This window comes from Diadema antillarum, unplaced genomic scaffold (assembly GCF_040938485.1).
Source record: "Diadema antillarum isolate AM-2024a unplaced genomic scaffold, OU_Dant_1.0 seq00002153_RagTag, whole genome shotgun sequence".
Taxonomy (NCBI): Eukaryota; Metazoa; Echinodermata; class Echinoidea; order Diadematoida; family Diadematidae; genus Diadema; species Diadema antillarum.
Genome location: NW_027272792.1, coordinates 31 through 126,568, shown reverse-complemented (window position 1 = coordinate 126,568; position 126,538 = coordinate 31). Strand labels below are relative to the sequence as shown.

General features: G+C 38.9%; 6 protein-coding genes across 6 annotated transcripts; 2 read left to right on the top strand and 4 right to left on the bottom strand.

Annotated features, from left to right (window-relative positions):
• Nucleotides 1–19,053: 19,053 nt before the first annotated feature.
• LOC139714071 (EH domain-containing protein 1-like) lies at nt 19,054–30,356 on the bottom strand. Its single transcript, XM_071625796.1, has 2 exons — nt 29,117–30,356; nt 19,054–21,263 (listed from the first exon to the last, which is right to left on the bottom strand). Exons 1-2 carry the CDS (start codon nt 30,029–30,031, stop codon nt 20,559–20,561), a joined length of 1,620 nt encoding a protein of 539 aa, XP_071481897.1. The 5' UTR covers nt 30,032–30,356; the 3' UTR covers nt 19,054–20,558.
• A 4,383-nt stretch (nt 30,357–34,739) lies between these two features.
• On the top strand, nt 34,740–44,767 carry LOC139714062 (uncharacterized protein C19orf47-like). Its single transcript, XM_071625790.1, has 7 exons — nt 34,740–34,801; nt 37,549–37,751; nt 38,252–38,330; nt 39,120–39,236; nt 40,521–40,730; nt 42,116–42,201; nt 43,235–44,767. Exons 1-7 carry the CDS (start codon nt 34,786–34,788, stop codon nt 44,249–44,251), a joined length of 1,728 nt encoding a protein of 575 aa, XP_071481891.1. The 5' UTR covers nt 34,740–34,785; the 3' UTR covers nt 44,252–44,767.
• A 9,567-nt stretch (nt 44,768–54,334) lies between these two features.
• Nucleotides 54,335–79,589, bottom strand: LOC139714065 (ERO1-like protein beta). Its single transcript, XM_071625791.1, has 13 exons — nt 79,340–79,589; nt 71,717–71,836; nt 70,273–70,356; nt 69,069–69,113; nt 68,018–68,225; nt 66,988–67,108; nt 66,294–66,358; nt 59,630–59,722; nt 57,899–58,081; nt 57,277–57,407; nt 56,645–56,731; nt 55,780–55,895; nt 54,335–54,969 (listed from the first exon to the last, which is right to left on the bottom strand). Exons 1-13 carry the CDS (start codon nt 79,481–79,483, stop codon nt 54,873–54,875), a joined length of 1,494 nt encoding a protein of 497 aa, XP_071481892.1. The 5' UTR covers nt 79,484–79,589; the 3' UTR covers nt 54,335–54,872.
• A 6,895-nt stretch (nt 79,590–86,484) lies between these two features.
• LOC139714069 (tubulin epsilon and delta complex protein 1-like) lies at nt 86,485–95,857 on the bottom strand. Its single transcript, XM_071625794.1, has 7 exons — nt 95,789–95,857; nt 93,601–93,756; nt 91,035–91,358; nt 90,031–90,255; nt 89,154–89,240; nt 87,808–88,023; nt 86,485–87,158 (listed from the first exon to the last, which is right to left on the bottom strand). Exons 2-7 carry the CDS (start codon nt 93,745–93,747, stop codon nt 86,787–86,789), a joined length of 1,371 nt encoding a protein of 456 aa, XP_071481895.1. The 5' UTR covers nt 93,748–93,756; nt 95,789–95,857; the 3' UTR covers nt 86,485–86,786.
• Nucleotides 95,858–96,296: 439 nt separating this feature from the next.
• Nucleotides 96,297–113,454, top strand: LOC139714070 (DNA polymerase epsilon subunit 2-like). The gene is made up of 14 exons (XM_071625795.1): nt 96,297–96,473; nt 99,757–99,857; nt 100,217–100,370; nt 100,897–101,053; nt 104,442–104,525; nt 105,015–105,071; nt 105,636–105,757; nt 106,697–106,959; nt 109,007–109,121; nt 109,685–109,762; nt 111,403–111,511; nt 111,910–112,086; nt 112,758–112,825; nt 113,335–113,454. The coding sequence occupies exons 1-14, from the start codon at nt 96,409–96,411 to the stop codon at nt 113,348–113,350; spliced, it is 1,566 nt and encodes a 521-aa protein (XP_071481896.1). The 5' UTR covers nt 96,297–96,408; the 3' UTR covers nt 113,351–113,454.
• Nucleotides 113,455–118,161: 4,707 nt separating this feature from the next.
• LOC139714066 (protein amnionless-like) lies at nt 118,162–125,491 on the bottom strand (the record flags this gene model as incomplete). Its single annotated transcript, XM_071625792.1, has 10 exons — nt 118,162–118,539; nt 119,200–119,344; nt 120,087–120,180; nt 120,818–120,889; nt 121,461–121,614; nt 122,367–122,461; nt 122,988–123,084; nt 123,834–123,983; nt 124,728–124,921; nt 125,353–125,491. Coding segments are annotated over 10 exons (1,314 nt in total), but the record flags the coding sequence as incomplete, so codon positions are not given.
• Between the last annotated feature and the right edge of the window lie 1,047 nt (nt 125,492–126,538).

The window sequence follows — 126,538 nt, the reverse complement described above, 5'->3', positions numbered from 1 at the left end:
GTCAGTTTTGAAATAGCCATGAGAAGCTGCGGAAGAAAAAGAAATAAATTCCCCGCCAGCCTAGTACTTTAATGACGTCACATAAAGAGCATGATCCATGCAGCCGTTTTAAACCTAAAGAAGAACGAATGCAATCTGTAAGTTAAAAACAGAGGGGTGACCTGCATTCACGTATAGTCATATCACTTGAAATCAAATTACACATTATTTTAACAAGTTTGACCTGTACATCAAATCAACGGTTCCATGACATTTGCTCCTGTGACAAGTGCTCCAATCAACCGCATGAAATATCTGCACGCTAAACATGAATCCTACCAAAAATGAAACATAACCCATACCCTATAATATATCATAATCCTAATCCTCACGTCAAACTAAAACTAAAACTCTATCACGGCCCTAACCATAATTAACCCTAACCCTATGTCCTTGGATCGTATCCGGGCAATTACCCCCGGAGGGCAATTACCCCCCGGCCAAATACTGGTTAGTGGTAAGGTAAGAGTAAAGATTAGGGTTAGGGTTAGGTTTAGGGTTAGGAGTTTGGGTTAGGGTTAGGGTTAGATTCAGGATTAGAATTAGGATTAGGGCCAGGGGATGGGTGCGGGGTAATTGCCCAGGGGGTAATTGTCCTAGACCCCCTTGGATATAATAGATTTCAAAAATGAGCCCAGTTCGCTCAAATATGAGAAAACAAGAGAGAGAGAGAGAGAAGAAAAAAAGAAAGAACTAAAAGATCCCGCTAACCAATAATATTCCGGAAGGATTTCACGGAATACGCACATCTCGTTCAACGAAATTCACTTCACTGTCAGCGTCAAGTACGATATAGCAAGATGAGCTCACATCAATCATTCAACATCCTGGTTTTACTCGCGAAACCGCGCCTATATGAAAAAAAAAAATCTTAAAGGACAAAATATATATATATGATAAGATCCTTTTATATGCTTTTAGTGTTCTTAGTACGCTGTAATTGACATACTGCAAGTGTCTCAGGAGATTCCACGCATTCTGGAAGTGGGAGTGTCTACAAGTTTTCAGCCAACCGCGCGACCTCATACGTTGGATTCGAGGATGGTGTGTAATGGAATCAGTCTTTCGTCGCCCGGCATTCCGCTGCTTATAAGACGAGCACGTCAAGTGCTCTTGACGTTGAGAAGGTTCATGTATTCTACACAACTGTTATCATCCCCTAATGTATAGCAGTCTCTCCTCAACACAATTGCAAATCTATAGTCCTTTTTTTGTGTATATCAATGAAGTGTCAGATCGCAAATACCAGTGAATGACGTGCATATTATGACCTTCTGGGTGATGACGATGAAATCTTGGCAAATGTAAGTTGAGAATGACAGTGATTCGCAGAACATGTGAAGTAGAGATAGATCTGTGAAATTGGTCCATTGAATTTTGTCGACTTCCTGAATATATATATATATATATATATATATTTGTAATTCCAAGCACCACCGCGGAGTTATGTTTATTACAGTCGGGGCCGGCTGGGGGCTGCAGCTCCCTAATTCCCCCACCCCCAACACCACACACACACACACACACACACACACACACACACACAGTCACACACACATTTTCGGCTCTTCAGAAGCATAAATCGAAACAAAATGGGGGGGGGGGTTCGAAAAAACAAACAAACGGCACAGCCAATTATTTCTCAATGCTTCCATCCGGAGATTCTGTTCTGTGCGCACACACACACACACACACACACACACCATCATCAGGGGTGGATCCAGGAATTCCGTAAAGGAGGGGCGCAAGAAATATTTCTGGTGCCACTTCCGGGTTTCATCGGCTGACAAACATTTTTATCGTTTGTTTCAATAGAAATAAAAGGGTGGGGCATGCCCAGGGTGCCCCCCCCCCCCATGAGCCACTGCATTTACATCATTTATCAAAAATTGAATAAATAGGCCTATATAAGAAAATGTTCTAATCTGACCTCTGATCATGGTTACAATGTAACATTATACACTAACGAAAGATTAACTCCCTTTCTAAGAAAAGGTTTTGTGCTCAAATCCCTCTGCAATCCATCCCCTATCAAAACCCCCACCCCACACACTTTAAAAAACATTCCATGGCCTCTGCTCATCGTAAGGATGTAACATCATACACTCAACAAAATACTTCTGGATCAAAATGACATTTTGTTACGACCAAAATCACTCCGAGAATGATCGCACAAAAGAAACAATCAACTAATGTTCAGGCGGTTTATTAACGGTGATATTGTGGGTACAGACTGGTAATCGGCGTCACATCAATACAATAATGATCACGAGAAACAAATATAAGTCAGTAATGGAATCACTTACGTACACATTACACGCAATATCCCTGGAAATGTCCAAATACGATGCTTGATGCACAAATGAATGATCCGTGATGCACCGATGAATGATTCCTTCGACGTAACTCCAGAGGCGCAGGTTACGATAGTCCACGGTATAGATCCGGGGTAAAATCCACGAAATATGTCCACGGCGAAACGTGCAGAGTCCAAACGTTGTGACGACCACGTCCAGTTGATGCGTTGAATGATGATTCACTTAATAATGTTCAGCTAAGAATCCAGCCCATCACAGCTTTGCCATAGCAATGTCCGTTGACATTAAAATATGGAGTCCAATGAAGGCACATTAATTCTCTGCAGGCAAAATGTCTCCCAGGCCAAGTATCTCCACAAACATAACAGGTCAGCAGGTAACACAGGACTGACTATAACAAGTCGCTTCAGAGCCAGGAGTGACGTAACTCTCAGAGCAGAGGTGTTGGGTACTCTGCCTACTGCAGAATTTCTCTGGCTTATATACTATCCATTCAACCCCTTCTAGCACATTCTATAACTCTCTCCAACCTACTAGCCATTCCAAGTTCCAGGAAACCTGGATGACTCACTGCCTAACTATGTACAAAACATCATTACCAAGAACAACCACCAATCACATTGGGCTACAGGGACAGTGCCTCACTCAGCCAAATATGTAAGCACTTCCCAGAAAATTCTGGAAAGGGTGAAATCATTCTAGATTGAGTGAGTTATAATGTATTTCCTCTTACATGCATGTACTGTGTAGTTACATTGTATACCACCTAGAAAATTCTCCACTGATCTGGTCAGCCTGTATGTACTATATCTATACCACATAGAATGTTCTCCATTAATCTGGTCCACCTGTGTACATACACATTAAAACAGCCAGGCATACAGTACATCATACATGTACGTGTACATAACTACTAGTGTGTACATTTGTGACACCATCCCCCATGGGAAAAAGAAAGCCTTGCTGTAGCAAGGGTTTATTTTACCTTCACAATTTCTCATTGTTATTTGCAACGAATGTGAGGTAAAGTCCAAGTCAAGCAACAATAATCACATACTATCACATGCCTTTTGGATAGCTGTATTAATTCCATGTTCTCTTTTCATGGATACTATTTACAATGATATTGCTTAGATTCTCGGAGCTTATACAATCATATCAAACTGTTTTGCACAATATATGCTAAACACATACACTGGAAATGATACGCGGTGAAAACTTTTCACCTTTGATACTCTCTTCATGTTACACTCTTGACAGAGTGTCGGCAATTACATTGTTTTTGCCTGCCACATGTTTGATTTTGAGTGCATATGGCTGCGTCATCATGCTCCATCTGAACAACCTGTTGTTCTTCATTTTGAACCGGTCTAAAAAGACCAAGGGGTTGTAGTCAGTATAGACCGTGATCTCCCCTTTGCTATTTGTCAAGTACACTTCGTATTGCTGGAGGGCAAGGATGAGACTCAGAGCCTCCTTCTCAATTGTGGAGTACTTCTTCTGGTATGCATTCAGTTTTTTTGAGAAGTAGCTAACTGGCCGTTCAGTGCCTTCTTCATCTTCTTGGAGCAAAACCGCTCCCACTCCTACATCGCTAGCATCTATTGCCACATTGAATGGCTTTGCGAAGTCAGGAGCTGCCAAAACAGGCTCATTAGCAAGGACTGCCTTTAGTTTCTCGAAGGCTCTTTGACACTCATCAGTCCACGTGTACTTCGCCTTGCCCTTCAGCAGGTTTGTTAGGGGGGTGACTAAAGTGCTGAAATTCGGTACAAATTTCCTGTAGAAACCAGCCATGCCCAGAAATCTGAGCAACTCCTTCTTGGATTGGGGAATGGGAAAGCCTAGTATAGCCTCTACCTTGGCTTCTCTTGGCAACACTTGTCCCTGACCGACTACATGCCCGAGATACACCACTTTGGCCTTTGCAAATTCACTCTTTGCCAGATTAATCACCAATCCGGCCTCCTTGAGTCGATCAAAAAGTTGCCGCAAGTGTGTAATGTGCTCCTCCCACGTGTCACTATACACTAGGATGTCATCAATGTATACTACACAGTTGTCAAGTCCGGCAATGATTTGGTTTGTCAGCCGTTGGAAGGTGGCCGGAGCATTTTTCATGCCGAATGGCATTACTTTGCATTGGAACAAGCCATCTGGTGTAGCAAAGGCAGAAATCTCTCTGGCTTTGTCGGTCAAGGGCACCTGCCAGTATCCCTTTAGAAGGTCTATTTTACTGACATATGCAGAATTTCCGACCCTGTCAATGCAGTCTTCTAGTCTGGGAATGGGGAAAGAGTCTGTTTTCGTCACGGCATTCACCTTTCTGTAATCTATACAGAATCTCTGAGACCCATCCGGTTTGGGCACCATGACGATTGGGGAGCTCCAACTGCTTTTACTCGGTTCTATTATGTCATTGTCTAGCATGTATTGAACCTCTTCCCTTACTTTTTGCAGTTTGCTCGGGTTTAGTCTGTAAGGGTTCTGCTTGATAGGGTCAACATCTCCTACATCAACATCATGTACAGCCAGAGGGGTGCAACCTGGTTTGTCTTTACACAGTTCTTTGTACTCATGTAACAGACTAGTCACATCTTTCCTCTGATCTTCAGGTAGGTAGTTCAGTGCCTCATCTACTTTCCCTAACATCTCTGAGTTAGACAACCTGGCATTAGAGGGCTCACTTCCATTCTCATCTTGAGCTTGATCCTCTTCATCTACTTCTTCTACTACCACCTGAGCTACGCCTACTGGCTGACTAGCCTTTCTCTCATAGTACTCTTTCAGCATGTTTACATGACACACCCTCTGATCTTTGCGTCTGTCTGGCGTACTGATCACATAGTTCACATCATTGAGTTTCTTTTTGACATAGTACGGGCCACTGAACTTGGCTTTCAGTGGTTCACCTTGTATGGGCAGCAGTACAAGAACTTTGTCACCTGGGTTGAAAGTTCGGGCTTTGGCATTTTTGTCTGCCTTTCTTTTCATAGAGTCTTGTGACACTTTCAAGTGATCCCTAGCTACCTCACAAGCCTTTGAAAGCCTTTCACGAAACTTTGACACATAGTCAAGTAGGTGGACCTCATCATCCTCCGTCATGAATTTCTCTTTGATGAGCTTCAGTGGGCCCCTAACTTCATGACCGTACACCAACTCAAATGGGCTGAAACCCGTCGACTCATTTGGGGAGTCCCTCGTTGCAAACAGCAGGAAAGGGATGCCCTTATCCCAATCCTCGGGATACTCCTCACAGAATGCCCTAATCATTGTCTTTAGGGTCTGGTGGTAGCGCTCCAACGCACCTTGGGATTGGGGATGATAAGCTGACGACTTCAGCTGCTTCACACCCAAACGATACATCACCTCTTGAAATATGCCTGACATGAAATTTGACCCTTGGTCAGACTGCACTTCCTTGGGCAACCCATACCTAGTGAAAAACTGCACTAGAGCATCTACCACAGTCTTAGCAGTGATATTTCTCAATGGGATAGCCTCTGGAAACCGTGTAGACATATCCATGATTGTCAAGAGGTACTTGTGACCCGACCTAGTCCTAGGCAAAGGTCCAACACAGTCGACTAAAACCCGACTGAATGGTTCTTCAAACGCAGGTATCGGAATCAATGGCGCCGGCTTCACCGAATGCTGTGGTTTACCAGCCACCTGACATGTGTGACAAGTCTTGCAAAACTCAGCCACATCCACATTCAACCCCGGCCAATAAAAATGCCTCATGATCCGATCCTTTGTCTTTCTGACGCCTAAATGGCCGCCAACAGGTAACTCGTGAGCAATCCTCAAGATCTCACCGCGGTAACTGGGAGGGACAACAACTTGACGGACCACCGTCCAATCCTCATCAGCTGGCCTATGGGGAGGTCTCCACTTCCTCATCAAAATGCCATCTTTGACATAATAGCACTCAGGGACCTTTTCAGCCTCAGCCTCAGAACACGCCGTCTGAGACAAGCCTTTCAACTCAGAGTCTGCCTGCTGTGCTTCAACCAAGGAAGACTTGCTAAACAGCCCATCACTGTTAGCCTCGGAGCCTAATACAGCAACCCCATCATTCAAGTCCTTGAAAAAGGTTTCTGCTAACCAAACACCGGAATTCTCCTCCACATCAACAGAATCCGCATCATCTTGAACAGCTCTACGAGCCTGAGACCTAGTCACAACACAATCTGGGAAAATCCCAGGAAACTCCTCCTGCAACTGCTCAGTTTCAGCAACCACCACTGGTTTATCCGAAACAACTGGAGACGCAACCACCTTGTCCCCAGCCAAGTCATTCCCCAACAGGAAGTCAATGCCTGCCATGGGCAACTCAGGAACAACTCCAACAGTAACAGGACCAGAAACTAGGTCACACTTCAAATCCACTCTATACAGTGGCACTGACATATAACTGCCATCAACAGTCTGAATCAAGACTTTTGCATTCACTGCACTATCTGGTGGAAAAGTCATACCACCACCCACCATCAATGACTGAGAGGCCCCCGTATCCCGCAGGATGACTACTGGCTTACCTGCCTCACCAGAAGTACATGGGGTCACCTCACCATCAAACAAAAAGCTACGATAGCTCTCATCCACCTGCTTCATCCTATCTTTGAATTTGGGAGATTGACTTTCAATGGCCTGTGTTTCACTGAACGGGACACTGTTTTCGGGTAGGACACTTTTTGACATGACAAATCCCAAGTCCTTCTTTGTTTTGTTTTGCAACTTCCAACACTGTGACTTTACATGCCCTGTCTTGTTACAGTGAAAACATTTGATGACATTTGCACTTGTACTGGACCCTTTGTCAGATTGAGGCTTTGGTGCCGATGAAGTTTCAGAACTCGTGCCTTTTTCAGGACCAGCATTCTTTGGATTGCTCGACTGATTTTTGTCTCTCTTGATTCCAGAGAAATTCCTGAAAGGTTGTCTGTTGTCATTTCTGTGGGTCAGCTCATACTCATCAGCCATCAAGGCTGCTTTATGCAAACTTGTCACTTTATGATCATCCAAATGCGACCTCACACTGAAAGCAACACTCTTTTTGAATTCTTCCAAGAGAACAACCTCACGTAGGTTATCAAAGTCCTGATCCACTTTCAGGGACCTGTACCACCTATCAAACATCATTTCTTTTTCACGAGCAAACTCAACATGTGTCTGGCCTGGTCTGCGGTACGAATTTCTGAACTTGTGTCTGTACGCCTCTGGCACCAACTCATAAGCATTCAACACTGCTTTCTTGACTGTAGCATAGTCACGTGATTGCTCTTCAGAGAGAGATGAGTACACATCAGCTGCTTTGCCGACAAACACACTTTGAAGGAGCAAGGGCCAAAATTCCTGTGGCCAGTTCAAACTGTTAGCCACCTTCTCAAATGACACAAAATATGCATCAACTCTGTTTTCTTCAAACTTTGGCACCAATCGAATGTTCTTGGCCAAATCAAATTCAGAGGGAGCCCTTTCACGATTTCCAACAGTCTGTGCATGAGTCAATTCCATCTCACGCAATTTCAGTTGTTGCTCCATTTTCTTCTCTTCAATTTCAAGTTTCCTCATTTCAATTTCTCTTTCTCTTTCTCTTTCCTTCATTTCCATTTCTTTCTCCTTCAGTTGCAATTTAGCAAGCTCAAGCCGTGTTTGATCTGAAATTTGAGCTCGATCTGGAGTGTCAATTTCTTCTTTGAGCTCCATGTGACCAGCTACCAAGTCAAGAATCTCTGCCTTTCTTACACCTTGTGGAACATCTACACTTAAATGCTGTGCAATAGCAGTCAAATCACATTTGCGTAACCTTTGCAAATCTTTGAGGGACAAATCTGTCCTCTGAACAAATGCCTGAACATCCATTGTACTGATTGACATCGTCACAATGTATTACACACAATATACAATTGAACAATCAACTCAACCGGTATTATATCTGTGCCAATATTCTCGGTTCTGGAACGTTCCAAATTCTAACTTTTGGCTTTAAATTCACTTCCCGGACAAGCCCCCAATTTTGTTACGACCAAAATCACTCCGAGAATGATCGCACAAAAGAAACAATCAACTAATGTTCAGGCGGTTTATTAACGGTGATATTGTGGGTACAGACTGGTAATCGGCGTCACATCAATACAATAATGATCACGAGAAACAAATATAAGTCAGTAATGGAATCACTTACGTACACATTACACGCAATATCCCTGGAAATGTCCAAATACGATGCTTGATGCACAAATGAATGATCCGTGATGCACCGATGAATGATTCCTTCGACGTAACTCCAGAGGCGCAGGTTACGATAGTCCACGGTATAGATCCGGGGTAAAATCCACGAAATATGTCCACGGCGAAACGTGCAGAGTCCAAACGTTGTGACGACCACGTCCAGTTGATGCGTTGAATGATGATTCACTTAATAATGTTCAGCTAAGAATCCAGCCCATCACAGCTTTGCCATAGCAATGTCCGTTGACATTAAAATATGGAGTCCAATGAAGGCACATTAATTCTCTGCAGGCAAAATGTCTCCCAGGCCAAGTATCTCCACAAACATAACAGGTCAGCAGGTAACACAGGACTGACTATAACAAGTCGCTTCAGAGCCAGGAGTGACGTAACTCTCAGAGCAGAGGTGTTGGGTACTCTGCCTACTGCAGAATTTCTCTGGCTTATATACTATCCATTCAACCCCTTCTAGCACATTCTATAACTCTCTCCAACCTACTAGCCATTCCAAGTTCCAGGAAACCTGGATGACTCACTGCCTAACTATGTACAAAACATCATTACCAAGAATAACCACCAATCACATTGGGCTACAGGGACAGTGCCTCACTCAGCCAAATATGTAAGCACTTCCCAGAAAATTCTGGAAAGGGTGAAATCATTCTAGATTGAGTGAGTTATAATGTATTTCCTCTTACATGCATGTACTGTGTAGTTACATTGTATACCACCTAGAAAATTCTCCACTGATCTGGTCAGCCTGTATGTACTATATCTATACCACATAGAATGTTCTCCATTAATCTGGTCCACCTGTGTACATACACATTAAAACAGCCAGGCATACAGTACATCATACATGTACGTGTACATAACTACTAGTGTGTACATTTGTGACAATAACTTTTCATTCAGAGAAAGATAATGAGCACAATATTCATCTTGGCAGGAGTGTTGGAGTATTCTAATTGACAAACTTGTAAGTGAAAGTCAAAATCATCTTGTCAGTAATGAATGAGTGAGCTTGCACATTGACGACAAAATGGTCACTTTTCAAAAGTCACAGCAGTCATAATTATTTTGGGGTCGGTGAATTTTGAAGTGCTGTTGTTCTATTATCATCCGTCCTTTGACCCCCTCACACCTATCCTGACATTTTCATGTGTTTCTATAGTTATAGGTTATAACACTTTCAGGGAAAATGACTGTGTTTGACCCTCCTATTTGACTGCAAAATCCTTTTAGTTTCCTGACAGAATTAACATCAGATATTGTGACCACCATTGTGACAGCACAATGAGCACATGGTGTGTGAACACTGAGGGAGTCATTGTGTTGTGGTTGAGCGAAGCAAGAAATGTTGAAATAAACTATTAATGTATAGTAATTAGTATTTGGGTTCAAACAACAGGTGATAAAACAACAACAGCATTTAAACATGTACCAGACACAGAATGTTTCACAGACCACCGAAAACGAACTTCTGTGACTTTGAAAAGTGAGCATTTTTTCTTTAAAGGGATGGTATATAGGCCTTATGATATTGGTTGAGGTGAGGATCTTGCTTTAAACTTTTTGCGAGATACTTAGAAACCACTTTATGAATTGTTTAAGAGCATTCAATTGAAAAAAGAATTCAAAGTTTATATGATGAAAATCAGTTTTGAAATGGCTGAGATATCCAAAAACGAAGTAAAACAAAGTGATCCTAATCAAAGGTGGGCATGGGTCCCACCTTTTATTAGGATCGCTTTGTTTTGGATATCTCAGCCATTTCACAACCCATTTCATTTTCTTTTAGAATGAATTATATGCTCTTTCATATTTCATAAGATGTTTCTTATATCTCCAAAAAAAAAAAAATAATGATGAAAAAGTTGGAAACTTGATGCCCCATCTTAACCCACGATCTCAACTGAACTATACCATGACCATACCATCCCTTTAATGTGTCCTCACTCATGCATGACTACACAGATCACTCTTATTTTCACCCAGAAGTTATTCAATATGTGTAAAATTGCTCCTGTTGAATTATTTTGCTCAAACTACATTCGTTGAAGAGTTATGCCATTTTGATTGAGGGGGAATTACCTTTTTGTAGTATAAGCAAATGTTTGATGTTTAAAAAAAAGAAAAGTTATAAGTATAGCCAGATGTAAATGAATAGTCAATACTCTAATGTGTTAATGCTATCATTAATAATCACGTCCAATTTCGATCTTATATACAATGTCATACCTCTCTGTAAAACAATGCAGTCCAAAAATAAACGTTTTGTGAGATATCGCAGAGGCGATTATATGTTATAATAAAAAAAGTATATTTATACTGCTGGTTCGTATATCATTGCAATGTATACGTGTCTGCTGCTATACAGTGTACCAGCAACCCTACCATTTTTTAAAGACAAGCGTCCATTTGAGATAATGATATAAGATATTGAATATCATCACTGTTGTCTTGTATACCAGGTAACGATGTATCCCAGACTAAACAGTAAAACACAAAAGCGTTTGGCATGAAAGATCTTTGGAAAAGTTGAAGTGGCGAGATCACAGAAGGTATTCAGCAACTTTACCACTCATATACAGGCATAATGTGAAATTAATAATGAGAGGGCATTATTTTATACACTTGATATAGATCATGATGGGTAATTTGTTGCAGCAACATTAGTCCCAAATATACAGCTCCTGTATGAAGCTGTGTCACCAATATGTCATTGTAATGATAGCAATGACATTTAACATGATTTGTGACTTGTTCCCTGCATGCATGGTTTCTATATTTTTGTCTTCTTTACTGGGGGTGGGGGTATATAGTTAATGTCGAGTGACATAATTTCAACAACCTTGTCACAATATTGAAAATGGTATTAATCTGGTTGTGTGGTTAGATATGGCAATCTACAGGAGCAACTCCTTTGCAGTATGAGGCTTGTTTTCATGATTGATTTGGGAAAAGGGATTTGGCAGGGAGAAGGATCATAAATCCAGTTCAAGGATATAGAGGAAATTATACCGAATATTGTAACATTACACTGTTAGGAAAATAAGCCAACAAAAAAACAACTAAATCGGAATCTTGTGCTTTATCGATGGTCCGTAATGTGTTTATGGGTGTGTGATCTTTGTGTGTAAACCTGTGTGTGTTCAAGATTTTATTGAGCGATTTCTTACTAACAAAAGGCTATTAGGTCAAATTCAGCAGAGACTCAAAGAATGATAGGCATACCTATACAGCAATTTGTTAGAACCAAATGAATGGATAAGGGTACTTTATGGGGTAAAAATCTAGACAGCATGCAGACATGACACAAATAATGTTTTTCCACGCCATATTCACATTCAAGGGTTTGAATCATAAAGTGACTTAACAGGTGCGAGAGGTTTTGGTATTGCTGCATGGGCTCTGGGTATTGTGGACAGGATATGATGCAACCCTATCCTACAAAGCACCTCATAAAACTCACATACCGGAAATATGCAAAGTCAGACAAGTAGACACTGTGATGACACTCCTGTGCAGTAATATAGGATGGGATGTCCCTTTTTCCAGGTAGTTTTATTTTCAGCTTTTTTCCTTTCAGACTGTGTTCAGTTGCTAATTTCAAAAGCATGTGATTCATTTCTTTGGAATAAGAAGTAGATGAAAATGTACAATTTAGGCCCCATTAGGACCCCTCCCCACCCCCTCCCCTGGGTCCCAAGGGGGGCAACCCTGATTCTGCCATGTACAAACTTGAAACTACAGTCATCAATGTACTAACACATATAGTCTTAACTTAGCTCTATCACTTCTGGTTTTGGAGAAGAAGATTTTTAGAGATTCCTTAGTTTTGGGGGGATTGGGCCCCCCTGGGGGCCCCCTGGGTGGGGCATGGTGCCCATTTTAACAAATTGAGTTCCTAACCCCCTAGGGATGCTACCTGCCAAGTTTGATGAAAATCGGTCTTGGGGTTTTCAAGAAGAAGATGAAAATGTAAAAAGTTTATGCACGACGCACGACGGACGCCGGACGAAGGGCGATCGCAATAGCTCACTTGAGCCTTTGGCTCAGGTGAGCTAATGAAGCCTACAAGAACACCTTCTCCATGTTCCTGGGTTGGCAATTGCTATGAAGAATGATATAGATATCATTCAATGTCCAGGGCAAACCTTGAAATAGCCACTCACCACAGAGCAGAAGCAGTACCTATACTCCATCAGTGCACTTGTTTCCATGACAACCTAGCATTGTTTCACCAGAGTCAGGAAGCATGTGCTGTGTGCTCTGTAGACAGAAATACAGTGACCTTCACACCTCCATCAATATACCAATCATTTCTTATCTCAACTTCCTAGGGTAGTCCATTTCCTTGAGGGTATGAGGGTATGCTGGGATATTAAAAGAGAGAGAGAGTGAGAGATAGGGAGAGAAAGCCAGGGAGCAAAGCAGTGTGTGTGTGTGCGTGTGTGTGTGTGTATGTGTGTCTGTGTGTGTGTCTGTGTGTGTGTGTGATAGAGAGATATTATGTTGTGTACATTTATTTTGTATACCTGCACATCATTTTGTTTACCTGAATATTCAATTAGAACGATTCAAGTGTATTCCTTGACAGGAGATACTATGTTCCATACGTTAAGTGGAATTTATAGCAATGAATGAAATTGCAATCAAACATACATTTTTATTTATTCATTTATTTATCTATCTTTATTTTTTTATTCATCTATTTATTCATTATTATTATTTTTTTTATCTTATTTTATTTTATTTATTTATTTATTTACTTATTTTTTTTATTTATTTATTTATTTATTTATTTTTTTTTTGGGGGGGGGAGTATGTGTACGTGTGTGTGTGTGTGTGTGTGCATGCTGCAAATTGGGAAAAGTCAATGCCAGCTACAAGGTATAGGTATTTTCCATTCAATCATGCAGACAGGTAGTTCCTGTACTTGTTGATCCTTTTCCAGGTACCGCGGAGGGAAGAGAGACAAGCACTTGTGACAGGCATTGGAACAGGTGGTTATCTTTCACTAGGACCAACCTCAAAGTGCAACCAAGGAGGTACAGGCCTACTCATCTCGGACTGCCTTGGTGCAGGGACTCTTCCTGCCTGGTCTGGAATTATGAAGTACAAACAGATTGGTAGAAATTTTCCTCAAAATCAGCTTTAAAAATTAGGTTTTTCTGATTCCAAACCATCATGTTTTCAATGAATAGAATATTTGACATGAAAAGTAATCATGAATTCTATGATTGGCTCGGGATCAATATCACTATATTTTATGGATCGAAGTATGCGAAACTTTAATTCCAGAACATCCTTACTTGAGGACAAGCATCGAAGAAAACTTTGTTTATTTGATATTGCTGTTCTTTTTACAAAAGGAAGCCAACTGTGAACATTGTGTAGAATTGCACTTTCCCCTTTTTAGCTGCATGCTGCCTGCCTGCTGGAGGTGACAGCAACCATATACCACAGAAGCATATGAGCTTGCTACTGCAGCCCACCTTCTTCATTTCCTCCTTAAAAATTCCTTTTTCTGGAGGCAACAAACTGTGTCATAAAACCACAAAGGCTGTATATAATTCAACCATGGACCCTGCATGCACACCACCTAATCCTCACAGGCTAGCGGCAAGGTGTCACAGAACTCAATCACATCCCACCCCCCTGATCACACCCTACCCCCACTAAAAATAGAAGGAAAAAAAAGAAAGAAAAAAGGTCACCATCATGCACACTTTCGATCTCTGCTTCCATATCCCTTGGGGACTCCGCTGTGGGTTCAAAGAGTACAGAGAAGTCAAGCAGACACGCCCCATAGCAAGCTGCATGGAATACCCAGCAGGAGTGTTACATTACACGGTGACTGCATGGTACACACATATATACACACAAACATATACACATATACACATATATACTACAATTCACATGTACACACCACGTATACACACATACTATCCACACACATACACACACAACATGGTGGCCTGTACTTTATCGGAAGAAGAAGAGTCAGACAGATTAATATAATACAAATACACAAGGTTGTATTGGCCTATACATACACTAACACACACAGATACATGCACAATCATACACTTACATTATATACCTCAACACACATCTACAGCTGTATCACCATACTTGTACCCACAGAGATAGGTTAATATGCCTGCTGCTGTTTTCAATTCTTTTTTTTTTTTTTTTACAGACAAGTCAAGGAAAAATCCTTGAACTGCACAAGTGCATACATAACCCCTGTCTGCGCAGCTACCGTAGTAGAACAAAATGTACTGACATGCTAGTATACAATGTGTACACTGGGAGCCCTGAAATGATCGTGAGATGGCCATTGACGAAATGCAAAACATACGATCCAAAGCATACATGCACATCCTCAATTCACAAATACATGTAAGCTTATACATATTCATACATTGGTCCATAATAATACATATGCATTTCACTTCTAGCCCCCCCCCCCCCCCCTAATTGAGGAAGACAAAACATATTGGAAAAAAACAAGACTTGTCCACTCAACTAAGACTGTCAAAATCACTGGGGCCCAACAAAGCCCTGGTCTTCTGTTGCAGGACTAGAGGATTAGTATAGAACTGATTTTTTTAAGTAGCTAAACCTGAACGTCTTTCTCACAGTTCAAGAACTCTGCATTGTGTATGGGAAGGACTGGCTTTGGTGAGCCTCTAGTCTGCAAATTGAGCCGGACAAAACATACTGGAAAAAAAAAAAACCAAGACTTGTCCACTAAACTAAGACTGTTAAAATCACTGGGCCCAACAAAGCCCTGGTCTTGTGTTGCAGGACTAGAGGCTTAGTATAGAACTGATTTTTTAAGTAGCTAAACCTGAATGTCTTTCTCACAGTTCAAGAACTCTGCATCGTGTATGGGAAGGACTGGCTATGGTGAGCCTCTTGTCTGCCTATCAGAGAACATGCTGTGACAATAACTGTGAAGCTTGACTATGTGTAAAATGTCTTACAGAGTGGAAACATGTTACAAACGTATAAAGAGCTCTGACATAACAAACAGCCTTGGTGATTTTTGAGGGTTCCAACCCTTTAAATTTCTTTGCTTTTATACCCTGATATTGTAGTTAAAAAACTGATAATACATGGCAATCAATTGTCATGGTACTTTAATACATCCTTGTTTAATATAACCATGGCATAGTAGGTCCATGTTATAAGGTTTCCCTGCACCCCATATTGAGGCAACTATGCAAAAACTCTTCAAAAATCACTTTTTTTTTCTTTTTTCTTTTTTGCAAAGAGTTATCATGTATGGGATGATCGGTGAGATATATGACATATACACAGCACACACGCACACACGCACACACAATGCACAAAAGTACAGAATCACTGCAAAAAAAAAAGCATGACATAAGTAAATGCATGTGGGGTAAGCAGCATTTGAACAATACAATGTACCTGTTCAATTTAGACATATCAAACACCAGCCATCACACCTGCTATAAAGCACCACACAGTTTGGTAGGAGTTCAGTGCGACTGCTTAATGGCACTCCAATTTATTACATTCAGTGTTGTCATTTGATATCTAACTATTGGACAGCACAAGTTCAATGCCAATTTTAAAGAAAGAAAAAAAATGACTTCTTAAACAACTTACAATTTTCGTTTACACCAGATTGATAGGTAAGCACATAGTACTTTCATGCTGCCATATACATTGTCACTATACCAACAAAAAATAAAGATCTTTGGGGACCTACTTTGAAGGGGTGATTTGTAAGGATATACACCAAATAGTTCATTCATTGTACATGTCAATAAATCCACAAAAGCCACATGCTAATAGTTGCCTACAACGATTCCATACATTCACTCGCAGGCAAAATAATTTCTTGTGTTGTTCTTTTCCCATTCCAAATCGCCAGTGCTCTGCCTCTTTGACACAGAGAGTTATACATTAAGACACTAGTATAATATTTAATTCACAGTGTTCTGCCATTGAACGCAAGAACCAGATACCAATGGCAATAATGGACCAATTTATGACGACTCTATCATGGCTGCATTAATTACCTGCACTCACTTGGGAACACTACGCTATAGATATATCTGGTTTATCTTAATTTTTCAAACATATACAATGTACAAGGCTACATTCATGGCAGCAAAGAACAAAGAACAAAAACTAAACGAGCAAGAAATAAGCAAAGTATGGTGTAGGAAGTCCATTTCACAGATTCAAGTCACAAATGAAGTACAGTACTTGTTGGTAGGTCTCACAGCAGAAACATTTATTGGTGGTGTGTAAATTCTTTATGGTACCTTAATACGTACACTCATACAGCATATCCTCCGGCAGCAAACTATTTGTGCCTGAAGAATCCTCACATCTCCACTGAGGTGTTCAAAATTCTGACTTGCAATGGTCAATTTCTTTCTCAATGCATGCTCTCTGTTACATTCTTAATTCCGTTCATCAGACACAGCTCGGGCAGTCAAGAAATCATATTGCATTTGCATTCGTCTCCTGACCCTTTGCTCTGCAACAATAATGTTATATGCATACCTGCATCTATGAGTGTGTGTACTGGTACATAATATTAGTGGTGTACAATGTACCAATGTATTCTGTATGATCTATAACACACATGACTTCAATAGGGATCCGCACACTGTTGTAGCTTGTGACTTTCCGAGCATCTAACATTGATACACATACTTGAAATTTCATTTCAAATGAATGAAAAATTAATTGATTCCACAAATGCTGTTTGGAAACAAATGAAATAAACAAATAAACAGGAAACGATTGTCCAGCACGACCTGGAAGCACAGGAAATTTCAGGAACAAGTAGAGACCCTTATCTACATCTACTACACAGCACCAGATACTTCAACCACCAACAATCAATGTCATAAAACACTCTGCATTTAAAAGTTTGGGCTACATTGCCATCAGTAGAAATCCCTACAGATTGATGAGACCGCAGTCTCTGTATTTAGTATGTAGACTATATCCATGTCAAGTGACAAATACTAGTATGTAGTTTTAACTGTATTCAATTTCCGTGTAATTTTGCCTTGAACAAACTTCATGCAATTCATGGATCATGTGTACATGCTTATACCAAGTAAATCTTAATTCTTCATTTAAGCCTCAGTGCTACAATTCAAACAGTGTTACTTCAAGGCATCTTTACTAGACATTGTTGAATTCCTCTGCATACTATGTATCATTATGTGTAAACCCAGACTGTAAATCCAACCTCTCCCATACACAGTACAGTACACATGGATGCTATAACAAGTTCACTAGCAATCTCCGTACAGATTGATGTTTATACATGTATACAGTATGTGAGCCACTATAATATTATTTCACAGAGTACTTATAACTTGCCTTCTACATCACAATGTGTACAGATTTCCATTGGGTAGCTCCATGAACAATACACACATACTTATAATAGCAGGTTTATTCATGAAAAAACAAAAAACAAAAAGAATAGGTATTTTACTGTAAATAGACACTCATACACATGTACAATGTATGTCAGGTAGATGATACAGCAACAATTATTCTTTAGTACTTTCTCGACATTTCAAAATGAGCTGTGATGTGCTTGACAATTACACCAAGATTCTCATACATGTACTTGACAGCACGAACTTTGTCAGCCTGCCCGGAAAAATTGAAAATTTAGTGTGTTTCTACGAGTGTGGCTTGATGGCAAATTTGGACAGAAATCAAAATTGGTCCCTGTGATTTTGCATACTTGGCAGGGTGCCTAATTTTGCCTTAACATGCCATCCACCGAGTGTATATGAAACCATGTTCCATTGAAGTACCACTTTCAGAACAGAAACCAATTTAAAAGCAATCTCCATTAACTATGAATAAAATGCATCAACGGCACAGAACTACATGATTGAAAAACGCAACTACAAAAAAGTGAAGAGCTTATGACTCTTTGACCACAGAACGGAAAAAGAGACAGTTTTATAATCTCAACAATCCCTCTCAACACAGGTATATTCCCTTCTTAGTACATAAAAAGATATGAAACATGTATTGCATGATTACATTTTAGGAAAGAGAAAATGCAGGCAAATCATTTGCTAAGACCTTCAGTCATGTCTATATAAACTCCATTACGAGATGTACAGAAAAGGGTAACTGAAATGAAGTTAGCTTGGAAGTTCCATTGTCATTATTGACCTTCACTTTTACTTGTAATACAATGTATATATATTAATATATACTTTTTTTTCTTTTTTTGAGGGGGAGGGTAATTTCACATTAACTTTGCTTGTGTCATTGTCCTACAGCAACGAACTTTAAATGGAATGGAAACAGTAGAATCACTGGTAAACTTGTGTGCATATGATAAAGACATGTTTTCTGTATTCCACACTTAAAATACATCGTAACTATAAATGTCTTCGAGAGAGTGAACTGCTTCTTTGCAATCATCACAATAAAGTGAGAGCAGCACACATCACATATTTTCTCCGCTTTTTTTTCCATATAGGGTTTTGAACTTAGAATGAGATGTGCTGAGCTGGTTTTCAAGGATGATATGCCCCAATGTGATTACTGCACGGGTAGTGTGCATTGAGCAAAATAGAAATGCTCCAACCCATATATTCTTGCCCATTTGCGCAGTTCAAAGACAAGTTCACGGTCCCCGCCATACCCTGACATGCACCATTCCACTCTTTGCTATAAGCACTGGGTTTAATACACACAGCCTTTTTTTTTTTTTTTTAAATACCGTAGTCGCAAGGCAGTGGAGTTTCTTACCGCATTGCCAGGCCTGCCCTATATCTACGTGCAACTGTACCGCAAGTACACTGTATCTTCACATCACTGCTCTTTTGGCATACGTATGGCGAAGATTGCAGCAATCATATTTGTCTTGTCTGATCAAGTGCTTGGCTTTCATTCATTCAGCTCCGATGTCCCGCCATGTAATTGTTACAATACCAGTCATCATTAACCAATGCCTAATCACTCCTTACATGTAGACATACATTTGTATTTACCTAACCCTCCTATGACCAAAACAAGTACTGAGTACCTTCAACACTGCCAAGAAAAGAAAGTCATAAAACAGATAAAAATATCTCTATTCATATATCTATGTGGTAAAAAGTTCACTAAGCAGACATGAAATCTATTTTCTATTTTCATTTACATTGTGGAAACAAATAGTCCCAATTACAGATTCAGCACAGAATGCATGATCTACTGTACCGGGTACATATTCTTTGTGTTTTCTCTTTCTTGCCAAACTTTAGTTATTTTATAACAGGATATTGCGCACGCATGCTTATCTTACCAATAGCTCGGTGGCATAGAAATGATCAATGTTACAAAAATGCACCTCGTCAAAATGAGATCACAAGATCAAAAGAGAGTCTCACAGTCTACCAGGAGTGCCATGTCAGGAATGAGGAAAGGGCGGGGGAGGTGCTCGTGACAAATGTGGGTACTGGTAGACAGAACAGTAGAAGAGACTATACAAAATAAGCCATTTCTGGGGGCCTGTGCTGAACCGATTCCTCTAACCATCTCCCTTTCCCTCATCGTCCCGACATTTCTGCAGCGTGCAAAGACAAGCAAACTAGTGACATGACTGGTTCTCTCTAAACCAGTGAGAAACACCTCGCCTGATAAGCATTAGGTACCGGAAGCAGATCGCGCAAACTGGTCCCTCAAACAGCAGCAGCAGCAACAGTAATTTGCCAAATATTGTACACTAACAACTTCATACATTTGAACAACCTTCACTCGACCAAATCTACCACATTACACAATATCATCTCAGAATTTCCGCCTTCAAATCACCCCAAAGAATTTCGGGAATTAACTTATTTGGTAGAACATATATACATTGTACTGCTCGCAAATAGAAAATATGGGATACACATAATATTTCATAATCATTATCACAAACTTTTAACCTTAAAAAGTGGGCACACCACTGAAGCCTCGCTTGGACGGGGGCACTAAATGCGACGGCAGTTCTGCTGGGAGTTCATGGCCCTCCAGCTTGACGTTGATCAAGTGCATGGCCAGGGCAAACTCCTCCCGGTCGAATTTACCATCCCGATCCACATCAGCCAGCGTCCATATCCGTTTCAGCATGGTGTTGGGGAGCTTGGACTTGACCATTTCCGGCTTGGCCACCGTCCCCGAGATCTTGCCATCGATGGGGCCCAGTGAGTCGAAGATGGCGGCGTACTTATCCATGTTGTCTTGCACCACCCACTCCTGAATCTCGTTCTTGCCGAAGTCGGCCCCCTCGCCGTAGCCCGTGTGGAAGGGACCCTGCTCCTCGACGAAAGCCCCGCCCCTGACCAGCTTGGTCTTGTCGATGGCCTCCTCCGTGGGAATCATCTGCATGAGGCGGGTCATGTCGTGGGCCAGCATGTTGTCCACTTTCTCGATCATGCGCGGCTTCAGCGCATGGAATTTGGTGAAGTCCAGATCCTTGAGGACTTCTCGCATGCGTGCCAGGGAAGGGAAATCCCCAGGAGAGATCTGGTAGGTGCGCTCAACCTCTTTGTACACCTCGGGCAGGTTGTTGATCAATTCCTTCTTCTTGGAATCCTTGCCAAACATGGATGGCATGTCACGCTTCAGAATGCTGATGATGTATGCATGCACCTGCATGTTATGAAGACAAAACAAGAAGAGGGAAATAAATGATTTACAAGTTTACTGATGGCTTTGAGGAAACATCAAAAATACAATGATGTATATTATGCTCCATTTGCAATGTTTTTACTTCACAATCATTACTTAACACTGAATTTCACCCCAAATACGTACCAACACATACACATTGATGCACATGTATGGGCTCGGTGAATGCAGTAATGTCAGTAGAACAAATCAGTAAAATTTGAGAAAAATCAGAGAATCCATTCAAAAGTTATTAATTTCGAAAGTTTTGAGTAAATAAATGTGCCATCATCAATGGATAAGATGGCTGTAACAATGAAGTGATGTCACAGTAGAAGAACATCGTAGAAAAATTATAAAGAGAATTCTACAATGTACATATTTCATTCTTTCTTGCATAATATAATTAAAGAGCTCACGATTAACCAATGACATACAAGTTGTACGCCAGTAATAAACCAAGGGAGCATATGAGATATGTACATGTACTGCTCGTAACAACTAACATTTTGTAGAAATCTCTTTATTATCTTAATATTCTGATATACTGACATTTGATGTACACAAGCTGTCACATTAAAACAAACATCGACACGTATTAAGAGATATAAAGCATTTCCTTCATCACTGGAGGAGGAGGCGAGACCATTGTATATTAGGCCCCCCCCCCCCCCCAAAAAAAAAAAAAGTTCAATAATTGCTACTGCTGTATCGAAGGGGATTTTGTCCTGACATGAGGATGCCCTACAAATAAGAAACAAATAAGTTATATTTTTGGTGAAATCACAGAAATATCGCGAGCGCATGATGAATCAGAGCCTGCGTTATTATGATCTATCACTGCCTCAAATGGCACAACCCAATTGGTACACAGCCCTGACTGAGCAAAAGTGTTACTACAATTTACAATGCTACAAAATTATCCTGTAAATTACAGTGTACATGTTTAACAGTTCAAGTTTATCTTGGCTTTTGTTTTTTTAATGTCTCTCTCTTTTCTCACTGCACTGCGACATTTAAGTTGGGACTGGGAAAACCTGGTCTCGGCTATCAATCAATTGATAACAATAATATTAATGATACTACTGCAACTAAAATCATACTGCTACTTTCAACTCATAACCTGAAATGTTTGTTGTCGCCCCATGCACTCTCCGCCATACTGTATCAACATTACCTCTCCTTATGCATCTGTACCATTTTAGTAGAAAGATGAAGAATGGGGGGGGGGGGGGAGGGGCATAATTAGCCTCAGACCTGAAAGTCAGAGCAAGGTCACTGTCAACCCAAAAGCAATAGCTGGCTAGATTATCAATGATGTAGATTGCACATACGAGCAGACTTTCCAAGCTTTACATTTTTTTTTTTTTTTGCCTGTTTTTTTTGTCAGAAAACACCGAGGATGATTGATGATGTCTCTTTCCATTGATGACATCCTACATGTACCTGAAACAAATTTCCACAAAATCTGTCTAAGATTGTCATACAGTTGTATGTGGCTGTCAGTGTGCACACTAGAAATGTGACCTACAAATGCCGCTGAATCCATAGTATTTGTGGGGTACAATCATAACAATGAGATTTACTTATTCTTGTAGTCAGTAGCTTCAGCATACTTGGTAATCACCATTCACATTAGAATACTGCATCACAGCATACACGTAAATGACATGATGAACTAACAAATAGAATCAAAACATGACCGTTGCACATTTTGTAGTTTATTCACCGATCCAGACATTAGCATTGCACCAAACTACTACCAAGGTACTTGTTTAGGCTCTTGTTCAAGTTTGTAGTTCTAGATACAGGGAAGAAGAAATAATAAAATAAGCCAATTTCCTGCAATCAGGGCAATTCCCCTGGGTCCTACAGGGAACCTCTGTCCCTGTGAGATTCCTATTACTCAGAGTGATTAAAAAAAAAAGGTTTAACTTCACTTGATCATTTTAAAGAAACAGGTAGACATACACACACACACACACAAATTCATGTAACAAGCACGAGGAACAGGAATAGTGGCATGACAAGCAGCATGCATTCGTAACTGGACCTCGAATTTGGTTCCAGTGGGCTCCAGATAGACTCTCAGATTCTTGTGCATGTGTATACTGTGTGTGTGTGTGTGTGTGTGTGTGTGTGTGTGTGTGTGTGTGTTTATGAACATTTTGATTACTTCACAAAGGACTTGAATTCAATGCCTTTAAATTATTCAAATTCTTAAAGGTCCCGTTTACCTTTGGGAGCAATGATTTACAAAATGTTAAAGATATCACAATTAATGCATATGTACTTTGTACAGTAGGTCAGTTGTATCACAAAACATCCCACCATATAACATTTTCGCAATAAAGCCTAAAGCATAAGTAGATATCACTATTTTTCTCAATAAACCATAACTGTAGACGGATTTGTCTGGAAACATTTTCATTATAACTAAAATATTGTTCACATTTTTTAAACATGTAATGTATGTATCTAACAATTTACTTAACATCAATTACACTATGTAGTTCAAATCTTTACACTGGTTGTTCTATCCCTATTGTTGTAACTCACATTTTACAACTATTTTGAAGCACTAATGCCGGATTTTTGCTTCATCTGCAAATAGTAAATTATGCCTTTAAGAGGACAATGCAACTATACTAATGGAGAGACTTTACAACTAGAATTTTATACCCTACCATTAAATAAATTGTAAATGCATAATATTCTTCAAAGTATGAAATACATGTAGTTCGTTATACCCAATACTGTACAAGCTGAAATTTTCACGGTGGTTTTATTTTCGCGAATTCCGCGAATTGCCTTTGAACTGCAAAAATAACAACACGCGAAAATATTCAACGCGCAAATAACTACGCCGAGTTAGACCCTTGCAACTGCGAAATTAACAACACGTGAAAATGTCCTCCAAGTAGCAATTCGCGAAAATATCTGTACGCGAAAATTTCAGCTCGTACAGTATGAAATCATTTGGTTCAACAACAACCCCAGAGTGAACTGCAGTAGAAGGGGCATTGACTATGTAAAAGACAAATAAAGAATGATTTCAATAATACTTTCTGACAGTTTCTTCACTGGGAACCAGATGGCCCATATGTACAGTTTGATTGCAAGACAAGTACAATTTGTGTCATGGTCTTTTTTTTTCCAACTATCTCTTCCGTCTACACCTACAGGGAATATGTTAACCTTAATATCATTTGTCGGGCTGGCGACAGTACTATTTCCTGTGACATAGAATACATACACTTGTACTCATATCACAGCCTGCTCACAGGTTTTGGGGAACTCACAAGGCGAAATATGTTGCACACATTTTCTCTTCCTTCTATAGTCATATCAATACACATGTATCAATACATTACATGTACATCTTTATGTATCATGTTTTTTAGGTAGGATATAAAATAATAAATTTATAAAAAGACAAGATGATACCTCAATTTCACCCACTAACTGAACCAAGGAGCTATCATGTACAGTACATGTATTGCCGTAAACCCCGTACACAGATTAAATAGCATCAGATTGAAATACAAGTAGAATACTCTTCTCTCTCACTTCCGACACTAAAACCATGGAGCTACTATGAAAAACAGTCCCACCACACTCATGAAAAACAAGGATACAGAAGAAAAAAAAAAGAGGAAAAAAGGGGTCAGTTCAAGGCAATAAAATTGTAGTCTTGGAGGACACTCTTCTTCCCAAGAGGCAACGTGAGACTATTGGCTACGGGAACTCATTGCTGGAATTTGGCAATGAGTCAGCACTTGACTATTCTATTTTGATCCATGTGGCACAGAGACGTCAGCACATGGGCGAGAGTCACCGGGTTGTGAAGTGCTTGTGTTGAGATATAAAGATGTGGGATATCCAAGAACTGATTGCGCGGTGAGCAAAGTTCATGATACATATTGTTCACAATAATGTATGATGTGCCTCCCCATCTATGCAGTAGCAAAATATCTAGTGTATTAGGTCATGAGAGCATTTTCTCGGTACACACCAGAGATTATTATTGAATATGACAATAGCCTGTAAATATGGCTACCACTAAAATGCAGTCACGCATTATAAAATCCAACAGGCAAAGTCCACTTCATGGCACACTACAATGCAAAATGCAATTCAAATGTTCATGTATTATCTTGCAAGTTAGTGGAAGAAATACTGTATTGATTACTGTAAATATTTACTGAATACTGATTCACTAGATGGGAGGAAATGTTTTCTCTGGTCAAACTAAAATAGAAAAACAAAGCCTTTGTGAGATCTGAAGATTCTCACAATAGACACACCAAAGGAAAATTTAGGAAGATTCCAGTTTGGTACTACAGCCGTAGTATTCTCATTGATAATCATATTGTGATCTAGCCTATAACTATGGACCTACAATGTTGTAGGTCCATGCATTAAACTGTCTACAAAAAGGAACAGTGAAACCAGTTAGCCAACACCACATTCCATCTTGCTTACAATGTTGTATGACAGTAAATGTCAAGTCCATCACTTTGTTAAGCTTACACTGTACAACTGAGTTATGTGCAGATACATAAATTTAACAGTTTCGAAACTATACTACCCATTGTAAGTCCTTGAGGAAAAAAAGTGCCCTAGTCTGATGATTGATACAGGTCTGGCAGACCTCCTAGATTACAGGAAACAAAACTCCAAAAGGGCGTAGTGCAAAGCAGCATATTGATGCATGTGCATGTGCAGAAAGCGTTATAATACCGGTACGTGTTTGATCGGTTTTGAAATGTCTCAGCTGTGCTGGGAAATGGAGTGAGCAACCTTCTCACAACCTTCTCAAGCGACTTCCTGCCTGAGTTGGTTGGAAAAACAGAGGGCCAGGGGTATTAGAATGAAGGTTTCTCAAGATGGTACTGTGCATGGCAAATTCACAAGTAATTTGCATAATTTATGCTAATGTCTGAATCAATGATACTTTGTTATGGTGGGGAAGCAGAGGAAGATGGAGGCAAAAATCTAAGTTTTTACCTGAGCAATGAAGTAAAATTGTCATGAATTGCAACATGCAGACTGTAATCTTCATTAAAAAGTCATTAATGCCACTAACATACTGATTCAACAAACTTGTGTGCTTGATTCTTTTTCTACATATATTTCATACAAAAGCAATTTTGATGAGACAAAGCCATCCTACATTTGTATGACCTCCCCTTCCTTTCATCATGGACCTACAGTAGGTCTATGCTTTCATCAAATACCAGGAGTCAAAGAGCACCTCATGCACACACACACACACACACACACACACACATGAAGACATCACATTAAATTCCAGAATAGAGTAAATGTACCGGTAACCATATCTTCGCTTGATAGCCATGTACATTTTACTACACACAGTGTCACTGTATGCAATATGGGACATGTACAATGTACAAAAAGTGCACTCAGCCGAGAATGTACCTGGGATATACAGTATCAGGCATGAGATACATAATAAAAACTGAACCTGTGGCCATTTGTTTATTAATCACCAAATGGTTGATGGTTGGGATCAAATGCTTGCATACAGACAGGATTGCCTGCACTTGTTGAGGAGATGTGACATATTATTATGGTAATGACAATTACCAGTTTACAACTTAAAGGCCAGTCTCTAGGCAGAGGTGTCGGGTATCAACCCCCAATACTACAATCTACCACTAACTCATACTGACATGCATGTATCATGTGACATCAACATCAATCTCATTAAACATAAGAACCTGTAAGCATTTACAATGTACAATGTATAGTATACATTGTATTGCTTGAAATAATGGCTTTGGGAAAATGAAATTAAAATTGTTTACAAGTTTTGGCCTCCTTGAATCAATACTAATTATGAATCAATTATGTTTGATGTTCATCTCTGCTTGCCATGGTGCTAAGAAATGACAGTTAAACAAATACTGCACATGCCATATTATCACAATGATGACTCTCTACCTTTTTTTAATAGTGAAACAGTGTTCAATCTTGCCTGTATTCCTCATTTTCCTTTCTTCGTTTTGTCTCTTTTTTCCCTTTCTTTTCACTTGACTGATTTGGATGAATAAATCTTCTTTCAATGACATTGGGCATTCAACCAAGCACAAGGGTACATTGTAATACAAAAGTGTATAATATGTGCTTGCATGTATGCACACACAACAACTCACTTGGTCTGCCAAAGATTTTTCATCTCCAGCATCTGATATGCCTTTGTACACACTTACAATGAGAAATATTTTCACACCTCCACACACAAGCAACATGAGCAGCAAGTACTATTACATGTTCACACCTTGCTTTCTAACACAATTAACACCCAGACCTAAGTGTATAATCCTTTAAGAGTCTAACAATCCACTGGTGACTGGTAATTGAGTTCTTGTACACATGATGACTCACAGTCTGTCTTTCATTCTTTCATCTTCCATCTACATGTATATACTTAACTTGCCCTCAGGCTTACATTCTCAGGATGTTGAAGCAATATCCAGTGAATTACCTTGAATTTACCTTGAAGTGCCACACCTCCATCCTCAAGTAGATAGATTGCAAGTGTGGCAGGGTTTAGGGAGCTTTTTAGCCCATTAATAACCCAATTTAGACAATTTCATTTTGAAGGTGAGGAGTGTCTGTGACTGGATGACATCTTCTGGGAGTTTATTCCAGCTGTCTACCACTCGTTGGCTGTAGAAGTGTTTTCTTACGTCCAGTCTAGGACAGGTCTTTGCAAGTTTCTGGGAATGTCCTCGGGTACTGTTTTCTGGAAGATGGAATTTGGGTCGATGTTGTCTACAACCAACTGTGTTATGATGCGATACGCTTGAATGAGGTCGCCCCTCTTCCTTCTGACTTCCAGAGTGTTAAGGTTGAGTCTTCTGAGTCTGATTTCATAAGGCAGATCTTTTAGGTTGGGGATGAGTTTAGTGGACCTAGCCTGCACTTTCTCCAGTGTTTTCTTGTCTTTCTCTAGGTATGGACACCAGGCCTGCATACAGTAATCCAAGTGAGGTCTGACAAATGATTTGTAGAGTTTTAGGATAACTTCTCGACTTCTGTATTGAAAGCTTCTTTTGATCATTCCCAGGACTCTGTTTGCTTTTTTTGCGGCTGCTGCACACTGGGTTGAGACTTTGAGGGATTGGTGTACTGTATCAGTACTCCCAGGTCTTTTTCCTCTGGTGTTACTCTTAATGTAGCGTTCCCCATGTGGTAGGTGTGATGTGGGTTGTGGTATCCCACATGCATCACTCCACACTTGTCAGCATTATACCTCATTTGCCACCTTCCAGCCCATGAGTGGAGTTAAGTTTTACACTACAGTCCTACAAGGTCATGGAACATGGTACAGCTGTCAGGGATCATCAGGGGGGTGGGAGAATATCATTAATATCAGAAACCCACGGATTCTTTAGACAGTTCTACTCCTGTCTCATTCCTGCTTGCATGTGGAAATTCTTGACAAATCATGTTACCCAGTACATCAATAATGGATGGATATCCGGATATGAGACCTTGTTGAACAAATTCCGATCGCGATGTTGAGTATTACTGTCATTTCAGAGTCAGACCCCAACCAAATGCAAAATGTCAATGTAAAATGTCTGAAGAATTGAGTGTGTGTGTGTGTGGGGGGGGGGGGGGGGGGGGGGGGGAATGCCTACTACTGTACACAGTACAGTAGTACTACTACTGCCTACTACTGCCTACTACTGTACACAGTACAGTAGTAGGCAAACCAGACCTAAATTGAAGTTGAACCTACAAGTCCTTACTAAAACGATAGATTTGCTGATGAAATCGATAGTAAATTTTATACAAACCTTTGCCAGTCTTGCTCTCTTGATGAGATCATTCAGCTTCCTCAGAGCTGCATTCCGGGGAAGACTCTGCAGGTCCTTGAACAGGTCCATCTCCTCTGCCTCAAACAGCGCTCTGTTCATGTCAAAATGAAGCTGCCTGTCCCAGAACGAGCCGATGTAAACTCTGGATACCTCCGGTGTGTTGATCACTTTACCGAGGGACCACATGAGAGCCCCGTACACCCTCATCAACTGCTGATGATCTACCATATCTGACTTGTTCAGGACGATGCGGATCTTGTCATCTTGGCCTTTTAGCCCCTCGATGGCTCTCCTGAATTCATCAGAAATGTCCAGTTTATGTGCATCAAAGAGGAGAATGATCCTGTCCGCGCGCTCTGCGAACCATTGCAAGACGGCTACAAAATCGTAGCCACGATCTAGCCTCTGCTTCTCTCCAGATAAGATGCCAGGAGTGTCGATGATGGTGATGCTATCCAGCACTGGGCAATTGGTCAAAGAGCACTGGAATCGATTGAGGAATGCATTTCCAAATTTTTCCATCTTCCGAAATTGCCGCTTGGGATCAACGACCAGCGCATTTCCTGGTATGACCTGGTCAGCCTCCCCTTTCATGACGGCGATAAATCGATCTGTCGTCGGCTCTGGACCAACCCTCATTCCGGGGAAATCTTGTTCTAACAGATATCTAATGAAGGTGGTCTTACCTGTCGAATACTGCCCCACTAGGAGGATCAGGGGTTTGGCCGTAAAATCGGCCTCATCGAGAGACGGCGAGTGGAAATCATGAAACCGGTATTCATCTTCTAGAGGAAATATTATCTTCCTGTACAAGTCTTTCAGCCCGTCTACGACATTGCTGAAAACCTGCGGCTGCTTGCGCCGGTTTTCGTCCTTGTTAAGCCAGCTGAACATCTCGATCCTGATCAAGCAGTCTCACACAGGGGAAAATAACAATTTAAAGTTGCGATGGCACCAAACTGACTGTGATAATACCGTTGTGATGTGATTAATGCCGAAGTATCGTGTTCATCATCAACTAAAACGTCCTCATTGCGGGATTCGCCTTGTGAAGAGAGTACGCCGATGCCGAGTACCCGTACCCGTGTGTAATGTATAGGCCTAGTACCACTACCTACGTACGTGTATCACTGAATGTAGTAAAACTAGCGCTCAGCTCAACGGAGTGTTAGCAGCTGCACAGCGGATCATTCGATGTTCTAGCTGGCAGTGGAGTAGAGTTCGCGATCGCGTGGCGGTGTCATCTCCGCTGGATGGCGAGGGCTTCGCACACACATTATACACGGAACAGGCATTTCGTGTGACACACCTACAAGGTGTACGCTGGGCCAATGTCAACGAGAGTGCACAGCTTACTGAAAAGGCATCATCTCCAGTTGTGTGGACACCAGCGAAAGGTCGCGCAGGCGCACCGTTTAGCCAGTAGCCACGAGATGAACTCAGTCGAGTCACAAGAAAAGGGCGGTGTATCGGAGATAAGTGTATGACCTCTTCCTGACACGAGAAAGCCTATAATATTGACATACTAAATGACAGTTATTTGACCTAAAGTTTGTCTACACAGAAAAAAAAAATACTGCACTGATGCCTACATGCAGCATTTTACCATAATAAGCGTCGCTTGATACCAAAACTTCTCGATAAGCAATGTACTAGTACACAACAATATTACATAATCATAAAAAGGAAGATGAATTGTGTTCTTTCTCGTTTCTCACTTTTTATGTGATTTGCGCTGTTACTTGGAATAAATCTAGTTACCATGACAGTATCTTGCCATAGGTTTTCAGTAATCCTACCTGCTGTAAAACAACTTATTGTAACTGGAAGTTGGAATATAAAAAATATATAATTTGATATTTTTGTGATATTATAATATGTGGGAGATGCGTTAGATAAACTTTTACAGTCTCTGCATGACGAGAATCTTGGTTTCTGGGTGTTGACTTTGATTGTTTTAATGGAAACAAACTTGTCTTAGAAAAAATTAGAATATATTTAGTGCACTAGCTGCTGAGTTTCTTGTTTTCTCCAGATTGAATTCCGTTGTGTCTGCTCAATGCTATGGGGATCGGCTGTATATCATCAAAACAAACAATCAAACTTTAAAAAACCGACGAATTACTATTTACAAGACAGTATGCAGTGCCATGTATTGACTGACGTATTAACCTACAATTCAAAGAGACTTGGTAGAAAGCTGACTATCAATTATCGATTTAAATTAAGGATCCATGAATTCCCCGGACAATGTTATTGGCAGCAATTCTTTATCACCTCAAACATTAGCACTGATTAACTCCTTTCGTACCAATGACTCAAATGTGCACAAATTTTGCACACAAACTTATGAAGAGGTAATTAATGTGACATGCAGAGGGTTAAACACAAGACATAAATACAACCACATTAGATCTCTCACTCTCCCTCCCTCCCCCCCCCCCCCCTCTCTCTCTCTCCATCTATATATATACTTGTAATCAAATTGTGGAGTTTGATCACAAACGAGATAACTTCATTCTTGTTAAAGGGACTGTACAGTACTGGTTGAGGTGGGGATTCATGTTTTGAACATTCCTAATTGAGATAATGAGAAACCTCTTATGAAATATGAAAGAGCATGTTATTTTAAGAAGGATTCAACGTTTATTTGATGAAAATCGGTTTTGAAATGGCTGAGATATCCAAAAAAGAGCTAATAATAAAAGGCGACATGCCACAACTTTATTAGGATCTCTTTGTTTCACCTTGTTTTGGGATATCTCAGCCATGTCAAAACCGATTTTCATCGAATAAACTTTTGATACCCCTTAGAACTGCATGCTCTTTGACATCTCATAGAGTGGTTTCTGAATATCTCACAAAACGTTAAAAGCTAAATCCTCACCTCGACCAGAACTGTACACACCCTTTAATTTGATTTAATTGATATCAAAGCTGCTAAAAACAAAGGAAATTATTTTTAAAAAGATGATGTGATATTCTTAACCATAACTTCGAGAATATTCCTTGCTATGTAATCAGTGAGGTTTCACTGGAGAAGTTTAATTTAGCTCTATCTCATGATGGATTTAATCTAAAATGTTTGAATTCCGTTTTGCTATCAAACTCTTCAGAATTATATTAAGCAAAATATATACACCAAGAGCCGCTGTATTTGAAATGATGGATTCCGAGGTGACATGCGAATAGCACTTTTCTGAGAGACGCAGACCAAAAGAAAACAATGCAATTTCTGTCACTGAGGAATCCTTATTCACATGAGGTCGAAAAAGTGTATGATATACATTTCGTTTATATCCCCAAATGAATTTTTTAATCAAAATTGCAAGACACTGTCACTTGAAAAAAAAGAATCGATACTAGCTTTGGTTTTTGTTTGCATAATATAATATTACTATATACAGCACAGACGATCATGCAGTATACCGCCCGCATGCAGTGGACATGACAAATCAGGAAATATGGGTTCATTCATGAAGGATATGAATATACGCGTTTATTATCATAATACCCCATTATAAGTTCGGGTATAGTCGACCTTTGCTTCAGTCTGCAAATCCCTTGTTTCTGAGCACATTATTGTTACGTCTTCATTCTCCACCACCCCCCCCCCCACCCCTTTTCGGCCTGCCCGTGCAACAATCTCTTTTATTGTCCTCCGAAATCCCGCCAGGCCTTGTATGACTTCTATAGTTTAACATCAGTCTCTCACCTCCCTGGTTACTAGAATCTGTTTATACAGTTCGGAGTTAGCTCATGTGCACATCATCGGGTACAATCTAACGGCCTTCTTCTTCTTCTGATTAAGTCTGCCTCCTTCAATAGACTGAAGATTCTTGCAGACTGGTGCTATTTACATTATAATACAATTTATTTACAGATATTTACAAGCACATAGAAAATTTGACGAAAATACTAGCCACTGTGATCAACCGTTAGACGGTTTCGAAATGATCCCACAGATGGCGCTGAAACAATTTCTGACGACAGGGAATTCCAGTTCCTTACAGTTCTTGGGAAGAACGAATGGCGATGCGATTCAGTTCTCGAATATGGTACCTGATAGGAGTGTGGTTGCGAGGCTCTCGTTAACTGAGTAGCCTGTTTGATGATATAGTCTGGATGTGCTGAAAGAGGAGTGAGATTATTGTGTATTTTGTACATCATAATTAGCCTGTCATTTTCTCTGCGCTGTTCCAGAGTGGTCCAATTAAGTTCTTGTAGCATTTTGGTGACACTCGAGGTGTTATGGTAGCGATTTAAAGTGAATCGCGCAGCTCTTCTCTGGACCATTTCCACTTGGTGGATTAGGTTCTTGGTAGATGGGTCCCAAACTGTGGAAGCATACTCAACAATAAATTGGTCGAACCAATGTTTTGTAAGCTGTGGCTTTAACATCAGAAGATTTTATGCGAAGATTGCGTTTTAGAAATGCAAGCACGTTATTGGCTTTATTGACAGTATTGTTGATGTGTTGGGTCCACTTCAAATCAGAAGTGATGGTTACACCCAAGTACTTCACGGATTCAACAGATTCAAGAGGGGCGTTATTTAGATGATACACGTGTTGCACCTTACTTCTTTTCCTGGATTGTATCATCAAAACCTTACATTTATCTGTGTTCAAATCCATCATCCATTTTTTCGCCCAGTCGCCTTCCTTCATAATCAGTTGGTTAGGCACTTCACTCGTTTTCAAAGCGACATTTTGAAGTCCATGGGCTTGTCCGACGTAACAATAAATGGAATTCATCAGTCACGTTCAAACAAAGGATGACTTGCGCCCCATGGTGGCCAATTAATGATCTTAACACTTGGGAAAGCAGCTATACCATCCAAGTACTGTAACCGGTAATCCGTGATTGCGTTTGCTCCATGCATTGCTCCATGCATTAAATAGGGATGTAAGTATGGATTGAAGATACAACTATGCTTTCATAGAAGATTTTCACTTATTTGTAAGTTACGTTTGTTTACAGTCCCTTGCAACGTTTGGGTTACCCTAAATTCAATTATTGAAAAGAAAAATACATTTCCCGATAATTTGTCCAAATTTCGATGTCGGAATGAGAACAGATTAAAAAAAAATAAGAAAACGAATGAAAGAAGAGGTATCCATTTTTGTCCATTACTCACAGTACTGGATAAAGGACAAACAGACATAATACGTGTCTATGATAATCTGTGACTACTTTGAGTTTGGAAGACTGTGGTAATTCACACAAAGCTGTCTGAAATTAACTTAAAAAAACCCAATGTATATTGTATGAAAATTCAAGAAGACAAAGATTTAAAATATCAGAATCGTTGAAGTTTCATGCCCTCAAACCTCATTTCATTTAGTCAACAATTTAACGAAAAGAATAAAACATCAAGAGAGGAAAAAGTCTGGGAGCCATAATCCAATTCATCATTCCGGCTGACTCACGGAATGTGGCATCAACCATCTAATCTCTTTTCTTACGGTCTTCCAAGTCCACACCACCACCAGCAGCCTGTGCGGAGACGGGAGGGAGAAAGTCATCTCACTGCTCACGCTCTCTCGGGAGCAGTGGGAGTAAAAATCTCTCAATAGCGCCATCTTCTGTTTCATGCGTGTTAGCGTTTCGTATGTTTGGGAGAAATCTACGTTTTTTGGGGCAAAAATGTCGGCGAATAAAGGTAACCTTCCTGTACAGTCATATTTCATTTATGATAAGTGGTGGCGTATTTACTTTGCTCATGCCAATTTAGCTCTGATTGTTATTTTTGGGGGGTTTGGGATGTTTTTAAGCTTGTGAAGTAGCTGGATTGATCTTCATCATTGATGAGAAGCTCTCGCCTTGTACAGTCCCACACGTTTATTTCAAAGTTATCATTCAGTCACTGCACTGTAGATCTAACACTAACAGTTATCCTAGTTAGGCCCCATTTCATAAAAAAAAAGAAAGTTGATATGAATTATGATACTGTTAGCAACTCCTGCTGGAATGGCAATTGTCATTGTAATGACAAGAATCCAGCTTCCTGATTGGCTGTTGCGGATGGAAGTTGCCATTCCAGCAAGAGTTGCCCTCATCCTACTAACATCGTGTGGCAGTGTAAATTTATACAATGAAATTACAAGTCCAACCACACGCGTGTGTCTTTACCATCCAGCCACACGAATGTGGTTGTAGCCGTGGCCCAAGTCACTGGATACAGCCACACTTGTGTGTAATGTACATATCTACACACACGTAGAAGTTATGGCCCCGCTAGTATACTGCAGTAGACCCTGTTTCTATACTGAGTATAGGGTAGTGGGTAGCCCCGGAGACCCGCCGCTCTGCGGCGGGGTCCTGGCGGCTACCCCGCAGTTTCGTTCAAGTGAGAATCACGAACAACTCCCTATTGCCACATATACGGCAACTTCACAAATAAACCATGGCTAAATGTCCATCATAAACACAGTGACAATATAAAATGAAATATACACTACCCCATTGCCTTGGTCCTTCTCACCAATTTATCTGGAAACTGAATAATTTTCCACATTTTTTAGGAGTAGGCGGTCTGCCCTAGTGGAGCGCTTTGCTGCTATTTTGAACGTGTATATCCATCAGTACGCATCTACGCATGCGTAAACAATGACGTCAACGTTACGGACGCAAAAGGATATGAATAATGCATCATCGCACGGTGAATATGCATCATGTAGCGAGTAATACAGCTGTCAATGCACTGCACTGAATGCATTGTGTGCGCATGTGCAAGTGATTGTGAGTTTTAGTGAGCATCGGTGAGCTGAAGATATTTGCCTTATAAGACAGCATTTTCTGCATCATAAGCAATGAAATGCATCAAACAGTCGCCGATGTGAATCATTTAGGTTTAGTCCACCCATGTAAGTATTCCCAGTAGTTTTTGTTGAAAAATTAAGGAAATACAGCGCCGGAACGGCACCCGTTTGGTACAACATTAAAATATCGAGGCCAAAACGGCGCATCCCCAACACTGTACGTTGTACGTTGGGGCTGCTGGTCGCAGTTAGGGTAGTGGGGAACAAGCTGTGTATGGCCACATCAACACGCGATATGATGTACCACTGACACTGACCGCCGCACAGCGTGCAAAGCGATGAACCTACCTCCTAGATTAATTTCATTTAATATTATTTCACCATCTAGACAAATTTACTTTTTCATTTTAAAGATGCATGGTCCCGGTGTTTTAGTCAAATGCATACGCGGGCGCACGGCGCAAGTTTCCTATAGAGACCTACGCTATCAACTCCTCTTTAGCGCTTACGCTTTGGCCCACTTCCCCGAGTCCGAAGAAGTCCGATCCACTGTAGTCAGTGGTCCGATCACAGTTCGGCTCATGATTCGGCTGAGGGGGATGACAGCTTTAGCAAACCTCTTTTGTGATGTCATAATAACAAGCACATATGTACGCACCCTGGCATTACTACAGACTGCGCGATGCGCAATAGAAGACAACGAAGGCAACGTTACTTAGCAACACCTACGTACTTTACTCTTGATGACAGCTCAACTTCGGTAATCTTCGTATCAATGCTGACAGTGATCGGCAATATCATCAACAGCGCCCTCTACACTACCGGGACTATGCACCTTTGAACTTAATTCTCATTTTCTTTATTTGATAAGATGAATTCAAAATCAATAGCAAAGTTACGATTGATTTTGCACTTTGATTTACGATTGATGATGCATTGCGTCGTTATTGAGACTTCGCCTTCGTTCAGTTCCAGTAACTCGTATGTAGTCACAAATCGCGCACCTAGTGTACACAGGCAGCCGGCGTGCGAGTCCCTGCTGGTGTGGGCGGCGGCATAACTGCGCTGGCTAGCGCTAGGCTGCTGCTGCGCTGCGCTGAGCGATCGCTGGCACCCAAAGTCACGATGTAGGGCCTACCACCAGCAGTCTAGAGATGTCAATCCAAAGTCCCCCAATTTAGCGGCAGTTGTAACTTTGCTATTAATTCTAAACCCACCGTATCAAGCAAACACGATTAGAACGGAGCGAAAAAAAAAATATTTGTAAGAAAACAATATAAGAAGGTATGAAAATGAGGTTACTTTCATTGCTTTGAGAGCAAGCTGGTTGTGTGGTGTTCATGTGCTTGACACGCACGGCGTTCAGCTTCTCCGTGTGTGTGTGGATATGATATGTACACACTGTACATTTATACACACGAGTGTGGCTGTATCCAGCGACTTGGGCCACGGCTACAACCACACTCGTGTGGCTGGATGGTAAAGACACACGCGTGTGGTTGTATACACTGCCTTTATTTATGAAATGGGGCCCTAGTCAGTCTACAACATTTGTTGAGTTACATGTCAAAAAGTATATTAATGTTGAAATATTACTACTGGTTGCCCAATTTTCTGCTCATGCTGCTCTTGCTTCGTGCTTCCACAGAAATGTCAGAGTGGATCAGGTTTTTCACAGCGGCTGGCATTCCCCCAGGTCCCGCTGCCAAGTATGCCATGGTGTTCCTGGATAACCGCATCCAAAAGAGTATGCTGATGGACCTGACCAAAGAGTACCTCAAGGAGATGGGCATTGGGATCATGGGAGACGTCATTGCCATCCTCAAGTATGCAAAGACAGCTCACGTGATGGTAAGTAATTGTGAACGGGGACAGACTGATGGGGAAATAATATTATAACTTTCTTGTAGAGCATGTACCCCTTACATAGAATTTGCATCTCATAACTTTCTTATAGAATATATGTACCCCTTACATTGCATCTGAGGCTTTTTCATCTGTTCCATGATAGTAGACTGAAATGAATGTGACAGTATGCTATTTCGGTTTGAACAGTTGCTCCTGATCGAAAGGTCACAAAATCCAGCATTGGAGGGATTTACAGTACTGACTCTCTCAGGCCCCAAAGCATTTTTACTAATGACATTTGATGAGAATCTTGCTGACATCAAAATTGTTTGTTTCTGTTAGTGCCAAACGCTGGTAATGAAACATTTTCAGAAGTGAAGGACAGGGGCATAGAAAAGAAGAGGAGAAAATCTTTTATAGCATATATGCAGCAGGTAATTTCATGCACATGTATATGCATGGATATGCTTTATGTGATTTGTCATATTTTATTTCTACTTCAGTATGAGAACGAGAAGCCTGCCATTACATCACTCTCCACTGATCCGGATGCAAAGGTGGCAGTAAAGCGACAGACGACACGTAAGAAGAATGTGAAATCACATTGACTGATTCATTACTTCTGTATAAAAGATTTCCTTAATTGCGTTAGATGACTTTTGAGTCAGAAGATTTGTAGGTCGCAAGTTTTGAAGTCCGAAATATGCTGTATGTGTGCTGACTTGCTGTGGATAAAGAGGACATAAATGAGATGAAAGTCAGTTGTTTATTGGCTAGGCTAAGAAGTACGAATAGCAATTTTCCAGGGTAATTTTTTAAAGTCAATGTAATGTATATACACTGTATGATTCTCGCTGTTTTAATGTTTGCAAATAGATATTAATGAAATTAAATCTCACAAAATATTGCCAGACATAACACAAATCAGCTGTTTTGTTGTCTCCAATGTGGAAAATCATTAACCTTTTCATTGAAAATGGATGATACTTCTTTCTCATTTGCTCCTTGTGGGTCTGCTCTTGAAGATGAATTCAACCACTCATGTAAATTATCATTAAGACCCATTTCACAGAATTAACTCACAAAATACCATGGCATATAAAGTACCGTATTGTCTTTATGCCATGAGAAACTGTCATTAGGTGATGTTAGAATGGTGGCAACTTTACTGTCAGTTTTGCTCTTGTTTCATTAAATAAAACCCCCAAAACACCTATTTTCATTGCTGGTTGTTGGATATTTCATTGAAAATAAAACCCCATATTTCACTGTTTCCAATACTGTCAGTAATTTTATTCATATAATACTGTATAAATGTGTATTGGATGTCATGTACTGTAAGTGACAAGCTGATGCATTTACTGTTCACAGCTGGTAGCAGAATGCTGGAACATTACATGAGGAAAGAAGGCATCATGGAAAGTAGCAGTTCAAAGGTCACAGTCTCGCCTTCAATGGCAGTGAGACTTGGAGCAGTGCCAACAGGAGGTGAATACAAAAATACAGAAAAAGAGAGTGATTTCCTGAGGTTTATTATGCATGTTGATTATTTATTTATAATAATTTCAAGGAGCATGCAAATTGTAAAATCTGTCAAGTCGTATTACATTATTGTCACATTATTGAGTGATGTGACAGTTGGTAAGGATGGACGTACCAGTTACTCTTTTCATCTCTTTAATCAGGTGTAGACAAAGTACTGTGGTAGTTGTATCTCCCAAGAAGGTACGTTCAGCTTTCTTTGAAAATGGGAACATCACAGCAGTATATATCCTCTATTCTACTTTTACCATCTTGCAACACACACACGCACACACAAAACGATCAAATACAAATAATGAAGTTATCTAATACAACCTGTAGGAAACTATACTTGTTAAACTTGTCACACCTAAAGCAATCAGTCAAAATGCATCTACTGAATGGGAATCCCATAACATCAAAGCTTGAGTGAAGAGATTGGAGAGTGCTATACTTGTTAATCTTATCACATCTAAAGTGATCAGTCAAAATGCATCTGCTAAATGTGAGTCCTATAACATCCAAGCTTGAGTGAAGTGATTGGAAAACACTTCATTAAAACCCATTGGCCCAAATTTCACAAAGGTACCATAGTTTAAATCAAATCTGTGTTTAAAATTAAGTCCATGGACTAAAACAATCACTAAATAGGCATACCTTTCATGTGTTTGTGTCAGCAAGTGCTCATTGTTTTATGTCTGCTAGTGTACACTATGATTAGTCGTGTTGATTTTGGCAGTGTAAAAACAAAACAAAAAAACGACACAATCCATGGACTAAATTTAAACTACCTTTGTGAATTTGGACCACAAAGTCCCAGAAAACAGTTCTGTGGTTAGGCCTTATAACTTTTATCACAATTTTTATATTCCTTGTTAGTGCGAATTGAGCTAAAGTGAAGAATTTTCTTGTCTGAGATCTTTGTTGTACATATCAAATAAATATCAAGATTCTCTTTTGTTGCTAAATTCATAATTGATTCTTAGATTGGAAACACATTTTGGAAGGCTTGACTGCCTGTTTCTCTCTCAATTTAGCAAACTTTGTGTATTATATTTCTTCCTGATTATGTCTAGATTGCGTGTATTGTACCAATACCATCTGATATTTTATTTGTAGAAAGTAATGCAATGAAATTCATAGGTGCTAATTGAATGATGATAGGATAAGAAATCCTGCAGCAAAATCCCCTCCCCCCCCCCCCCTGCCCCAGGACTTGATGGGTTGATTTCCCGCTTTGCCCGCAAACAGGAGCCAAGAAGGGGGCCGTGGGGCTGGCAGACACTGCCGAGGTTGTGCCCATCAAGCGACCCCGCATGGTGAAGCCAGAGGAGGAGGGCAAGTACATCGTCAGCATGCCCAAGGGCAGCACGCCCAGGACGCAGAAGATTCTGGAGCAGAAGCGCCAGCAGCAGCATGAGCAGCTGCCGCAGCCACAAACACCACCGCAGGGCATCCAAGGTGATGATGGTGTCGGCACTGATGTTGGTGTTGAGGATGATGATGATGATGATGATGATGATGATGATGATGATGATGATGATGATACCGATGCCAATGATGATCATGATCTTGGTTGTAACAGTAGGAAGCGGCAATGGAAGTAGTTAAAGGGACATTCCAGACAATTTTCATAATTTCACATCATGTAGTACATAAATCAACAACTCCATGTATAGATTTGTGGAATTTATTGTTGTTCTTAAGCAGAAAAACAATACTTTGAAAAACCTTAAACAAATTACACTGAACAAGGATGATGACATAGGAGGTTCACATATTTCAGAAATGTAGCAGTGTAATTCCATTACAATACCGCTTGCTTGCGAGTTCACCTGTGTATAATTTATGCATGCCTTCTTCTTTTGTTCTGCTTCCTTGAGACCCAACTCATGCATTCTTATGGTGACTCTGCCATGTCATCATCCTTGTTCATTGCAATTTGTTCTAAATGTTGAAATTATTCTTATTCTTCATCCCAATTATCACAAATTCTGAAACTCTGTCCTCATTATTACTAATTTATAGTTGTTCAAATGTGAAAATCTAAAAATCATCTGGAGGTCTCCTTTAAAGTGACTGCAATAATGAAAATACTTTAACCACTGCTACCACCACTACTAGTGTTCAAGATGATGATACTGATCATAACAATATTTATGAAATGATGATTAAGATGATGTTAATGATGATAATGGGTAAGATGATGGCAATGATGAAAGAAAAGGTTACTAGTACTGTTATCCCACTCTCTCTCTATCTTTCTCATGATTTTTTTTTTTTAAATTGATACAGCATATCCTGATTATGACAATATTATAACTGATGAATGACAGTGACTGAATTACAGTGATTAAATGACAGTGATTACAGTGTGATTTAACCAAACATACGTATAAAATATGAGGCAGTTGCATTCATTTGATATCCTTTTGTGCATAGTTATCAAACTTAATGTCACCAGCAGGTAGGTTATTTATTCATTCCACTTTAAATGGTTACAAATACATTTAGGCATCAAATTGTGGATTGTTTTGTGGCATGTGTAGTACTTCATTTGAGATGCATAAACCAGTCATCAAAGAAAAACCAGTACAGCTGATACTTCTGTGCTTTCTACTCAGTCTTATGAGTAACCTCCCATTGTCTTTTGCAGTTTATTTAAGGAATGTCTCTTTTGTGTGCATTTCTGTAATGGTTTAATATAGTGTGAAACCACTGTTCTGTTTGACCCATGAGTGAGCAACTTGGTACGGAATAGACCTTATACTTTTTTTTTTCTTTTTTTCATTGTCATGCCGTGAATATGATTTTGATGTTTTTCTTTCTTTTTCTCCATTGACCAGGGTCTGTTGATGAGAAGAAATCCTCAGTGTTTGCACGGCTGGGCTCAGGAAACAGTCCCACACCCACACAATCGACTTCAAAGCAGGTAAGAGCTTCATCATCCCTAGTGCATCATTTCTGTCAGTCATACAAAGCAAAGTATGGAGGGAGGGGTAAGAAATATCAATGTACTGATCTTAAAATGTGGTAAAGATTATCCTTTGCAGACAATTTTTTTTTTTAATACAATAGACACAGAATATGTTTGATTGGCAAAGAGTACCTTATATCACTAGAAAATAAGTTTAAGACCCATCAGGCATTTGCAAGTTCATGTTTACATAGCATATACCATCAGTGCAGGCAAAAATCGTAAACAATAGTGTTGATTATTAGAGATTTTTCTGTGTCATTTCTATCAACATGGCAGTGATGTGCAAAAATAATGGTTGTATCTCTACTCTTCTTCCTGTTAACATGCTTGCTACTTGCTATAACATTGCAGTACTTGTTTATATACCTCACTGTTGCACCGTTCCGACAAAGAAAACAAGACCATGATCATAGTATGTAATTTCACTTTTGAGCAATGATGGAGGAAAGAAATTCACTATCTTGTCTCATTCAGTTGTGTTGGTATGTCATCAATCAAAAAATAAATCTGATGACTTTCATTGTTTATATCTGATGGGCTTGTGCTCATTATAATTTCAGGAAGGTCTCTTAAAGGGACTGTACAGTACTGGTTGAGGTAGGGATTCATGTTTTGACCATTCCTAAGTGAGATAATGAAAAGCCTCTTTTGAAATATGAAGGAGCATGTAATTTTAAGTAGGATTCAACGCTTATTTGATGAAAATTGGTTTTCAAATGGCTGAGATATTAAAAAAAAGTGCTAATAATAAAAGGCGACATGCCACAACTTTATTAGGATCTCTTTGTTTCACCTTGTTTTTGGATATCTCAGCCATTTCAAAACCGATTATCATCAAATAAACTTTTGATACCCCTTAGAATTGCATGATCTTTGACATCTCATAGAGTGGTTTCTGAATATCTCGCAAAACGTTAAAAGCTAAATTCTCACCTCGACCAGAACTGTACACACCCTTTAAGTAATGCTTTAATCTCACAATCAGGCTGCCAGTTCCCCCTCTGTTTTCAACCGACTGGGAGGTCAACGGCAACGCAGTCTTTCCGATGGCAGTGATGGCGGGTCAGTGGTGGAGTACCAGGGTGTTTTGAAGACCCTGTCGTCACCAGACGCTCAGACCACCATGCTGAAGACGTCCACAGCCAAACTGGTCAAACCTACGTCAGTGAAGGTCACCCTTGGTGCTCCGCGGAAGTCGGCGCCAAGTCCTGCTGTAACCCTGAAGTCAAGGACAAAGAGCAGTACACCAGGTGCCAGTAGTATTGGCAGCCCACCTCAGAGTCTCATGGCAAGGTTGGGCGCACCTGTCAACAAGACAAAAGGTGCCATGGGAACTGCAGTCGGTACCAAGCAGAAAGTAACTGTGACAATAGGTGGTGCAAAGAGGCTGAATATGGGTACCCCAAAGCAAACTGTGATGGACCGGCTTGGGGTGCAGAAAGCGGAGGTCTCCACAACAACTCACATGGATGCTGTTGGTGTCAAGTCCAAGGTGCTTGATCGGCTTGGCAGCAGTGACCTTGCAGTCTCTGGCAAAGGAACCACCTCTGCTGGCACGGGAAAGCCTGCCATAAAGCGATCGATGCAGGTCAGGCTGGGTGCACCCGCCGCAGCTACGGCTAGCAGCAGCCTGGCACAAGAAACCAGCACCATGAAACAAACGGTGACTGTAACCCTAGGTGGGCGGCCGGGCTCCATGAAGAACAGGCTTACACTACAGACACCTCAAAAAGTTGCGCCAAGTCCTAGAGTTGGATCTGGCGCCACTCCCACAGAAGGGTCGAGGCTCCTGAAGAGGCTGGGCACGTCGCCCATGGCCTCGTCAATTCCGACAAAGAAATCAAGTGTCCAAGACAGACTGGGAGTCATGAAGGCAGAAGTGTCCTCCACCACTCCAAGTGTGACAGTGACCCTCGGAGGTGGCGCTTTAAAGAAGATGCCAACAACAGCTGCAGCTGGTGGACCATCCAAGACAAACGTCTTTAGCAGACTGGGATCTTAAGACTTGACATGTGCCTTAGCAAAAATTGTTATCAACAAGAAAAATATGTGAATTGGAAAAAAATACAGTGAATATAGGTAATCAGTTTATGAATCATCGTTCTCTGCTTACATTCTTGGAATTGGTAGAGACTGGTTTTTAAAATTTCTGCACTCATATGTACATGAAAATATGATGTAATGACCCACAAGAATTTGAAGCTTTGCCAATCGAAGAGAATTTTTGTTTCAATTGCTGGTCTCCCAGATCTTTGTGCATATCTCCTGTTAATTTGACAGACATATTACTTTGGGTTTTTTTTGATCACGTAATATTGCCATTGCAGTTCTAATTTTTGCATGTGTATAAATTTGTCTTGTAGCATTGTATATTTCAGATGGAATATTTATGTATGTTATGTATTGCTCTCATTTGAAGTCATTTGTATTACAGCATTCACATTTTTACGTTTCTTAGATGAAATGGCATTTTTCTGTATCAATCTCTATTTGGAGCAAATCAGCCATTACAATTCATAGCATTGTAAGGTGTTTTTTTTTTTCTTTATGAACCTCTCTTTTTTCGAAACATACTAGTATTTGAATTTGCAGTGGTCTCATATTTTAGTTTTAAAGTGATAAGCTGCAGATATATTTTACACCCTTGGTGTGACAGTGCATTTTGTTAGTGTACAGTGTACTGCCATGACAGGCATCCATTGGAGACCCTGCCACATTTCTATATTGCATTTTTAATGCAGACTTTGCATGAAACGCAATATTTAACGACTATTTCATGTCATAGAAAAGACAATTGTAAATCAAAATACACAAACAGATATTGAGTTCTGTTTTAAAGTTTGCTTTATTTGTAAGAGATGTCATTTTCCGTAGGATTAGTGAAAACATTGATTTTGAGGAGTAAAGGAATGAAAAGGTCTGTGAAAACAATGAATGAGATATATCACTTGTTGCATATATATTTATGATTCCCATGTGGTTTTTAGTCCTTGCTTATCACAGTCTTCGGGCTTTTATTTCCATACTCTTGATGGCACATTATCATCATTGCTATGTAAAATACCTTGATGGGGGAGGGGGAATATTTGTATTGTCACTGTACTAGTCATTGACAGATTACTAATGTGGATACTTTTAAGGTTTTTCTGCTAGCTTGGTGTCTGTGTTCTCAGGAATGATATAATTCAAAGCATGTGCGTATTCATACCCAGGGATATGCATATCAGATGGCTTCCTTAAAAAAAAAAAAAAAGCCAAAATGCTTCTGCCTCACAGTATACTCTTAACGTATGTGTACACATATTCAAAAGGTTTTTACTCTGGATATTAAGGGGAATTTATGCCAAGAAGAAAGTTACATTGTGCTGCTCATGGTGAAACAAAAGCAGTCCAAAATTTTTGCAGCATAGTAGGGGGAAACAAACAAACAAAAGTTTTTGACATTCCAATGTCATCTCATTGTTTTCTGAGTCTCTTTTTATAATAGTTAACAAATGGTCACAATACCATCATCCCTTACCTAACAGTAATTTACTTAATGCTTGAATAATGTTAAAATCATGACAACTTGATGTAGCCAACGTAAGTTGAAAAGTACTGTCATCAAATATTCATTAAAAAAGGTGTCCACTCAATCATAATAATTTGATGGTCAGCAAATTCTTGCCTTGACTTTATACTTGCTTTCATGAGTCATGTTGCCTTGCTTGACTGAGGAAGGAAAGATGTGATGTTTTCCCCCTAAGTATGTCAAGGCTTTAAATTAGCAACATCATTACTATGTACATGTACTCTTTAGCAAGGTTTCCTTTTTTTTTTTCTTTTTCTTTTTTTTTTACAATGAAGTCACAATAGGAAATGTAATTCTGGGATGAATAGTTTTGAGAAGCTGAGGATTCTGATTTATTTATTTTTTCTCACAGAATAGACTTGAAATGGACTGAACATCAACTCAAATACAAATACATCAGGCACACCCTTGCCTCAAATCATTGTCAAAAAGCTCTTTTGTCTTTCTACATGTGTTTGGGAAATTTCATTTGAGGTAATTCCTTGGGATATATCTTGCCTAACTAGCCTGTACCTCATTTCCTGTTGTATCACATACAAGTTGCTGTTGAAAAATAAGCTGAAAATCAAGAACTAAACTGAAATAAGAAAATATCTAAAACACTTTCATGAAAGGGACATTTCATCCCGATGTTATGTTACTTTGTATGAAAACAGAAAGATCAGTGAAATAGATGAACTAAAATTTTGGGAAAAATCTGACACATAAAAAAGCTAGGACACGTAGGACCTACTATGTATACATTAATGGTCTATGAACAGAAGTCTGTCTGTGATCCAATCTACACCACCGCCACCTGATTACGTGCATCTTAATGAGTACATTCAGACAATGATTGTGTAATCGTACATCGTCACTGACAAGGGAACCGTTTCCCTCACTTCGGTCTTATTTAGCCGAGGTGCCTTTTCAGACTCGGCTACCCTTGAATAAACACCAGCTTCTGTGTGCATTTGAATTTCGCGAATCTTGGCTCGTGAAATTTGCGAAATCAAAATGCACGGGAACATTCCTCGTTTTACAGTACACTGTCTTTAGCAAAAACATAAAATACATGTACTGTACAATATGTATGCATGCTTGTCATGATATCCCAACACTTGCAATGACAGTCAAACACACACACACACACACACACACACACACACACTCACACACACAAAAACATGTTTTTGAAGCATAGAAGAATAGAGTAACAAAGTGTGATGTTATCACCATTTATCGCCATGGAAACTGGTTCCAAACAACCTCACCTGGCCTGATGCTCACCATGCTCACATCTGATTCCAACAAAGCAGTATAAACAGATGATTCGGATATCATCACTTTGGTACTCTGTACTAACTCTAATAAGTGTTACATCCAGTGCACACATAGCTGTGTATAAAAGAAATGAACATGTGTCATTGAGATGACATCTACATGGCAAAAATAAAATACCAGGCAAAAGCCATAACAAGGAGGCATGATTTAACGTCTGCATTGGGTAAACCCAAGATCCTAAAAAAAACCAACTTCTCTTTTGGTATTTGACAGGAACAGAAGACCCCAAGAAACAGTTTTGATGTTACTGTAGTAAAAGATATTATTTCATTTATTGAAAAGTGTGATCCTCACATCAACATGCTTGTTACAATGATGCATGAGACCAATAAGGCATATGTCACTGTGCAATCTCAAAGTATTGGTGTTTTATCTACTTTTTTTTTTACTTTTAAGATATCAATGCACATAGTACACATAGCTGAAATTCATGTAGTGCACTATTGAAAGTATGCTCATTCTCAACAGCTTGGCCATGAGGTCAGCTGCACAGACCCTTTCTGTTACGGATGAAAGGGTTTCATGCAATGGCCAGTGCTAAAGATAAGGATTACTGTAAAAGTGGACATTTTCGCGGCGTTGAAATTTTCGTGCATTTCGCGCAACCACAAACTAGCGCGAAAATAAAAGCACGCGAATATTTTTGCCTGTCATACGTTCCTGTGCATGATGTCTTGATTCCGCGGAATTAAAAACAGGCGAAACTCTTCTGACCCGGCAAAGCGCAAAAAAATTAGTCCCACGAAAAAATCCACTTCTACAGTAGTAGGGTTATAACCGATCCTTCCAGGGCTTCCAGGAAAAAAAAAAACAAACAAATCAAAGCAAAAATTAAAAACAGAATAAAAAAGAGAAAAACAGATCTGTAACTTTAAGAAGCATACAGTGAAAACATCTTGAGTACACAACATGTCGCACCCCATTTTATGAGTATCTGTACCAGTACTACAATAATATATAGACTACACACCCTTCATCTCATGATACACTTGTATCTATATTAGTGTTACACTAGTGTACAGACTATTCCATCCTTCATCTCATGGTACTCTTGAACCTGTATTAGTGTTACAATGGTGTACAGACTATTACACCCTTCATCTCATGATACACTTGTACCTGTATTAGTGTTACAATGGTGTACAGACTATTACATCCTTCATCTCATGGTACTCTTGAACCTGTATTAGTGTTACAATGACAGACTATTACACCCTTCATCTCGTGGTACTCTTGAACCTGTATTAGTGTTACAATGGTATACAGACTATTACACCCTTCATCTCATGATACACTTGTACCTGTATTAGTGTTACAATAGTGTACAGACTATTACATTCTTCATCTCATGGTACTCTTGAACATGTATATTAAAGTATAACCAGATAGTACAGACTATTACACCCTTCATCTCGTGGTACACTTGTATCTGTACTGGTGTTACAATTAATGGTGTAGAGAATATCATACCTTTCATCTCATGGTACACTAGTACCTGTATCAGTGTTACAATGGTGTACAGACTATTACAACCTTCATCTCATGGTACCTGCACCAGTGTGGCAATCACGTATTGTAACGCTGTCTTTTGTTGCGCCTGTATTTTGTGTCAAATACAACCAGTCAATGTCACTTTTAGGTGAAAGGAATGCACCACACAAAGTTACAAAGTAAATCAAAGCAATCAAGTGACTTTAAGGAGACTCACAAAAACACTTGGCTTGTTAGAAGAAATTGTATATATATATATATATATATATATATATATATATATATATATATATATATATATATATATATATGTGTGTAATCATACATCAAGTACTATTCTAACTTATTTATGAGCTTTGTTAGAAATTGGCTTTGATTTAAAAGAGAGTGCTATATCTAAGACAAGTAAATGTGCTGTTAAAGACGATGGATAAGAAATTACCAAAACGGGACTGCGTAGCTATCAAACAGGTGTTAAATGAGAGAGAAGTGACTATCCTGTAGATGTTGCTGTCACTCGAAGATTACAGTTATCAACCTGCTAGGAAATCATGACACGTATTTGTTCATTTGGCGCAGTCAGTCTGGCAAGAGATAGAGAAGTGGGTAAGATTGCGAAGTTTCAGTTTCTAGCAGTCACACTTGAAGATTGCGATCTCAAACTTCTAAATCTTTTGCCAGTCTGACTGCACCTGTTGATCTTTACCTCCAACATACACACTGGCATACCAGTTTAACACATGCAAATATCAAAGTAAAAATCTGTTAGAATTGCCTTTCCACTGTGCCATCACTCTCAAAAATCTTATACAACATAATTGCCTTGGTCACTAAACTCCAAACTTGCAAAGGCTACAGTGCATCAACTCCACAAACTCATGCCTGAATATAAAAATGAATGAGCTTTATTCATCAAGGGTAATGCTTCTATATTTGCATGATGAAAACTTACAGTAAATACATGCAGGCAAATTGTCATTAAATTTTGTTATGATACTCTAAAATAAACAAGACTAACAAAGTGACCACATAAACAAAGATAGATTGCTTTGCACTGAATTCTAAAATCAAGAGCTCTTTTAAATGTCAGATTATGGAATATACTTATCAAAAATACAGATATATTAAAAAAATTCAACAATCACAATTTCTAAAATCGGACTCACAGAAAAAGTATTTTCGACATGAACACGGCAGCCTGCGTGTGGAATTAAGAGTAACATGGTGCAAATATCAGTGAGGACAAAACATGAATAGAAATGTTCAAATAGACACAAGTACTTAAATCACATGTAATGTTTTCATCATGGGAAGAAACGCTTACTGGTATACTAGACAAAATAGATACAGTCATGCTGACAAGAAAACTGAATTAAAACTCCTTTGCCTGTTTCACATCAAAATCCAAGGTAATTTCAATATAATGAAATAACAGAGGAACAATATCATACTGCTAGTTTACCATTAATGCAATATAGCACATTCTGTAGTGGAATATTTGCAACATCATGAATGAAATAGAACATGACAGAACAACATTTTTGTTGTGATTTAGCACATGACTTTATGTGACCAAGTAGTATAGCTAGAAGCTAAGTCGCACAAGATGACCACAGCCTTGGCAAAGAAAATCCCCCTATCAAAGCCATATGACCCATTTCGAGATGCACATTGTATTTTTACTGAAAACAAAAAACAAAAAAACAAAACAAACAGCAGACACTACTTGCTAATTAAAAGACTATGCAATCAATACATATCCTTACATAAAATTTGGTGGACCAGCCATTACGTCACAAAGAAAAGACATGATAAAGCCATAATTGACTTCCAATGATCGCATACTATAGAAACTCCTAAAAACAACTAGTAATGATAGATTACTTTTAACCAATGAAATTGTTATCACATTCAATATCAAATTCAACAAATTTTGCATCTGATTTTTGTCCAAACATAACACCATGTACAATGTATCTTATAATCTAGTAATATCTTCTCGGTATGTTCTCTCTCACACCTCCCTGGTACACCTTTGTGCAGATGGGGAGGGGAGGGGGAAAGAAATTTGTTCCGAATAGATATACAGGCAAACACATGCCTGAGATGTGGTGGGTCAAGGGACATACAAACATTGGAGTTGAAGAGATAAAGTTGGCATGAAGTTGTAAATCAGGTTACATACTTTGTACGTTTTTCCCAAAGCTGGTCAAACCATACTTTGATCATTCCTGTGGGGACATTTTTATCTTGTGACTTTGACCTTGATTATAATTCACGACGAGCTGTTCACTGACAACCCACCATTCTTCATTAAGATTCATTGAAGCAAACAACACAGATATAGCGATAGAATGGTTAGTGACATATTTCTCAGCCTTCTGTACCTTCCAGTGAGCTGAGTCGTCAGGATGTTTTTTCAAAAATTTGCAACACAAGCCAGTACTATACATCCATATGACACAACAACTGAATCAAATCTGAATTAGAATTTCATCTTAACTTTTACAAACAAATGAACAAATGAAAATAAAGTATAACAAATGTCCACAGAAGCTATGCCATATCAATGTTTGATCCCCTGGCATATGCTCTGACACTAAAATCATGATTATACAAAGCAGATCAACTCTCAATTTGGCAAAACAACATGTCTAGATGGATGAAGAATGCTTCCAATGAACAGGAGTAATGCGCTACATGCGTATACTGAAGATGCAATACCAGTATCAAAGATATTGCAAATATGTCCATCATATTTTCTCACACAATTAGGCGAGACATTATATCATACACATAAATTTGTATGCCATTTGACTTCAAAATTTCACATATTTTTTTTTTCTCTCTCTCTTTCCTCAAAAGCAGTAGTGTTCGCCAACAATTGGGGCGGGTCACCTCGCAATGACAATTCCATAATAAAACATATCATATTTTCATGATACACTAACAAAATTAAGAAAAATTCACATTAATATTTCTGTCTAATAGTACAACTACGATGCAATTTACGAACTGAAATTGATCAAAAAGGAAGTCTGCATAAACCCCACTTGGTTCTCACTGCCAGATTAACACAATCCACATCAAAATGCAATCAGCAAAACACTCGCATAAAACTCTTGAGGCAATTGGCAGGAACGGGCAATGCGGGGCTGCCATCCATAGAGAAATGTGGGTCCCAAAACTTTGATTGTTTAATACAGAACTTCACTCTCCCCAATATGCATGTCTTTGAATATGCAAACATCTTTAATATGCATATATAGGCATCAGTGGTTCAAGGACGTTAATGAAAAGGTTGCCCAGATATGGCAAGACGGGAGACAGCAAACTGGGCAACTGAGCTGATGCATCGTGGGTTATCATGGGATACAGTTGTTTTGCAAATCCTGCTGTTTGATTGGTGCAGTGTATGATTGCTTGTTTCATATGGCTTGGGATTCACAATGAATGAAGTACAAAGCACTCACAGCTTCAAGAAAGCCTATACTTAAAAAGCTTATTTATCCAGCCATCATGCGTACTAATTCACACTCATATGATTTTCACAATGCTTACATTCCTACAAACAAAGCACACCGACGAACAGGCATGAGTGGGACTATGTTCAACTGATTCCACGACACAGGACAGGCAAACGTAGTTGGCACAGATATCTCATCTTTACATGTCCTTGTTGAATCTTTACATGTCCTTGTTGAATGCACATTTATCAAAATGATTCAAGAAATGTAAACAATTTTCAACGCTCATTCGACTCTCGACACTTTTGACACTGGTACACTTGTATTGCTTTTTCTATCACAGTTGTTGTGGTATTTAGCAATTACCATAGCTCCTACAAAAATATGTTCAAGATCATGTTATTCTGGAATGTTGAAGACAAGACAATTTATAGACTACCTAAATAATTTTGTGTATTGCTTTTTTTTTTCTCTGCACACATACACAGATCAACAAGAAAAAAGTTTGGGCACACAAACAGACAATTTGCTGACAAACCTAGCAGAAATACTTACACTTTTCTTGCATATAAAAATAAAATGAATTGGAACATGTATTCATGGTCATTATTTGTGCTTATTACTGACCCTTAAAAATTGATATGCGCATATCATTCTCATTTGAATGTGTCTTCATATTATGACACCTAATTTTTTTTTAAAAGTTAAACATAGATATGACTGATGGACTTAATTAGCAGTGGCTAACCTTGACAAAATCCATTCAGCAGCTTGCATTCATGCCTTTATGTCCTTTGAATAGGCCTCAACTGCATTTTTGTGTGTGTGTGCAACTGATTGACAAATTGCCCTATATCGACGTAAATAAGCACATTGATGAAGGGCAATTTGTCAATCAGTTGCATTTAAAACATCTCAATGAAAGAATTTCATGAATTTGCATTTTTTTTCTCTCTCTCATGCGTCTTTTACATGCTAATCGTTCCAAACGCAGGACTGCAGAGTGACCATAATGGACCAATGAGACGGGACAAAACATTTGGTCTCATACTGGTCACTGCTTTGTGATTACTGTACACACGGTATATCTGGTAGCGGGGTTTTAATTTTTGGAAATTTGTGAGTTGGCTGATACTTGCGAAACACAATGCGCTGTACAACAGTGTCCAAGGTAGGGAAACTCACAAACCTTTTTCCTTCAAAGGGATGATACTCTTTTTTCATTCAGGCACTCATGAAATTGTTTCACATGTCCCACTTTGCAAAATATCATACTCACAAAATATGTGGAATATACAGCAGTAAGTCAACCATCAATATGTTCATTTGGCCACTATTGCAAAAGCCCCTGGTGGCTATTCCACAACTGGCATTACTACTAAAGTGGCATATCTCAAAAAATAGAAGTATGTAACATGACAGGTTGATTTTTCATTCATCTCATTTCCACCTGTGACTCTGATATTCTCATATTGTGCCAGAGGTGAGTGACTAAAACAAAAGGAACTCTACCAGGCCTTTAATAAACCCTTGGCTTCTGACAGCCTAAGACAACCTTTTAATTCACATGCTAGAATATTGTCACGTAAGAATTCCGTGTTGTGTTTTCGTGAGCTCCTTTGCTTGTGCGAGGCATCTGTACGCGAGCGCCCTGACTGTGGTCAGAGGTCATGCCACAGGCATGTGTGTAGTGGAGAAGAGAAAAAAAGTCTCTTTGACCGGTGACCTAAAACTGATAAGTATACATTGTCTCATTTCTGTGACAAATATAACCCTGACCCTTGCAAAAGGTCATCAGGAATCATTTATAGACAATGTTGCAACAGTGCACGCCCCTTATAACGAACATAGTAATTACAAAGCAAAAATTCAGGTCCCCAAATTATCACCTACAGATATAGCTTTATGTACTTTACTATTCAGCTATACTTAAATTTCAATATAACAAAAGAAAACTGGTGGTCGTACGGACTTTATTATAATGGGAGTGCACTGTATCTGTACCTAGCTTGACTGAATAATAGTTCATGTTTTAGAGTAATAACAAACAAGACATCTCAGATATTAAACTTAACTACTGACCTTAACCAGTTCTTCAAAAAATGAAAAACATCTGAACCACGAGCGTACGATATCCTTACAGTGTATTCATTGAATGCGTCTTGACATAGTGTGCAAAATGCAAGATATCCAGAATTAAAGGCTGACCTTTGACCTCATGACCCCCCTTTATATATTTTCACGAGACCATCCAAACACAACCCTCACTCCATTTGGCGACCTTGAGTCACTCTCATGAATTGGCAGCTGCAAGAAGTGAATGCACACAGGCGGACAAACCAACTTCGCCCACGCCAGAATTTGGCAGACACTTAATATCTGAAGGAAAGAGGTCGAACACATTTGCTAAATCTAGATCAAGAAGCTTTGAACTCTGCAAACAGCAATACTAAAATATGATTTCATGAAAATACAGCACGTGCATACATGCATACAAATACCATTCACAAGAAATATTCTACAAGGCATCCATCTGAGAAGTTATACACTGAGGTCTCTATCATGCTCTACAGCTGAAAGAATTCTTCCACTGAATTTTCACATCTGTTGTTATCTTTTTCTGTCATTATCATTCTCTCTTTTTTTTAATCATGAAAATACTTGGTGAAGGACAATGGCAAGCAAATAAATTATTTCTTCTGTTTTTTTTTTTCCTCTAAAGACAAAGAGTATGTACATGCATGAAGTCCAATTTCCTGAGTCTAGCCCTGTCATAAGTATCCAGCCGCTGCTGTCGACTCTGGCTGCCTGTTACCGTTGGACAGGAGTTTCTGGAAATCATCGACAATGCTGATGCTGCTCGATAGTCTGTGCGAGGGAACAGATGGAAAAAAAAACAAACACAAAATAACCTTTGTCAAACAACAGAATGAAATTAAACATTAACATGTACTAAGATTTATTTGCTTTCTACTCATGGTCAACAATTCAGACAAGAAAAAATAATATCATGAACGTTTATTTTTATATACTATACATATGTACAGTACGAATACATTATTTTCATATACTTTTATAAATGGATATACTTCCATATATCCATACATACTGCATAAGCTGTTATTTTCGCGAAGGTTTAATTTTTGCAAATTTTGTGAATCACTGTTGGACCACAAATTTAACAATGCACAAAATGTTCGCCACGTGCTAGGCAAATAGTGCACTTAGAATAACCTGGAAGTCAAATCGTGAAAACAACATTTCACAAAAATGTGCATGACCTGCTCATTCGTGAAAACAACATCTTATACAGTGTGTGGCAAAAGAACACAGAATAATCTTACTTACAATCATATGTTGAATTGCCGAATAAACAATAATAACAATGACAACAACAACAACAACAACAATAGTAATAATAATAACAATAATAATAATAATAATAATAATAATAATAATGATAATAATAATAATAACAATAATAATAATAATAATAATAATAATAATAATAATAATAATAATAATAATAATAATTAATGATAACAATAATAACAAATCATTTCTTCTTTCTTTTATCATAATAACTGAAACACTTGGCCTTGCTCCCATAAAAAAAAAACTCATGTCAATAGTGGGTCTGAGTGAGAAAGCTATATGTCTTTCCTCATCAACACTCACTTGCCGAATCCATTGAAAAGGGCCACGATCTCTCCTCTGTTGAGGGTCAGCTTGGATGACCCAGTGCCCCCTTGCTCAGTGAAGAGAATCTTCAGTGCGGTGCCCAGGCCTCGAATCTTTTAAGGGGAGAAAACCCGACAAGTGATGAGATGGTCACTGTGACGACAAACAAACAATGCTTGTTTCAGACTTATTACAGACAAATAATGCTTGTTACATAGTTATTACAGATGTAAGAGTCACTACAGACAAATAATGCTTGTTACAGACTTATTACAGACAAAAGAGTTATATTACAGACAAATAATACTTGTTACAGACTTATTAGACAGAAGAATTATTACAGACAAATAATGCTTGTTACAAAGTTATTACAGGCATCTGATCTTCCCTTCTCACGCCAGCGTGCAGTTGGAGGTTTAGCATCTCTCAATTCTCAATTTTCCCAAACATGACTCAAAGACATTGGTCATTGATTGGGGGGGGGGGGGGGGGAGGGGTGAAGTGTGATAAGAGCAGGGAGCAATGTCACGGTTTTAAAAGCAATTAGTGTAAATTAGGCAAAGATCTGTAAACAGTCCTATGAAACAAATTTGCCCAATCAATTACACACACATCTTCACCATCATAGAACCTTTATATCTATAAGGAGTAAGAAAAGAAATAATAAAAGGGTGTTCTGGAAACTATTAGTCCTTTCTTAGCATAAGCATCCATATGTGTCTGCACCTGCAGAATAAAGTATGTAATGTACGACAAAGTGCCACATTTTTGTTTTTATATAAAAGCACACGAATCCAACCCAAATGACTACTACACCAACGTGGAGAAACAAAGTTAATCAACCTGCTATATCAGAACTTACCTGAAGCTTGCCCCACAGCTTGCACTTGTCACATCCAACACAGTCCATGATTCTCGAGATATTCCTGAAATGGGTGCGGAACTCCTCCTGCAGGAGTAAGCAGAGGTCACAGGGGAATTCCTGCACGTCATTCGTTACTGGGGCAACAACACCAACAACTTGCAATATAGACTGGAGCAATTGACTGCAGTGTATGGTGTCTTCGGCTGTCTTCACATTTGATCACCATTGTCTGCACACAAGTGTCATTCATCATTTATATTGAAATGAAGGTCTCTAATCTTGATTTTTGACCTGAAAAACTGACCTTTAGCCCTTGCACAAAGAGATTTTTTTTTTCTGATTCGTTTTCATTAATTGAGAGGGGGTGTGCATTCTGATCTTGAGGGATTTCATCCAAATTCGGAGAGCACATTTAACACAGATATTAAATGTATTACCATTATGATCAGGATGTGGGAATTGAGACTGGAATTATCAATGATAAAAAACAGCAACAATATGCATTGATATAGCACATAATAATCTAAAAGAGTCTCCAGTATGCCTGAGGTCCTGGTGGGAGATGCTTGGGGTTTGAGTCTCTTGATGTTTGAGAACATGACCACTGGTGGATGTTGGATCTGCCCTACCTTGAGCTGCAGTGCCTGCTGCTGGTCACCCTGGAACATGGCGCTCTCGTTAAAGTGGTCCGGGAAGGCCACAGCAATTTTCAGGATGGTCTTCACGATCCTCTGCACCTCCTGGTCCTCGACCGGCTCACCTGGTTTGTAAGACGTCCAAAAAACATAAGAAATCTAAATTGAATCCAACATTCTGTTGAACTTAAGAGTGATGATGACAAATATGACAATAATGATGATGATGATGACGATGATGACGATGATGACGATGATGATGACGATGATGATGACGATGATGATGATGATGATGGTGACGATGATGAAGATGGCAGTCATGACGATGATGATGGCTTTCAGGCAGAATCTTGGTAGTCTAGTGGATATAACGCCTGTCTAACAATCAGAAGGCTATGGGTTTGTATCCCACCTGAGTATGTACGCCTATAATCTTTATCATGGCTACTACTCAATCACTGAATATTCTGTGTTCATTTACGTTGATGAAAAGCAATTTGTCAATCAGCTGCAATAAAAATGATTTGATGCAAGAATCACTGAATTGGATGATGATGTTAAGCAAAAATTAAGATGACAGCAGAATGGGTTTCTCACATCAAAGATGATGAATTACCTGTGTAAAAGGCCTCTTCCTGTAGAACAGGGGCAGCCTTAGCAATGGCCTTGAGAACAACCAGGTAAGTGAAGTAGAGATTCTTGAGCCTGATTGGGCCTTCACCGTCCGTTGTTTCGGGGTCAAAGCGCTGCTGGAACTCCTCCAGGTTTGGTCCCCACTTCTCTGCACCAAACATTCCCTCTGAAAAAAACAACAACAAACAAACAAACACATCAAAACAAATATACACAGTAAAACCTGTCTATAGTGGCCACCCACCCGAGAAAAAAAAAGTGGCCGTGGTGGGTGGCCACTATAGACAGGGTCATTAACATGGCTTTTCTCTAGGGGAAATTATCTTTAGTGGTCGCATACAGCTGGTGGTCTCTATAGACAGTGAAACTATAGACAGGTTTAACAATATAATGATATAAAATTAAGCACAATCATCATTACCTTGGTGCATAACTTCATTTGTAAGGCAAGATACTACACAGTATTTATTTACACACAGATTAAAAAAAGAAAAGAAAAATGAAGGTATGAAGTATGATTCACACAGGGAAGCTGTACCTGGTGGAAACATTATGGACCTGTGTTGAATTAAAAAGCCTGACACGTGGAAGCACAGGCTCTCTTCAAACTACTTGAAAGAGCCCTGAGGGCATGCAATACTTTAGGTAGTCAAGTGTCAGCATGCCATGTGCACACCACATGTATTACCCAGGTAAACAGGGGGCAGACTGATAGAGATTGGGTGAGGAACAGAGGATTATCCAAACATTTCAAGACGCACAGAGTTCTGCATGCATCCACATCTTCTTCCTACAGTGGTATGTTTCTTATTACAGTATCACCTCAAATGAGTCGCATCCAGCTTACATATTAATAATCTTGCTAAATGCAATAAATCAAACAGTAAATTCTTTCTTTGGAGTTTACTCTTACGGCATGTTACAAATCAAGTCTGAAGATATGGTTCTCCTTTAATACAGTATCACTTGATGAGTCGCATCCAATTTATATGTAAATAATCTTCCTAAATGCTTGCCATGCCGCGACACAAAACTGGACAAACGTGCAGCAGACCGTGAGGCAACCATGACAACATGTGCACTGAATGCGGCAGACTGTGACAAAACTTGAAAGGATTGTGACATGCCAGGAATACATGTTTCTACCCATTACAGCCTGCCTACAACTTTTGTTTTGGATTATTACGCACCATCACGTTTTGTTGTGTTCACGCTGTTTTAGTGCCGCCCACTAGGTTTCTCATCCTCACTGGAACTGCCGTGGCAATTTTTTGCTTGTTTAAAAATTTCACCCAGCATCCATGGCTTCAAGACTTGTTATGTTTGCTCAACACATATCCTCATGTTGTCTCAAGTCTAACCCATTTTACCCATGGTCGCCTGACACGCGATTGCTGTGGTTGCTGGGAATATGACGTAAACCTAGCATAACTGAATCATACGAATCAGTGTGGAAGACGGTCAACGTCAATTGTTCCTATGACAACATGTTATCAATGTTCAGTCTAGTCAGAGGAAACTTACTCCCTTGACTTTACAATTTTGTTTTCACAATCTAATTTAGAAAAGATTGGGGGGGGGGGGGAAGGAGGAGTAAACAGTGCTCTACTATGGATCAAAGCTCTCTCTGTGAACCCCACAATCTGAAAGGAGGCAGAGAGAGAGACAGATTTGACATTTGGATGAAATGTGAGCAATTTGACTTAATTCTCACCCGAGAGGAGGTACTTGGCACAGAGATGGATGTTGATGCTGCTGTGGAGTCCAGAGATGAGACGATAGAAGACCCTCTTCTCCAAACACATATCTATCAGTAGCAAAAGGACACAAGACCATCTTCCTTACAACTGGTAAACACAGCATCTGTTTTTTTTTGCAATAACTGAAACCCCTGGCCCAGTTCTAATATGACCCATCCAAAGACCTCTTCCAAACCATGTTTCTTCTAGAGATTCAAGAAAGTTCTTTTATTAAGTCTTACTTAATTGTTGTAAAAAAACAAAAAAACAAACAAACCAAAACCAAAACAAGACAACACAAAATCTCCACGATTTTGCAAAGAAGAACTTGAACTCCATTTAAGATAGTCGTATCAAAAAGTGACAAAATTATAATCATGACTATTACAACTATAGTGGTGAGAAAATTCTCAAGTATTCATTTTCTTTTTAGAAGAAGAACTATACCAAACGTTGGCTGGTGTTTCAGTGGAGATCAATTATCAATACCCCCGTCACAAAAGAATGCGAGGCATTCTAATAGTGTATCTTTGCCTATCTGGTTGAAGCAAAACAGCATGGAGATAAACTTTGTGCCAGAGCAAATATTATCAAATAGGAAAAGGGTTTGCAAAAGACTGCCACTGAACTGCATGCATCTTATGTATGCATCTGGAGTCTTTACACCACAGAAAGTTATCACCATCAAAATATTTCCTCAATGGAACAGTAAAGTCAGCCAGTATATTTCACACAGAGCACGAAGACTTGACAAGAAGTGCCAAACGGCACACTTTTTCTTCCTGCCATTTGTCCTGATAAATAGGCCTATATGCCTGCTAATCAGATGATGCAAGTGACAAAAAAAGGTACTTGATTTTGTTTCTGAAAAGAAACAAAAAGTAAAAGACAAACATCTCACCACTGAACAATCCCTCCATCCCCATCCCCCTCCCCTAATCCCTTTCTGCTTCCCGCACAAACAACATTCTCGGAAAACCAACATCTGGCATGCATTCACAATTTGAGAATACACTCTTGGATCAGCTACCATGAATGCGGTTTGAAAAGAAAATGTATGTATAGTAGCAATGCACAATTTGTTTTTTTCTTTTAACATTCATGAATCAAACTTCTCCATCTATGACTCAAACAAACACAAAGAGAACTGCATGAATAGTATACAAGGGAACAACTAAAGACTAAACAATGCAATCTCCACTTTAATAATACAATCAAATACAATATCAAAAATTTGAGCAAACAAACACAATAAACTGGAACTACAGATGTAAGAGTAGAACATAAGGCCCCAATCACCCTCTGGGGTGGAGGCATACAAATAAAAATGAAAAGGTAACAAAATTCAATATCTAGGTTGTTTTTTTTAGCACACGTAGGAGCAGAGAGAGAAGTTGACAATATGAGCAATAAAGCAAAAACAATCAAGTTGCAACATTAATGACAAACATATTAATCTATTCATGCATAAGGGGTGTCTCATATTTGCTTAATTGTCATTGTATGTTTCAGATGCCAGAGTACAGGCACAGTCACACTGGCAAAAGATCAAGAAGTTTGGCGGTGGTGGCATATGGAGGAAAATATCCTTAGTTGGAGTGGGAAGTTTTGAGAAAAGTTTCGCGCAAAGTTTCACAGGAAGTTTGCAATCACACAGGCAAAACTTCGAGATCTTAAAGATCGCCATCTTAAACTTCTCGATCTTATGCCAGTCTGCCCATGCCTTATGTCAAAGTGCATCACAAAACCATCAAAGAGTCACCAGACATAGATTTTTAGTTTAGGGCACATTCTGAAAGAGCACACCTTTTGCCGTAATATGACATATAACTCCATACAAATGGACTTTAATAACCCATCTCAACAATGAAAAGAAATTACGCCCTCTGGAAAAGTGCTTTCTGAGAAAAAGGACTTTGAAGATCAGCAAAAGAGACAATTTTCCATTCCTTTATGACCCCAAATTTTGGAATTATATGGAAGAGAGTCACAACGGTGCAAATACAAAAAAAGCAAAGATTGACTAGATTGACCAATTTATCTATTGAGTCCTCAAGTTAACTTCTGTCATGTGACTTTTTGTTAGTTTTGTGATACACGGTCACATATTTACTTTGGAAACCTGCCAATATCACATTTTTAATTGTTCAACTTGAAAATAGGCTGTACCTCCTAATAAACACAAAAACAAACTATTGTAATGTCAACTCAGTTAGTTTATCATCACCAATGTCGTGTGAATTGTGCCTTTTTAAGACTCGAGTGTGACAAGCACTATTCGATTATGATTGCATGGTGAACATTAATAAGTTCTCCAATAAGTTACCATGCTTTTAAATACCTTGCATTTAGTTAAATGCTCTCCTACAACTGGCTCAACTATGTATACATGTACATATCATTTAAGGAAACATTAATGCAAGTGAGAAAGTTGATTTTTTTAAAAAGTAAACAGTGCAGTACAAAATTGATAGAAGATAAACATTGTGAAAGGAATTTGCCAAACAGGAAGTTGCAATCACAGGAGTATCATTTAACCATTTGATATGGTCAATTACAGGTCTAGTAAAAACAAAAAAACAAAAACAAAAGCAAACAGCCATCTTGGTTGTGGGACTGCAACATCATTTGAATGGTACTTCTCATTTGCTGTTTGTTTGTTGCTTGTTTGTTTGTTTGTTTGTTTGCAAACTTGTCTAAACTAAAGTAGTCCTATTTTATGAGGACACAAAGTGAGGAAAGGCTTGTAACCAAGATATCAATGGTAAAGTGCAAGTTTTAAATGCTAGATTACATGAAAGACTGGCGGTCTGTCTAACCTTGGTCCTAAATTTACTCTGTTTCTGCTATACAATCTACACATTATTGTTTTGTCCCTTTATTATATTACAACCTGCATTCAACTTAAAACCACTCCTTCTGGGGCATATCAACTCTTCAAATCTGGCATGTGTGTGCAGCATTTAAAGCGGAATCTTGTATATAAGACAAATACTCCAGTCTGGAGGATTCAAAGCATTAAAGGCACATCTCACTGCAGAACTGTTGTAATATCATCACTGAAGTTGCAAAAATACTTCGCCAAGAAAGCAATATGTCCAAGATTTATGCCGTTCCAAGGTAGAAACAAGACAACATAATCTACACCTGCTCATTGAGCTAAGCAATAAAAATTTGTAATTCAGACAAATGAAAAAGCAGAAAAAGAGTCACAAATACTGAACCATATGAAATACATTGTACGCCTTACAGGTACAGTGTACACTTGTTTTATTGGCGGAGCAATCACAGTTACCAAGGTACTCTTGCTGACAGCAAAAAGACTAAAATCTTCAATTTCTTCACTGCCACCATTCATTCAAAATATCACTTATCTTTACTTTCTATACACCAAATGAAGTTTTCATCGAACAGCAGCGAACTATAAGTGCCGTGATCTCTAATTAGGAACATAATGCACCCTAATGAGCCTAACTTCCATGTGCTCTTTAGCATGTGCAACTTACATTCTTTTGAACATGCAATATACACTTGACTTCTTACAGATTCTTGGTATATAAAATCATGCAAAGTAAGCATAACATAGATCAGAAACGTGAAATTCAAAGACTGAAAACAAAGAAGCAGAGTTCAATCGAAATGATAACTGATTTTGAAACAGGAATGCCGGAATGTGACATGAACGTTACCTTTCAAGAACCGTGATGCTGAGATGGATTGTTTAACGGAAAATTTAGTCATGGATGTCACGCGGTAAACAGAAACAGCGTAAAAAAAAGAAACAAAAATAAAGGAGGTATTACTCATCTTGAAAAATGAACACGTTGGTATTTTTGTGTGTGTGTGTGTGTGTGTATAGCTTTATGCAAGACATCATTCGTGCTAAATACTGCATCTATGCAAAACTGAGTCTAGCTTTCATTCTAATCAAAGAGCAAGATGTCAATGATGAATGATTAAAGATAGGAATGGATGTATTCCTGCATCTACTGCGATGGAAAATTGTACGTTCACAATTTCTCAGCTAACAAAAGTTACTAAGACTGGAACTTTATGCTTCAAGGGACATTCCAGACGATTTTCATAATTTCACATCATGTAGTACATAAATTGACATCTCCATGTATAGATTTGTGGAATTTTTTGTGGTTCTTGAGCAGAGAAATAATACTTTGAAAAACCTTAAACAAATGCTGAACAAGGATGATGACATAGGAGGTTCACATATTTCAGAAATGTGGCAGTGTAATTCCATTACAATACCGCTTGCTTGCAAGTTCACCAGTGTATAATCTATGCATGCCTTCTTCTTTTGTTCTGCTTCCTCGAGCCCCAACTCATACAATGTACATTCTTATGGTGACTCTGCCATGTCATCATCCTTGTTTATTGCAAGTTGTTCTAAATTTTGAAAATATTCTTATTCTTTATCCCAATTATCACAAATTCTGAAACTCTGTCCTCAGTATAACTGATTTATAGTTGTTCAAATGTAAAAATCTGAAAATCATCTGGAGGTCTCCTTTCAGGACTGCTGCTGGAGCTTCTTCTAGGCTGTCACTGTTGATTTACTGGGCACCGTTTCTCATGAAAGTTGTCAGTTTTTGACAATCACCATGGTAACAGTCTGATACCAGAGCTTCTCAGCCAATCAAAACCATGGGTTTTACTGAAGTTGTCAGAAACTGACAACTTGTCGGGGTTGCCCACTTTCATGAAACGGTGCCCAGGCGTGCAAAGAGGTTATTGTGGTCATAGTGTATCAACATTGATAAGATTGTGAAAACTTTTCACTTACATACATCGTACATACAGCATTAATTTCTCTGATCTTGGTTTTCATAGCATTTATCTCTCTGTTGGAAATTCTAATTCGGGACCACACACATATTTCATCTTTAATGTAAAGATACTCAAATGACGTTTGATCATTCTGAGCAAATGTCGTGCGGAAGTCCATCTACAATTTTGGAATCTTTCCAGAATTTCTCAAACCAACCCATGTCCTCTCTCTTAATTTAAATAATGCCTTCACAAAAAAAAAAAAAATGATTTTAAAATGATGAAACCAGAATTTCTATGAAAACTCATTTCATGTACGATTTCAGTGAATACACACTCCAAGAAAATTTCCCACTATTCTTGTCTGCAAACTGAATAGACAGCTGGGTGAAACAACCAGACTGATCAATGAGTGATTGACATTGATGTGCTTTGTAAAAGCCATTTGATGAGTTGGCCAACCCCTACCCCCTCCCACAAAAAAAAAGGGGGAGAAAAAAGTGCTGATTTAATGATAACTGAGATCATATCCTCTCAACATTACTGACATCTGAACATCTCTTGCACTACAGCTGCTGTTTTTTTTATCTCCTATTATTTGATGAGGATCTCTCTATGTTTGGAGGTCATATTACATAGAATCTTTATCAAATTACAGACATACAAAAGGGTGATTATTCTGAGGATTGCACCAGAAAAATGGACAAAATTTGATCTCAGTCACGTCGAGCAGTCACAGCACTCACACAGAGCACAAACTCTCCGGAAAGATTCATGCTCTTAATAAAGGAAATGATGAGGCACATGCATTGCAATGTTATTTGAATCGTAATGGGAATACCCGTTATTCTACATGCACGAAATTTTAAAAAGTATGTTCTGTTTGGTTTGTGCTGTACTATCTTATTCTGACTGCGAGGACACAAAAATCTAAAAAGATGGTCATGCACTGTAATGTGGTTCTGATGTAATATTTCTGGGGTTTCCATTACCTCTGTCTGTTTTTTTGTTGTTTTTTTTTGTGGAGGGAGAGGAGTGAAAAGCAACATTTTGAACATTAATCCATAATTTCATGATTTCAAATCAGATTTTTGATTCATTCATGAAATCTGAACGGCCTCCAAAAAACTCTTAAGCTCCCCTGTTGCATCTGCAGTACATATAAGGCATCTCTGCTGACTGAAAGTTATTCAAGACAAAACTGTAGAAACTGCAACAAGACACATCATTTGATAGATGCTTCGGGGATCCTCTTAAATAATTCAAGAATTTAAAGGTCATCCATTTTGACTCGACTGGGCTGCATGATCAATACCAGTTGCGTAATTTTTCATTCCTTCTGCTTTTGAATCTTGTGAATCAATTTTGTGTAGTATGAAAAATACTACTGCTCCAATCAACTGAAAATCTGAGCTAGGGAGTTGAGTAAAGCCCATATAATGTAACAAATACGAATTTCACCCAATAATGACCAAAGATGTACGTATACACCATACATTTAGCGAGTCTTATGTTTCACTAATCACGACTTTCCCAGCTATTTTGCGAGTGGTTAAATTCGCAATCATGGAGTACAGTAAGGACTGGAGAAATGTACTGTACATGTGCATGCCACATTTGTGTTGGGATCCGAGTTGATATTTGCGCATGTTCTTAAATTTGCAAATACATGTAGCAGCCAAGTGGTGGACACATTTTCACACAATTTAAAAAAAAAAAACAAACAAACAAACATAACACCAGAGAGCCTCCGTTAGGAGCCCCACTTTCTGTTATTGGCTCTGACTAGTGTCGAATGTGCACATAATGCCCTCCACGTTCCCCTACATCAGTCCACTCTTTATTACAGGGACTTACCTTTCAGTGTCTTGTTGTTCAGGAACTTGTCATAGCTGCTTGTGTGGGAGTCCGGAATATCGGGTCTGTGGCATCGGAAAGATGAACAAGATTCAGATCGAATGATATGACTACCGTACATTAGTACGGTAGCAATAACTAGAATGTATAGTTTAAAATGTGTTACAATGTTACGAGTCTGGCAATAAAGAAACAATTACTGCTGAGACACAGTCAGTACGCTCTTCAATAGGAAGTATTATGTATACATTGATATACATAAACTGCTTAAGTACCATCTTATAATCAAAAGTTTCATAGCATTCCATTGATGTCATGTTGTAGATAATTAAACATGTTCTCCTCTGCTCAGAGTGACAATCTGTTACACTGAAGTGAGAAAAGCATATTGGCCTGAATTCACGAAGGTGGTTCAAATTTAGACCACAGACTAAAATCAGCGTGAAATAGCGTACCTCTGACATACCCGTATTAATGTACGTTTGTTGCTGGACGTCTGTTGGCAAACACAATCTGTAGACTGTATTTACACAGAAGAAATTGGCATAAACCATGGTTTAAATTTAAACCACCTTTGTGAAATCGGGCTTAAGGGTTTCACGCACAAGATGTAAAGCCTACACGCATGCACAATTTGGGAGGCCATTAACAACTGTATCAGCCATTACACACTTGCGGAGGTCCAAGAACTCACTTGAAGCAGTTTTCGTTGTAGATGCTGCTCCATATCCGATGTGGGGAGCTCCCCTTGTAGCCTGTGTATCTTTCCGGGTTCAGCAAAAGGTCAACGTACTCCATGTCACCAGAGTGCTCGTCTGCATATGGTAGAGTGGTATGATTGACTCTCATACAAACGAGGCACATTTGTTTTCAAAAGCTGCTGACATCAGCAATGCAGCCCTTTCCTCATCCAGATATTGAGAAGATTTCGAAACAGCTTTGTAAAGGTTTTCACAGCATGCTTGCTCAAGTATTACACTATTGCACACACAGTATTTATGTATGGATAATGAATCCCCGTAAAACTATAACCCAATCCTTGCATATTTTACAGGGAACAGGTATCTATACAGAATTTTGAGAGTGATGACTTCTACTTAGAATGTATTTTCTAGGAAGGAACAGAAATGTAGATGTGTACTTTGTAACTGAGAGTAACAGTCAACATGGGACCATCATGCAACAAATGTCATATCACATGAACCCAAATTCACTATGCTGTAAACATCCATATTTTCACATGATTAATTTTCATGCTGAGCGGCTCAAAAACATATTCGCTGGTTCTTGAATTTGCACTGCACGATTGTCAACCCAGTTTGAATATGCAGAGAAATTTTGAAGATATTTTTGTGAGTTTTGAAATTCATGGCAGGCAAAAGTAGAGCAATATGAATGAAAATTAATGCACTGATAAAACTTGTGCGTCTACATTGGTCTAAATTCAAGTTGGATTCATAATAGGCCCTAAAATGTCAGTGCACATTCATTATAGGATATCCACTGGTCTTGTTGATATGTCATGCTTATTTATGAAGTCAAACTTAGCATAATCCATGGACTATAAAACTGAAACTACCTGTACAAATTCTGGCCATTGATTTGAATTACAATTTTGCATAGTGAAGGTCACAACATCTAACCTCATCTTCTCCTCAGGAATCAATTGTTTAAGAGCCAAACATTTTCTTCTTTCCATGAGTATGCGTAGCTGCTGTACCAACCTTCTTGTTCACAAAACTGGAGTTGGGCGTCGTCGTGTTCCCTCCAGGTCTCAAAGGCCATCAGGTTCTCTCGGCTGATGGTGGTATCCAGGGCACCCAACCTGTCCTCCTCCTCCTTCTCATCCTCACAAGTCTCCTCCTCCTCCCCATCTTGCTGCTCGGTGCTGTCCGGAGTTTCGTTGCCGGCCCTGTTGGCATCTTTCCCATACTGCAAACGTGGTAGAGACCATGGTTCCAACAATATGTATGAACTTGACCAACCTTACAAGGATTTGGATCTGAAGGTGGCAATCGTGATTATGTTGACAATATGTCTGGTGCCACAATCTTATCCATTAAATGACTGCCAGCATCATCCCTGTGTATTATTTACTTGAATCGATATTCATGCTGCTGAATGACAATAACTGCCAGCTACATGATGCAAATTTGAAAGATGAGTTGTAACACAGTCCTTCACTGAACAAACTTGCCATCTGTTCTAAAACTGCACTTGGAAAAGTAGATAGATTTCGAAGAACCTACATGTAGAGCAATCTGCGATTTTCTTATCCACACGGTAAATGTTAGAGTGATGAAAGCTATAAAATAGGAATGATGCATATGATACAAAATGGATAGACAGAATTCCCAATTTTTCCTATCTTTTTGCCTTCTTTGCTAATATCATAATTCAAAGCAATCACATACACAAGTGATGGCATATACTTTGATTGCAGAAACTATGATTATACATTATAGCTGTGAGAAATGTAAAACTAAATCAATATTTGATTGATTAATAATATGTGACAGTTTGTGTGTGATGTATTTTGTGTTGTGGTAATGTAAACTTCAACAGTTATTTTGTAACTCATGTACCTGTTTTAACTTGCCTTTCATTTGGAATGAAACAATGAACCTGTTTTTGTTTTTGTTTTTTGGTGTGTTTTGTTTTTTGGGGTATATTCTACTTGCATTAAACATTACAGTGTTCTCCACAATGTCATAAAAAGAAATGGCTCTCCCATTACTATATGTGAACAAAATGAATCAAATAATCAAAATTTACCTTGTCTTCTGTATTTTCATCTTTCAGGCCACATGGCAAATCATCCTAGGAATGACATGAGGGTGAAAAACAAAAGTCAAAATGTCATATTCTTTTTCTTTTTAAAGACAGCATCATAAATGTAGTTTGCTGAATGATAACATTCAAAATATGTTTACATGACAAAAACAGAAAAAGAGAAATCCAAAAAAATAGTATTAAACCAAACATATCATAAAATCACTGATCTTATCTTAATACTGACAGAATACTCTATTATGAAAGAAAATTAAACAACAGTATTCAAAGAATTCATTATTTCAAACTGATGCTGTGCATATCCATATTTGCATTTTCTTATCGTGCAGAAAAACAATTCTTGACAGACTGTCCTTCTGCTAGACATACAATAAATCCAATAATTGTTTCTTACTGTAATGGGTTGTCAAGCTAGAATGTATGAGAGGCAAAAATTCATATTTGCATCTAGAGCTTTTTATACATGATATATATACAGTAAAATACATGAACCTGATTGTCACTTGCCCAGGACCTGTATTCAGATGTCCCTATGAAACTACAATCTATAAACCATTATGTTTTCCCTATGAACTATAAACCACTATGTTTTCCCTACGAACTCTGAGGTATGGATAGGTTACACTTGACAGGAAAATTAGGGTGTTTGATTTCTGCAGTAAGGATGGTTTAAAGTCTAGAAAATTTGTGGAGCTTGAACTTCAGATTACCCATACATGTTATAAATTGGGAGGCTTTACAGCATTTAGTAACACAGTCTACAATACACTGTACTTCTGATGCATGAAACTAATTTCGGACATTATTAGTCACATTTCACAGTGACAGAAATTAAACAAAATGCAGAATTAATATGACAATGCCACTCAATTACTTGCACCACTTCTTCCTCTTCTTTTTCTATTTCTTTCTTCTAAATCAGGTATCAAAATCAGGATACAGCTTTTTTACAGGTGGCACCGACTTTACAAGCTTGTATGCCGATTGTATGGTAAGTGGCATACTGCACAGTCAACATCTTCCAAACATTCCGTATTTCACTTTAATCAACATTGTATATTTATCATCATCATCAAGTTGATGAATAACTAAATCAAGTGCCAGAGATGACTAGAGAATACTACTTTGATATGCTCTGCTGGTCAGAGAGCTATGCAGTCACCGAGATCACGCACACATCACTCACCGGTGAGCAGGGACACACGTGGCAGCCTTTGAGAGCGCACCGACTGTCGTCCGCCCAGAACGGACAGGGCCGCTTGAGATTCACCTATAATGTGTGTATAAACATGAGCATTATGCAAGGGTTAAATTGGAAGCACAGACCATATGCTTACAGAGCACTTAAAACACAAGGCAGGCACAGTATTGCCACTTGTCCATCGAACATGACATGCATCAAAGAGCTCTCAGTGATATCTAATTGCATGTCAAGAGAAGGAAGAACAGACCTCATTCTTCTTTCAAATTATACAGTAAGCTCTTGGCAGAAAATCAGCTTCTGGACTCTTAAAGGTCAAGCACTGTAAGGGTATACCCTATTCTGTATCAAATGAATTGTCTTTTATACCTATGTTAACTCAGGGTTAGTGACATATCATCTATTCAACACATGAATTTTAAACATGATACTATACTGTTAACAACTGAATTATACACTGTTTCATAATTTTACTTTTCTTAATCAAAGTACCTAGTGCTGTAAACACACCATATGTTCCCATGCATTTTAATTTCGTGAATTTAAAGCATTGAATGGCAGTGAAAATTTCAAGCTGCCATAAAGGCCGTTGGCTCTAATTCGCAAAAATTTAATGCTGCAAAAATATCTTGCTTTACAGCAACAATAACAATGTGCATCAAGATTATCAAATGGCTGTAACTAGTTTGCAGCACTGAAGCCGTCTGTTGAAACAATGCAAATGTGGAAAATTACCTTTAACAGTTTCCTCAGGATATTATGGTAGATAACTCACTATATGAAATGGTCCTAAATCCACTTTTTCTCTCTGATTCTGTTTACTCTTTATTGATCTTTGGACCTCGCTTCAATAAGCAAGTATGTTGTAAATAAATTAGATGCCATAAAGCCACAGAGCTTGTGATGGAAGATTATAACATTTGGTCTTGCATTGAAATCTTGCACCTGTGCTTGTTTTGGCACACGAGAGCAGCCGACTCAATTACCAAGACTTCCAACTGTGCACACTTGATTACCCTTGCTTGCCAATATTGCTCCATCATGCTCTTATTAAAGATACAACTGGGTTTCTGGAAGTTGTCCTCCTCAATACACTAAATAGAAATCAAACAGAACAAAAGTGACATTTCTCTCACTTTGCGATGGTGTTACAAAAGAGACATTAACAAAATAACTGCCATTCTTTTTAAAGGCTTGGTTGTAACAATTTGAGTAAAACACAACATGATATAATTTAAATTGTCTATCATCCAAAGTAGATGCCTTTTCTTTCTTTTGCTTTAGTTTGGTTCAATTGCAGCTGATCCACAATCAAACTTCAACAAAAATAATTTTACAGCCCTTGGGGAAAAAAAAAATTCAACTGGCAACCCCCCTCTGCCCCCTATCATCAATACCGTGCAAAGATGCTATGCACAGCACAGCTTACCTTGAAGAATTTGAAGTAATTTCTAGTCAGCAGGCTGTTGAGGGGAGGATACAACCTCAAGTTGTTGAATTCACTGACAGACTCCACTTTGCAGCTGCAATCGTCCACAAGTCCATTCAGCTGTGGTAGAGAGATCAAAACTTCATGATTTGCTCTGCAATTACAACAGGGCTATGAATTCAACTCTAGCTTAGTACAGACTTGCCAAATGAACTGGGGCAAATATGATTTATTTCAAGAAAATAACCTGAAGACAGAAAGGAATAAAATGGCATACATGCCTCCACTCTCTCATATTATAGGTCTACAGTAGGTACAGTAACACACATCTGGACAATGTGTGACAACAGATCTACATGATTGGACAGACCTTTGACTCTTGACCTTTGACCCTTGGACTGCATTCTTCACTTAGAATCATTGCAGGGTAATGCATAGTATACACCAAGCCCAATCAAATGTAAAGCGAGTCATTTCCAATGTATGGAGAAAATATTGAAATTTCAGCAGTATATTTTTAATCATGAACATATCTTTAGCATTTCAACCTGACCTTTGACCCAATGACCCGTAACTTCCCAAGAAAATCATTGTTGGGCAATGATATGCATTTATATGTCTTAAGTTTCATGAAGATACCTTGAGCCACTCCTCCTAAGACATAGAAATAAAAAAAGTGAAATTCTAGCATTTTCATTTGACCTTTGACCCTATGAACCAAAACTGTCCTAGAGAATCTTTACGTGGTAATTAATGCATTCATTGAACTCTGCAAGAACAAAAATTGAAATGCAGAAAAAAAAAAACAGCTTCTAGTAAAGTGACACAATTTTCTTCAAAATTATCATTAGGGTGCAATTCATGAGCAAATTTTTGTTTTCTTATGACTAGGTATATAATCAGATGATATAAGGAAATGGAACTTCATATAGTAAAACTACTTCACTCAGTTTTCAAAGACACTTCAGAACAGTTATCAGTTATGATGTGTGTGCCAATTACACTACAGCAGTCCCACTATCTCTGTACTAAGCTAATATCTTGCTTACAGATCAGGCTTACAGATCTGGCTTAAAGGGGACCTCCGGATGATTTTCAGACTGTTACATTTGAACAACTACAAATTAGTTAAACTGAGTACAGAGTTTCCGAATTTATAGTGACTGGGATGAGGAATGAGAATGTTTTCAAAATCTATAACGAATTGCAATGAACAAGGATGATGACATGGCAGCCTCACCAGAAGAATGCATGAGTTGGGGCTCAAGGAAGCAGAACAAAAGAAGACGGCATGCATAGATTCTTCACAGGTGAACTTGTTGAGCAAGCGATATTGTAATGGGAATTACACTGCTGCATTTCTGAAATATGTGAGGCTCTGATGTCATCAACACTGTTCAGTGTAATTTGTTTAAGAATATCATTTTATTGGTTTCTCTACTCAAGAACCACAATAAATTCTACGAATCTATACACGGAGCTGTCGATTTATGTACTACATGATGTGAAATTATGAAAATCGTCTGGAATGCCCCTTTAATACACTGCACTATCAAGCAGGGAGTGGCAAGGCAACTTGAATTATGGCACAAAATTACAGTTGGGCAAGGAAAATGTAGAATTTATATATCTTTTCATGCATGTTCAGAACTATAATACAACATCTGCAGTAATTATTACTTAACCCTTTCTTTGATGATCTGCCTTGTTGGATTTTGCTGTCTTCCTTTGTTTGCTAAATTTACAAGCTCAATTTTCCATAAAGATGATTATTTCCACACCCCAAATTCCTGGGCCTGCCACAAAATTACCATTTTCAGTTTGAAACATTCCCATCATGACACTGATGTTTGAAGATTATAACTAGAAATGTCGCTAAGGCGACTGGTATGCCTCCGCCATAATGCATGATTCTCCTTTTAGAACAGGTCTATAGTACATGTAGACAATGTGTGATTACATTTTCACAAAATTGGCAAAATATTAAAATGACAAGTTTGTCACAAATGTGTTGAATATTCACCTTCCTTGACCTACATTTGTAGGTTTAATTGGATGAATAGGAGAGCACATGTATTTGGGGATTTAAGGACTTTAACTTGACTTTGACCCATTCATAAGTTTATAATGCATTGAGTAGTTTTCAAGGTATGGAGAAAAGTGCAATTTCTGTATTGAAAAGTCCATTGTTACCATTTTCATCTGGTCTTTGACCCTAAAATTCATAGGATAATCACTGTCAGGCACAACATGCATAAATATGTCTTAAGTTTCAAGATAACTTGAGCCACTTCTGAGATATGGAGGAAAAAGTTAGCTCAGCACTTTCCCTTGATCTTTGACCTTTTGACCTTTGAGGCAAACAAAAAAAAGAAGAAAAAAGAAAGTTTCCAGAGAATCTCTATTAGGTTATACATGCATACACCAAGTGTAAAAAAAAAATAATAATCCTGCTGGCATTGCATAAATATGAGGGAAATAGTAAAATTTTGAAGTGTTGCCCTTGACCTTTGACCCCTGACCTTTGACCCATGAACCCTAAATTCTCTAGATAATCACTGCCAGTCAGTACATGTATATATACTACGTTCCATGAAGATACCTTGAACAATTTCCAAGATACGGAGAAAAAAGTGAAGTTTTAATATTTTTACTTGACCTTTTGACCTTTGACCTTTAACCTCATGACCCCAAACTTTCACCAGAGAATCTTAATTGGGTAATACATGTATACACTACGTTTCTAGAAAATATCTTCAAGCATTGCATAGTTATGGTGGAAATAGTGAAATTTTACGTATTTGACCTTGACCTTTTGACCTTTGACCTTGAGCATGTGCACCCAAAAGTTGATAGGCACAACTTCACCCCCTAATACACATACATGCCAAGTTTCATTAGGATACCTTCAAAGGTTTTTTAGTTACGCTGTCCACAAAATTCATTACGGACGGAAGGACGGACGGACGGAAAGACGGACGGACGGACGGACGGACGGACCGACGGACGGACAACCCAAAAACATAATGCCTCCGGCACCACTTCGTGGCGGAGGCATAAAAATACTTAATGGTACCTGTAATGGAGATACTAAATATTCATGAATACATACATCATACATGTTAAAACGGTACTTGTACTGGTATGCAAATATGGGAAGAGTTTGTTGACTTCTTGATGTACTGTAATGCATTACCAAGTCATTGGAGTAAGATGAAATGTTTTGGAGGAAATAAAACAAACAATCACACCAGACGGTCAAATATCACTGAGAGTGAGATAGGGTGTCATACCTGATATCCTACCATCATGATGGATGCCTGAACATGACACCACTTGAGTAATGCAAACTGTCTGGTGTGTGTGTGTGTGGGGGGGGGGGGGGGGGGGGGGGGGGAGGGATGGTAGTTGGGTGATTATGGTCCACACCTTCAAACAACATAACTGCTTCTCTAGGTATAAAGAGACAGTTTAAAGGGAGAGTACAGTTTTGGTTGAGATGAGGCTTCAGGTTTCCAACACTTTTTTATGATAATTTTTTGAAATAATGAGAAACCTCATATAAGATATAAAAGAGCATATTTATTCTTTAAGGAACTCAGTTTATTTGATGAAAAGTGATTTTGAACTAGATGAGATATATCCAAAACAAAGCTACATGTATCCTAATCAAAAGGTGGGACCCACTTTTATTAGGATCGCCCTGTTTTACTTTGTTTTTGGATATCTAAGCTATTTCAACACAGATTTTCATCAAACTTTGAATTCCTCTTAGAATTGTATGCTCCACATTTCAGAAAGTGGTTTCTACGTATAAGTATCTCGCAAAAAGTTAAAAGCTGAATCCTCACCTCAACCAACATTATACCATCCCTTTAAGCTTACTCTAAAAGGGGTTGACTAACCCGTTGCAGAGTGCAGAACGTCACCATTTGCTGGGCATCAAACAGATTTCAATGTTTTGTGACTTACCATAATTTAACTTTTACAGGATTATGATATCCATAGCCAAAATTTGCAAACTCTGTCCCAGATCCCCTACTTGGCCCATCTGTACAGTTTATACTTGTATATTACACATGTTTGCACAAAAGATTTCTAAGAATTGTCATTTTTCTTTCATAAAAGTTAAATACGTATGTTCAGTGATTGAATGTGTCAAAATTTGCCACACAATGAAAATATGTTATACATTGGACGTACGTGTGGGACCTTGCATACACCAAGTAAGACACCTACACGTACAAAATTGTAGTCCCTACAGCTATTTTAAGTATCTGTTCATGATTAAAATATGTACATTGTATGTTATCCATTGCTTACATAATAGTAAATGTGATTGCTGCATGGTCTTATCTGAACCTTGTGGTAACAGTGCATGCTGCAAGGGATATTCACACGGTATTTGCTAAGAAGGATTAAAGTGATATCCAACTCATAACTGATAACCTTGACAGCATTCGCATGGTGTTTTATCTTCCATTTCCCCTTATTGGGGCAAAGCCGCAGAACCATGGAGTGGAATAAACAGCGCTCACATTCATACATGTACACTGTTCAAAACGGTGGGGGCAGCATCAGATGGCAGAACAGCATGTTTGGGTTCTCAAGTAACACTGACAGTTTCATTGGAACTTCATGTCCTTGCTCACACTAGAATGTATCATGAATGCATGGGCTGCCAACTGTGTGGGGCAGGAAAATTTCTGTTCAGAGCAAAGGAACTCCCCATGCCCCATACAGTGTCCATAATTTTTGCAAGAAGTGAGAGAGAGATTTCTAAATTGCTTCTGGCTTGTTCTCACATCAGTGACAAAACAGACATGTTCCACAGAGATCATTTTTTTAAAAGGGAAACTCCTGCAGTCATTCATTGCTCAAACGTGTTATAGGCCACCATACCCTTGTAATGACAATCACGGCACCGGCTAATTTCAGTCAGACGTGCTCCTACTCGCTAACTATACACAGCCCAGTCGCTGTATAAATAGCTTCGCACAGCGTCAGGTCAGGCTACTTACGTAGCCTACTAGCATGTCTGGAGGCAATCTAGTGCATTGTAATGTGCAGTTCCTGTCATGTCATGCTAACCCCGGTGCAGGGAGCTGTTGAAGGCCGTGTCACACCTTTCCGGGCAAGCCTTGCGTGCGACTTGCAAAGAACAATTTTGACTACCCGGAGGTCCCCGTAGATGATCCGCACATGACAGTACATAGCATGTATCTCAACCGTAGTCGCCCGGAGGTGCGCACGCATATTTTTTAACCCGCAACCGTGTTTAGGCCCTGTCACACTTTTCCGGGCAAGCTACTCAGGCTTGTTACGTGTAGGGATTTTCTAGCATACCAGATATTCCTGAGGGCGGAAAAGGATTTGAGCGAGTCAACGCGTGTGTCTTACTTGCTGGACGCGTTCTACTTATTATACTTGCGAGTATACTGTGTGACCTTTGTACCAGTCGCGTGGGGGTGGACAACTCAGTGGAGGAATTCCTCTAATGGAATGGCTGAAATCCCACAGAATTTCATTATCTTGGCTGCATACGTGACTGCGAAGTACCTGCATGGGAGTTGCCTGGGAAATGCTGCCGCTAAGGGCCTCCTACTGGTGTTCTGCATGGACCTCAAGCCGCAAAACTTCCCCCGTACGGTATGACAAGGCATGAATGAAAATTGCAAGCATTCTTGTTCGCCCGCTGAAAATCTTCTACGTGCTGGAAACTACCTCCTCGCCACAAGCCCGCCTAGCTTGCCCGGAATGGTGTGACACGGCCTTGACCACTAGATGTGTTGGGGTCGCTGATGTGGTAAACTGTCATGCAAGCAATGCTAAAAGTAAGACTACAATTACACCATGAAGAATATAACACTTTTTTAATCACGACATCATTCTATCTGGATATATGGGTAAAATCCCCAGTATTCGGTCATTTTTTTTTTTGTGCGCTTAGAAACATTGTATTAAGCGCATTACAAATGTACCGTAATGTATTATTATTAAGCTTTTCTGTAATATTTCTTAAACTAAAATAACACATACATTAATATCTACAGCAATGTATGCGAAATATATCAAATTTCTTTAATCTCAATTTTCATTTTGTTAAATATCGCACCGAATTGCACAAAATCCCCAAATATATCACTTTGAAAATCCCTCAGAATACAGTCACGCGATATGCGCGTTCAAAGTCAATGCGTGTTCACGCTGGGATCACGGCAGCTGAAAAATGTGCCACGCACTACCTTGTTGGCGCAAAATTGCATCCGGGACGTGGGCATCGCGTCGGCGCCCATTGGTGACCGAATATGGGGAATCGGCACTTGCATTCAACCCTTGTACATTGAGTCACTGCATCGGCACGTACGGAAATTTTGTTTTTCTTTTGCGTTTTTGAGGATACCATTACACTCCGAGCTTGCGATAAGCAAAAAATCCTGCAAGAGAATGGCATATTTCTCGATTTTTAGCGCTTTTTCAGTGACCTGTACTCTTAAAACTGGGCTTAATCCGCGCCGCTTTGGGAAAGACGCACCGATTCTGCACTTTTGACGGTGAAATTTGGGATTTTGAATGGATTTTTTTAGGGTGCTTAGGGATTTTCCTGTTGTGAATGAGTGTGCAGGTATGTGAATTGATGTGGTTTGCATGTGTTGTGACTGTAGAACTTACTGGCTGGTGATAATTAAGTGACAGAATTCCGGTAGGTGACCGAATACTGGAGTGGTACTCTTACCCTAAAGTAAAATGATACAATCAATGAGAATCACTTTTCAAGTGAGGTCCATGCATGGCCTACCTAAAGGAACACCGTGGACTTCACTATCTATGGTTAGACACAGCCCAGTCACTGTATAGAATCTAAATAGCTTCTTACGGTGTCTGGTCAGGCTATGTTAGATCTGTCTGTCTGTCTGTCTGTCCGGAGTAGTTTATTTTTTCTAACGTTATCGCTCTCCTCAGTAGGGGATCCGTGAAGCCAGACACAGTCTCCGCGGAACATATCCCCGACGACCAGACAGACAGACCGACGACCAGGGGGGTGTTTCATCAACGCTTGTCAGCGCTGACAATTTCAGCAAAATCTTTGGTTTTGATTGGCTGAGATGCTCTGGTCACTGACCGTTACTATGTGATTCAAGTTGTCAGCGCTGACAAACGCTGATGAAACACCCCCAGATAGACAGACCGATCTTTCGATCAAGGCTACGTGGACTGCCAGAATTCAAAATGTGGCAATCCAGGGGTTTAAAAAGGTCACACACAACGAATTATCTTAATAAATTACGATGACATTTATTGATAATTTTGGTTACGGGTACACAGCTTCTAAAGTAAACGATGCCACTGGGAACCAACTTCGGCCATCCCATCAACAGTCATATTTTCATATTTTGTAATCTCCGCTGCAATTTCGTTCACTTCGTTCAGTTCGAGAGGTTTTAGGTAGCCCGACCAGAAGCTGTGCGAAATACAGCGACTGGGCCGGCTGTGTAAAGTTTAACGTTAGATCTACTACCGGTAACTATTTTATTAGGTTTAAATCGTAACGTCGTAGCTCATCACTGTCGCTGTTTGGCTGTGTCACGTACACTGTACTGTACGGTACATTTTTGTACTCACCTCACAAAAACATGGATGGACATCACCATTTTTAGGAGTTGACTGTGTAGAACATGAAATGTGGCACAGGCACAGAATAAAGCAGAGAACGTCTAGTATCTTCCACATTCTGAGTTTCCTTACACATGAAACATACGGGGACATAATCTGGTGGCAAATAGTAGACAAAACTCCCGAATGAAGGATGGATGTACCGGTCGCGTCGTTGCATTAGCGGCTCACGCTCGGCGGGCACAGCTGGCTGGCTCGATTACTGTCCTCTGCTACGTTTGGGTATGCCGTATGCTGCCTTCGTAAGCGTACGATGAAAATGTGCACGAACGCGATGTTTACAAGCACAAGTCAGGGCTCATCAATTAGGCTTGTTACCCACCTCTTAAGTCGTTAAGTGAACATTGATAAAAATTTGTTATCAATCTCACACCTGTTTGTGCAATTCAAAGCCCTGTTCAAAAGCCAACGCATAGTGGGAAATATTAAGCAGCATTATTTTGGTGGAATCATCATCATTTCCTTTTTCTGAGACTGTGTCTGAAAGGAGTATAAAATGGTCCCGGCTTGAAGGGAGAATAATTTCGTAAAGATACGTGTCGATTTGCAGGTCCGCCTCAGTTACTCATGCCTGCTTTTCGAGGGAACATGATGACAGACATGCACTCAATTGCTAGTTTCGTGCGTTTTGTGGCAACACAAAATGATAAATATCTGACATCATCACTCAAACATATTTATCAAGGGAAGCTGACACCAATATTGTCGTTGATTGCGGTTTCGCTTAAAGAGACACACCTTTCTTCCTCAAAGCTGAACATACAGAGACTCCAACTCTCCCGTTTTCGACGGGAGATCTCCCGCCGAAAACCCATTTTTGCAAAATCTCCCGTTCTCCCGTTTGAGATTTACTTTCTCCCGCCCTGGCTCTGTGTCTCCCGTTCGAAAGGATTTCTTACTTATTGCTATTGTATGTTGCAAAAAAATAAGCCTTATATAGCACCAGAGAGCATTTAGAACCTTGGGAACTTCGCGCTTCGCACACATCAACTTGGAGTCTCCCGTTTGCTAGGGGTTTCAGACGGGAGAATCTCCAGATCAGAAGGTGCTTTGGGTTGGAGTCTCTGAACATATTTAAAAGCTAAGAAAATTATCATCACAATTTAACTCTTCTTTTCACAGAATCTTCAGAAAAATATCATGTTGAAATCCATGTGTGGTATTTTGGATAAAATGAAATAGATATTTAATGATTTCTGCATAGTTTTCACTAATTCTTCCATCTCTTTCTATTTGAAATGAAGTTTTAATTGAAACTGTCATCACCTCAGTTTCTGGAAGCTCTTGAGTAATTTTCCTTTTTACATCAATTACATCATTTCAGTGGTCGAACGTTTTCAGTTTTCATACAGTTTTTGAGTCACTGGTAGGGGAAAATGGACCTCCCAAACTTGAACACCTGTATGGGATGACACATTCTTAATAGCATTATACCAAAATATTAGCAATCAGATTACAATGGGCCTACATGCATGTGAAAATGTTTGCCTGGGCACTTAAATGGGGGGGGGGGGGGGAGGGGAGGGGGAGGGGGGGCTGGGATTGAAGAGTTGGAATTGAGCTACCAGGGAGTGACATTTGAAGGTATCAAATGTTGCAAACTCAACACTATGACTGCATGCGATCGGATTTCCACTGGTAGAAATGAAATACACTACCCTTGGTACTGTGTTTTTTGTTGTGTTTTATCTTGCTGCAGCAGCTGTTCTTTTTAAGTGTTGTCTTGTTGTTGTTGTTGTCGTTGTTGTTGTCTCACTTCTTCATCCTTCAAAGTGCAGGCAAAGTTTGTGCTTGAAGATAAACACACTGTTTTTGTGTGGCTTTTGCTGCCACTTTGCATCATTTTACTGCATGCTGTGTCTAGTGAAGCATCATTAATTACTGGCACAATCATTGAAAATTAATACAATGTACTTGCCATCTGTGTCTGTGTCATCCCACACACATTATATAAACACACCGGCACACACACACACATACACTGATTTGTGTGAATGTTCAATTTCCTCCCATTCATTGCATACCCTGAAAGTATATTTTTCCTACTGTATTCTATACCTCACACACATGATGAATGGAATAGAGGCAATCATTGTACATGTACTTCCATTTTAACTCTTCTTTGTACCCACAAATTAATCTACATGTATCTCTATACATGCACACACATTTCCTCTCCCACACACAAACACAGTACCTCTCTTAATATGTCAACAAGCAGATATCCAAGACACAGTATTTAAACAAATGATCACACTGAGTGATTAAGCACAACTGCACTTTCCCTTCAGAGGACAATATCCTTGTGTCCTGTGTCATAAGATGTTTCAGATGCAAAGATGTAATGCCCCCAAACACAAAAATACACATCCACAAACATATAAACACAAACACATCAAAATTATGCACTCTAGATCTCCACCTCTCATTTCCCTTCTTATATCCAGTGAAGCTTGGTAGCACAGGACAATGCTCCTGTTTTTAATAGCATCTCCAGCACAATTTCATTTTTTTTTCCTGTATACTAGCTAAACAACACGGATAGACTCTCATTTTGTGGCATTTATGTGAATTTATTCCATAAACTCTTACAATCTTTACGGAAATATCATATTTTATATCATTAATCTGGCATGAGAAAAAAAAAAAGTAACAATCATCAGTATGACAGTGTCTTCATATAATTGTCACCTTAGTAATATATAAAAGATATACCCATTCTTGCTGGGAATATGTTGCTTATTTTCTCAAAATATTAATGTGACAGGCCAGTCACTTTAAATGGTGGTTTGTCACTGCAGCAGAGCAAATATGACCCTCATTGAAATCAGTTTTATTAATTAATTGAGTCTAGTTTGGAAGACTACTTGGGTCTGAAATAGTTGACTACACATTACAATCTAAGATTGAGACCCCTCCAGAGTGACTAAAGAAAACAATACACTGTTTAAGTAAAAGCATTAAGCACTGACCATTCAGCCGGACAGTATACAGGACACCATGTAAAGATATGCACATTCTATGTTTTACATTTTACTAAGATTGTGTTGCATATAATTATGTTGAGTGGTGGGAAAATTGATCCTAACAAGAGTAACATAGGAAGTTAGTGTTTGACTAAGGACTACACTAGGTGCCCCATTCACAAGGCATCCTTGGTTTCCTGTCTTTTTTTCCCTCTCTCTCCTCTCTTTTCTGCTCTCTACCCACTACCCCCTACCCCCCCCCCCCCCCCTTTCCTTTCCTCCCACGGTAAGTTGCGTGGCCAGGTGGGAGAGAATACCACCTCTGCTATATTCTGTTACACCATCATTGATAAAAGTGGTACCAGTAGTGAAATGCCGTGTCAAAGAAATTCTGTCAGTTGTGTGACTGGCTAACTATGTTTCCATTGAGAAACACCAATGAACAAAAGGAACTCTTGGACACATGAAGCCACATTAAGTGACACAAGGGGATCTTGATAAAGCCACCTCTGCCCTCTTTTGTTGAGGTTAATTAAAAAAAAAAAAACACAGCCCTTATACCCAACAGAGCCATGAACTGACAAATTGCACTGCCTCAGTGTATTTTGTTGTGAGCACATTTTATCTGTTACTTCAAATTTGGTAGTACAGATGGAGTACGAGTGTGATTTATTGAATCATCCATTGGCTTCGCTATCATTGTAAGGTTACCCAACAAACAATATGAGAGCAGAAAAATGGCAACTACGGGGGAGATGCAGGAATAGTTGGCTAAGCTGACATTGGCATTGCAGCAACAGAAGGTGCTCTTTCCACAGAAGAAAATTAAGATCCACCCTTTCAATGGGACTGATGATGTGATAGGAAGACAGTTGGACAACTGACCCGGCAGATTGTCCAATAGGTCTCAGAGGGATGATTAGTCAGTAGCCCAGTTTGGCTACACTTTGTTGGGAGTTGACACCAAAATGGAAGGGGAGATGGGGGCACCAGAAACAGAGGCTGCCCTCAAAGAGCAGTTCCAGAGTGGGCTTTGCGACACAGTGCTAAGGAGAGAGGTTAGGTGCCTAGTCAGGGGCAGCTAGTCTTGGGCTTTCCTTCATAGAGGTCAGGGATTGGGCTCTGAAGATGGATGAAGGGGAGAGCAAATCATCCACCCACTGCCATCAACCAGATGCCCGTCAGATGGCAGCAACTGTCAAGATTGGGAAAATTGTGGATGGCCTCCCTGCAGCTACAACGTATCAAGCTCCAGATGCAAGTGCTCTGGGATCACATCCTAGCGGGAAATCCTACATGGAAGGTTGTCAAGGTTGGAAGATAAAGATGAAAACACACAGTGGAGATGGGTCCTCAGCTGTCAAAAAAGAAATTGTGTTTTGACACAAGGTAACTCAAGCCTCACAGAAGAGGAAATGCTCAGCCATGTCCAAAAAGGGGGAGAGTCCTCACTAAGTACTCCCATGAACTCATCTGTCTGATGGAGACATAAAAAGTGGCTTAGAAATTAGGACAAGTGCGAGACCATGACATCACAATTTATGAGAGTCAGCAATCAAGACCATTACTGTGAACTCTTCTGTAGATCGAATGAAAAACCATCAACTTTCTTCCAGCTGAAAGACTGGTTCATCTAATGGCAGTAGCCTGGTGATTAAAGAAGGAGGCATATGACTGCCAAGAAGGCACCTCCGGTCCTGAAGAAATCTGGAAAGAGCTCAAAACAAAAGGCTCGGTCTTCTACAATAAAGAGATGCAAGTTTTGTTGTCAAGTGCATGAGATTTATGAAGAAGAAAGAGTGTTCTGCTTGGGAGAGGACATGTACAGCATGCAAACAGTGAAAGCAGAACTGGACAAGCTGCAGATGCAGAGTTAAGCTATAATAGAACCTATCAATTCTCCAACTGACTGTGTGAATCAACTATCAGTTGCTACAAACGAGTCTGCACCAGTGCAACTGTCTTGATCCACAACCACTCAATGAAGCACTCAAATAGGGACATTATCCACTTCCAGTACTTGATGACATCCTGCTGTCACTGGCTTCAGTTTGTACCCTTCTCTGCTTGTGACCTCCAAGATGGATACCTACATGGTCCACTGGATGAAAGTCAAGCAGACTGACTACCTTTGCAACTCCTTGGGGGAGGTACATTAGAAACCACTTAGACTGAATGTGAGCAGCAAAGTCTTTCAGCATTGACAACACCAAGCTCTTCAAAGCTTTTAGATGGTGTCAGATGCGTTGCAGACGACATCATTGTATAGGGATCCAGTGATCCACAGCATGATGACACGCTGCACAAACTACTAAAAAGGTGCCAGGAACTTTATGACAAAGTGCCAGTTTAATGTCAGAGAAATACCTTTCTTGGCCACATAAGCCGGGTTCACACTTACAAAATGGTGGGATGACGATCGCGCTCCATATCTCAAGATTTTTTGCAACCGTTCACACGCTCCAAATTAGTGGGATAGCGATCACGCTCGGAATCACGAGTTTTTTGCAACCGTTCACACGCTCCAAATTAGCGGGATAGTGATCACGCTCGAATCACGAGGTTTTGCAACAGTTCACACATACAGAATTATTGATCGAGATAACAGCAAAACCTGCAAACTGGGTCACACAGCGCACTTCTCTATCACTGCCTGCGCACGCTTCTCTTTGCCCATTGTTTTTTGCGCGTCAGTAGTGTGGTTCGCACGCTGTTGTTGTGGTGCGCCAAAGAGGTTAAGGACCTCTTCGCAGAGGCTTCACTGTTGTGTTGTGCGCATTGCATGATGGGATATAAACACTCGAGATTCTAAACCCAACCGTTCACACGTACCAGCGCAGGGCAAATTATCCCGCTAATTGAGGAATTCGCGCAAGATTTCTTAGGATTAGCATCGCGATGCTTATTGCGCTAATTTTCTGGTTTTTTCTATCCACACGTGCAAAAAACTCGAGATACCGATGGCGATGCAAATCTCGAGATTTGTATCCCGCTAATTGGTGTAAGTGTGAACCCCCCTTTTGTATCTGACTCAGGATTGAAGGTAGACTCCTCAAAGGTCAAGGCAATACTCAACTTGGCTCCTCCCAAGAACAGAGATGATGTGCACCGAGGCTTATTGAATTACCTAGCAAGATACCTGCATCATCTGCACAACATGATGCAACTGCACAACATGATGCAACTCCATCAATGAACTTATATGCAATGACATGTCATGGACTTGGGATGCAATCACAATGGTCACAATGGTGCTGCAGGGATGCTCAGGCCAGCAAAAGAATCAATGTATTGACCAAAAAAGAATCAGGAACTAGCAGATTGGATTCAGACCTGTGGAACATGTCACACAAGAGACCATGGGAAAAGATAGGTGTACATCATTTCTGTCGTGGCAAGGGCACCTACATCATTGCCATCTGCTACCAATCCAACTTTTGGGAGAAAGACAAGCTACACAAAACCAATGCTGTGGCAGCAATACTTGCTGTGTTAAAACAACAAAGGATCTTTTTTGATGGAAGTGTAGTTCAGGCCTAAAAATTATTTAAGTACAGATCACAATCACAATGGCTCTGTGTGGAATTGGGAAAAGTAAATGTTTCGTCACTCATGACAAAAATCATTTGTAACCACTTATGTCTTATACAACCCATGAATATGTAGTTTATTTCAAAATAAAGATATACCTAAACTATGTCATGTAAGATAAGTTTCCAAACAGAAACATATTATTACATTTGGAGGAAATGGTTTTGCACATTTTGTTCATTCTGCAGCTTGTCTATCGTATCCAAAAACATATTTCCACTGACTGCTTCTTCAACTATCTCTGCATTTTTGCCAAGAATCAGTTCCTGCTTCTAACAGTATTTTCTATGGCTTTGAATTCCAATCAATTGATGCACAGAATTCATTTCACTTTGGTGGAAAATCGGATTTCCATATTCTGAAACGACTTAGGACTATATATAAATTCTGCACCCACACATCTGCAAAGTTTGAATACAAAAAGTAATATGACTGCTCAAGTTAATAACATGTTACCACAGGCAATTGAAACAACATGAATAGTTATGAAAAAAAATACCATGACAATAAGTCTCGGGTGCAGTGACATACTACTGAAAGTAGTTTATTTCTTAAAATATGCAACTCTGTATGAAACAACTTGCACTACATATCTTGCACAAAACCAAAGTCTTCTGACATATGAAATTGCACAAAGGTCATGTGACCGTTTGCTGTTTGCTAGATAAGTTTGCTAAAATATACAGCAGTGTCCACAAAAGTATGGGATTGCACATGAAACTGTAAAAGAACCTTGGCTGATCAGATAACATTTTGTATCTTTCTGTAATCTATCCACTGATCAATTCCTCAAAGAAACATGAATTTAGTTGGATTGGAATCTCCATGTTGGTGATGTGTTATGTTTCCAGCAAAACGCCATCTTTCTCTGACATGGGAGGAATACTGACAAAGCCAGAGAGGCGGTCAGCCAAATCATCCAACCGTTCTCCCTGCTCTGTCCTCAAATCTTCCAGCTCTTCCTGCAGTCGCCTCACTCCTTCTCTCAATCGAGCGATCTCTGCATTCACTTCAACAACATTGACAGGCGGCAGTTCACTATGCAATCCTCTGTGCTTGTTGGCAGCTGCCGGTTTGTAGGCGAATCTCACACAGCGGAGAGGCACGCTCGCTCGACTCCGCCCATGCTCCTTCCCGACTGCAGCAAGTTTAGTGCGGACGATGTTCTCGATTTCAGCCTTCCGCTTTGCTGCATCAGGATGATCTGGTATCTGCGTAAATATAGATACTAAAGTAAATGGCATTTTGGTGGAGCATTTAAAGACCATTAGAACTTTCTAAATGTCACAGGGAGAGTTTGTTTAGCAAAACATTGAGTGCCAAATATTACATTACCCCTAAGAGATTACATTCAGATCAATAGATGACATGAATTTAATACTGTAAATCCCATGTTTTAATATAATATGATACAACATTTCAATGTACAAATTATATATCAAAATCTGGTTTTATTATCACAACTGCAATGTCTATGTACAATTTGAATTACACACACAAGGAAAAATGATTATACAGAAAAAGAAAAATAACACTATGCTAAATCACATTAATTGCATAATGTGGCTCACGCGTGTTAGCTTGGTTCCACAGAAATGGCTGTAAAAAGATAATCAAGTTCATTGACTTGGAGAAAAGAAAGCTTTCATAAGACTGTGGAAAAAAATGCTGAGACTGTTGAAGACTGAATAAAACTTCTTTCCCTCTCATCCTAATGTCTCTAGTGTCAGCGTTATATTTTTTTGTGTTAAGTCACACCATATTTTTAGGAATGTGATGTACATTGTACCATCATCTTTTTTAGGATTTTTTTTATTAACATTTTTTAACATAATGCCCAGGAATTGTCTTCACACTCACTTGTGCCCTCATCTCTGCAGCAGTTGGCAAACTTTGGATCCGAGATTCAAGACCTTCCAGCTGCCTGCACAGTGATGCCTGGAGCCGACAGAGCTCCTCCATCTCAGGATGCCTCTCTCCCAGAGGAAGACCGGAACGGAGAACTGGAGGAACGGCTGGAAGTGTCACATTGTCTGCATCATCTCTGGCAGATATCTTGGCCTCTTTGACGCTACTCTGATGCCAAGAATTTCACAAAGAAATCAACGAAATGACTTATTAATATTCACAATACAGACTAAAATTTACAACACCTGACATGTCTGCAGTGTTTGGATCAGAGTCTCATAACCAACCCTCTTTAAGATTTCAGAGTCATTGGATGCAATTTCAAATCAGCCTACACTGAACATTGTTCTCATTCACATCAATTATCATTTGATCTTTTGTTGCCATACATACGATGACACTATACTTCATTGCACATTATGCTACATTACGATACATTAATGCATTAATGCATCAAACATACATCCGTTCTTCCACTGTGCTAAAGGTCACACTGCACATTTAAGTGTAATTTCATGTCCATGATGAGACAATGCGATATGAATTATGACAACCATCTATTATTGGGAGTCTATGTTTTCAGTAAGGGAACGTAATTATATGAAACAATATAATATCAGAAAATCTTGACTTTGCCACACAACCATGGTCTTGTAATGACACTAATCATGTAATATGTGCAACATGTTCTCAGCTATGTAGTCAATATCTCCACCAGATGGCAATATATGTGCATCAGTATTTCCCTCTCAAAAGCCTCATTCACAAAACTGTGATATCGCCATATTCATTGTAATAATGGCAATGTAATGTACTGGGCAATGTGAGTGAAGGTTCATTTATAACTGTGTTTACAATGTCTTCTTCACCTCGTATAAATGCTAGAAATGACATCTAAACATGCACTGTAAAGTGGACTTGGTTGATTTATTCTTTATTTTTCCTTGGTTTGAATTATACTGTTTCATTATCCAGTCATATCAACAGAGAGAGCACATCAAAATGCACTGAAATATCGAGTCCAGGTAGGTCAAAGCAAATAAATTACGCATGATGCATGAATCAAAATATTTAGGAGCATTCTTGATGCAAGAAATAAAAAAAAAAGGATATATGAAAGAAAGGACTACACCTTCTGGGCAGAGAACTATAACATAAGTTGTTGTTGTTACTGTTGCTGTTGTTGTTGGTGGTGGTAGTGGTGTTCTCGCTATCATTTCTGAACTGATCAAAGCCATCTCGACATCACAATCAATATCTTGCTCACAACCCGCAACCAGTATTTATGTTCCACTCACCATCCACTGCCAGAAGACCGGTTCTAGTTCCCTCCATGTCAGACAGGACTGAAGAAATGATGCATCTATCTCCATGTCTTCCAGATACTGCATTGACAGTATCCCAAAAATGTGTAATTCAAATTAGGGGGAAAATGAAATGAAATGAAGATTCTTATTTTCTTGAGGACATTTCTGAAGAAAGTTTATTTGGAAGCATTATGCAACACCTATGGCTCAGTTTCTTTTGCAGGCTTGTAGTTGTTTCATACAATGTATCATCGCCTTAGACCACTGTCACAGGCATACATTCAGCATGAGCATCTTTTTTATGTTAATTGTCAAGATTACCAGTACAGGCTTGTTGAAATTGATAGATGCATTACATAACTAAATATCAAGGTAAAGGCTAAATCTCTAACAAACTGAACAAATGTTTTCACTCTACCAGTACATGTATATCGATATATTTTTATATTTCTGAGTTTCTTCCTCTTTCTATGAATTTTCAACAAACCACTCACTCATTCATTTTTCATTCATGTGTTCCCCATTCACAGTATTCAAAATCATATATTTAATTTACACAATTAATTGGTTTAGTTAATAGGTAATTCAATAACTTTTTTTTTTCATTCACTCATTCTTTAACTTTAAATTCACACATCAATCGCCCATCATGTACCGGTAAACCTTCAAAATGAATGCATAGGAATATATATGAATATGTAAACATCCAAGTGTAATAGGAGGCTGCTTTATATTACAATTGACTTGCAACTGAAATCATAGTCTGATACACCTTTTACTTTGTATACACACAAACTTAAAATGTACACAAACAGCAACAGCACAAACAGACAGATAGACACACACACAGACATGTGCCAGTACTCACCTGTTTCATGTGCTGAGGATGTCTGAGGAGAAACGTCTCCCAGGCTGTAAGGTGCTGTAGTCGCTGGGGACAGGTGCTAACCCCTTGTGTGGCCTCGTGCACTCGATGCAGGTAGGAGCAGAGGGCCTGCTGCTCCCAGTGCAGTGACTTGATGGTGAGCCTCAAGCGTCCCATCATCCACACCAACAGCCTTGCCTGGTCTTCAGCGGAGGAGCCTTTAGAAGCCTGTGAAACAGAACAAAGAAGAATGAAACTTTCTTCTTCAACGCTTTGCATGAAACCTAAGGCTCATAGATCTTGACAAGATAACACAATTAAAATTTTACCAGCAGGTAGAAAAAATGAACTATATTGTACATCTAATCTCTTTCAATAATTCATTGTTGGTGATAAGGTGTCATCTTCTCTAATACTAAATTCAATCTGGCATGATATCTCAATGATTATCTAAAAAAAAAAAAAAAAAAAACTTCTTCTTTGCAAGCACAAATATGGGTTATCCACTATGTTTTTGGTTTCTCACAACTATTTGATGTATGAAGTATATAAAAATTCCTTTCCGAGTTGGTTTCTTAGAGATAAATTATCTCAAAGTATCAAGAAACTACAAAATATTAACACATTCCAGTTTTAGAAATACAAATAACTGTATATACTGTAAATGTGGAAAGAAATAAAGGAGAGTCCTATGCTCTACAAAATATTAACACATTCCAGTTTTAGAAATAGAAATAACTGTATATACTGTAAATGTGGAAAGAAATAAAGGAGAGTCCTATGCTCTCGGTTAATCAAATGCAAAGGATGTGGCAACATCAAAGCTTTGGAGCTCAGGTGACATTTGTACCGTGTCAGAAGCTATGATGAAGAATAAGTAAAAATACCTACCTCGCATGTACATACACACATCCCTTACATACGAAATTACTAACCTTATGTCCAAATTTGACAGGAGACCCATGCAAAAACAACACTCAAGATATGGCATAAGGCACAGTACACACCTTCTCTTTCTGAACCATTCTCCCTCTAGTCGATTGATTTTTGTGGAGATGTAATGTACTTGAAGGAAGAGACCTGTTGAGAAGCTGCGTCTTCACTTGGTTGTTGAGAAAATTTGTCCTTGCAAGCAGCCAGCCGACTGCCAGTAACAGCTCTCTGGCACCGATATCAGTATCAACATAGAATTCTGGGCAGCTGTACCCACTCTGAAGCATAAATGATTTTATCTTGTCCCTATTTTGATTTGATGTAGGCTCTCCTTGGCTAGATGGTATCGGTAGATTTAATTTCAAAAGTTGTCCCAACAAAGCCCATAGTGGAGGAACCTGAAGTTTCAGAGAGACACACAAGAGAAGGCACATCTGGTAAGCTCTGTTACCAAATGAACCAATAATCACGAAGGGACAGTTTCATGTTCCCACATAGTAAGCATAACTTACTCTAAAAGTTTGTGCACTGTCAATCCTTGTCTGATATGAGGCATGTATGTAATACGTAGGACTGAATATGAATATGACATTTTTTCAGACATATATTCACTACTTCTTGTGATTGTGAAATCCTTGTCAGCTTCCTCCCTCCTCATTGTTCAGATAACAGATATATGGTAATTGATATGCTGTAAAGCTTGCAATAGATGATCACTGTTTGAAATGTGCATACCTACAAGATCCTGGCAAGGATGACACAAATGAACAGTGAACATACATTTGCACATGGAGTATTTTCATTTCTGGCAAACACAATGATACAGTCTATTCAAATATCAGTAATACATTCATTGTATGTGATCATTACTTTTGCACTGTTCTAATGCACTGAGTATGTTTGTTTTTATATAAATTCTATACAAACCTTTATTTAACAATACTGTAAAAATGGATATTTTCGCGTGACTAATTTTTCGCGCTTGGCCGGGTCAGAAGAGTTTCGCGTGTTTTTAATTCCGCGGAATCAAGACATCACGCACAGGCACATATGGCAAGCAAAAGTATTCGCGTGCTTTTATTTTCGCGCTTGTTTCTGGTTGCGCGAAATGCACGAAAATTTGAACACCGCGAAAATTTCCACTTTTACAGTATAAGAACAGATGATATTACAAATATTTATCTGATGATAAAAACTCAGCAAAATAACGCAGGTACAAACACATCTTCTGTTTTCGACAAGTGTCATCGAAATGCAAATACAGCAGTTTTTGGAACATTAAATCAATAACCATGTTGGACATCAAATTCACAGACTATTGATAAACCGTGATATGTGAAAGACTCAAGAGAGAATATTTATGATAGAAATGTTCTATTCGGGGAAATAGGTATTAAATACAGAATAGGTGTAGTTGACAGGTGTTTGTCATTTATTCAACAAGCAGGAAAGATATGGAATGAAGTATTTAAGTGACCACATAAACTTAATACTAAACAAGGAAAAGTAGAAATTACGCGGTGCGTAACATATGTCCCCGCCGGAAGTAGCATTTTGTAACAAAATGTGCAATATAGGTAAAAAATCAAGGTCAAAGGTCAAAGAAGTCAAAGGTCAAAATTCTGTGTAGAAGCTTTGAAGCCCTCACCTAGTGCTATCACATAAAGCAAATGGAATCGAAATTGGGTTAGAAATGGCGAAGGAGTAGCATTTTGTAGCCAATGTACAATATAGGTCAAAAATCAAGGTCAAAGGTCAAAGAAGACAAAGGTCAAAATTCTGTGTAGAAGTTTTGAAGCCCTCACCTAGTGCTATCACATAAAGCAAACGGAATCGAAATCGGGTTAGAAATGGCGAAGGAGTAGCATTCTGTAGCAAAATGCACAATATAGGTCAAAAATCAAGGTCAAAGGTCAAAGAAGTCAAAGGTCAAAATTCTGTGTAGAAGTTTTGAAGCCCTCAACTAGTGCCATCATATAAAGCAAACGGAATCGAAATCGGGTTAAAAATGGCGAAGGAGTAGCATTTCGTAGCAAAATGTACAATATAGGTCAAAAATCAAGGTCAAAGGTCAAAGAAGACAAAGGTCAAAATTCTGTGTAGAAGTTTTGAAGCCCTCACCTAGTGCTATCACATAAAGCAAACGGAATCGAAATCGGGTTAGAAATGGCGAAGGAGTAGCATTCTGTAGCCAATGTACAATATAGGTCAAAAATCAAGGTCAAAGGTCAAAGAAGTCAAAGGTCACAATTCTGTGTAGAAGTTTTGAAGCCCTCAACTAGTGCCATCATATAAAGCAAACGGAATCGAAATCGGGTTAAAAATGGCGAAGGAGTAGCATTTCGTAGCAAAATGTACAATATAGGTCAAAAATCAAGGTCAAAGGTCAAAGAAGTCAAAGGTCAAAATTCTGTGTAGAAGTTTTGAAGCCCTCACCTAGTGCCATCACATAAAGCAAACGGAATCGAAATCGGGTTAGAAATGGCGAAGGAGTAGCATTTTGTAGCAAAATGTACAATATAGGTCAAAAAATCAAGGTCAAAGGTCAAAGAAGTCAAAGGTCTAATAGTGTATCTTCCAGTTTTATACCACACAAGCCTCAAATTAACTAAAATAAAAACAACCAAACAAACCACCTACTGCCTCTTGATGATTAAACTTTGCCTGCCGAAAGATCTCTGGGGTTATCTTCGTGATGATACTGTTGGAGTTCAGGATGTGACAAACAGCACCGATGGCATCTTTAGCCTGGTTGCGTCCAGCACTTGCCTGCTTTCCTGATTTCATCTCTCAGTCCTAAAAAGAACAATTTTAGAATAAATGAACTTGTTGCGAATCCAAAGTAAGCCATGATCACATCAACTGCATAATGTCACTTTTATAGTTCATTTTGATATTGACAAAATTTAATACAAAAGATTGTGTACAACACTCAGTCATTTGTCTTTCCCCTGCTACAGTGCCTTTCAAGTTCCAATGAAAGTGAACTGTCTTAACAACAGGACTTTGTGTACAAGCATTTCATTGGATCTTTCCTGCACCTTGGCCGGGTTGATGACTTGTAGTGTAGGCTCTCAACATGAGTTTCAATAAGGGCTAGCTGCCACAGACATAATTACTTACTTAATCAAAGTTGACTTCCATTTAGTTACTGATATCTGATTATGTAAAATATCTCATGTTTCTCAGTATCTTATTAGACTACACATTCACACTATACAGTCAAGAGAAGTGTCATACATACAGGCTGTTATTATTATTATTATTACTACTACTATTATTATTATTATTATCATTATTATTATTATTATCATTATTATTATCATTATTATTTATTACTATTATTTATTCAGCTTGCAGTCACAAATATCACTTACATTTTCAAAAGAAACAAAAACCCAGCATCAGTGCTTTAAAATAGTTCTAAAATGCAAGATAGGGATAGAAACGAAAAACAGTTCTGTAAAAATTTGAATCCGTATAATCGATGTTAAAGGTCCTGTTTACGTTTGGGAACAGTGATTTAAAAGATTGTCAAGATATGACATTTAATGCATATGTGTAGGTCTGTTGTACCACAAAGCATCTTATCATCTAAAATTTTCACGATAAAGCCTAAAATATAAGGAGATATACTGTACTTTTCTCAATAAACCATAACTGTAGATGGTTTAGTCTGGAAACATTCTTATTATAACTATTGTTCACATTTGGTATATTTAACAATACTTAACATTGATTTTACCGATTCAAATTTTTACAGTGGTTGTTTCTATCCCTAACTCACATTTTAGAACTATTTTAAAGCACTAATGCTGGGTTTTTGTTTACCTGCAAATGGCAAATTATGCCTTTAAGTATTGCTAAATACACCCCAAAAAAAAGAGGGAACAATAGTTAGAATAAATAAAAAAAATGTTTCAAGACTATAAAAACCATCTACAGTTACGTTTACGGTTAAATGAGAAAAATACTCATATCTCGTTATATTTTAGGCTTTATTGCAAAAATTTAATACGGTAGGATGTTTTATGATACAAACAGACCTACACATAGGGTCTATGCATCAAATGTGATATCTTGAAAAATTTTAAATCACTGCTCCTAAAGATAAACAGGATATTTAAAATTACACAAAACACTTCACAACATATTTCCAATTTTATACTGGTACTTTACTACTTAGGCCCTATCTACATAAGTTTGAATTAAATCAGTAAATGAGATGAGAGGCATTGATATTTTCATTAACTTTTAATCATCGCTCAAAACATCTAATTCTTTGACTGTGTGCCTCACGAATTTGCGATCAACAAGGCATGTGCCGCAGTGTAAGCACAATTAATCTGAAACTGACTGAAGTTGGCCATTGACTAACCCCGCAGCGGGACACGGTACGTGTCACTGTTGCCTTGGGGTCCCTGCCGGACCCTGGTGCCGTGCGGTTAGCCATCGACCATCTGAATTCTGATAGACATCTGGTAGATTTTGTAAATGTAGAGTAATTGTCGCAGTTTGGAGCCGTGTGCTCGTTCACAGAAGGTACAACATATTCGGCAATATACCGCTAAACACAGCAACGCAACGCACTCTATACATGCATACCACACTACCAATAAAAAAATCAACCGATCAACACATCACCAACACAATATAGTACACATGGGACTGAGATCGCACTTTCTCACAGCCATGGAATTCCATACACATACACTGCCTTCTAAATTAATCTACTTTCTACAAGCCGCCTTTTCACTTTTTTTAAGTCAGCTACGAATCGGGATTTCAGGCGTTGTATAATGCTACATGTGCAAAAGTTTTCACTTACCAAACAGCATGAACAGCACGAGATAATGCAACTCTTTCTCTATGTTTACTACTGCACTGCATGGCACAGATCACATAATTATCACAGCAGAAGGACTAGTATACAGACAACAACAATGAAATATTAGCCTTCTTGCAGTCGTCCATACAAAGATATTTGCACTGTGTAAGTACTCCTCATTCCTCACAGCAAAATTAAACCAACATAAAGTCTGCCAAATTATACACAAAAATACAACAACAAATTATTAACTTGTTTGCATGAGGGTCAGTTGTAAAATCAATGTCTGCAGCACTCATTATACGTTAAGAAATGAAAATTACGGCTTGGAGATAGACTACTACACGCACAGTTTTGCCGCGGGAACTATCGAATTTGCGCACTGTACACTGCCATGGTACTGTATGTCCTGTCTTGATCTTCACCACACGTTCAGAAGCCGCTGGATTCGCGGCGCGTTGTATGAAACTCATCCGGGGAGAAGCGGGGAGTCAGCACTTGAGGAAGGCGCTGCTGTGGAGCTCTTCATCAGCGCTAGCTGGCCTGGTATCTAAGTAACACTCGACAGTAGAGGCTGGAGGATCCGATCTGTAGAATCGAGCTAGCAGGACAATCTCACAATGTCTGGGAAAGTGAAATCGAGTATAACAGCTGCATTCAAGATGCATGGTCTAGCACTTCGAAGGTAATTTAAACGTTCACTTCCAACTCCATCATCATTATACTTTGGTCTTTGCTTAGCCCCGGAGACCGCGCCGCCAGGCGCGGTCCTGGCGGCTTCCCCGCAGTTTCGCTTATGTTAGTTCCTAAGTATTCTGTGCGTTTGTGCAAGTGATTGTGAATTCTGTGAACATCGGTGAGCTGCTTATAAGACATCATTTTGTGCATCACAAGCAATGAAATGCATCAAACAGTCGCCGATGATAGTCATTTAGGTTTCATCGACCCATGTAAGTATTCCTAGTAGTTTCTGTTGAAAAATTAAGGAAATATAGCGCCGCAAAGGCACCCGTTTGTTCAACATGAAGATCTTTTATGGGAGCACGGCGCAGCCGCCACACGCAGGCCACACTGCGTGTGTGGCGGCTGTCGCAGTTAGTCTTTGCTCAGCTAATCCTAACTATACACAGCCCAGTCGCTGTACATGGTACGTCGCGTCGCTGTTTTCGCATAGCGTAACAGCGTCTGGTCGGGCTAAGCTAATCCAGGCAATACTGTACTAGTCTAGACTAGAGTCTAACTGTTACGTTAATACATTGTACTTTTACTTTACTTTTCTGGAGCGATGGTGCCAGGTACAGGTGTAGGTAGGTAGGTGAGAGCATGGACCTAATAATTTTACACATGGACATTCATCATATCGTTAATTAATTCATGCACCTAGCACCTGTAGCCTAGGCTGTACATCTCAAAAGCTCCACAAAGACATTTTTAGCATGCTTCACTGCTTTGATCCCATGCCATGATCGTCACCCAGTGATGCCAAGTTTTAAAAAAAAAAATTATGAGTGAGATTTTCATGACTCGGCGTCTCGTCGCTCGCGCGCGAATTAGGGGATGGGGGTGTCCCCCCTCCCATATGGTAGGGAGGTTTTTTTTATTTTTATTAAATTTATTAGCTCTTAATGATGCGATATGGTGCACACTTAAGTAACTATTTTCTACTTATTTTGAAAGACAATACAACTATCACTTTAATTCTTTGAGCTATGCGATGTGTGAGAAAAATGGGTGCCATGCGTGAGATCGTGAGACAGACCCTAAATGCTTGAGTCTCGCGCAGAGTGAGTGAGACTTGGTAGCTCTGGTCACCGCCAACAAGCCAGGAGAAGAACAAGACGCAGATTCGAGAAATATAAAACTATATGCGCAGAAGCAGGCAGTTTTTAAAAGAAAGCTAACATTTTGGCAGAATGAGTGTCATTTGTGATCTCAATATTTCACTTTTCTCCAGCTTATTCCAGAACAAAAAGGGACGGTAATGGTAGAGAACAGGTATATCTCAGCATTAAACCATTAGGCAAGGTCTTATCATATGCGTGTGCGAAATTGTGCAAATTAGCAATTACCCATCTTTTGACACAAAATTTGTCATGATCTCAGGTTTGCTGCTCCTTATCATCTGTATTTATTCAAAGACATTTCAGTCTGAAAAAAGGCACATCAGCGAAACAAGACTGAAATGAAGGAAAAGATTCTTTTGTTAGTGACGATACATGATCACACAATCGTTATTGTCCAGACACCTGAATGTGCACATAATCAGGTGTTGGAGACGATCATTACATCAAAGAAAGACTGCAGTGAACAGTCCATGTATGTTACATCCATGATACGAGCCAGTTTATCAATCAGGATTGTATTCTCGGCTGCGTACTTGTTAACCGCATCGGCGACCCCAACACGTACCAAGTCGGGTAACAGCGCCCCGCGCCAGGTACCGGGTTACGTACTGGTAGGCTAATCTCATTCAAATAGGTTCTATATACCAGTAAATTAAATCTTAAAATGATATTCTAAAAATCTGTTGGCATACACATGGCAGGGGGGGGGGTGGAAAACTGCTTGAAACCACAGACCTAAGGCTAATGCAGCAGTTACCGGTACTCGTAGTAAAATGCCCAATTCTTCCGATGCTCATCCCGCTAAAGGCATGATGAAGGCATCCAGCGAACATTCAGGTTAGACCAATCAGATCACCACGTTAATGGTCCCATGTGTTGTCTTTCTCTGTGGCTTTAACTGATGAGAACAACGTACAAGACTATTTCAATATTTGTAAACAGGGGAAGGGTTTTGTGAGTTTTGTTATTGCACGGAAATTGCATGTTTGCTTCATTGGCCCCAGTCTATCCAAATGTTGAAATTAGTGTTGTTTCTATCAGAGCAACCAAGTCTCATGCATTCTGCATGAGACTCAAGCATTTAGGGGCCGTCTCACAATCTCACGCATGGCACCCATTTTTCTCACGCATCGGGTGAAGTCTGCAACTTGGGCCTATAATAATGAGCGTAGCTCAAAAGATTAAAGTGATAGTTGCAATTGAAGGTATATTTCCCTTTTGTCTTTCAAAATAAGTTAAAAAATGGTCACTTAAGCATGCACCTGATCGCACCATTAAGAGGTAAAAATTGAAAAAGTTCCCTACCGTGGGAAGCCACAGGGCCCCAGGGGGGAAACCCCCCTCCCACACCCTCGCTGGCGTGCACATTCGCTCGCCGAGATGCCGAGCGATGCTGAGTCATGAAAATCTCACTCATAAAATTTTTTTGAACTTGGCATCCCTGTTCTATGTGAGCGCAACTGAAGTATAATTTATTTCATATAAAGTTCAGTGCTAGACCTCTATTTGTAATAATAGATCATACTGACAGATGACATGTCTTATGATTTTTTGGTCAACATATGGGAAAGACTCTTGAGTTATGGTACAGCCACCCAACTAACAATACCGGTAACCACTCTACCCTATCCTACCCTTATTAAATAGCTTTATATATCCATGGATGCACACACATTGATGCACACACATTTTGCAAGGCTGTCCCAAAGCAAAAGGAAGTCTTCCCAACATTCTTATTCCATTACCCATTATAACAAGAACTCGTTTGCCGTCAAGGACCTCAGCTTATGGAATGAAGAAAACCTTGAGACAGTTTGTGTCTTTAATCAAATGGATTTGGGTTCTGCAGAACTATGCAACAAGTCATTGTATGGAAAATATGGTTGTTTTGTACTATTTCCAGCTTTAAGTTTCAGCTAATTAGGACTGTAACTCTCTATTGTACACTTCAACTGGTTCAAGCAAGGAAACTTGGAGCGTGGTGATTTCTGCCATCGCCAATCATTTCAGCAGGAATTATCACTAAAGATAAACTATGTACCGTAAGATCAATTAATGTATCGTATCTTATATTAGACAATGATTTCCTATTCAGATCAGATTCTATAATTTGTTTTCTCTCAGTGATGCGGTGAAATTCTTGGTGGCTGCCCTGACTCCAGTGACAGATGTTGAGAGGAACGAATGGGTAGACAAGATCATTGAAGCTGTGCAGAAACAACCCTGTAAGTAGCGCATGTTTCATTTGTTTCATTTTTGACGTACTAGCGTAATCAGATGTAGAAATCCAGGGCCCCATTTCATAAAAAGTTGATATGATAGTAACTCTTGTTTGAATGGCAGTTGTCATGATAATGACAAGAATCCAGCTTCCTGATTGACTGTTGCTATGGGAAGTTGCCATTCCAGCGAGAGTTGCTATATCCTAACATCTTTTATGAAATGTGGCCCAAGACTTGTTCATGTGACAATATCCCCCCCCCCCCCCCACAGCACAATGCACAATGTTGATTGAATGGGGGGGGGGGGGGGAACCTGCCAGCTTGAAATAACAATCCCAGTTCTTTCATGTCTTCACATGCAGTGTCATCTGCTTTGCTGACAAAGGAGACAATAGAAGCTGCCGTAGACGAATGTACAGATGGAGGAAGTGAGGAAAACGAAAAAGTCTTCAATGTCATTGATGCCTTTGGAGTGCCGCGATTCACCTACAATTCAGAGCGCAAGAAGTTTTTGCCGTAAGTTGTTGAATCTTTCATGAATTTTTCCAAGATATGCAACCATGTGAATTGTCTTGAAAGATTTTGTAGTAGAGGCCAATGAATTATGTAGATGAACTTCTTTTTTTCTATGAATATTTGAAAACAAATCAGAATGTGAAATTGGAGCTGTTGTGTTACACATTAGTCCATTCTATATCATCACGTTGAACAGAAAAATATGTACTCATAGCATTAGCAGCTCACATGCTTTATAACATTCTTAAGTTAATATCTGGAGTTCATTTCATGAAGTCATTACATAAAAGTCTTTTCATAAATCTCAGAATGACCAATGTCGCTCATGTGTAGCTATGCAGAAAAATCAAATCCATTTCATGATGTCACTCATAAGTGTGTCTTATGAGTGAAAAGTCTCTCATAAAACTTTCATGAAATGGACCCCAGGCCTTGCAGGTCTCCTGAAAGCATACATGACAGTCAGATATCGATTGTTGTGTCAGGGAGGTTAACAAACTCATTGCATAAATTGTAAATCTTGAAGGAATTCAGAGACCCCCAATCTGCATGCCCCTGCAAAGCACAAGGCAGACCTGTTCCTGGAGCGGTACACCATCCTCCACCAGAGGACCTCCAGACACAGCCTCTTCTCTCCTCCTGTACAGGGCGCGTCCATGGAGACACAGGGCAAAAAGTTTCAGGTAACAATCAGTGTTTGTCATCAAGTTATTCAATTCTCAAACCCAATTTTCGGACAGTTTTGTTAGGAATAGAATCAATGTGTTTGTATTTTATGTAATGTGGACATTTGTTTTCACCTGCAAAATTTCTTTAGAGTATCAAACAGACAAAAAGAAATCAAATGTCTTCTGTAGATGTCTAGCAAGACTTTGATGGGAATGATAAACCAAGAAAGTTCTGAGCAAAGTACAAAGAAGTTCTGGGGGTAGTCCAAAGTAAAATCCTAAAATATCACCCTTACACACCAACTGAAGACATACAGTCAAACTCGGATACCTCGAATTCGTCGGGACTGAAGAAAATGGTTCGACGTACGCGAATTTCGAGGTACGCGTACGTCGAATTTTCTTCGACTTATCCGATGTTTATCGATGTTCGACGTTTATCGATGTTCAACATGGTGTCTGTTATAGTGCCTACTGATTGTTTGCATGCTTGTCAATTTGAATTGAATCAACTTTTATATGAATGAATTGAGTGAAAATCGGAAATGAAATCAAAATTTCAGAAATAAAGATTTTGGTGGCCCGACCGCGCCACCAAAAAAAAAAAAAAAAGTCGGATGTTTGCCTTTACTTTTGAAAATGAACAGCGGTAACAATCGGCTACGTAAGATGCTAAAATGAATGTCAGAGTTTTGCGTTTATTTGTGGAAATGAATGACGGTAATATTCGACTCGGTATGATACTAAAATAAATGTCGGATGTTTGCTCATACTTTTGGAAATGAATAGCGATAAGACTCAGCTCCGTATGGTGCTAAAACTGTTAGATATTTGATTTTGCGTTCGGAAATGAATAAGGATAACATTCGGCTCCGGAAAACGCTGAAATAAATGTCGAATTTTTGCTATGACGTTCGGAAATGAAAAACAATAGCATTCAACTCCGTACGATGGTTAAATAAATGTCGGATGTTTCCTTATACTTTCGAAAGTAAATAGCAATAGCATTCGGCTCCGGAAGATGCTACAAAATAGATGTCAGATGATCGTTTTTATGTTCGGAAGAAAATAGCAGTAATATTCTGCTCCATCATGTCCATATGATGCTAAAATAAGTGTCTCATGTTTGCTTTTAAATTTCGAAATGAACAACAGTAACATTCAGCTGCGTTTCTTGATGGTAAAATCAACGTTTAATGTTTGCTTTGACGTTCGGAAAAGAGTAACAATAATATTCAACTCCTGACAATGATGACATAAATGCTGGATGTTTGCTTTTATGTTCGAAAGTAAATTGCAAGAACATTTAGTTTCGGAAGATGCTAAAATAAATGTCGAATGTTTGCTTTGATGTTCTGAAGTGAATAACAATAATATTCAACTCCGTACTCTGATACAATAAATGCCGGATGTGTGCTTTTACGTTCGAAAGTAAATGTCAATAGCATTCAGCTCCGGAAGATGCTAAAATACATGTCGAATGATTGCTCTTACGTTTGGCATGTTTGGAAGTGAACAGCAGTAACATTCTGCCCCATACGATGATAAAAAAAAATATTGGATATTTGCTACGGTACATTTCAAAATAAATATCAGTAACATTCAGCTATACGTTTCATGGTCCAAAATGTCTGATGTCTGCCTTGACGTTCAAAAATGAAAAACAGTAACATTCGGCTCCGTACGATGCTAAAATAATTGTCAGATGATTCATTTCACTTTCGGAAGTGGACAGTGCCCAGTAACATTCGGCTCCGTTCGATAATGAAATAAATGTCGGATGTTTGAAATGAATAACGGTAATATTCTGCTCCGTACGATGCAAAAATAAATAACAGATTGTTGCTTTAACATTTGGAAATGATTAATGGTATTAATCCGCTCAGTTAGATGCTAAAACAAATAGCGGATGTTTGCTTTCACGTTTGGAAATGGATTAGGATAGTATTCAGCTCCGTAAGATCTAAAATGAATGTCGGTTGTTTGCTTTTACATTTAAAAATGAATAACGGTAACTTTCGGCTTTTTACAATGCTAAAACAAATGTCGGCTTTTTACAATGCTAAAACAAATGTCGGATGCTAACAAATGTCAGCAAATGCTCCCATTTTCTCATTTCAAACGTAAGTTTTGACCTCTTCAATATATGGGCATCAACTTTTATAATAATCTCTACACCTATTTGTCAAATCTTTAAACACAGAGTAAGATGATTGAATTTTCTATTCATTTGTTTTAGACATGGACATCTGTATCACTTCAATAATGTTTAATATTAATTTGCCTATGTTTAGTAGGACCGATTTAGTTTTTCTAATGTTTTTCCTGATTTTTTTTTTTGTCACCAGATTTTACTTTCGACCACCAGAAAATAAAAATCAATGATATTGGTGGCCCGATAAAACTTAGTGCGGAGCCCTGTGAATTCTATTCTTCATTGTGATCGGCCTACACTTCCAGATTTTCATAATCGCATTGCTGGGGAAAAAAAAAAAAGTTTCAGTGCTTGCGTTCTCGGGGAAGTAAACTTCGTGAAAGGCAAAAAAAAAATAGTTTTAAAAAAGGCACTACGAGGGAGATTGATGTTTTGACAGTGGAGCGTGATTAATGGCAAAGATATAACTGTCAACGTAAGCAGGTGCGCCCCGACGGTTGAGAAATCTACGCGCACGGTATGACTGTCTCGATCAAAAATCAAAACACAGTGGTTAAAGAAAAGCAAATGATGGGGCAGCGCGTAGTGCTATCGTAAAGCACTCCATTGGCACGGGTGCTATGTGCATACCATGTACGTGTGTTGGTAGGTGTTGGGGATTTTCCTTGTCAGCTGTGTATCGGGTATTTCTTCTTGGGCGCGCGATTGTTCTGGTCTCAGAATATTTACAATCGAGTGTGAAAACATTTGTGACGTGTCTTCGCTGTCCACGCGCGCTTAATCGGAGATGCTGAGTGATGTTTACAATTTCGATTCGAGCAACATGCTGGGAAAAACAATAAGTTAATTAAGATCGGGACATTAGATTTCCCTTCGAGGTAACCGAACTTCGAGTTATCTTTTTCGAGCTACGCGAATTTTAATACACGGAAACTCCATAGGAACAATCGGGACTTTCATTTTGCCCCCGAGGTAAGTGATATTCGGCTTATCCGACGTCGAGGTATCCGAGTTTGACTGTATACTGGTATTCAAACCATTTCAAAGAACTTGAGACTTTTATGGTCCAAGACATTGCAAGTGATTGATCAACTATTAGCCAACGCATAGTGAAAGTTAGTGCTGAGTAAACCCAAGAGTAAAAGGATTACCTGGTAGATGAAGTATGATATGTTGAAACCTGTTAATCAAAATTGAGATGAGAAATCATTTGTCTTACATTTCCTCCACTCCATTCCTCCTCGGTAGCTTAAACCAGTGGAGTTTCTGCTAGGCAGCACGGCAAAGCTTGGAGAGTTGATTGTCCTTGGGATGCTGACACAACTGAAAGAGGTTAGTGTTGACTAGAGTACTACAAATCAAAACACTGAACGATGATTTGATATCTAACCTGAGTAAGAAGAAAAAAAAAAAAACTACATGAGTGGCTTGATATCCCGCATCAGATGGTGAAATAGAAATGAGACAAGTAGTCTGAACTTCACTTGCTGTAAGCATCTGTGTGCCGTGATATAATTCAGGCAACTCCCATTATAACAAATTCCTCTGGACCGACAGCTTTCCTTTGTCATATCAAAATTTCATTAAAATCGAACAGAATTTTGCAGTATGTAGACTTTAAAAATAATGATTCAGGGACCTGAATTCTGACTTTGTTATAGTAAATTGTCGTAATAACTGTTTTAGTTGTAACGAGAGTGCCCTGTATGTCGATTTCAAAGTCTCGGTCTACAGTGATGCATTTATCATTTTTCCCTTGTCTTTCTTCAGTCAAAGTTGATGCACTGCATTTTACAATATTCTTCAATTCCATCCATTCAGGGCAAGTTCTATTTGGAAGATCCTACTGGTGCAGTTCAACTGGATTTATCCAAAGCTATATCCTTTTGTGGGTGAAATGACAATTTCTGATGTACTGACAGCCTGGTCATCATTATCATGGATCTATAGCTAATGCATATACACACGCCACCAGTGGCCTTGTTAAAGAGAAATTCCACTAGATGTACAAATTAACTGGTCGAAAGAGTAGAATTAAGTGGTAGTTAAAAGTTGTAATGAAATCATATCAAAACATGAGCAGTGGAATTTCAAAGGTTTCAGACATACAAAAAATTGATGTTAGTCACAATCAGATATGCATATTAGATGAGGTATGATGATGACAATGTCCTCAATTCTTGAATCTGTTTGTGAAAATGGAATCAAAATCATTTTGGGATCCATAATTGAGCTACCATACAACTCTTATATTGAAACCAACTGCTGCTTCACAAGTCTCGAATGATTTATGATGCAAAGGATGTGGAAGGATGTGACTTTTTGTTTTCATTTCAAAATTTTATGAAGATTTGTGTTCAAATATCTTGTACGTGTGAGTAAATATAGATGATATCTTGTCTATCAGACCTATTTGAAAGATTCCTTGACAGTGCTTTGCACCAGTTTCACACAGGGCTGTTCACTGAGAACTGCTTTGTGCTGGCAGAGGGCTGCTACGAGGACGAAGTGTTCCACGTCAACGGTTTGGGCTTCCCACCAGCAGAACCAGCTGACATCACCAGGTAAGCCTGCATAACTCTTGTGTGACCTTGTGACTTTCCTGCAAAGGTTAACAGATATCGTTTTTGTTTTGTTTTTGTTGTTTGTTGTTTGTGTGTTTTATGTGAGGATCCAAAACAGAATTGGTTCCATTTCAACCGATATATAGCAGTGTCTTTTCAAGGGTCTTCCATTTGACAATATATTTTGGCACAGTGGACAAGTTTGGTTGCTCCTTTTAGAGCCATTACCAGGTCTCCAGCTTCCAACACAGTGAACAATTTTAAGTTTTTGTACAGTTCTCATCTTCCTTTGATTGTATGAGGCAAGTTCTGATTGCCTTAAAAGTGGTATTCTGTCTATTCATGCTTGTAAGTGACAGGGGCCCACAGAGCAGGATCAAAGGAGGGAGTCAGCTCATCCTACAGTTTTGGCTCTTGAAATGAAGAAATCACAAAAAACCCACCACAAGAAAACCCATAACTTCCAAGTTCAGAGAGATTGTTTCCACCAAAGCAGGGGGTACCTTGACCCCAGTGGGCCCACACCACCATTGGCCCCGCAGCTTCCCCCCCCCCCAAAAAAAAACAACAAAGAGAATAATAATAATAATAATAATAATAATAATAATAATAGTAATAATAAATAAATAGAATAAAAAATAAAGAATTGATAAATAGATAAATAAAATGAAATAAAGTAAATTTAAATTAAATTTAAATTTTAAAATGGAATAAAATAGAATGAAATAAATCAAATCAAATCAAATCAAATCAAATAATAAAAATGAAAATAAAAAAGAATAAAAAATCTGCTGCCCCTAAGTGAAAGGTTTGAAGAGGCAATATTGACATGGTAAGTTGGACCCTACTGAAACAATGTATGGGAACTGTGAGTGACAACTGGTGCAAAGCTGCATGGATGTGCTTTCTATATTTTCCTTCTTTTCCCTTTTCTGTCAGATCCTACTTTGGGAACATCAATTTCTTTGGTGGTTCGTCAGAAACCTCTGCCAAGTCCTCCACCAAGCTGCAGGTCCTAGAACAGGAGAATGAGGATGCCATGATGGTCTTCCTGTCCGACGTGTGGCTGGACCAACTGGACGTCCAGGAGAAGCTCCGGACCTTGCTGGCGGGCTACTCTGAGATGCCTCCGACCTGTTTTGTCTTCAGTGGAAACTTTACGTCCACTCCGTACGGTCCGAACCATATCAAGACTCTCAAAGGTGTTCTTTGTTCTATTCTGTCTGTATTCCTTGTCTGGTTTGGTTTTTATCCTTTATTTTTCCTCCCTAGATATCTTTAAAGGTAGATTTACATCATTTCTATGAAAGAAATTATACATTCCTAAATGAAACCTTTGCCAATGGTCAGTGGGCAGCAGTAATTTTTAGGGTAGAAAAGTTTTATACGATTTTTGTTGTTGTTGACTTTGTAAGAGTGTGTATTCATGCCATGAGATAAAGACTATAAAGAAATCTATCTGGCAATCAAATCTTAGAATTTCGTTTTGCAAAAATGAAAATTCACTTTATACTCTCTTGTGTTACATCACAGAATATTCATTTACCAGAACTGATGTAAATACATGTATTTCACATTTTGTTTACATCTTTTGCCTTTTCGAGTTCAACATCATTGTTTAGACTCATTCTGAACAACACTTACACCATCCTTCTAACCGCTTAAAGATTATTTAATTCATGTATTAATATACAGCAAATTGACAAAGATAGGAGATATAGAAATAGTTTTTAGAAAGGATGGTTTTGGTACCAATGGCATTGACCACATCAAACTTTATTTCTTTTTTACGCCTCCGCCACGAAGTGGTGCCGGAGGCATTATGTTTTCGGGTTGTCCGTCTGTCCGTACGTCCGTCCGTCCGTCCGCTTTCGTTTACGCGATAACTCGAGTAATATTGACTGGAATTTTACCAAACTTGGTCCAAGTATAAAGTGTGATAGGGCAATTACTTGATTAGATTTTGGGTGAAATCGGCCAAAGGTCAAAGGTCAAGGTCAAATCATGAAATTGTATCTGTTCACGCGATAACTCAAGACTGGATCAAGCAAATTTCACCAAACTTTGTCCGAGGATGATGTATGGTGGGACAATTACTTGATTAATCTTTGAGTGAAATCGGACAGAGGTCAAAGATCAAAGATCAAGGTCAAATCCTGAAATTTATCTGTTTATGTGATAACTCAAAACTGGATGAAGCAGCTTTCACCAAACTTTGTCCAAGGATGATGTATGATGGGGCAATTAGTTGAGTAGATTTTAGTGACATGGGCAAGAGGTCAAGGGTCAAAAGGTCAAGGTCAAATGCTAAAAAAGTTGCTATTTCCCCCATATCCATGCAATGCCCGAAGGTATTTTCTTGAAACTCAGTGTAGACATGAACTCCTGCTTAAAGATTCTCCAGAGAGAGTTTCATGTCATAAGGTCAAAGGTCAAAGGTTAGGTGAAAATGTTACAATTTCACTTTTCTCGCAAATGGTTCAATGTATCTTCATGGAACTTGGTGCAAATGCATGTACTGACTGGCAGGGATTATCTAGGGAATCTAGGGGTCATGGGTCAATAGTCAGGGGGTCAAAGGTCAAGGTCAACTCTTCAAAATTTTACTATTTCCCTCATTTACTAGTATATGCAATGCTTGCATTATTATTTTTAAAACTGTATATACAAACATGTATCACCTAATGGAGATTCTCTTGGAAATTTCCTGCCAGATGGTCAAAGGTGAAAGGTTAAGGGTCAAGGCCAGGTTTAAATGCAAAAAAAAAAAATTGTACTGTAATTTTTACGTTCTTTCTTCATACCTTGAAAATTACTCAATGCATAAACTTATAAAAGGGTCAGTCAGAAGTCAAGAAAAAAACCTCAATTCCCCAAATACATGTACCTGCACTCTTAGACAATTATAGCAAACCTAGGTCAAGGAAAGCGAACATTCAAGATATTTCTGACAAACCTGTCATTTCAATGCTTTGCCAGTTATGTGACACTGTCATCACACATTGTGAAGACATTGTACTATACACCTATTGGGTGAATCATGCATTATGGCGGAGGCATCAGTCGCCATAACGACATTTCTAGTTTTTTAATATATTCAGAAGAACTTCAGACAGACTGCATGATGAATGTTATCCATATTCATGGTCATATCAATATTCGTTTTGGAATTTTGTTGCATTTTCCACATTATGATGTATTATAATCAATTTTTGTTTGTTTTCCTCATATTTTTAATTCCTTTTAAAGATTCCTTCCACACTCTTGCCAATATGATCTGTGAGTTCCCCAGCCTCCTGGAGCACAGTCGCTTCATATTTGTTCCTGGACCTGAAGATCCCGGTCCCGGGAATATACTACCAAGGTACAGACTGACCATCGTGTAATGAGTATAAAACAGACCCCCAAAATGATTACTAGATATAAAAATATCAATTTCCTTTTTCTACTACAAGGTTGTCCCTGTTTTGATTTAGTACATTACTTGTATTTATGTTTCCTAAACGCATGTTACCCCCTTGTAATTTTGTAGTTGTACTGTTATTTTGCTGATTGCTTGTATTAGAAAATAATGACTACCTGTATGTATATGATGTATGTACACAAGTACAACATATGTAGCTACTTAAAGGGTTATGTAAAGTAGCTGTTAAGGCAATTATTTCATATTATATTTGAGAAGCCGAAGTCATTCAGTACATTTTTGTTGTATGGTCAGAGGTAGTTAAACTTTGGTGGCAGCTGCCCTGATAAAGGTGTACAATCAGTGTGGGGGTTTGCCATCTACTTCTGTTATTTTTCTCTTTCTTTAACTGGCGGGGATTTGCTATGTTTTCCAACACAACGACAACAAAAATAATGATTATAGAACTGTATTGTGAGACTTGTCAGTTTCAGCTTTATTGTCCTTGAGTGTTTGTCATTCAGACCACCAATCCCAGAATGCATCACTGCAGAAATCAGGGAGAAAGTTCAGTCTGCTGTGTTCACCACTAACCCATGCAGGTAAGCTTATACTACAGTGCATGAAATGTATGTATGTATGTATTTATGTATGTATGTAGGGCCTATGTATGTATGTATGTATGTATGTATATGTATGTATGTTTGTATGTTTGTATATATGTATGTATGTATGTATGTATGTATGTATGTATGTATGTATGTATGTATGTATGTGTATTATCATTCAGGGTTAACCTGTTCCTCCCACAATTCTCGGAGAGCCTTCAATGCTCCAAAACAAAATTCTTTTTGCCTGTCAACAAAGAACTGACAGGTTGGTAATCCGCCTGTGCGAAAGCAGTCAAGCAGTACATGCATCCCCTAACTGTGGTCAACTGCATGTGTCATTGGACAATGTGCAATATTGATTAGATGCAAGATATGAATACAGAGTGCGCTGATGGAATCACAAATTTGTTGTTATACGTTGTTAATGGCACTCAAATGGAGTCAGCGAAAGTTAAAATCTGGTAAGCTTAGCCTTGATTGCTACATATGTCTTCATACAAGTTTTGTAGCAAAACAAGCACACTGTAACATTGGGAAAAGGTAAATTAGACAAAAATATACACAGTTTTGATGGAAAAAAAGAACAGATATTGATGGTATTGATAGTATTGTAGCCAGTGAACCATCTGTTGCTCTTTCAGGTGTAACAATAGTCTTGACATATGGTCATCTAACAAGCAAATAGCAAACATAGCAGCACAAACAACTAAAACAAGGAAACCCATACCATCACCAACAACAACAAAGCACAAACAAACCACAGTGTGCTATGTGTTTCATACCCCAACAGAATATATTTGATTGTTTTTTCTGCAGATCTGTTTTTCATTGCTATATAATTTCAAACACACTTAGTCTTCTATTATCTTGACAGCTGTAGTACTTAAAGGACAAGTTCACCTTCATAAACATAAGGATTGAGAAAATGCAACAATATTAGTAGAACACATCAGTGAAAGTTTGAGGAAAATTGGACAATCGATGCAAAAGTTATGAATTTTTTAAATTTTTGTGTTGGAACCGCTGGATGAGGAGACTACTACAGCTTGTGAGTCATATGCGTACAACAGTATAAAGAAAATGTAAAAGAAAATTCAACATATTTTCACTTTTTTCGCATAATAAAAGAGCACTTGACTTGCCTCTTTGTAAAGGCAGGGGGAATAATATTACCCATAACATTTGTCGGTAACGAGTCAGGGGAATGTGTACTTTTTTCAAAAGATGGAATTTTGTGAAATTCTCTTTATATTTTCCTTATATTGTTGTACGCATGTGACATCTAAGTTATTCATACACTGCAGTAGTCTTCTCATCCAGCGGGTACTGCACAAAAACTTCAAAAATTCATAACTTTTGAACGGATTGTCTGATTTTCCTCAAACTTTCAATGATGTGTTCTACTAATATTGCTACATTCTCTCAATCCTTATGTTTATGAAGGTGAACTTGTCCTTTAACTTGTCACATTTCACTACAGCTGAGGACCCAAGAATAACAATATGTTGTGGTGCAGATTACCTGCTATCTGACAAAATAAGGAAGAACCCTGCATACATATTTATGTGTGGAATTATTCAAAGACTCCATCTGTGCAGTCTCACCCACTTTATGCTGCATCTTTTCTCCAGGTTGCAGTACTGCACCCAGGAGATTGTCATCTTCAGAGAGGACATCGTCATGAAGATGTGCAGGAACTGCATCCGTTTCCCTGACAACAATGATGAGATCCCTGATCATGTAAGCAAGGGAGATAGCTCTCCCACAAATGTCTTATTCTATAAAGATTCCTCTTCCATATAAGCTGAAACTCCAGAGTATAATTACTTCTTTTCGCTATCAACCTGTCTTTTATTTTATTTTTTTAGGTGTATTAAATGCCTTCAAATATCATCAAATAAGAACTTAGTTTTTCAATGAAGTGAAAAAGAATAAGTGAAGGGAAAGGAAATGTCTACAGTGTGAAAAAAAAAAATGTTTTCTGTATTGCTATTTTCTTTCACACAATCTGAAAATCAAATTTGTTGAATCCCCTTACATTGAAGAACACCATTTCATTTTATTAGTAGTGTTTTTCAATGCATGACATAGATTCTTTGAGAAATCAGCGTTGGTGGTGTGCATCCCTCTTTCTACAGTTTGTGAAGACAATCGTCTCCCAGGCGCACCTGTGCCCCCTCCCTCTCCATGTCTGCCCGTTATACTGGGCCAACGACCACGCCCTCCGGCTCTACCCCCTGCCCGATGTCATCGTGCTGGGGGACAAGTATGACCCATTCACCATCAGCAGCATCGGGACCGTTTGCTCCAATTCTGTAAGTGTGAACACGTGTTGGATGATGCCGGTCACAAACAGTCATGACGATAAATGAACACAACAGGTACAGGCAACTCCTTTTACAATGAAGTCATCAGGACCGGCAGTTTTCTTCTCATTTTATCAAAATTTTGTTTTAACCAAAGTGAATTTTGCACCATAGGCTCTACTAAGAATAATTTTTGGACCTGAATTCTTACTTCGTTGTGACAAAATTTTTGCAATAACTGTGTTTGTTGTGTATTGGGAGCCCCCTCGCGCCCTGTAGTTGTTTCTCACATAGGGCCTTTCTGCTACGCCCTACTAGTGCTGAAAGGGTTGCATGAGATGCCATTCCCTCAGTCACTGGAATCAGTGCATTTACTATATTTCTTGGGGGAGCATTCCAGCCAAGTTTCCATTTTATGATGCATATGTTACGCTCTAATCCAACCGCATTAATGCTTGGGTTCTTGATGCTATTGAAAGTCAATATTGGCCCTACACATAAAAGGAATTCTTACGAATAAAGTCAACCAAACATTTTCTCAAGCTGACTTTAAATGTGTAATGGAAGTTAGTGTAAAATAATGAAATTATGTGTGACAAAGGCTTCTTTCAAATTTTTGGTCATGTTGCAAAATGTGTATGGTGTATTTATAGTATGCATGTGCTTTGTTGTGTCTTTAGGGTTCCTTCTCAAAATGTGGCTACTGCTTCAAGGTTTACTATCCTCATACCAAGGAGATGGAAGACAGGTTTGTACCAGCTCTTTTCATCAATATTTTATACTGTTTGCACCATATTATCAATAGAAATATAGCACTTTCATATGAAATGTGAGCCTTAGATTCAGTTGTAGTTTTTATCATTTCATGTCTGAGTATTAAGAATCTTAATCCAATGTTTGTTTTGCTGTAGTCGCCAAGATAACATGATTTTTTTTTTCTCCATGTTAGTACGTAAGTATGTAAAGTTTGCTGTGCCTACATGGGTACTTGTTTAAGTGTATCTCCTATTCAATGGTGAAAATAGAATGTATGAATAATTAAAAGTTCAGATTCAAAATCCCTCTTACAGCTTCAGAAAATCAACATGCAACAAAATACCAATAAATACTGCTTCATACCAGTGTTAATATTGTCGAGTATACATGGTCCCTTCTAAGTCTTTGAGATTTAGTGTACTTCTACTCATACATGTACTCCACAGGACAGTGTATTGAAGTTTGTTTTTGCATTTTTTTTCTCTCTCTCTTAAATTCCAGCAAAATTGATGATTAGTGTGCAGACAGAGTATTGACGAAACCAGGGAAACGAGTGAAAACTCAGGTTTGCTACAATGAAGGTCTGTCTTCGTCAGCAATATTGCTTGTACTTGTGCAGAGAACTTGGAGATGGGACTGACATGGGCTTGCAGCACATACTGCATCATCCAAGACTGGATTTGACTTTCCTTATTAAGAGTGCAGCTAAGATTGTGTCATTGAACATAATTGGACACCCTCAGTACAGGCCTCAGTATTGAGTGTTCTTTGCCCAAATTGGACTGTTTTGATGCTCTCCAGGTCCATCTTTCCTCGCCCCGCAATGGCAAAAATTTCAATAAGAATAGTCTGCAGATAAAGACAATCTGTTTTAGTAAAAACAGACGCTTAGTCATGTTATTCTCTTGGTTTTCATGCCATGTAATTATGATGATTGAATGTTGAGTAGCACTTGTGTGAAAATTACATAGTCTGCATCCAATGACAGAGATTCCAGAGTAACAGCCAGAAAGAAAAAAAGTGCCACTGCTCAAGCCAACATTACCCAAGTCCACCTTGCACAAGTCAGAAGTTGGCTATCAAATTCTACCCTGGATATATATCGTCGGCTGAGAATGAGAAGGGGTGCCTCAAACACTATGGCTTTAGTAGTAACTTAACACCCTTATCATTCTCAGGGATTTTTTGAAATCTTTTTTTTTTTTTTTTGTGGGGGGGTGGGGGGGCAAGGGTTTGTAGAAGTCAGAAAAGCAGTGCGTACATCCAGGATTTGGTCTCTCCTCAGAACATCTGGAACTTCAAAATTTACATGCAAAATGGAGATACGTTTTTAGCACTACATTATTCTTCAGATAATTTTTTTTCACTTTTGCAGAGGTGATGTTCTGTGAATGGGGAGCTACATTTGCTTGGCTTTTGACCAAAATATATTTATATTTTCTTATACTGCCCCAAAATAATCACTTTATTTGCATATATGATTGCAGCATACATAAGTTTTGTCAGAAAATTGCAAAATTCATGCCATTGCTCTTTCTGTCCAATTGTAATGAAACTTTCTTTGTTCTGTTTAACTTGTATCATGAAAGGTTATTTAATTGTAGGGTAAATTTTCCCTGAAATCAAATCTTCAGTTTTGATTTGCTTTCATTGCTAACGATTTACTTTGCTTTGTATAAACATGTGTCTTTTTTTTTGTCCTCTGTCTTCACCTGACACCAGACTTATAGTATTGTAAATATTGTCTATATTATACCTGGGGTATACAAACTATGTATTTTGTTGTACGTAATAAATTAGTCATTTATATAAAAGCATTCTTGACTTGTTGATTAAAGATTTTCTGGTAATAGAGCATTGGAATACATTACATATACCAGGAGGGGTGAAATAAAGCCTACCCCAACATCACAGCTATGCAGTGCATCTGACAGATGCAAATGCAGTCAAACCTGCCTTAGCGGCCACCTGTCTATAGCGGCCACAGAAAAATCCCCCCCCCCCCCCCCGAGAGAAAAGCCCTGTTAAAGACCCTGTGTATAGCAGCCACCTGTCTAACGCGGCCAGTGGCCACAAATTTTGTTTCCTGCGGTGGATTTTAACCTGTCTATGGCAGCCACAGAGCCGGTAATTCAGCGTGTTTTTCTGATTTGTGTCCGTGCCAGTCATTGGGCAACGTTCAGTGATTGCCACCGCTGCATTCGTCACTTATTCAGTCATAATAATGCACTAGTGTTAAGCTTTCTTCACGACAGTACACATGCTACTGTGCAACAGTTTCATAGACACCGGCATCGTTCAATGCATGAAACACACGTGTGCATACGTATGCATGTACTAGGTGTTTCAAAAAACATTTCCCACTTTTGATTCTTAATAATTCATAAACTATATATCAGATAACACTGTTATTGATATGAGTAATAGCTAAATAGTGTACAATTTGGTTGAAGGTAGTTTGAATATGAAAGCATAAATCAGTTTCATGAAATCCATGATTATGTAATTTCACAGTTAGGTTCCAGATTTTGCTCTGTTTTCAACCCTCTGTACAAAATTTCACTTTGCACAGGGGTCAATGGGTGTGTATAGGAGTGTGTGGTTAACACCCTGACAATGGTCCTAAACAATGGTTAGGGTTTGAATGCTTCATTATCTATTCATGAGAAATTCCACTATCACAACTAGTCTTTATTCAGCCTCTGGCAGTATCTGTGTAAAGTCAAACGCCTGCCGATACTGTCGTTAGGTCTCGACAGTGCTCTCCCTACTTCTGAAAAACGAAATTACAATGAATACCTTCTGTTCTATCGTAAACATGGTGACAGGAAGCAAAGAAAATCAATTAGAGTATATACTGTCTTGTGTAAATGGAGCCTTAAATAAATCTACTGTGAAACATATCGCCCCAATGATAAATGCTGCTGAACTCTTTACCAAAAATGATTTCTTTTTATCAAAAAGCGAAAAATTTGTCAGACTATTGAATTAGTAGACAGTTGTATTAAAATGAGGAACTTTAGATCATTTATGCTTATTTATATCCCAAATCTAGTGATATGTGAAGCAGAAATTGAAAATGATTGCCAGCTGGAATGGAATGTGGTGTTTGCAAGCACATGGAAACATGTGCTTCCTTTTTCCATGTGCATGCATTTTACCCTTTACCGTGCGATGAATTCAGACTAGCAGTGCCCAGGGCAATCCACATGAATTATTGATTAAGCATTCATGTGCCTGGGAGCTCGAGACTGACGCCTAGTCAACAGGTGGTTCAGGCATGTCCATTGTTCAGGGCCATTGTCAGCACACACTCACATACACATCATTGGTTCCTGTGCAAGGTTCACAATTTTTGTACAGAGGGTTAAAATTTGACCAAAATCTGAAACCTTACTTCAAAATCAATCTTAGATTTAATGAAACTGATTTATGCTTTCACATTCAAATTACCTTCAACTAAATTGTACATTATTCAGCTATTATTTATATCAATGACAGTTTTATCGGATGAATAGTTTTTGAACTATTAATGATCAAAAGTGGGAAATGTTTTTTGAAACACCTAGTACATGTACATTAAGTACTTACAGAAGTAAAAAACGATGATACATGTACATGTATAGGCAATGCACACAAAGGACTGTACTTATCAAACATATGGTTCACAAACTGTATACATGTACTGGTATACCCTTCACAGTAAAGCAATCTTGATTTGATGACACACCCCCCCCCCCCCCCCCCCCCCGTTAAAAAAAAAGAAAAAGAGAGAGATGATCATATGGAATGTTCTAGATTACATGCACAAGTTCCTTTCCATCATGAAATTGTGCACTCAACAAGCACTCAACAAAACACACATACACAAATGTATGGAGACATGGGTGCTGGATATTGCTTTTGTTTCAGTTTTTGAGGTATTGCATGTCCACAAACGTGGGTATTTGTGCATGTGTGTGCACATGGACAACAATCGAGTGGAAGAAAAATATTTTTGAGTGACAGCACGTCATTGAACCATTATGACTTTAATAGCATACAAGTTTTGGTGGTCTTATTGTACATGTACATGTATTACCCCAAATACATTGTTAAAATGGCACATGTACATTTTGCATGTACATACTGCAAACTTCTGGAATCAACCTACACTCTGCCCCGTCCCTAAGAACAAAACAAAACAAAACAAGCATTAGCATGGCTGTTCTTAATCAATTGCTTTTGAATGAGCAAATACACATCTACCGCCCCCCCCAAAAAAAAGAATAAAATGTTGGTCATGTGCTAGTTTCTATGTACATGCAAATGTATATATGCATTTGTGTAAGAGTGTGTGCATTCTACATTGTGACAAATTGGCAAATGTGTCAGGAACCTTCATAACACTCTCAATCATTACATTTACTTCACAGAGAGGAAATCTTTCATAATCAAACTGCTCTCAGTGTTGTCTACTGTGTGCCTTCATCTGAGATTGGTCAAAGCTCCGCTCCAGCGGGGATGCATCAGTTAAAAACCATGGATCCAAGAATCCAATGCCACCCTCGACAGACACAAAATTGACATTATAGTGCCCTGGCCCAGTGCACTAAATGCCACATCAGCATCACTCTCTTCAAATTATGACACTTGTGACCCAAAAAAAATTTGATGCAAGCTAGTTTATTGTTAAAAATTCATGGAGTATAAAATGTTAGTTGTATAAAAATGTACCAAGACACATCTTAAAAGTACATTTACAGAGAATATTTTCTTTTCTTTTCTTTCAGTCTCATTGATTGTACAAGATCATAAAAAGCATGCTGAAGGATGACTTCTAGACAGAGTATCAAAAGGTTGAATACAAGATTGGTCAAACAGATTCCAGTCTATACTACTACAATGTCTAGGAATTCTGGTCACTCTGACAACAGATATGTTAAAAGCATTTTCATATCCAATTACGCACTAATGGGAGGGAAACGATGTAGCACATGGCAAAAGGCATTGCTTTTAATATCTCACACCTTTATCACAGTAAGACCAAGCAATTCATCCACAGACCAGTCATAAGAATAACTGCTGTAATACCATGTATCTCAAAGAATATTAAAACTTTTACATTTGGTCCTTGTCATATACATGTACAATGTACATAAAAATGTTAATATGATGCAAATATCAATAGATTATTCTGTTCAGATTAAGATTCTTTGTGATAAATACCTTAAAAATCTTTGTAATATGATGCACTTGATGCAAATCAAATTTCTGAAAACTTGATATGAAAAATTACCCAAATATACTTCTCTGCATAGTTTTGCTTTAAAGCATATGGTCTAAATATGTGTAAAAATAGAGGGCTCTCTTTCTTTGACAAGCACACATTTTTTTTTTCATGGCACACTTTCTGAATGCATAGACAAAGTATTGTTAAACAACTAGAAATGAACACACAATTTCAATGTAAGCACGCAATCAAATGAAGTCTAAATGCTCATGTGAATAAGTCCTGTTGTCCGGGAAACTGTCCATCCTCTTGCTAGCCGTTCAGGCAATGGACTCATCGTTATCGGGAGACATTGGATTGGAGAAGGCCTTGAGGTTGTCATCTTCCTCCCACTTTGGACCCTCGTTGGCGCCCTTCTCTTCCACGACGTACCGCGGTTTGGCAGCCTCCACCGGCTCCACCTTCACCTCCGCTGGACTTGCGTAGATGTTTTCCTGGAGGATGAGCAAAACATGCTTTATATGCTATATTCAAGAGTTTCGCAAACACTGTCAAAGAAGACAGGTACCAGCATTAAACATGTTTCTATTGCAAGCAGTTAAGATTCTTTGGAGAGACTCTGTGCTCGTAACAATAATGAAAAAAAAAAGTCATTAAAAGCCCCTAATAATTGACATTTCTCTCCACTGAATAAAATCAAGAACACAACTTGGCTTCAACCATTCTGTGTATGACTGCGGGGGAGGACTACACTTTGTCAGTTGATATCCTGAATAAAAATTCTTATCATGACTACACTGGACAGGATGTGATAAGAGTATGACCTCTTCATCTCTTTCTCACACTTTGACATCTACTGTAGAAGTGAACATTTTCATGCGACTAATTTTTCCTGCTTGTTTGGGTAAGAAGAGTTTCGCATGTTTTTAATTCCACCAAATCAAGACATCAACTACTGGAACATACGGCAGGCAAAAATATTTGCATGCTTTTATTTTCATGCTAGTTTCTGGTTGTGCAAAAACTTCCACTTTTACAAAACACCATCAGAAGATATGACTAACGCAGCTCATACTCGGTTGACCGTGAACCATCATTCAGAGCTGGGTGTGTCTATCCTCCCTAAGTGAGCAAAGTCAGTTGGTTCCAGTTACCTTGGTGGTGGTGTACATGGGATTGTCGAAGCCCCTCAGCGAGGAGTCGTAGGCCGGGTTGGAGATCTCCTGCATGAAGCCGGGAGGGAGGCTATGAGACATCTCGATGTCTGCATGGAGGGGCTCATCCTTGGCACCAAATGAGCTGTTCGGAGGAAAACAGGTGCAACAAAATGTCATGGCAACAGCATCGTAAAATTTGCTTCTCTCTAATAACACTAAATGTGATTATTTCGTGTTCTGATCAGTCAAGTCACTCAAAAATATATCCCCTCTCTTGTCTACATAATGATGACTGTGACTGTAGTCTATGACTGTAGTCTTCTGTGCTTATTGGGATATGGAACCTCAATCCTATTCAGGCAACTCCGGTTATAACAAAGTCCTCAGGACTGACAGTTGTCTTTCATTATATCTCAATTTCATCGTACGTGAAGGGAATTTTGCACCATAGACTTTAGTGATAAACATTTGGGGACCTGGAATTTTCACTTCGGTGTATAATTCCTATGGCATACACCATGATACCACATGTGCAGAGACAAGGTCATCCCATTCATTTTCTCTTCCCTACATCTTCGCTGACATACTTTTCAAAGCCGGGAGCATTAAGGTATGATGGGTAAAGCTCTGGACCCTTACACAGGAGGACCAGTTATTCAACCATATTACATCATACAAAGAACAAATATATGGGCAATCAAACTTGAATATAGCACAGAACTACTTTCAAAGACATATTTAAAATTTCTACTATAATGACACTAAATCAGCACCCAATTGCTGCAGTTAAAAGAAAAAGAAAGATATAACAACGTGACCTTTCATTGGGGGGAAGAAGGGAAGAAAATTACAGAACACAGAATATCTTCCATTATCAAACTTACTTTCTTCTCAAGAAGAAGAAGATGAGAGTGCTGAAGATGCAGACCACCACAACCAGGCCGATGATGATGCCGGCAATACCCCCACCAGAGACTCCTGAGATAGGATGGATAGGAATATTGCAGTCACTTTATCCGATCATAAGAGTTCAGGGTTTCTGAATGTGCACAAGTAGCTGTGGCAGCAGTCCCCAGGCTGCTGCCATGGTGACAGTTACTCTCCCTGGCAACTGGTAATTTATTGCATGGGCAGCTACAGTAGCATTACTGGCTATGAAATCTTGAAATGTAAAATTTTCTCTTTTGAAGAAGACTCTTTCAGTCCATGGGCCACTTCAAAATGTCATAAGCATTCAAAGGTACTTTAACAAAATGCAGGGGAATATTTTCACTTAATGCTGAGCTTTAGATCAACTATCTCACATTAATTACAAGTACATAATCACTGCAATCTCTCATTAATTACAAGAATATATTCATTGCAGTCTCACATTACATAAAAGCAAATATCCACTGCGTAATGAATATCAAATTTTGTGGAAAAAAGAGAGCTTGGACTGAGATGCTTTTTTACACCTGTTTTGTCAATACCACTTCAATAGAAGGCGAGGGGGATCCACACTACCAGTATATGCAACGCAAATTAACCCATTAAACAATGAGATTCTGAATCTCCCATTGACTAAACACAGGAAGTATCAAGTTTCTGGACACCATGGTTTAATTGATCTCACCTCCAGACAACCCTCCAGTGCCTTTCTCCGAACTCTGCATGTTGACATTACTGACACCGTAGTCATCAGCATCTGTGCGGAGGAGAAAATGAAAAAAGGACAGAATATTCAGAGCCTTGACAAAAGATATGAAGAGGATTTCATTCCCTGGTACGGTGGTATAGATACCATACATATAACATCAGAATCACCTGTTTCAAATCAATTTTGGTATCTTTGCATTGGTGGCAGCTACAAGAAGGAATCTGTAGGGACTGTCAACAGGAATACTCACTGGGAAAATAACATAGCGCTGTCGTAAAAAGTCATTTAAATGAGACAGAGATGAAAGACCAAATCAATGACTTTTGCTTTCTGAATTATGATGAGCAACATAAAACAATTTCAAAGGCTTTGGCAAAATTTTGACAATGATAACAGGATATAAAAGAAACTTCATAAATTACATTCAAATGATATGGATCTCTGTACTGCAGGGAGAGGGCGTGGGGAACTCTTTTGTTGTTCAAATTTCTACTGCAACCAGATTTCCCAAATGCTTTGCTCATGGGAGGTCCAATATCTGTCAGAATCTGTTGCCAACATTGGAACTAACAAAACATGAAGAAGAAGAAGAAGAAGAAAAAAAAAAGAGACCACTTACTTGCAGAAAGGTCACTCTGGATGTCTTGAGCCAGACTGACAGCTGCCTGACCACTGCTGCTCCCTGCGTTGCTGTCGGTGAAGACCATCTGGATCTTGTTGCTGCTGGTTTTTGACATGTACATGAAGACCTCTCCAGTGGCTTGGCGTTTCTTCTGATGGCCACAAGGATCATGAGAGACATAAATAGGTCGTATTCAGCAAAATATATTCCAAAACAAAGCAAAACATTTTTTCACCCTCCTGCCCTTTCCTTTGAACCGGGTACTGCCAGTACAACTTCCCCTTCTCATAAGATGTCATGCTCAGACATAATATATGTCACAGACTCCTATGCCCCAATATGTCAATATACAAGGGAACCTCACCATAGCGAGGACCTACAAAAAATTAACATTTACCTTGTCATATCAAGTTTCTCGGGGTACAAACACAAACAAATATAGCGATTTGGGATCGACATAATCACCTTGTATAGGAGGGTTTTGTTATATCTAACCTTTTTATAATGACATTCCATCATATTAAATAGGCACTTCAGGTCCTTGTTATATAAATCTTGATAGTTGTGATATCTATTAAGGTATGTAAAATGTGCAACAAATGACAAACTAATCACAAATCAATGAAAGGAGCTAAACCATGCACTCAATAAAGAAAGAAAAAAAATCTACGGATACTTTTGATTGGCTGGAAAACAAAACAGCAAATGACTGCTCAGAACCATGCGGAGTTTATTTCTTAGCCCTGTCTGTGCAAAGGACTGTGGAGGCAGTGTGCATATAAACATTATAGGGTTCTCTGCACCAGTCGGTACTCAAAGCACACAAGAGTTTATTGCAATCAAAAGAATGGACCCTCTCTTGGTGCAACACAATTAAGTCGCAAAGAACACAACAAAACTCACCCTGGATGAACTCAAACCAAACTTGCTCTCAATCTGGCTCTTTGTGGCTTCATAGTTAAAAGACTGAGGGTTGTAGTCCATAGTGATGAGAGCACCTGAAACAAAGATTACATTATGTCACCTTATTACAGAGGAAGCACCAAAAGCACCCGATCTGCATTCTAGGTCAACACGTTTGCTGAATTCATCAAATGTATGTCAGTGAAATTTGCTGAAATTATCATTCTGTTTCATCAACTGCTTCTATGATCCATTATCTTCTTACTAGTTTGAGGCATTTTCACTTCAACCGCATTTACTTTCGCAAGTCACATGTGACAAGAGTATTCCAGATGAAATAGAAGCTGCTTGACACTTAAAGGTACTGCTCGGCAATGTTTAAAGTTTGTATAATCTAAGCTGTACGATCTTAATACAAGCTACAAGTGTCTCTCATATCATCAAAGCCTGAAGCTATTAAAATCAGAGGTTAATAATAAATGCTAACATGCTTCTAAAAGTTAAGATCTGTCTGTGACTGGATTTACCAGACTAAAGTACTTCCCATAGATAGTAGTGCCAGAAGAAACAATTCAGCAATCACCACATGTGTAATGTGGTTTAGTGAAAATCAAAACTGACCACATAAAGGACAGCAACTTCCGGATGGAGTGACTGCATTCCTGCACGCTATTGCTGGACAGCTGCCACTTCTTAACCCACATATCTTTGACCGTACCTGGACATAAAGAGAGAAAACATGTGCACATATAAAATATCTCATTAAGTATGTCTGTGTCATCACTTGAACACAGACAAAGACACAGACTGAGAGAGAGAGACACACACACACAGACAGTGGAATACACACACACAGATACACAGACACAGATACAAATAATGATAATTTCATGTCACAATGGATTTCAAAGGCATCTGCCAGGCAATGTTTTCAATAAACCGTTCATTGTGAGATGTATCCTCCATGAAATTTTTGACAATTGTCTACAAGATACTCCTGATTCCTGATTGCCCCCCCCCCCCAAAAAAAAAGTTTACATGAGGACAATCACACAAGTATGGCATTCCTGCAAATCTGAAAGTGAAATTTTGAAGCTTTCAATCTTTCTTCCATAGTACATTGCCCATAACAATCCATCCATTTTCAATCACAAGTTTCCTTTCACAGAAGAGACTATCTTGGGGGCAGATCTGAATCAAGCAGATGCTAGGACAGCTAAAAACATACAGGTAGACAATAACAGTGGCAACAACATGCTGTGAAAACATAACCTACGATGTAAATGGCAATGTCAATCACACTGTCAATGACAATGACACTTACAAAGTCAAGACAAAATAAAAAAAAAAATGTCAATTAGAGAGGCAATAACTGGCAACTTCCATAATGACGGCAATGTCAGTGATAGCGGCAACAAGGAAAGGCATGGATATGCCAAGGACAAAAATTAAGGCATGACCCCTTACCGGTTCCACGTCGTTTCCACACTGGCATCCTGTTAGGTCCCCACACTGGGTGTTCACGAGAGTAATGGTTGGGTTGTTGGAGAGAGAAAACTGCTGCTGGCCTGGTGGGGAGCTGATGAAACTGGCAAAGGAGCTAGTGGAAGAGTAATCCTGGGAGGGAACAAACAAACAAACAAACAAACAAAAAATAAAGGAGTAGGAAGATCATGTCATGCTCTAGCATTTAGCATTTGAATTCAAAGGAGACAATCCTCAATCTAACAGAAGAACAAAGAACAAGAAATGTCCTTTAAACTGTTAACACAAAGATTTGCTATTCACCAAAACTTTATACTGTTTGTGGTGTCATACTATACCATTATCAATTGCTAAGATACCTACCTAAAGTTTTGGTTGGCCTAATGCTCTGATTGTATCAATTTTATCAGAAGTGGCACTTCCTTAACTGTATAAGGTCCCTTGTAAGGTTTACAATTTCACTTCAAGAAATCAGTTCAAATCTGGGAAAAACAGTAAAATATCACCACAATTCTCTCAACTATTGTTATTCTTTTTTTTCTATATGAAAAAATGCCACAGAGTAACATATATTCCAGTTTTCATTCTTGTATGTTTCCCTCTCATGCCGATCAATCGCCTCCTTTTGACAATTTCAGCGGGCGTAAAAAGCCTGCAGTTTTGATCACGGTCAGAGGTTGCTAATTGTGGCTTGGACAGCTGTGTGGATATGTCTCAGCTTACTCTTTGACTTTAGACAAAATCAGAAGGTTGCATAATATCATCAGATGAGTGGCAGAAAGGAACAGTCAGAACAAGTTTACACCAAACCAAACTAGTCTTTCTTGCACCAAACCAAACTAGTCTTTCTGTCACCAAAATCAAGCAATGACATACCACTCCAGAAAAGCTGACGGTGCCAATGGAGGTGCTGAGATCGACCCCGACGTAAAAGAGCTTGTCGGTGGGGAACACGACACTGTCAAACTGGCATGGCACGTTCTCTGTGTCCACCGGTATGGGACCTGATGGCCCCGCCCAGTTCACTGGGTCAAACCAGTTCTCTGGAGTGTTGCTGGTGAACGTTTGCTCTGGTGGTTAAAGGGTACATACACACACAATATTTCAGGTACCCAGAAACATAACTGCATTGCTTGACGTTTTGCTGAATTTCCTTGACAAAGAAAACAAGCAGCTTCTTTAGGATTTTTTTAATTTAAAAAAAAAAAGATAAAAACATCATAAAGTAAACATTAAGATGAACAAAAACATGCCTAGAGATGACCAAACACTGTTTTAATCACATCACATCTTATAACAAAAACAAGAGAAACAACAAAGAGAGAAGTATAAGATTTTTTAAAAAAATACTTTCGAGTCTTATTCCCAGAACATATTTCAACAAAATATGCTCAACCAAAAAATTTCAGAGACTACCATTTCATGCATAACTTTTTTATGTTCTTCCTTTACACTAGTACAGTTATCACTGTTGTAAGTAATCCTATCCCATGTTCCATACCTTCTCCAACACACTCTTGATCTGCCTCGGAATCATCTGAAAACGCCAGTCGAAGGTAATTGTTCAGCACGAGGGCGCCATTCATTGGAAGTATAATCTCCCTAAGGGTTGTGTTGGTCTGCATGAACACTGCACTCATCTGAAACAAACAATACCAGATCAAATGTATTAACCTGCAACATACATTCTCTTGAATTTATGCCCTCTCATCTATAGATACATGTATCAGCACTAATAATGGTTCAAATTGTTCATTGCATACTGTAAAACATGATATATTCGCGGCATGAAATTTTCGTGAATTGGAGCTGACAGCCTTTTTAGTGGCATGAAATTTTCGCGAAGTGTCACTGGCATTCAATGCATATAGTGTAAACAAGAACTTTCGCGTGCATTTTAATTACGCGAATCTTGGTGCTCGCAAAATTCGCAAAATTAAAGTGCACGCGAAAATTCCTCATTTTACAGTACACCCTGTTCCATTTTCTGTATTGGTGCATCATCCTAAAAAAAATATGGGCTTTATCATGGACTTCCAAGTTTATATCCATTTTCTTTACTACAGAGAGCATTTTTTAGGATCATAGTTAAAGTGAACAAAATCTGATCAGCAAATGGCCCATAAAAATAACAAAAAATGGCATCTGTCTATCAATGAAAAAAAAAATGTGACCAGAGAATGAAAATATTATCGGTGCAACACTCCATGAGGCTTTTTCCCACCTTGGTGAAGGAGAGATAATGTCTGCACTCTAATCATTCAATTGAGATATGCAAGAATTCTCACAAGCAACTAGTAATGATTAACTTTTGGATAAACTGGCTATAGGGTTTTTTTTTCAGAGAATTATAATGTATCATCTGAGACACATGTTCATAATGACCTGCATAAAATCATCACAGTCACAAAAAAAGAAGCAAAAAACTTGTCTTCGCTCATTCAGAAGGAATTAAGAGCACTTTTTGAAAATAAAAAAAATTAAAAAATTGAAGCGTCACAGGCAGGAGGGCAACCAATGGAATGATTTCTTCTTTCCATGACAGATTGTACTGTACATCTATTAATTGTTGCCTTGCCAATTAAGCATGGCTGCCAACTCTCACGCATTGAGTGTGAGACTCACTCATTTTGGTCCTTTCTCACTCTAAAACTTTATTTCATTTGCATGCATTTCTATTGATCTCA

Bases quoted from the DNA above. Each gene is read 5' to 3' on its own strand.
- LOC139714071 (XM_071625796.1), bottom strand. From the start codon at position 30,031: ATGTTCAGCTGGCTTAACAAGGACGAAAACCGGCGCAAGCAGCCGCAG. The intron at 21,264-29,116 runs GTTTGTATAAAA...CATAACATGCAG, and splicing joins AGAGAGCAAGACTGGCAAAG to GTGCATGCATACATCATCAG.
- LOC139714062 (XM_071625790.1), top strand. The intron at 37,752-38,251 runs GTAAGTAATTGT...TTTCTACTTCAG, and splicing joins CAAAGACAGCTCACGTGATG to TATGAGAACGAGAAGCCTGC. The intron at 42,202-43,234 runs GTAAGAGCTTCA...TCTCACAATCAG, and splicing joins CACAATCGACTTCAAAGCAG to GCTGCCAGTTCCCCCTCTGT.
- LOC139714065 (XM_071625791.1), bottom strand. From the start codon at position 79,483: ATGTCCCCGTATGTTTCATGTGTAAGGAAACTCAGAATGTGGAAGATA. The intron at 59,723-66,293 runs GTAAGTCCCTGT...TGCTACTGATAG, and splicing joins GAACAACAAGACACTGAAAG to ATATGTGTTTGGAGAAGAGG. The intron at 55,896-56,644 runs GTAAGTTCTGAT...TCCCCTTAAAAG, and splicing joins AGCTGTGGGGCAAGCTTCAG to ATTCGAGGCCTGGGCACCGC.
- LOC139714069 (XM_071625794.1), bottom strand. From the start codon at position 93,747: ATGAAATCAGGAAAGCAGGCAAGTGCTGGACGCAACCAGGCTAAAGAT. The intron at 91,359-93,600 runs GTAGGTGGTTTG...CTGAAACTTCAG, and splicing joins AGTTTAATCATCAAGAGGCA to GTTCCTCCACTATGGGCTTT. The intron at 90,256-91,034 runs GTGTGTACTGTG...TCTGTTTCACAG, and splicing joins GAATGGTTCAGAAAGAGAAG to GCTTCTAAAGGCTCCTCCGC.
- LOC139714070 (XM_071625795.1), top strand. From the start codon at position 96,409: ATGTCTGGGAAAGTGAAATCGAGTATAACAGCTGCATTCAAGATGCAT. The intron at 105,072-105,635 runs ATATCCTTTTGT...AGTGCTTTGCAC, and splicing joins AACTGGATTTATCCAAAGCT to CAGTTTCACACAGGGCTGTT. The intron at 111,512-111,909 runs GTAAGCAAGGGA...CTCTTTCTACAG, and splicing joins ATGATGAGATCCCTGATCAT to TTTGTGAAGACAATCGTCTC.